The sequence below is a fragment of the Rhinoderma darwinii genome, chromosome 4 (assembly GCF_050947455.1).
Source record: "Rhinoderma darwinii isolate aRhiDar2 chromosome 4, aRhiDar2.hap1, whole genome shotgun sequence".
Taxonomy (NCBI): domain Eukaryota; kingdom Metazoa; phylum Chordata; class Amphibia; order Anura; family Rhinodermatidae; genus Rhinoderma; species Rhinoderma darwinii.
Window position 1 is genome coordinate 240,098,391 of NC_134690.1, and position 144,179 is coordinate 240,242,569.

General features: G+C 43.1%; 2 protein-coding genes and 1 long non-coding RNA gene across 3 annotated transcripts in view; 1 reads left to right on the forward strand and 2 right to left on the reverse strand.

Annotated features, from left to right (window-relative positions):
• Window positions 1–22,507: 22,507 nt before the first annotated feature.
• LOC142759773 (clavesin-2) lies at window positions 22,508–98,016 on the forward strand. Its single transcript, XM_075862313.1, has 5 exons — window positions 22,508–23,947; window positions 59,470–59,644; window positions 88,181–88,291; window positions 89,746–89,969; window positions 94,283–98,016. The coding sequence occupies exons 1-5, from the start codon at window positions 23,559–23,561 to the stop codon at window positions 94,371–94,373; spliced, it is 990 nt and encodes a 329-aa protein (XP_075718428.1). The 5' UTR covers window positions 22,508–23,558; the 3' UTR covers window positions 94,374–98,016.
• Window positions 98,017–140,709: 42,693 nt separating this feature from the next.
• Window positions 140,710–143,308, reverse strand: LOC142760508 (speedy protein 1-A-like). The gene is made up of 4 exons (XM_075863705.1): window positions 143,238–143,308; window positions 142,918–143,089; window positions 142,599–142,829; window positions 140,710–141,189 (listed from the first exon to the last, which is right to left on the reverse strand). Exons 1-4 carry the CDS (start codon window positions 143,306–143,308, stop codon window positions 141,130–141,132), a joined length of 534 nt encoding a protein of 177 aa, XP_075719820.1. The 3' UTR covers window positions 140,710–141,129.
• A 309-nt stretch (window positions 143,309–143,617) lies between these two features.
• LOC142761060 (uncharacterized) overlaps window positions 143,618–144,179 on the reverse strand; it is a 2,410-nt gene continuing 1,848 nt past the window's right edge. Inside the window, exon 3 of the long non-coding RNA XR_012883490.1 lies at window positions 143,618–143,676. This is a non-coding gene — a long non-coding RNA (uncharacterized LOC142761060). The remainder of the gene's footprint in view (window positions 143,677–144,179) is intronic.

Sequence of the window (144,179 nt, forward strand, 5' to 3'; positions counted from 1 at the left end):
TCTGTTTTAAAAGCATTATTATATACTGTTCACATATATATTTTTCTAACGATTGCCTGACGTGTCAGTATGACCCAGTAGTCGTTTCTAAGTTGACTCCTCTTCTGTGATATATAGCAGAGTCCTTCTCAATTACAAACACTTGCACATTGCCTGAGGAAGAGATCTGTTCGATCTCAAATTTTTTTGTTGTAGCCTGTACATAAATAAAGACTTGTTTTTACTCACCAATCTTCTGACTGAGTAGAACAATTATATCCAACGTAGGTTGCGCCAGAGGGAAAATCCATTTTTTTCCTTGCTTTTCTTCCTATTGTTACATCGAGACTGTTCCCTGCCCTCGAACCGGATCTTCGGACGCACCTAATTTCAAGTCCTCACAACCACCAAAGGACCATTGATTCATACGTCTGTGGATGTTCTGCTCCTAGCATAACTCCCCTAGGTGAGCATAACCTTGTCATCTTTTGCCTAATAAGCATTTTTACCGTTTCATGCACTACTGTGCGCTTTGTTTTTTCTTTTGCATCCCATACTGTACTTCTTTTGACGAGCCATATTTTGACAGCGACGCGTAAAATGACAGCTCGTCTGCACAGAACATCGTGAGACCCATTGCAAGCAATGGGCAGATGTTTGCCGACGTATTTGTAATGGCGGTTAGGGAGACAGACAGGTGAGCCCTAATCTACCCGCCACTCAGTCCCTGCCTACTTGCAATGTCCCGTCCTAAGCGACGGCGTACAACTGGGCGACGGTCCCTACGCTCATTAAGTGCATGACAGACAAACACATAAGGGTACACAGAAGCTAAGGGAAATGGGGCTGTTGCCCACGGCAACCCCGTGAGCAACAAGAATAGTGAATGAGCCGAGTCAAACCAGGAGTGGACGAGGTACAAAACGCAGAGCAGGAGAATAGTCAGTCAAGCCAGGGTCAATATGAAGCAGAAGACAAGTAGTAAGCAGCAGCAGAACCAGGAAACAGACTGAAAGAATCACAGGCAAAGGAGGAGCAGGAAGTGAAGGTATAAATAGACAGAGGGTGGGAGCTAGCTCCGTCTGGCCAGGCTGTGATAGGCTCTCCCACTCCTCAGCCTCCCCGACTGATTGGTGGAAAAAGGGGTCACTCGACCAGACTTAGGAGCAGGTGCAGAGTGAGTAACCACGGGCGTCGACACAGAAGCTGTGTCACAGATCCTTTACAGTATTGGAGCCGTCTTTTCAGGCGTAATTCGAGGCGTAAAACGCCTCCATTAAGCCTGAAAAGAGGTCGTGTGCACATACCCTTATAGCTCTTTGAATGTGACGATGTAAAAACGTAAAAAAATTGCTTGGTCATTAACCCCTAAATGACCAGCTTAATTTTTCTGTCTTTGCCTTTCTGCATTTCAGCAGCCATAACTTTTTTATTTTTTCATTGGCGTGGCTGTATGAGGCCTTGTCTTATGCGGGAGAAATAGTATTTTTTATTTTTTTTGCAGTTTGGGTGTAGATTTTTTTTTACAGCGTGAATATAGGAAAAAGTAATTCTCTGCATAGTTTTTCTTGGTTTATTTTTTATCCCGTTCACGTTTCACACTAAATAACCAATCTAATTAATTTTTCAGGTTATTACAGTCGTGTAGATACCTAATATGTGTAGGTTTTTTGTTTTTATGTTATGTAGCGGCAATAAAATATATTTTATGCAAAATAACGACACTTTTTTTTAAAATCCCATTAAGGGATAACTTTACTTACAACTTTATTTTTTACTTATAATGTATTAGCATACCCCTGTATGCTAATACATTATCAAGTGTCACTTTGACACAGGCTTCTGTTAGTGCAGCACATAGTGTGTCCTAACAGCAGGCAAACTGAACAGACAGCCCTGGGGTCCCTTCTAGGTCCCAATTGATGACTGCAGGGAGATTCCCTGGTCTTTGATCACATCAACGGGTTTCCGATGGGGAGATCAAAGAGGGCAGTTTCCTTTGATCATGCGGGGTGGTCACGGACTGTGGCGATCAAAGAGTTAAACAGCTGGGGTTGGAATGTTTTCCAATCGCAGCTGTGTTCAGGAGGCTTCTCTAAGATCAGGAGCTGTAAGTTACAGCTCCTGCTTAGAGGATGAGCGCTCACAGGAGCGCTCATCAGCCTCTTCTACAGCGACACCAAAAGACGTCGCTGTAGACCAATCACCTGCACCACCTGCCGTTAAAAGACGGTGGGCGGTCATTAGGGCATTAAGGTTTAAAACGGAGTGGCGAGCGATGTAAACAAATAAAATGATCTGTCACTGTACTAACCATTGCGTACTGGGAACACCCCACAAGATTTGCTTTTTGGAAATACTCTGATCCAGTCGTCTAGTCATCACAATTTGTTGTTTGTCAAAGTGGGGACACACTTAATTTTTCCCAGGGGGGTCGCTAGCTAGAATATAATATATAGTAAGGGGGAGGGGTGTCTCTAGGCCCAATAGTTTTTATTTTTTTTGCTAATAGCTTAAAGTCTATGTAAACCCATGAAGGGCATTTTTTGTTTAATAAAAAGGTTAGTCAGTGTAATTAGTGCAACTTTCTAAATAGTTTTTATTAAAAATGTTTTTGAGATAAAGCTGCTCTGTATTCTCTGTACAAAGCAGCTGTATCGTTCGCTATGACCTGAATCAGCCAGTGTCAGCGGGTCCGCGGGTTAGCGGACCCGCGGGTATGAACTTAGATGTGATCGATTACAGGTGGATCCTGCGTGTCACAGACACACAGGAACCGCTGTCACTGAACCCAGGGACGATTGTAGACAAAATGTGGCCCTGGGCATAGCTAAAAGTGTGGCCCCATATGCTGAATTAGGGCCTGTTCACATCTGCATCAGTGTTCTGTTGATGGCTTCCATCAGGCCTTTCCATCAGGGGAACCCATGAACGCTAACCAAAAGGAAACCATAGCATTCCGTTTGCATTACCATTAGCATTCCGTTTGCACTACCATGATTTCAATGGTAATGTTTTCATTGCAAATGGTTACGTAACGTTTTTTTTTTTTTTGCAGTATTGTTTTGCCAAACAAACGGAAACCCTGACGGGTTCCCCTGACTGAAAGATGTGACGGAAACCATCAACGGAAACCAAACGCTGATGTAAACATACCCTTAGGATATGTTCACAGAGTTTTTTGCAGGCGGAATTTCTGCCTCAAATTTCCTCTCCCTGCATTTTCGCTGTGTTTTTCTCTGCGTTTTTTGCACCATTGAGCACTGCGGGCATAAAACGTTGTGAAATACGCTTTCTCTGCCTCCCATTGAAGTCATGAAATCAGTTGGAGGCATTTTCAGGCCATTTTTGACGAGTTTTGCGGCGCGGTTTCCGCATAAAAAAACTTGTCAAAAAACTCAGTGTATGTTCACAAGTTTAACAAAAAAAGTCTGAAAATACGGAGATATTTTCAGAGAAAATTTTCAGGCGTTTTTGAAGCTGAAATTGAAGCTTCTTTCAATTTGGAACTTCTTTTCAGGCGTTTTTCATAGTGTTCAATGGAAAATCAGCTCCAAAAAACGCCTCAAGAGGTGAAATGCTACTTCTTTTTATGCTCCGTTTTTTTAAAACAGTGGCGTAAAAACACGCACCTGTATGAACTAAATGCTGTTTACCCCATTGATTTCAATGGGCAGATGTTTGTACGTGTTCAGCTTCTGTTTTTTCAGGCGGTTTTGCACACACAAAATCAAAAACGTCTGAAAATACGGAGCTGTTTTCAAGGGAAAACAGCTCCTGATTTCCAGGCATTTAAGCAACTCGCTTTTTTCGCTGCGTTTTTTATGGCCATTTTTGGAGCTGTTTTTCTATAGCGTCAATGAAAAACGGCTCCAAAAACGGCTCAAGACGACATGCACTTCTTTTTCACAGCGTTTTTTTTTACGCAGCTATTTTTCAAAACGGCCATGTAAAAAAAAATGCCTCTTCGGAACAGAATGCGTTTTTTCCCATTGAAATCAATGGGCAGATGTTTGGAGGCATATACGGCCCAAAAAAGTGGTCGAAAATAAGCCGTATGCACATACCCTTACTGTATCAATAATGCAGTCAGTTCAGAAAGAGGTGTGCAGAGACCTGCATCGCTGATTTGTAGCGCATCCAGGAGTGTTGCAAGCCCCATAGCATATGTCCCCCATCTCACACAAAAATTATTTATATACATATACAGTTATTACATCATACCAGTAGTATACCATATTAAATATTACCTGCATACTGTTACTGAACACAACTCACTGTTATAATACAAATATTATAAATAATAACACAATATAAGATCCAAATAATACCACCACACCATAACCACAGTGACTGAATAATCCCCCCATACTGTTACTGAATAATACAGCCTCACCATAAACACATAGTGACTGAATAATACCCCCATACGGTTACGGAATTATACCACCACACCATAACCTCATAATGACTGAATAATACCCACATACTGTTTCTAATACCGCCACACTACAACCAGTGACTGAATAAAACCCATATACTGTTACTGAATAATACTTCCACACCATAACATAGTGACTGAATAATGCCCCCATACTGTTAATGAATAATACCTCCACACCATAACCACATAATGACTGAATAATACCCGATACGGTTACTGAATAAAAACCACTATAGAAAGACCAATATTACCACCATGTCGTGAACATATAGTGGTAGATGGCAGTTATACACAGGAGCTCTGCAGACGATATAAGTGATTACAGCACATTTATATCCAGTGACTCACAGGTGATGTTTTCTCTGATTAGAGTCATTCACTTTCCCTTTTTTTCTCCATCTGATCCAGACCACTGTGATGACTCAATTCCAGCCACGACTCGTCTCCGCAGAATTTGACACAGAAATGTAGGTTTCTCGCTTTTCCAGCACCCTCCACACCTATAACCCATCCTCTAAACAAACTCTTAATCCACAGTACCAGAGACAATAATAATGCTTGTCACAATAAAAGTGCCCCATCATAACCGTGTCTCCTTTGTGCCCCACAGTAATATCTCCTTTGTGCCCCCTGTAGATAGCGGCACACAGCCCCATGTAGATAGCAGCACACAAAACCCCCTGTAGATAGCGCCACAGTCATCTCTCCCCCTTGTATGTAGTGCCACACATCCCCTAGTAGATAGTGCCACACAGACCTCCCTTAGTAGACAGTGACACACAGCCCCCTCCCCTTGGATATAGTGCCACACAGCTCCCCTCCCTTGAATATAGTGCCCTCTGTAGATAATGGCACACACAGACCCCTATGGATAGAGCTGCACACAGCCCTCTGATAGATAGCGCCACACAGCCCTCCCCTCTTGTAAATAGTGCCATACAGCCCCCCCTAGTAGATACATTCCACACAGCCCCCTTTGAATATAGTGCCACACAGCCCCCCCTTGTATATAGTGCCACAAAGCTCCCCCTCCCTTGTATAGTGCCACACAGCTCCCCCTCCCTTGTATATAGTGTCATACAGCCCCCCTCGTATAACGTGCCACACAGCAATCTTCCTGTATATTGCCACACAGCCCCCCTAAAAAAAATATCGTACTTACCTTGCCCCGTTCCCACGACGGACGGAGCACTGCAGAGACTCTGGGAAGGACGCTAGCGCAGACCAGCGTGATGCAGTGACGTCATAACGCCAGCCTGCACTGGGAGTCTTCCCAGCGCCTCATAGGCTGCAGGACTAACGTGGCCTGCAGCCTGCAGTACTCATTTGTATCTGCGTCCTGGGGACACAGATACAAATGAATGTGGCTGTCGCTAGCACCGGGCCCCCCTCCGATGCTAGCGACGCCACCGGCAATGAGGAGGCTTGTACCGACCAGGCCTATAAATGTTACGGGCCAGGCACCGCGAGCCACCTCATGCCTCGGACCCCGTAGCAGTCATGGGCAAGGGCCCCTAAGAGGACAGGGGCCCTAGGGGCGTCAGTCATATGAACCTGACAGGAACAGGATTTAGAGCTAGATACATCTGCTATGTATAGAGAATGCAGTGCAGCTGTATCTCAAACAGTAAAACAAATTTTTTATAAAATCTATTTAGAAAGTTGCACTATTCACACTGAATGATATATATATATATATATATATATATATATATATATATATATATATATATATATATATGTATATATATAAATGCCCTTCAAAGGCGTACCCCTTTCCGCTCTTGGACGTACTATTAGGTCATGGTAACTGTATCGTTCGCACTCAATGACCTAATAGTACGTCCTGACATCACATCCTGTCGCAACCGCCCTGAACGTCTCTGTTGGAGTTAGCAAGGTGTTTAGAGCGGTTGTGAGCAGAGAAAGAGAAGGGAGAAGAAGTGAAAAAAGTTTTTAAAAAAAATTACAAAAAGCACTTTTTTTGCTTCCCACCTCCCCATCCACTACCCACTCCTGTTTTCTTCCTCCTTGTGTTCCCCCAACGTTTTTGGTCAGTGCTCTATCACTGACCACTTCTCAGTCTTCAAGACCAAATTTCTTGGTCCCTTGGGTTATTTTTTCCTTTTTTTTTTCTATATAAAATATATTAAACAAAAAAATATAACATTTTAAAAAATAAAATAAAATAAAGCAATTAGTTAGTTTTGCCAATTTTGACAATTTAACTGGTTAGTTTAGAATTAGGGTTAGTTAGTGTCAGGGTACCGTCAAGAAACATAGTTAAGTATAGCGTCAGTGAACTTAGTGTCAGGAATCCGTCACCGTAGTTAGGTTTAGCGTTAGGGATCCATCACCGTAGTTAGATTTAGGGTCAGGGAAGTTCACATAAAATCTAGTTAGGTTTAGCGTCAGGCACCCGTCACCATAGTTAGGTTTACTGTCAGGGAAGCTCGGAATAATCTAGATAGGTTTAGTGTCAGGGAATCGTCGCCGTAGTTAGGTTTAGCGTTAGGGAAGTTCACATAAAATCTAGTTAGGTTTAGTGTTAGGAACCCTCGCCCTGGTTAGTTTTAGTGTCAGGGAAGTCCACTTGTTCTCGAAAAACAAAAAAACAAAACACACTATTGTGCTAGTTTAAGGTAGCAGCCTAATTTTTTTAACATTTTTTTTTTTTATGTATATACATTTTGTACGTGTCTAAGCACAACAAACATGTCCCAATGGACATTTACTGCCGAAGAGGCGTATTCATTTCTTGCCTCCGACACATACTCGTCAGATGGTGAGACTGTTTTAATTGCCGACCTCCTCATCCAGTGATGAAGAGGAGGGACCCCCTAGGAGACGCCCCAGGACCACTACCATAGTTGAAATCCCTGAGAGAAGTGACCACTCAACAATTGATACCCATGAGCAAAGTGATCCCATTTGGACACCCACACCAGACAATTATGAACCCCAAATCTCTGAGTTCAGGGATCAAATTTAACATGGCAGCGCTCAGTGAGATGGACTTTTTCAAGTTCTCTTTCACGGATGTGTTAATAGAGCGTATGGTGTCCCAGACAAATTTATGTGCCCAACAGTATTGTAATGATGGGGTAGGGAGACAGACAGGTGAGCCCTAATCTACCGGCCACTCAGTCCCTGCCTACTTGCAACGAACCGTCCTAGGCGACGGGGTACAACTGGATGACGGTCCCTAAGCTTAGTAAGTTCACGACAGACAAACAGACAAGGGTATACAGAAGCTAGGGAAACGGGCAGCTGCCCACGGAGACACCGTGAGCAACGAGAGTAGTGAACGAGCCGAGTCAAACCAGGAGTGCACGAGGTACAAAACGCTGAGCAGGAGAGTGGTCAGTAAGCCAAGGTCAATAACAAGCAGAGGATCAGTAGTTCAAGCAGCAGCAGAGCCAGGAAACAAGCAGAGCAGAATCACAGGCAAAGGAGGAACAGGAAAGGCAGGTATAAATAGACAGTGGGCGGGAGCTAGCTCCGTCTGGCCAGGCTGTGATAGGGTCTCCCACTCCTAAGCCTGCCATCCTGAGTGGTGGAAGATGGAGTCAGTCTCACAGACATAGGAGCAGGTGCAGACTGATTACCCACGGGCATCGACACAGAAGCTGTGTCTGGCAGATCCTTTACAGTACCCCCCCTTTTATGAGGGGTCACCGGACCCTTTCTAGGTGGACCTGGTTTATTGGGGAAATGAAGGTGGAACCTCCTGAGCAATACCCCAGCGTGAACATCCCGGGCGGGTACCCAAGTCCTCTCCTCAGGCCCGTATCCTCTCCAATGGACCAGGTACTGGAGGGAGCCTTGGACCATCCTGCTGTGCACAATCTTGGCCACCTCGAATTCTACTCCCTTAGGGGTGAGAACAGGGACCGGAGGTTTCCTCAAGGGAGCCAAGAACGGGGAGCAGCGTTTAAGGAGGGAGGCATGAAACACGTTGTGTACTCGAAAAGACGGGGGCAACTCCAGTCGGAAGAAGACAGGGTTAAGGACTTCAATGACCTTGTACGGACCTATAAACCGGGGTGCAAACTTCTTGGACGGGACTTTAAGGCACAAATTTTTTGAAGATAGCCACACCAGATCCCCGACCACAAACAAGGGGTTAGCAGAACGTCTTCTATCTGCCTGAGTCTTTTGTATGCTCTGGGACGCCTCTATGTTCTTCTGAACCTGGGCCCAGACTGTGCACAGTTCCTGATGAACGACATCTACCTCGGGATTGTTGGAACTACCAGGTGAAATGGAGGAGAATCGTGGATTAAACCCAAAATTACAGAAAAAGGGGGAGACCCCTGATGAGTTACTGACCCGGTTATTAAGGGAAAATTCGGCAAGGGGAATGAATGAGACCCAATCATGTTAACAGTCAGAGATAAAACACCTTAAATATTGTTCTAGAGACTGATTAGTCCTCTCCGTTTGGCCATTAGTTTCAGGATGGAAGGCCGAGGAGAAGGACAGATCAATCTCCAACTTTTTACAGAAGGCTCTCCAAAACCATGAAACAAATTGAACCCCTCTGTCAGAAACAATATTGCCAGGAACCCCATGGAGACGCAGGATGTGTTTGACAAACAAGGTAACTAACGTCTTAGCATTGGGTAGTTTCTTGAGGGGCACAAAGTGGCACATCTTACTGAAGCGGTCTACTACAACCCACACCACCGACTTGCCTTGAGATGGAGGCAAATTGGTGATAAAATCCATGGAGATATGGGTCCAAGGTCTCTGGGGAATGGGCAAAGAACATAGTAAGCCCACTGGTCGGGACCTGGGAGTCTTGAACCTAGCACAAACCTCACAAGCGGCGACGTAGGCCTTAACATCTTTAAGCAACCTAGGCCATCAGTAGTTTCTGGCAATGAGATGCTTGGTACCCAGGATGCCTGGATGGCCAGATAGTGCAGAGTCATGATTTTCCCTAAGTACCTTTAGCCGGAATTGCAGGGGAACAAATAGCTTGTTCTCAGGAAGGTTCCCGGGAGCTGAACCTTGATCAGCCGCAATTTCGGAGACTAAATCAGAATCAATAGAGGAAATGATTATACCTGGAGGCAAAAAACAAGCAGGATCTTCCTCTGAAGGAGGGCTGGCCATGAAGCTATGCGACAGCGCATCAGCCTTAATATTTTTAGACCCAGACCTATAGGTGACCAAAAAGTTGAATCTGGTAAAAAATAACGCCCATCGAGCTTGTCTCGGGTTTAGCCTCCGGGCAGATTCTAAGAAAACCAGATTCTTGTGGTCGGTAAGGACAGTTACCTGGTGCCTAGCCCCCTCCAGGAAGTGGCGCCACTCTTCAAATGCCCATTTAATGGCTAAGAGTTTGCGGTTGCCAATATCATAGTTACTCTCAGTGGGCGAAAACTTCCTGGAGAAGTAGGCACAGGGACGGAGATGGGTGAGGGACCTGGTACCCTGGGACAAGAGAGCACCCATTCCCACCTCGGAGGCGTCAACCTCCACAATGAATGGCTCCATTTGTTTGGGCTGAACCAGCACTGGGGCCGAGATAAAGCACTTCTTAAGGACCTCAAAAGCCTGGACAGCCTCAGGAGGCCAGTGGAGGAGATCAGCACCTTTGCGAGTGAGATCCGTAAGAGGCTTAGCGATGACCGAGAAGTTAGCAATAAATCTCCTGTAATAATTAGCGAACCCCAGGAAGCGCTGTAACGCCTTCAAGGAGGCAGGTTGGACCCATTCCGCCACAGCCTGGACCTTGGCGGGGTCCATGCGGAATTCATGAGGAGTGAGGATTTGACCCAAAAATGGTATCTCCTGCACCCCAAACACATATTTTTCGGTCTTCACAAACTGTTTGTTTTCCTGAAGGGCCTGGAGCACCTTCCTGACATGCTCAATGTGGGAGGACCAGTCCTTGGAAAACACAAGTATGTCATCAAGGTACACTACAAGAAATACCCCCAGGTAGTCTCTTAAAATCTCATTTATGAAATTCTGGAAGACCGCGGGAGCATTACACAACCCAAAGGGCATGACGAGGTATTCGAAATGACCTTCGGGCGTGTTAAACGCAGTCTTCCACTCATCCCCCTCTTTGATCGGGATAAGGTTATAAGCCCCCCGTAGATAAAACTTAGAGAACCATTGGGCCCCCTGAACCTGATTGAAGAGATCAGGAATCAAAGGAAGGGGGTACTGGTTCCTTACAGTGACCTTATTCAAGTTCCGGTAGTCAATGCACGGCCTAAGACCACCATCCTTCTTCCCTACGAAGAAGAAGCCAGCACCTACCGGAGAAGTAGAGGGGCGAATGTAATTCTTGGCCAGGAATTCCTGGATATACTCTCTCATGGCTTCACGTTCGGGACAAGAGAGATTAAATATCCTACCCTTAGGGAGCTTAGCTCCTGGTACCAAATCGATTGCGCAATCGTATTCTCTATGAGGAGGTAACACTTCGGAGGCCTCTTTAGAGAAAACATCAGCGAAGTCCTGAACAAACTCAGGTAGAGTGTTCACCTCCTCAGGGAGAGAAATAGAATTAACAGAAAAACATGACGTCATGCATTCATTACCCCATTTGGTAAGATCCCCAGTATTCCAGTTAAACCTGGGATTATGCAACTGCAACCAGGGAAGGCCTAAAACCAAATCAGACGATAATCCCTGCATCACCAGTACAGAGCACTGCTCCAAATCCATGGAGCCAACAAGGAGTTCAAAAACAGGGGTATGCTGTGTAAAATAACCATTAGCAAGAGGAGTGGAGTCGATACCCACTACCGGGACAGGTTTAGGCAAATCAATCAATGGCATAGCTAGAGACATAGGAAATTCCACAGACATAATATTAGCAGAAGACCCTGAATCCACGAAGGCACTGCCGGTAGCAGACCTACCACCAAAAGAGACCTGAAAGGGAAGCAAGATTTTATTAGGTTTCATATTTACGGGAAATACCTGTGCGCCCAAGTGACCTCCCCGATGATCACTTAGGCACAGAAGTTTTCCGGCTGCTTATTCTTACGCCTAGGACAGTTGTTCACTTGATGCTTGTCATCCCCACAGTAGAAGCAGAGACCATTCTTCCTGCGGAACTCTCTACGTTGTTGGGGGGACACGGAGGCCCCGAGTTGCATAGGTACATCCGAGTCTTCCGTGGAAGAACGAAGCAACGGAACCTCGGGAGGCATCATGGGGGAGTCAGAGGAAAAGGCACAAAAACGTTCAAGTCGTCGTTCCCTGAGACGTCGGTCAAGTCGTACCACTAAAGCCATAACCTGATCTAGGGAATCAGAAGAGGGATAGCTAACTAGCAGATCTTTCAGGATGTTCGACAGACCCAATCTAAACTGGCACCTCAAGGCAGGGTCATTCCACCGAGAAGCTACACACCACTTCCTAAAGTCAGAACAATACTCCTCAACAGGTCTCTTACCCTGTGTTAACGCAATCATGGGCCAAAATATATTAGACTGAAATTTGTAATGGGTATGTCAACCGATACCCGCCCTCCAGTGATTTAGCCAGTTTCCAAAATATAGGTAATAGATATATATATCTGAGAGAAAAGATGACACAAGAGACCATGCTTGTATGCTCAAAATCCTTCTCTGATCTTTATTGATCCAAACAAGTATATAAGTATAATGACAGGAAAGGTGTAGGCTTTGGTTTCAGCCAATCATCTACAATATGATAATGACTCTGATTCAGCCAATGAGAATATTTCAATGCATTATAATAATTCTTCACCCTCCAAGCCCCAGGAGGCCTGAACCTTGTCCCATGGGAAGAAACACATTTCAGATACACAAAAGTTAATTTGTCTCTACTTCTTATCTCACTAGAGAATGGAGACTGCAGATAAGTTTAAATGAATTAAACAGAGCGCTTCTTCCAGGGCTGAATCCCCTCCCTGTGGTAAACAATGTCATTGTCCATTCGGCCAAGGCTATTTGATCTGCTCCTTACAAGAGTAATAAAACATTAAATTCAAGAACACATAACATAGAATTGCTTCAAGACATCTGCTGACATTTACTTTTTACTTATTAATCTCAAGATGGCTCCTTCAGGCCAAAAGATGGATTCCAACGATCCAAAATGGACGCCTACCATACAAAATGGAGTCCATGCAAAATGTTATCTTTTAAACATATTCTAATCACTTTCACACCCTGACGTAAGGTCACCAGCTGACTCTCTGCAAAGGCAGTCTTGTCAGTCTTGTCATAAATGAGCCCGAGAGCAGAAAAGAAAAGATCAACGGAGGAAAGTTCAGGGGCGTCAGGAGCCAAGGAGAAGGCCCATTCTTGGGGCCCGTCCTGGAGCCGGGACATAATTATACCCACCCGCTGGCTCTCAGAACCTGAGGAGTGGGGCTTTAAGCGAAAATAGAGCCTACAACTCTCCCGAAAGGAGAAAAAAGTCTTCCGGTCCCCTGAGAACCGGTCAGGCAACTTGAGGTGGGGTTCAAGAGGTGAGGTGGGGGGCACTACCAGGGTAGCATCATGCAGGTTGTCCCTCTGAGCCAGGGTTTGGACCTGTAGGGAGAGGCCCTGCATTTGCTGAGCCAGGGTCTCAAGGGGGTCCATAGTTGTGTCAGGGACCAGGGTAGACTAGGTATATGGGCCTGTGATTATGTAATGACGGGGTAGGGAGACAGACAGGTGAGCCCTAATCTACCCGCCATTCAGTCCCTGCCTACTTGCAACGACCCGTCCTAGGTGACGTGGTACAACTGGGCGACGGTCCCTACGCTCAGTAAGTGCACGACAGACAGACAAGGGTACACAGAAGCTAGGGAAACTGGGCAGCTGCCCACGGAGACACCGTGAGCAACGAGAGTAGTGTACGAGCCGAGTCAAACCAGGAGTGCACGAGGTACAAAACGCTAAGCAGGAGAGTGGTCAGTAAGCCAAGGTCAATAACAAGGAGAGGATCAGTAGTTCAAGCAGCAGCAGCAGAGCCAGGAAACAAGCAGAGCAGAATCACAGGCAAAGGAGGAACAGGAAAGGCAGGTATAAATAGACAGTGGGCGGGAGCTAGCTCTGTCTGGCCAGGCTGTGATAGGCTCTCCCACTCCTAAGCCTGCCATCCTGAGTGGTGGAAGATGGAGTCAGTCTCACAGACATAGGAGCAGGTGCAGACTGATTACCCACGGGCGTCGACACAGAAGCTGTGTTTGGCAGATCCTTTACAAGTATAAAAGCAAAACCACACATAATTTTATTATGGACTCCTGTAGACACAGCAGTGTTGGGCAAGTTCTGGTGACTGCTCTTGAACATGGGGCTTCTGAAAAACCATCCATTAGGACCTACTGGAGCACAAACATCTTATACCACACCCCGATGTACCGCATGGCCATGTCCAGGATGCGTTATGAGGCAATACTTTGCTTCCTATATTATACAGATAATGAGCAGTGCCCACCCCGAGATGACCCCAGTTTTGACTGTTTATATAAACGGAGACCCCTATTACACCATTTCAGTGCCCAGTTTGCCCAAGCATACACCCCCGAGAAGTGTATTTCTGTTGATGAGTCCCTGGTACATTTTAAAGGGAGGCTTCAATTCCACCAGTACCTGCTGAGTAAGAGGGCAAGGTATGGCGTGAAGATGTATAAGCTGTGGGAGAGTGCATCAGGGTATACTTACAAATTTAGGATATATGAAAGGAAGGACACCAGTATTCAGCCCCCAGAATGCCCCCCCCCCCTTACTGGGAGTTAATGCAAAAATTGTGTGGGATTTGGTGCACCCACTGCTGGACCAGTGTTACCACCTCTACCTGGATAATTTTTATACCAGCGTCCCACTCTTCAAGTGCCTCACTTCCAGAAGTACTGTGGCATGCGGCACTACTAGGAAAAAATCTGAGAGGCCTCCCTAAGACACTGCTTGGGCAAACACTCGGAAGGGGTGAGAGCAGGGCTCATTCTAGCAGCAACATATTGTGTGTCAAGTACAATAGAGATGTGAACTTGTATTGACAATACATGGCCACACCAGTACCCATGTACCAGGACAAGGTACCAGTACAGACCCCCAAACCAGACTGCATCCTGGACTACAATAGGTACATGGGAGGGGTGGACTTGTGAGATCAAGTCTTGAAGCCCTACAGCACCATGCGGAAATCGAGTGTGTGGTATAAGAAGCTGGCCGTGCACATCATACGGATGGCATTGTAGAATGCGTATGTGCTACGTCGATGTGCAGGCCAGAGGGGAACTTTAAGAGGGGGATAAGGAAGGACACAACACATCAATGTGACACGTCCCCGGAAAACCAGGGCCCTGTATAAAAGATTGTTTTAAAATTTACCATACATCCCTTGATTTTTAATTTACCCTGATGCACTCCGCAGCTTATCCCCCTCATCTTTCCCTTCTGAGCCCTGCCGTGTGCCCAGGCAGTAGATAACAGCCACATGTAGGGTATTGCCGTACCCGGGAGAACCCACATTACAATTTATGGGGTGTATGTCTCCGGTGGCACATGCTGGGCACAATATAATCGGACACTGAAATGGCATATATGTATAGAAAATTGCAAATCTCACTCTGCACCATCTGCTGCGCATTACGTTTTACACAATAACTGTGGGGTCAAAATGCTCACTACACCTCTAGATGAATGACTTAAGGGGTGTAGTTCTTAAAATGGGGTGACTTCTTGGGGGTTTCAATTGTACTGGTACCTCAGGGGTTCTGCATACATGACTTCGCACCAGAAAAGCTCCAGAAGGCCAAATGGCGGTCCTTCCCTTCTGAGTCCTCTCATGGGTCCAATTTATCACCACAAATGGGGTATTGCCGTTCCCTGTGAAAATAAGAATTTTTTTTCAAAAATGACATCAAATTTTTTTTTTTTTTCATTTCACATCCCGATTCAAATATGTGCTGTGAAAAAACTGTTGGGTCAAAATTGTAACAACAACCATAAATTAATTCCTTGAGGGGTGTAGTTTCCAAAATGGGGACACTTTTGGGGGATTCCTACTGTTTTAGCACCACAACACCTCTTCAATCCTGGCATGCTGCCTAAAATATATTCTAATAAAAAAAAGTTGCCCTAAAATGCACTAGGTGCTTCTTTGCTTCTGAGGCCTGTGTTTTAGGCCTCATTTACACGAGCGTATTATACGCGCGTGCGACGCGCGTGCTTTTCACGCGTGTCGTACGCACCTATAATAGTCTATGGGGCTGTTTAGACGATGCGTGAATTTTGCGCTGCGTGAGTGCGTTGCGTAAAACTCACGACATGTTCTATATTCTTGCGTTTTTCACGCAACACGCACCCATTGACTTCAATGGGTGCGTGAAAACAACGCATGCCACACTGACGGTCCTGCGTTGCATGCGCGAAAATCACGCAAGAGCTGTCAAACTCCTGAATGTAAACAGAAAAGCACCACGTGCTTTTCTGGTTACAAACATCCAAACGGAGTGTCAAATTCGAGATGAGCGCACCGAACTTCACCGGGTTCGGCCAAACTCGTTTTGACCGAAACCGGTAAAAAATGTTCGGGTACGCGACGTCAGGAGACAGTCACTGTCCACGGTGCTGAAAGCGTTAAACTGGTTCAGCACCATGGACAGTGACTTCCGCTCCGAAAATCCATGAACCTGTAAAAAAAAAAAGACGTTCTGACTTACCGATAACTCCGGTCCGACCTCCCGGGATGACAGTTCAGTCCAAATGACAGCTGCAGCCAATCACAGGCCAAGCACAGGCTGCAGCCAATCACAGGCTGCAGCGGTCTCATGGACTGCGGCGTCATCCTGGGAGGTGGGGCCGGATGGCAAGAGAGGGACGCGTCACCAAGGCAACGGCCGGGAGCCCGGACTGGGGGAAGCAGGAAGTTCTTGGTAAGTATGAAAGTCTTTTTATTTTCACAGGTTGGTGTATATTGTGATCGGCATTCACTGTCGAGGGTGCTGAAAGAGTTACTGCCGATCAGTTAGCTCTTTCAGCACCTTGGACAGTGACGGGCCTCGACTACCTCATCTCTATGATGGCGGCTGCGTGAAAATCACGCAGCCGCGCATCATGACACACGGAGCTGTCAAATGCCTTTTGCGCGTTTAAAACGCAACAAGGCTGCGTATACGCAGTGCATACGCCATGCATACGCGCGCAAAACGCAGCGTTTTTTGCGCGCGCAAAACGCATACGCTCGTGTAAATGAGGCCTTAGTCCACAAACACGCTAGAGCCACATGTTGGACATTTCTAAAAACTGCAGAATCTGGACAATACATAATTAGTAGTGTTTCTCTGGTAAAACGTTCTGTGTTACAGAAAAAATTTGAATACCTTTGAATTTCTGCAAGAAAAATGATATTTGCAAATTTCACCTCCACTTTGCTTTAATTCCTGTGATATCCCTAAAGGGTTAATAAACTTCCTAAATTCTGTTTTGAATACTTTGAGGGTTCTAGTTTTTAAAATGTGTTTTATGGGGGTTTCTAATACATAGGCCCCTCAAAGCCACTTTAGTACTGAACAGATACCTTGAAAAGAAGGCTTTTGAGATTTTTTGAGATTTGAAAACATGATTACAGTATGGGACAATAGTTCCTCGGAGAGGCAGGGACTCCTAGCGTCGTACATAACTATGATGCTAGGAGCCAGGCTCCCTGCCGTGTGTTCGGTCCAGGACTTGCGGCCGAAATATGTTCCGTCCTTTACGGACCGAACATGCTTGTGTGAATCCAGCCTTACAAGCAGATACATTTAAATTCATGAAAATGTAAATTTTTCAAAATTTTCTGTCAATTTTGCTATTTTTCACAAATAAACACTGAATGTATCGACAACATTTTACCACTACCATAAAACCCAATGTGTCATGAGAAAACAGTCCCAGAATCGCTTGGATAGGTAAAAGCATTCCGAAGTTATTACCACATAAACTGACACATGTCAGATTTGAAAACGTGGCTGCGTCCATAAGGGGTTAATCATGTATCTGAGATTGTATATTACATGCGTGTGCAATAACATGAGATTATCTCCAGCTGTCCTTAAAATACGACAGCTGGAGGTGATGTTCTCATGTTGGGACCGCACACGCATGTAATGTACAATCCCAGATATAAATACCAGTTACGTCTGCTGTCTTTACACGCAGGCTAAATATGGGCTATGCGCTTGCACCCCAGGCTGAAATTTGCCTGCCAGCCCTTGAGCAGCAGGATGGAGAGTTTGTGTAGAACGTGTAAAAAAGATGGGGAGGGTACTAGAAAAGCAAGAAATCCAAAACGTTTGGGCAGCAAACTCTGCTGAGACTATGGAAAATGTCTACATGATGGTCAGAGCCGGATAGAAAAGAAAATGGTAAAGTGAATGACTGTAAGACGTCACCTGTAAGTCAAAGGCTTCCCTATTAAGGTGTCTAATTAAAAAACATAATTTAGAGGTTACATTTTTAAACGGTGAACAAAAGGTTTGGGGGGGGGGGGGGGGGGGGGGTTGGCAGCAGGGCCGGCCATAGGATAGATGACACCCTGTGTGAAATTTTGTTTCGACACCCCACCCCCATCATAAAAGATAATGCCCCATAAAAGAGTATAATGCCCTCACACAGTATAATATACTTTTTAGTGTCCCTAAACAGTACAATGCCCCTTTAGTGCCCCCATACGGTATCATTGAGGGGGTGAATAGTGAATTAGCTTGTCTGTATCGGTCTGCTCTCTTTCACCTGCTGGCCAACAAACTCTTTGTCTCTTTCCACTATTATTTCTAGAGACAAACTGGTTTTGTATTCCTCACTAACACACAGCATTACCTGTATCTTACCTGCATGTGACTAAGGCATCATTTACACGAGCGTAATATACGCGCGTGCGACGCGCGTGCTTTTCACGCGTGTCGTACGCACCTATATTAGTCTATGGGGCAGTGCAGACAGTGCGTGAATTTTGCGCAGCGTGAGTGCGTTGCGTAAAACTCACGACATGTCCTTTCTTTGTGCGCTGTTCGCACATCACGCACATCACAGCTGTCAAACTCTGAATGTAAACAGAAAAGCACAGCGTGCTTTTCTGTTTACAAACATCCAAACGGAGTGTCATAATGATGGCGGCTGCACGAAAATCACACAGCCGCGCATCATACACTGATGACACACGCAGCTGCTATGTGCCTTTTACGCACGCAAAACGCCGCGTTTTTTGCGTGCGCAAAACGCACACGCTCGTGTAAATCAGGCCTAAAGCTGAGTGGAGGGTGTGTTGGGTTTATATAGGATGCACTTGATTAATGCTAGGTGAGGCGGAGCTGCAACCCAACAAAGTATATGTAAGTTTCTCTTCTATGATTTTGTTATGTGTATAGAGATTGTAAACTCCCTTTCATTTTAAAAGGAGACAGGCAGTATGGAATATGTATAATATATGGTTTATGTATAATATGTGTTATTGAAATTTAAACACAAATGTGTGTGTCCCTTTAAGGCCGGATTCACACGAGCGTGTGCGTTTTGCGCACGCAAAAAACACGGCGTTTTGCATGCGCAAAAGTCACTTAACAGCTCCGTGTGTCATCACCATATGATGCGCGGCTGCGTGCTTTTCGCGCAGTCGCCATCATGATGACACTTTGTTTAGATGTTTGTAAACAGAAAAGCACGTGGTGCTCTTCTGTTTTCATACATACTTTTCAGTGCTGTTGCGCGAATCACGCGCGTCCCACGGAAGTGCTTCCGTGTGCTGCGCGTGATTTTCACGCACCCATTGACTTCAATGGGTGCGTGATGCGCGAACAACGCACAAATATAGGACATGTCGTGAGTTTTACGCAGCGGACACCCACTGCGTAAAAATCACGGACTGTCTGCACGGCCCCATAGACTAATATAGGTCCGTGCGAGGCACGGACGTATATCAAGTTCGTCTGAATAAGCCCTAAGACTGTAGAATTCTTGGAAATAGAATATTGTGTATTTAAGTAATTTAACTAATAATGTACCTGCTTTTTGTTGTTATTTTACTTTTGTTTTCTATTTGCTCAAAATAAATAAGAGCATTGTTTGCCAAATCCTGAGTGAGGACTATTTATGACGGCAAGAATACCCACACCCCAACAAGTATAGTGCCCCCATAAATGCCCCATACAGTATAATGCCCCCCACAGTATATTACCCCCTTTAGCGCCCCACAGAGTATAATGCCACCCTTACTGCCCCCACATACAGTATAATGCCTGCTTTAGTACCCCCCACACAGTATATTGCCCTCTTTAGTGCCCACCACACAGTATAATCCCCTCTTTAATGCCCTCACACACTATAAAGCCCCTCATTGCCCTCCTCCACAGTATAATGCTCCTTTTACTGCCCCCATACAGTATAATGTCCCCTTTAGTGCTCCACAAAGTATAATTCCCCCTTTAGTGCTCCAGTATAGCAAGATGCCTTTTTTACCGACCCCCACACAGTATAATGCCCCCTTGTGACGCCCAGTATAAATAATGCCCACTTATACCACCCCACACACAATATAACGCCCGGCCACCTTTTAGTCACACTATCACACAGTATAATTATGCCCACTCCACACAATATACATCCCCCCTTTTGCCCCCAACAGCCCCCTTATGCCCCCCACTCTGCCACTATGTCATATTAAAATAGGGTATAAATAATGGCTGCCTCGCAGTCTGGAGACCTGGGAATTGAGCACTGGTTAATTTTACTCACCACTTGTCCGGGTCGTTCTCTGTTCTAGGCCCGCCGCTGCACTGTAAGGCTGGATTCACACGAGCATGTTCGGTCCGTAAAGAACGGAACGTATTTCGTCCGCATGTCCCGGACCGAACACACTGTAGGGAGCCGGGCACCTAGAATCATAGTTATGTACGACACTAGGAGTCCCTGCCTCGCTGCGGGACAACTGTCCCGTACTGTAATCATGTTTTCAGTACTGGACAGTAGTTCCACGGAGAGAGGCAGTGACTCCTAGCGTCGTACATAATTATAATGCTAGTAGCCCTGCTAGTAGCACTGCTCCCTGCAGTGTGTTCGGTCCGGGACTTGCGGCCGAAATACGTTCCATCCTTTACGGACCGAACATGCTCGTGTGAATCCAGCCTAACACACACGTTTAATTGTCATGTGTCACGTCATGTGTCTCAGTACATCACAGACGCAAGGGCTTCAGAAATACAAGCCAGGTAGTGGAGCCAGCACAGCACCCCCTTCCACCTGCTGGAGTGATGCGCCCTGTGCCATTGCACAGGTCGCGCACCCCAATGGCTGGCCCTGGCTTGGGGCACACATAAAACATTTTCAGTGTTCCCACTAGTGTGTTAGGGTATGTTCACACGGCTTATTTTCGTCCATTTTTCGGGCCGAAAAATAATAAGCAGGACGCCTCCAAACATCTGCCCATTGATTTCAATGGGAAAAACGGCGTTCTGTTCCGACGGAGTGTTTTTTTACAAGGCCGTTTTAAAAAACGGCCGCGCAAAAAAAACGCCCGCAAAAAAGAAGTGCATGTCACTTCTTGAGCCATTTTTGGAGCCGTTTTTCATTGCCTCTATAGAAAAACAGCTCCAAAAACGGCCGTAAAAAATGCTGTGAAAAACGCGAGTTTGAATAAAAAACGTCTGAAAATCAAGGGACAGCTCCGTATTTTCAGAAGTTTTTTTGCGAAACGTGTGAACATACCCTAAGGGCGGATTTACAGGAACGTGTAATACGTCCGTGCAACGCGCGTGCTTTTCACGCGCGTCGCACGGACCTATATTAGTCTATGGGGCCGTGCAGACAGTCCGTGATTTTCACTCAGCGTATGTCTGCTGCGTGAAACGCACGACAAGTCCTATATTTGTGCGTTGTTCGTGCTTCACGCACCCATTGAAGTCAATGGGTGCGTGAAAATCATGCATGCCACACGGAGGCACCTCCGTGGGACGCACGTTTTTCACTCAACAGCAGTCAAAACTATGATTGAAAACAGAAAAACAGAGTGTCATAATGATGGCGGCTGCGCAAAAATCTTGCAGCCGCGCATCATATGGTGATGACACACAAAGCTGTTAAGTGCCTTTTGCGCGCGCAAAACACCGCATTTTTTGCGCGCGCAAAACGCACACGCTCGTGTAAATCCGGCCTAATCATGTGAACATAGCCTTAAAATGGCCCTGCTGACACTACCAGCACTTTAACCCCTTGAGATCCAGCCAATACTCATTAGTAACTGATTGTGATTTGGAAGGTGATGGTGACTGGCAGAAAAGCCAAAATAAAAAATGTATGCAGGCAAATGCTATTTATAGTGAGCACCATATTTATGAAGGCACATTGTCACTTTTACCAACATAAATTATGTGTTATGACGTGGCTCTACTGTCACACCAAGTGCAACTGATTAGGTCTGCGTTTTCATGGGTTTTCGTTGGTGTACTTCACAGCGTTTTTTAGGTTAGAAACGCTGCGACCAGACGTTACTTTAACGTATATAGTGAAATATAGAAACACTACATACAAAAACATTTAGGTTTGTTGCGTTTTGTTGATGTTTCTGGGGTCAGTGGCCTTTTTTTATTTCTTAACCCAGCATTCTCTGGGTACGAAACTTTTTCTGATGTTTAGGACTTCAAAAACACCGGAAAAAAAGGCATGTTCAAAATGGTACAAAATAAAAAACACTATCAAAACTGCTTGTAAAAAAATGCATTGAAAACGCTTGAAAGTCATTACGTTCTCTTTACAAGCATTTAAAAACACTGTTAAATTAGTTAAATGGCGATACACTAAAAATTGGCTGTTTATGCCTTCTACGCCTCCCTCCAACAGGATTTCTTTAACTCATAAACTATTACTTTCACAGACAATGTAGCCTTAAAGAGTTAAATCTCAAAGTAAGCTCTGCAACATTTGTATATGTTGTGATATATGTATTTCCCAAGGATACAATGTGTATCTAATAGAATTAAATATTTATACATGAGAGGTGAATGTTATGAAACCAGATTCAGCCTGCAAGTCCTGTTCTTTGTACATGCTGTAACCTTACGGTGGGCTTGAAACTGGCCAGGGAGGGGCTGGGCAGTGAGTGGCACCACAAAGGAAAAGACAGCAGGTGCAGAATTAAATACGGATCGCTAACAAAGAATGTGAGTGGCATGTTGGAAGAAGATAAGAGCAGGGAGGATGCTGCATACTGCTGAGTCTCAGCTACTAGCTGCATAGTACTGGCTGGGCCAAGGCTGACGTCACCCACCCTCCAGCAGCAGCAGCAGGACCACAAGTGATTGAATGCATAAAACAGACGGGCAACCTCTCATCTCATTGCCATCCAGCCCACAGCAGCTGCAAGACAGGAGCACAAGCCATGGAGGCAGATGCCACTCTAGTGATCTGAGCTGGATTCTGAGGAGCAGGCATCATAGGATCCATGATGGTGTGACAAATAAGAAGAAAGTGGACCATCCCTTTTACAAAACCTTATTGCCAGGGAAGCGACTGTCATCACAGCTACAAGATCAGCTGCAGTGAGCCACATGTAGAGGAGACTCCTGCCTCCTCCTTGATGTTTCTTCATGCTGAATGATTCTGCTGCTGGATAAGGCTTGTGCCAGGTACTGCAGGCTGCCGCATTCTTCTTAGGATGAGATGGATCCAGTTTTCTATTTCCATAGGATTGGATTTATATAACCATTGAACAGACCCAGCTGAGAAAAATCCCCTGCTGAGTGTTTATCAGGGTTTATGGTGCACGATCACCAAAATAACACAGTACATTTGGATTTCTGCATGCTCAGAGCCAAGGAGATTGAATCAGAAAAGGAGATGCTGTTGGTTTGGGATGTATACACTTAAACATCATAGCCAAAATGCTGAGGATACTCAATGCTTCTGAATATTAGTGCCGCCTGGGGGCGCTATCCTCTTCTGTTCAATTCTTATCCTTGAGCCTGGAAGATAAAGCAACAAGGGCTTATATGTGCCATTGCTGTGAAATAGGAGAGATTCAGTGATTATACAGACCTGTAAAGGAGATCTTTATACTGGTTTATCTTGTGTTTGTATTATTTATACCTATCTGTATCCTGCATTTTTGCTGGGCACAACTTGCAGTCAGGGCCTCTCAGGAACATAAGGAGAACTGTGCTTGCCCAGTCAATATGACTCACCTACAGGCTGGCCTGTCTCCTGAGACACTGGAGAAAGCTCGTTTGGAGCTGAATGAGAACCCAGATACCCTGCACCAGGATATCCAGGAGGTAAGAGACATGGTTATTACCCGACCAGATATTGGTTTCCTCAGGACAGATGATGCCTTCATCTTGAGATTCTTAAGGGCGAGGAAATTTAACCACTTTGAGGCTTTCCGTTTGTTGGCCCAATATTTTGAGTACCGACAACAAAACCTGGATATGTTCAAGAACTTCAAGGCCACTGATCCAGGTATAAAGCAAGGGCTCAAGGATGGATTCCCAGGAGTACTCTCTAATCTTGACCACTTTGGCAGGAAGATACTGGTTTTATTTGCTGCCAACTGGGACCAGAGCAGGTAAATGTGGGGTGAAAATATTTTTATGCAACTGGGTAAAGCGCAATTATGGTATTAAATGCATTAAACAAGCCTTGGAATAAATATTATTCATGTAGCTTTCCTGGTAGTTGTAATTCTACACAATATATTCATTTCTGGCTTTGCTATTTTTATGTTTTGGTGTGAGTATAACACACTTGGGTTTTGTGCTCTCTAAACTTTTTATTTCTATGAAAATAACATTTCCAAATCAATGGGCCAGGTTTTGGTTATTGGACATGTTTCATCTCTTTAGTATCAGTGACTACCAGACAGCTTTTTTTTTTTATTTTTTTTACTGTTCTGGAGAGACGAAAAGCAAATCTACAACAAAAATTGGAAATGTAGCTCAAATATATCCATTGTATTGTTTGACTAGGTATATGTCTTTATCCTTAGAAGAATTGTTTATTGCGTCTCATTAACACGCAGATATTTGTTTTCAAAGTTACATCATAACCACCAGATAATGATTTTATTGCAGGTACATGGGGAAACAGTTGTTTTTCCTAGTAAGAATTCAGTATTAGGTATATTTAACAGAGAGTGGAGTATTAACATTCCTTTTATTGCACAGTACGTGACACCCATTCTATTTCTCCTCATGTGCTTAGAAGGATCCTGTACTGTATAACGTGAGCATGTGCGCACAATGGTTCCATGTCAAGAGTTGATTTTGCTGTCCATAATGTTCTGGTAAATTAGATGGCACTTGTATAAAAAAATTTCTTAAGGGAATTTAGCAGATATTTTTTTTTCCTGAAACACAATGCAAATTTTTTTTGCCTTGGAGGAAATGTAATAGAGACAATAGGTCAAAGTATATTGACCGGTTATGCTGACCACTTTATTAAAGGACAATGACCCCAAAGATCCAGATACATTTTAAAAAAAATGTATGTAATGAACAGCTACGAAACACACATTTTCTAATCCAATTATTATTTTTTTGTGTGGGTGGAGGAAGGGAGAAGAAGCTTAACATTTGGAGTGATGGTTTGTCATAGTTGTACCCATCTGCCTGGTCCTGCAGGCCTTCAGCAAGAAACAGTTTGGCAGTGTATACATGGGTTTGGCACAGTAATGGAGGTCATTTGGAGAAACAGTCTGCTAAATTCAACTTTTTTTTTTTGTTAAACCCCTATGCTGTGCACCAAATCTTCATCTGTCATAGATCCAAGTAGAATTAGATCTTGGACACTTTATGTGAGGACCCTTTGGACAGTTTTGGACCGCACATACGTTCCAAGATCTGACAGTATCATATTTTTTATAGTGATACTGTTACATGATTAAACACACAACCCAGTTTTTTCATTATTACATAATTTGTTTAACCCCTTAAGGACGCAGCCTAGTTTTGGCCTTTAGGCTCAGAGCCCATTTTTCAAATCTGAAATGTGTCCGTTTATGTGGTAATAACTTCGGAATGCTTGAACCTATCAAAGCGATTCTCAGATTCTTTTCTCGTGACACATTGGGCTTTCTGTTAGTGGTAAAATTTGATCGATACATTCAGTGTTTATTTGTGAAAAATAGCAAAATGTACAGAATATTCTGAAAAATTTTCATTTTCCTGAATTTAAATTTATCTGCTTGTAGGGCAGATGATTATGCCACACAATAGTTACTAATTAACATTTCCCATATATCTACTTTAGATTGGCATCGTTTTTTGAACATTCTTTTTTGTTTCTTGAAAATTCCAAAAGCCTTTTTTTTAAGGTACCTGTTCAGTTCTGAAATGGCTTTGAGGGGCCTATGTATTAGAAACCCCCATAAACACCCCATTTTAAAAACTAGACCCCTCAAAGTATTCAAAACAGCATTTAGAAAGTTTATTAACCCATTAGGAATTTCACAGGAATTAAAGCAAAGTGGAGGTGACATTTGCAAATTTAATTTTTCTTGCAGAAATTCAATTTTATTCCATTTTTTTTCTGCAACACAGAAGGTTTTACCAGAGAAACACTACTAAATATGTATTGTCCAGATTCTGCAGTTTTTAGAAATGTCCCACATGTGGCTCTAGTGTGCTCGTGGACTAAAACACAAGACCCATGAAGCAAAGAAGCACCTAGTGCATTTTGGGGCCTTTTTTTAATTAGAATATATTTTAGGCAGCATGCCAGGTTTGAAGAGGTGTTGAGGTGCCAAAACAGTAGTAATCCCCTAAAAGTGACACCATTTTGGCAACTACACCCCTCAAGGAATTCATTTATGCTTGTTGTTACAATTTTTGACCTGACAGTTATTCACAGCACCTATTTGAATTGGGCTGTGAAATAAAAAAATGACATTTTGTCCAACAAGATGTAGTTTCTGAACAAAATTTCTTATTTTCACTGGGAACAAAATGCCCCATTTTTTTGCCCAATTTCTCCTGAGTGCAGCAATTCTCCATTTGTGGAGATAAATTGCCGTTTGGGCCCCCATAAATTGTAATGTGGGTTCTCCCGGGTACGGCAATACGCTACATGTGGCTGTTATCTGCTGCCTGGGCACACAGCAGGGCTCAGAATGGAAAGATGAGGGGGATAAGCTGTGCGGAGTGCATCAGGGTCAATTCAAAATCAAGGGATGTATGGTCAATTTTAAAACAATCTTTTATACAGAGCCCTTGTTTTTCGGGACACGTGTCACATTGATGTGTTGTGTCCTTTCTTATCCCCCTCTTATAGCAGACTCTGCACCTCTTTTGACTCTTTCCCTTCCCACCAGTTTGGGGAACTTCTCCTGGAAAGTGTTGCCCTGGTACTATACGTGTGGCCTGGCTTCCAGAAGTACTGTGTGCCCCCCCTTCCTGGTCCCTAAAAATAAGGTTCTTGATAACCACCTTTTGAAATTCCAGGAAAGTTCCCCTCTGGCCTGCACATCGACGTAGCACGTAAGCATTGTTCAATGCCATCCGTATGATGTGCAGCTTCTTATACCACACCCTCGACTTCCGCATGGCGCTGTAGGGCTTCAAGACTCTATCTGACAAGTCCACCCCTCCCATGTACCTATTGCAGTCCAGGATGCAGTCTGGTTTGGGGGGACTGTGTACTGGTACCTCGTCCTGGTACATGGGTACTGGTGTGGCCTTGTATTGTTGTCAATACAAGGACATCTCTCTTGTCCTTGTACTTGACACACAATATGTTGCTGCTAGAATGTGCCCTGCTCTCACCCCTTCTGAGTGTTTGCCCAAGCAGAGTCTTAGGGTATGTTCACACGAGGGCATCCGTAACGGCTGAAATTACGCGGATGTTTCAGCCTGAAAACATCCCCGTAATTTCAGCCGTAACGGCATGTGCAGGCGCTTGAACGCCGCGTCCATTACGGACGTAATTGGCGCTGCTATTTATTGGAGTCAATGAATAACGGCTCCAATTACGGCCAAAGAAGTGACAGGTCACTTCTTTGACGCGGGCGTCTATTTACGCGCCGTCATTTGACAGCGGCGCGTAAATATACGCCTCGTGTGAACAGACAAACGTCTGCCCATTGCTTTCAATGGGCAGATGTTTGTCAGCGCTATTGAGGCGCTATTTTCGGACGTAATTCGGGGAAAATTGTTTTAGAGAACAAGTGGACTTCCCTGACACTAAAACTAACTAGGGCGAGGGTTCCTAACACTAAACCTAACTAGATTTTATGTGAACTTCCCTAACGCTAAACCTAACTACAGCAACGATTCCCTGACACTAAGCCTATCTTGATTTATTCCGAGCTTCCCTAACACTAAAACCTAACTAGATTATTCCGAACTTCCCTGACGCTAAACCTAACTACGGGGACGGGTGCCTGACTCTAAACCTAACTAGATTTTATGTGAACTTCCCTGACGCTAAACCTAACTACAGTGATGGATCCCTAACGCTAAACCTAACTACGGTGACGGATTCCTGACACTAACTAACCCTAATACTAAACTAACCTGTTAAATTGGCTAAACTATGTTTTTGTTTTTTGTTATTTTTTATTTTTATATATATATATTTTTTAGTTTTATATATTTTATATAGATAAAAAGGAAAACATAATCCTCAGGTACCAAGAAATTTGGTCCTCAAGACTGAGAAGTGGTCAGTGATAGGAGATCACTGAGCAAAAACGTGTGGGGAACACAAGAAGGAAGGGAACAGGAATGGGTAGTGGATGGTGAGGTGGGAAGCAAAAAAAAGTGCTTTTTGTAACTTTTTTTTTACTTCTCTCTTCTGTCTCTCTGCTCACAACCGCTCTGAACGCCTCGCTTCCTCCAACAGAGATGTTCGGGGCAGTTGCAGCAGGATGTGATGTCAGGGAGAGGAAGTGAAGAGACCGATCACCGCTATTGGTCAGTTAGTCACTGACTAGCCACTAGCGGCAATCGCCGAGGCGGGACCATCGCGACAGGTCCCGGCACATTGAGCTGTGATGGCCTGCTGACGAAAACCGCAGCTATCACAGCTCATGAACGCGCCCGGCATGAGCGCCGCTGTATTAAAAGCAGGACATACTATTAGGTCATGGGGCGCGAACTATACAGTTACCATGACCTAATAGTACGTCCAGGAGCGGGAAGGGGTTAACCATATTATAAAAAATCAGCAGATTTTGGGTGTTTTTTATTTCCTTTGCTGGTTTATGTAAATGTAAATTTTCTCTCTCTATGCTTGCTGAGTGGGCAGGCTCTTCCTGGTGTGATGTCAGAACTGTGCTGCAGGCTTTGAGCCAATCCGATGTCATCCCCTGCCATTCCCCCTCCCCTATTGCTATTTCTTTTTACTGTTTTACTCTAAATATAATCTAGAGACTGAGGAGGTTTCTGAACATTTCAGAGAGTACTACAGGCTACTGGAGGTAGATGCCCCTTTCCCCTAAAGTGATATATTACAAAGTTTTATATCTTTACATCTACTACACATTTATAATTAACACATTATAATGATAGCAGTGGCGTAACTACCACCGTAGCAGCCGTAGCGACTGCTACGGGGCCCGTGCCGGCGGGCGACACGGACCCCCTCATGCCGTGGGCCCCGTAGCAGTCGCTACGGCTGCTACGGCGGTAATTACGCCACTGCTATCATGGCCGCTATGGCTGCTACAGCGCGAAGCCACTGAACACTACGGCAGAGCAGGGAGGTATCTCCCCGCTCTGCCATTAAACAAAAGACATGTATCCCCTATCCGCAGGATAGGGGATACATGTGTGATCGCTGGTATTGATAGGGAGAACGGGGGACTAAAAGTCCCCTGAAGTTCTCCATCGCAAACCTCGGACTTCCGGGGTCTGTGTCAGCAGCTCCGCAGAAATGAATGGAGCGCCGGTCGCGCTTGTGCGCATGCGTGACCAGCGCTCCTTTCATTTTTATTGAGCTGCGCAGACGCCGGAAGTCAGAGGTTAGTGATGGAGAACTTCGGGTGGTTCTCCCTATCGCTGCCAGTGATCACACATGTATCCCCTATCCTGTGGATAGGGGATGCATGTTATTTGCAGGACACATGGGGGGGGCTGTATGGCGTTCCCTGCAGGGGGGGGCTGTATGGCGTTCCCTGCAGGGGGGGCTGTATGGCGTTCCCTACAGGGGGGGGGGCTGTATGGCGTTCCCTACAGGGGGGGGGCTGTATGGCAGTCCCTACAGGGGGTTGGGCTGTATTGCGTTCCCTACAGGGGGGGCTGTATGGCGTTCCCTACAGGGGGGGCTGTATGGCGTTCCCTACAGGGGGGGCTGTATGGCGTTCCCTCCAGGGGGGGCTGTATGGCATTCCCTGCAGGGGGGGCTGTATGGCGTTCCCTACAGGGGGGGCTGTATGGCGTTCCCTACAGGGGGGGCTGTATGGCGTTCCCTACAGGGGGGGCTGTATGGCGTTCCCTACAGGGGGGCTGTATGGCATTCCCTACAGGGAGGACTGTATGGCGTTATCTACAGGGGGGGCTGTATGGTGTTATCTACAGGGGGGGCTGTATGGCGTTCTCTACAGTGGGGGCTGTATGGCGTTCTCTACAGTGGGGGCTGTATGGCGTTATCTACAGTGGGGGCTGTATGGCGTTCCCTACAGTGGGGGCTGTATGGCGTTAACGCCATACAGCCCCCTCTGTAGATAGCGCCTTATAGTCCCCCCTGTAGATAACGCCATACAGCCCCCCCTGTAGATAACGCCATACATATCTACAAAGGGGGCTGTATGGCGTTATCTACAGGGGGGGCTGTATGGCGTTCCCTACAGGGGGGCTGTATGGCGTTCCCTACAGGGGGGGCTGTATGGCGTTCCCTACAGGGAGGACTGTATGGCGTTATCTACAGGGGGGGCTGTATGGTGTTATCTACAGGGGGGGCTGTATGGAGTTCTCTACAGTGGGGGCTGTATGGCGTTATCTACAGGGGGGCTGTATGGCGTTATCTACAAGGGGGCTGTATGGCGCTATCTACAGAGGGGGCTGTATGGCGCTATCTACAGAGGGGGCTGTATGGCGCTATCTACAGAGGGGGCTGTATGGCGCTATCTACAGAGGGGGCTGTATGGCGCTATCTACAGAGGGGGCAGTATGGCGCTATCTACAGAGGGGGCAGTATGGCGCTATCTACAGAGGGGGCAGTATGGCGCTATCTACAGAGGGTGCAGTATGGCGCTATCTACTGAGGGGGCAGTATGGCGCTATCTACAGAGGGGGCAGTATGGCGCTATCTACAGAGGGGGCAGTATGGCGCTATCTACAGAGTGGGCTGTATGGCGCTATCTACAGAGGGGGCTGTATGGCACTATCTACAGTGGGGGCTGTATGGCGTTATCTACAGGGGGGGCTGTATGGCGTTATCTACAGGGGGGGCTGTATGGCATTATCTACAGGGGGGCTGTATGGCGCTATCTACAGGGGGGCTGTATGGCGCTATCTACAGAGGGGGCTGTATGGCGCTATCTACAGAGGGGGCAGTATGGCGCTATCTACAGAGGGGGCTGTATGGAGCTATCTACAGAGGGGGCTGTATGGCGCTATCTACAGAGGGGGCTGTATGGCGCTATCTACAGAGGGGGCTGTATGGCGCTATCTACAGAGGGGGCTGTATGGCGCTATCTACAGAGGGGGCAGTATGGCGCTATCTACAGAGGGGGCAGTATGGCGCTATCTACAGAGGGGGCAGTATGGCGCTATCTACAGAGGGTGCAGTATGGCGCTATCTACTGAGGGGGCAGTATGGCGCTATCTACAGAGGGGGCAGTATGGCGCTATCTACAGAGGGGGCAGTATGGCGCTATCTACAGAGTGGGCTGTATGGCGCTATCTACAGAGGGGGCTGTATGGCACTATCTACAGTGGGGGCTGTATGGCGTTATCTACAGGGGGGGCTGTATGGCGTTATCTACGGGGGGCTGTATGGCATTATCTACAGGGGGGCTGTATGGCGCTATCTACAGGGGGGCTGTATGGCGCTATCTACAGAGGGGGCTGTATGGCGCTATCTACAGAGGGGGCTGTATGACGCTATCTACAGGGGGGACTGTATGGCGCTATCTACAGGGGGTGGGGCTGTATGGCGTTATCTACAGGGGGGGTTGTATGGCGCTATCTACAGGGGGGCTGTATGGCGGTATCTACAGGGGGGCTGTATGGCGCTATCTACAGGGGGGCTGTATGGCGTTACCTACAGGGGGGCTGTATGGCGTTATCTATAGGGGGGCTGTATGGCGTTATCTACAGGGGGGGCTTTAAAAAAGGCACTATCTACAAGGGGGTGGGGTTGTGTGACACCCAGGGGAGGGGGGGCCCCAGTCACAAGTTTCCTATGGGGCCCAGTCTTTCCTAGTTACGCCCCTGAATGATAGGTACCCTTTAAGTCAAGACTTTGACTAGGCCAAACTGTAAGTTTTTTTTCTCAGCTATTCAGCTGTAGACTTCATTGTCTTGCTGTATAACCCATAAAGAGGAGACCACACATCCTCCTGGTATATAATATTCTTACAGTGTCAGAAAAAAAACCAAGGAAAACAGAGGTAACATTTTCCCCAACAAGAAATTATAATTTACTTCCTATCTTTGTACTTATATGGAGGCTTGAGGGAGAAATGTGTAGTAATGGAGACCCTAACTATTATTATTCTTAGAACCTTATCTCAACAATGGTTATTATCACTTCAGACAACAGTGAACAAAGCAGGCAAGTGTATTGTCTTATATTGTAAACTGCCTTTAATTATACTTATTGTTCTCTAAGTCACCAGAAGCATTATTTCCTTTGGATTGACTACTAGCATGAAATCCAGTAAATTTTTGCATTTCAATAATAAAATACCTGATCTAATATTCACAAAAACAGTCGACTGCACTATTGATTCTTTCAAAACAAACGGAAACCTTACACAACGGTGACAAATGGAAGCCATAAGCAACGGAAGCATTACCATTGAAATCAATGGTAATGCAAACGGAAACCTAGGCCTTTCCGTTGAGGGGCTCGACGGAAACCAATGCTGAAGTGAACACAGCCTAAGATGAACCTTTCAAGTGGACATAAGTAAACATCAAGGTACAATCAATGGATACATTCTCAATCGAGCAAATAATATAAGTATTAAATATATGTACAAATATGAATGTAATTGCTGATGGTGTACAATTCAATGAAGATTCAGGATCCTAAACTCCAGGGGAAAACAATGTGTGAGAATCACTATTAACAATTTTTCGTGTTGATAAAGTGGATGCTTAGACAATAGTTTTACCAGGGATCTTTTTTAGTTTTGAATCCAGATGTAGCAGTAGCTCAGGAATTCCCTAGTCATGTTTTAGAAAAGTACCAGATGATCCTGAGTTTAGATCTTTCCTCGTTTAAACCCTTACAGACCAAGCACTTTTTTTATTTTAATTTTCGCTTTACACTCCTTGCATTCTATGAGCCATAGCTTTTTTATTTTTCCGTCAACGGAGTGGTATGAGGCTTGTTTTTTGGGGGAGGAGTTGTAGTTTCTATTAGCACCATTTAGGGTCAATGCACATGGTGCGTAATACGTGCGGTTTTGCCGCAGCTTAAGGGTATGTTCACACGGCTTATTTTCAGCGTTAAAAAACGCCCCGTAAAAAAGATGTGCATGTCACTTCTTGAGCCATTTTTGGAGCCATTTTTCATTGGGTCTATAGAAAAAACAGCTCCAAAAAGGGCCGTAAAAAACGCTTGATGCATAAAAAACAACTGAAAATCAAAGGCTGTTTTCCCTTGAAAACAGCTCCGTATTTTACAGCCGTTTTTAGTTTGCCGTGTGAACATACCCTAATACAGTACCAGCATAGAAAATAAGATTCCAGGAAATCTCATGTACACGCTGCAGTGTTTTTCTGCACGTAAATTGACCTGCGGTGTGGATTTTAAAATCTGCAGCATGTCAATTTATCTTGCGTATGAACCTGGGAATTGCATATGCACCTGGGAATTGCATATGCCTAGTGCTGAGGAAAATCACACCAATATCCACAGCATAAAAACGCACCGAAAAACGCATCAAAATGTAAAAAACGCACCGAAAAATGCATAAAAAAAAGCAGGATTAGGTGTGGTTTTTACCTGCATATTTCCTGCGTATTGCTGCAGTTTTGGTGCGTATTTTCTGCAGCAAAATATGCAACGTGTGCATGTAGCCTTAGCCCCTTCTTGCATTTTCACGTAAGGCCTTATTTACACGAGCGTATATTTCACATCCGTGATACGCGCGCGAAAATCACCCACGTCGCACGGACCTATGCAAGTCAATGGGGCCATTCAGACATTCCGTGTTTTTCACGCAGCGTGTGTCCGCTGCGTGAAACTCACTGCTCGTCCTATACTTGAGCGTTTTTAGCGCATCACGCACCCATTGACTTCAAATCACGGACAGCACACGGACACACATCCATGTGCTGTGCTTGATTCGCGCAACAGTTGCTCACGAAATGATGGGAAAAAGAAAACCACCTCCTTCATTTCATTTTGTAAACCTCAAAACCGCGTGGCATAAGGATGCCATACGCGCAAAAATAACGGAGACACGCACCAAACACTGATGACACACGGAACTGCAAAGCACGCCAAATGCTGCATTTTTTACGTGCGCAAAATGCAGACGTTCGTGTAAATAAGGCCTAACTGTAGTGGGGGAATGTGGCCTGTTTGCGCATTACCACGTGCATGTACGTGATGGTGTTTGCGTGGGCACAAGAACTGTGCCCGCACGATCACCGCGGGAGCCCGACTGTAACTGATAGCCGGGCTCCCGCTGCAATGGCTGAGATTGAAAAAAACTTCAATCTCAGCCGTTTAACCTATTAAATGCAGCGGTCAATAGCTACCGTGGCATTTAAATCTTTTGACAGAGGGAGCTCCCTCTGTCACCCATCGGCAGCCAGTGAACGCGATTGCCAGCTGCCGACGGGTTCCCATGGCAGCCAAGGACCTAACAAAGGCCCCCATGCCTGCCCTGGCTATATGCCTATTAAATATGCCTATTAATAGATTGCCTGTCAGTTTTACACTGACAGGCAATAATGCTTTGGTATACTAAGTATACCAAAGCATTATATCTGTGATCAGAAGACCGCATGATGAAGTCCCCTACTGGGACTAAGAAAAATAATTAAGAACAGTTAAATAACGTTTTTGAAAAAATAAAAAAAATCTTTTTTTCCATAAAAAGTGGTTTTATTTAATAAAAGTGTAAAAAAGACATGAAAAGTACAAAAGTTGTAGCTCTTGGAATATGAAGATGAGAAAAATAGTTCAGACTTTTACGGACGGAGCAATACCAATTTTCTTTATTTTTTGCTTTATTTCAGAGGAAAAAAGGGAAAAGGTTTGTTTTTTTGAACTTTTAGTTTGTTGCATTTTTTTTTTTACTAATAAAAACGTTATTTAGCTTTTTTTTTTTTTTTTTACACAATCTATTAGTCTCCCTAGGGGACTTGAACTAGAAATCATTGGATCGCTAGTACAATGCACGGCAATACTAATTTTTACCGGCTTCTGTTAAGGGCTTAACACAGGCAGAGTGAATGCAGTCCTGGGGACCCCTGGTCTGCCATGACAACCATCGGCACCCCACAATGGCATTGTGGCGGTGCCGATGAGCTGTCAGGGGGGCCGCCCCCTCTCTATAATGCTTCAGATGCTGCGGTCACAATTGACCGCAGCATTTGAGGGGTTAAACGGCCAGGAACAGCGCAATCCCTGTTCCTGTCCATTAGTAGCGGGTGTCAGCTGTGTATTACGCAGCGTATGGAGCACACCCAGCGCGCTGCATACGTCTCTCCCTGCATCTCGATGTGCACTTACGTCAAGGTGCGTTAAGGGGTTAATTTAAATGTTTGTATTGTGTAAGAAATATATTCATATAGGAGTTGCATTCTGCATTTCAGATGAATGCAGAGATAGACATAAGTACGGGACATTTATATAGAATGAACAGAGGACTGGAAGTCAATGAAGTACAAAGCCTTGTGAAAGTATTCTGTGAAAGTGTTTTTACTGTTTTGTTGCAGTACAACCTTGAACTAAAATGAATTTTTTGGGGTTTGTGTCATTTCATTTACCATTTTCATGCCTACCACTTTGAAGGTGTAAACTATTTTTCACTATGACACAAACTATAATTAAAGGGGTTGTCTGGAGAGATAAAATTAATCAGGATAGGATAGGCCATCAATATCTGATCGGTGGGCTCTCCGCACCCCTACCAATCAGCTGTTTTGAAGAAGCCTCGGCCCTTGTGGGAGTTCCCTTTCATCGCTCACGCTGCACAATAATGTAAAACGCAGAGACACTTGAATCTGCGGTTCATAGTATTACATCATCTCCCATTCAAGAGAATGGGAGAAGGCTGTAATACGGTGAACTGCCACTAATACTGTGTCAGCATTTGAGAGTATCAAGCAGTGAAAGAAATGAAGAGGAAGCAGCATGAGCGCCGCGGCTCCTTCAAAGCAGCTGACTCGGACAGAACATTTAGATATTCTATCCTATTCTGGAGAAAGGCCTTCAATGTTATATCCCCAGACAACCCCTTTAAGACAAAAAACCGCAAACTTTAAAGTGCTCACCCTATGAAAGTCAATACTGTGTGGAACGACCTTTTGTTGCTATTACAGATTTAGCACATCTAGATACTGGGATTGTTGACCATTTTTCCAAGTAAAACTGCTCCAACGCCTTCAAGTTAGATGGTTGTGTTGATGTACAGCAGTCTTTAAGTCACGTCACACATTCTCAGTTGGATTGAGGTTGAGGTTTTGACTAGGCCATTCCAAGACGTTTACATGTTTCCCCTTAAACCCCTCCAGTGTGGCATAAGCAGTATGTTTAGGGTCATTGTCCTGCTTGAATGTTAACCTCCGTCCTAGTCTTAAATCCCTGGCAAACAAACAGGTTTTCCTCAGGAATTGCCCTGTATTTACTGACATCCATCTTTTCTTCACTCCTAACCAGTTTTCCAATCCCTGCCAATAAAAACATCCACACAGCATCATCTTCCTACCACCACTGTGCTTCTTTGTGGGAATAGTGTTCTTGGGGTAATGGGAAGTGTTGGGTTTGTGCCACACATAGCGTTTTCTGAGATAGCGAAAAAGTTGCATTTTAGTATCCCCTGACCAGAGAACCCTCTTCCTCGTTTTTGTGGAGTCTTCCACATGGTGTTTGGCAAACTCAAAATGTGTTTTTCTTATGGGGTTTTTTAAGCAATTACTTTTTTTTTCTGGCCACTGTTCCATAAAGTGTATAACCTATAACGATAACTCCAACAAGAGGATAAGGGGGCTCCCCTTCATATTCTGAAAACCTACAGTAGACCATAAGGAATACAAATGCCCGAGGAAATATGTGAAAAAATATTATATTCAAATTTATTAGCAAAAGTCAAGAGAACAATAAATGACAATAATACAGTCAGTTAACGAGTAACAAAGTAAATACCAATATGGCAAATAGGAAACGCAAAAGGATGTCCTTTGTGTGAGGCCCCATGCAGACGAATGTAAAAGCACCCGTAATCACGGGCCGTAATTACGGCCCGTAATTACGAGCCCATAGACTTCTATTGGCCACGGGTACCTCCCCGTATGCTTACTAGAAGGTGCCTGGGCCGTTGAAAAATATAGAACATGTCCTATTTTAGGCCATAATTACGGCACGGGCAGGCCCATAGGAGTCTATGGGGCTCCTGTAATTACAGGTGACTACGTTTGTGCACCCGTAGTTACGGGAGCGTTGCTAGGCGACGTCAGTGGATAGTCACTGTCCATGGTGCTGAAAGAGTTAAACAATCGGCAGTAATTCTTTCAGCACCCTGGACAGTGGCTTCTGATCACAATATAGATCAACCTGTAAAAAAAAAACTTACCCATACTTACCCAGAACTCCCTGCTTCTTCCTCCAGTCTGGCCTCCTGGGATGACATTACAGCCCATGTGACCGCTGCAGCCAGTCACAGGCTGCAGCGGTCACATGGACTGCCGCGTCATCCAGGAAGGTCGGGCTGGATGTCAAGAGAGGGACGCGTCACCAAGACAACGGCCGGGTAAGTATGAATTTCTTTTACTTTTACTACGGAAAGGACTGTCCCTTCTCTCTATCCTGCACTGACAGAGAGAAGGGGCTGCCGATTAGTGCAGTTCAATTTTGCAGCGAAAACGTGCCCATAAATACGGTTGGAATACTGGTGACACCGGACCCGTATTTACGGGCACGGGTGCGTAAATACTGGTGCAATACGGGTCGAATATGTGTGACCAAGGACCCGTATTTACGCCAGTATTTACGGAAGGAAAAAAATATGTTCGTGTGCATGAGGCCTAAGACTATAGGACGTTACTAAATGGTTATGGGTGAAAACCATATAAGGCATAAATGTACTAATGAGAGGTGTCGACCCTGGTCTGTCTTATTTGGTTTGTTAATTGCATAGGCCATTTTTATGGGTTGGCAGCATACATTAGACTGGGTATTTTTCTTAAAGAGACATATTTTGTCCTCTCTTTAGTATGGTTATACCTTATGTGGTTTTCAGCCATAACCATTTGCTAACATCCTATGCTCTTACACCAAGGACATACCTTAGGCTCTCCTATATGCCACATTGGTATTTACTTTGTTATTCCTTGTGATGCACCATATGGTTGTTATTATTATATTGTATACTATACCCTGTTTGAGCCAGAGTTTGTGTGTGTTTTTTGCTAGGAGGTGCATTCTTTGCATTTGGGGCTTATCAGCTTATGCCCTCCTTTCTTCCACTATTTTAACTGACTATTATTGTCATTTATTGTTTTCTTGACTTTTGCTAATCATTTTGGATATAATTTTTTTAAAATATTTCTTCAATTCCTGATATTCGTTATGGTCCATTATAGGTTTTCATTGTTCCATAAAGCCCCACTCTATGGACAGATAATTCCATCTCCGTTGTGGATCTCTGAAGCTTCTTTAGTGTTATTGTTGGTGTCTTTCTTTAATCCCTAATTAATACCCTTCTTGCCCAGTCTGGGAATTTTGGTGGGCAGCCTTCTCTTGTCAGGTTTGTAGTTCTGCCATATTTTTTCTATTCTATTATAAGGAATTGTATCATGCTCCGTGGAATGTTCAAAGTTTGGGAATTTTTTTTTATAACCCAACTTTGATCTTTAGTTCTCCACAACTTTGTCTCTGACCTGTTTGTAGAACTCCTTGGTCTTCATGTTACTTGCTTAGGGTATGTGCACACGTAGTGACCAAAAACTTCTGAAAATCCAGAGCTGTTTTCAAGGGAAAACAGACCCTGCTTTTCAGACGTTTTTTGACCAACTCGCATTTTTCGCAGCGTTTTTCGCTGCGTTTTTTACGTCCGTTTTTGGAGCTGTTTTCATTGGAGTCTATGAGAAAACAGCTCCAAAAACGTCCAAAGAAGTGTCCTGCACTTCTTTTGACGAGGCTGTATTTTTACGCGTCGTCGTTTGACAGCTGTCAACCGACGACGCGTAAATAACAGGTCGTCTGCACAGTACGTCGGCAAACCCATTCAAATGAATGGGCAGATGTTTGCCGACGTATTGTAGCCCTATTTTCAGACGTAAAACGAGGCATAATACGCCTCGTTTACGTCTGAAAATAGGTCGTGTGAACCCAGCCTAAGTGGTGTTGCAGACTCGGTGGCATTTAGAACAGCTGTATTATCACTGACATCATGTGACAGATCATGTGACATTTTGATTGCACAAAGGTGGACCTTATTTAACTAATTATTTGACTTTGGAAGTTAATTGGTTTGGCCAGACCTTAGAACTTTCAGTTTTTAGGTTTTGTTTTTTTTGTTAAACTATTTTTTTTTAAATTCACTGTAAGGGTATGTGCACACACACTAATTACGTCCGTAATTGACGGACGTATTTCGGCCGCAAGTCCCGGACTGAACACAGTGCAGGGAGCCGGGCTCCTAGCATCATACTTATGTACGATGCTAGGAGTCCCTGCCTCGCTGCAGGACAACTGTCCCGTACTGTAATCATGTTTTCAGTACAGGACAGTTGTCTTGCAGCGAGGCAGGGACTCCTAGCATCGTACATAAGTATGATGCTAGGAGCCCGGCTCCCTGCACTGTGTTCGGTCCGGGACTTGCGGCCGAAATACGTCCGTCAATTACGGACGTAATTAGTGTGTGTGCACATACCCTAACAATTTGGACTATTTTGTCAGGTCAATTACATAAAGTCAAATTTAAACTCCATTTTCCTTCTAACAAAACAGGAAAAACATCAAAGGGGGTAAATAATTTAGCAAATTGCATATATTGCACATCTACCATGGTTTACCGCAGAGAGAGAAAATCTGAGTTTAGTAATCTGCATGTGGAATTTTTTAGCTGTGAACCGTGAGGTAGGAGCTCAGTATGTAAAGAATTGTGGTTTTTGATATCAGGAGGCAAAGTAAAGGCCATCCATTAGAAATCTGTTTGAAAACAGTAGAAGCAACACTGCAGAATTTCGGAAGCATAGACTTATAATTAATCTGTATTGTAACCAGTACATTCATAGGTAATGCTGCAGGGGCCAGCCCATTGTAGTATATTCGTCCCAACCAGTGGCAGACCACCCATACAGCTGATACTACCTATCCTACCAGATAATCAGGCCCCATGCACGCGACCATAAAAATGCCCGTAACTACGGGCCCATAGACTTCTATTGGCCACGGGTACCTTCCCATTTGCTTACGGGAAGGTGCCAGGGCCATTGAAAAATATAGAACATGTTCTATTTCAAGCCGTAATTATGGTACGGGCAGGCTCATAGAAGTCTAATTACAGGTGGCTACGTGTGTGCACCCGTAATTACGGGAGCGTTGCTACGCATGGTATTCACTGTCCAGCGGTAGTCACTGTTCAGGGTGCCGACAGAGTTAAACAATCAGTGCTGGATAGAGAGAAAGGGCTGCACTGATCGGCAGTAACTCTTTCAGCACCCTGGACAGTGACTGCCACTGGACAGTGAGTACCATGCGCGGCGCTCACAATATAGATTTCTAATGTTTCCTTCAAAAACCCGCAACAAAAAAAAGTTCATACTTACCCAGAACTCCCTGCTTCTTCCTCCAGTCCGGCCTCCTGGGATAACGTTTTATCCCATGTGACCACTGCAGCCAATAACAGGTTGCAGCGGTCACATTGACTGCCGCGTCGTCCAGGGAGGTCGGACTGGATATCAAAAGAGGGACGTGTCACCAAGACAACGGCCAGGGTACGTATGAACTTCTTTTTCTTTCTATCGCTGCGTTCCACTGCGGAAACTCTGCCTGAAAGGGCTGCCCCTTCTCTCTATCCAGCACTGATAGAGAGAAGAGGCTGTTGATCAGAGCTGGATAGAGAGAAGAGGCTGGTGATCAGTGCTGGATAGAGAGAAGGGGCTGCCGATTAGTGCAATATCTCTCTCTACTTGTAAAGAGAAGCAGAGAAAACGGGTCCGTAAATACGGGCACGGGTCCGTAAATACAGGTTAAATACGGGTGACAAAGGACCCGTATTTACAGGAGGGAGAAAATACGGTCGTGTGCATGGGGCCTCAGTCCACATCAGTGGTGTCTATTTATACAGTATATTTCTACCACTCATTCATCGTAACCTAATGCAGTGGTAAGGTGCGGCCTAGGTGGTATTTGGCCTCTTGCAGGAATGACAGCACGAAAGGTAGTAGTAGAGAACTTGAAAACTTTTTATTCATAGGCCGGTGCCAATAGTGCACACAGTCACAAGTAAACTCAGTTCTTCACAATGTGGAAGGCACAGTAGTTAGACATTACGCAGGCTAAGATGGCTGGTGTGCTTTTGAATTTGTCACAGACATTTTGTCAAAGGCACCCCTCCCTGATTCAGGGGTTGGTTCAGCAATAAAGGTATGTAGGTTGCAAAATGGCTTTCTGCTACTTCCTGGTTGTTCAGGCCTAGAAGGCCACAAAATGACTGCTCACTACAGTGCTGTTCTGTGGGCCGTCCGACACCTGCACACCCACCACTTCTAACATGCATGGACACCAGACAATGGTGGACTCCTGCGCTCACCCACCACTCGCTCTTCAGGACCTCTGCCCCACATATCCTGCAAATAAACAAAGTAAATAACGCAAAATATATGCAATATGTATGCAAAGCAGTTCACTGAGCTTAACAGCCCCTCCTCCAATGCTGTCATCACAGTAGCTGACCACTTTTGGTTCACAACCTAGAGGGGAAAACAAATAGCAAAAAATAGTAAAAAGCAACACTTTTTAAAGGTACAATGCACATATTACTGTCACGTATGTAAAAGGCCACAGAGGGCCCAAAATACAATAAGCATGTAAAGAAAAACATTTTCCCTTTAACTTGGGAATTTATCCCCCATACGTTACACAGTAGCCTTGCATAGTTTCAGTAACTTATACAGTATATTTATCCTCCCTAGTTTCAGAAATCCCATACTGTTTATTCTTTCTACCCAGTGCACTTATATAGTATATTTCAAATTCTGCCTTATTCAGTTCATCTACTCTCCAACCAGTGTCAGTCCTCTCTTGCAATATATTCCCTGACCTGACCAGTGTCTGTCCTCTGATCTCAACTAGGCTCCTCTAACGTTGTAGCATGATTGCTTTTCTGTACGGTCTAGGACTGTTATCTGTGTCTCTGCCTGCGCAGTGATGCAGAAATCAGTACTTCCATTTTGCAGCTTGCATAATGCAGCAGGTGAATAACTAACAATCTGCTCTACCAAACATCATTTCCTTTCCACAACAGAGAAGCACTGACTGCTTTCCTGTAACTCACACTGTGCCTGGAGTAGGAGATGCTCTTATAGATCAGGATCATAGAGGGGCTACCTGCACATTATGATTACAATGGTACCCTATGTCCAGGCCTTTGGAGAAAGTTGAGTAATTTAAGACCATTCTAAATACATATACTATTTCGGCAGGACTTTATGTCAGTAGTCCTTAGAGCTGGTTTTGCAGTGCATTAAGCATACCTCCCAACTTTTGAATTCGGAAAAGAGAGACATTCTAAGCCACGCCCCCTAACTACGCCCAATATCCCGCATAAACACATCAAATCACGGCCAGATCCTTCTGCAAATAACAAGCGCACATCCTCACTGCGGATCTCTAGACTGTCTGGATATCACAGATATTATATTTCAGGTTATATCGTCTTTGTGTTACTTTTCCTATCTTGGGTATAACATTTGTTCATCACGGCAGCTGCAGGACAAACCAAAAGGCTGAGAACAATGGGAGACCCTGTGGTGGATGACTTTTCAATTGACAGGTAGCAGAGTTACATGATGGGGATTTTTTCCAGTTGTGTAACTCTGCTACCGGTGAATGGAAAAATCATCCACATGAGCTCCCTTATAGATCGCTCCACACAAAGCCCACCTGTAGATCGCTCCAAACCCAGCCCCCCTGTAGATAGCACCACACGCAGCCCCCCTTGTAGATCGCTCCACACACAGCCCCCTGTAGATAGCACCACTCACAGTCCCCCTGTAGATAGCTCCACACAGCCCCCTGTAGATTGCTCCACACACAGCCCTCCTGTAGATAGTGGCACACACAGCCCCCCTTGTAGATCGCTCCACACACAGCCCCCCTGTAGATAGCTCCACACACAGCCCCCTGTAGATAGCTCCACACACAGCCCCCCTGTAGATAGCTCCACACATAGCCCCCCTGTAGATAGCTCCACACACAGCCCCCCTGTAGATAGCTCCACACACAGCCCCCCTGTAGATAGCTCCACACACAGCCCCCCTGTAGATAGCTCCACACACAGCCCCCCTGTAGATAGCTCCACACACAGCCCCCCTGTAGATAGCTCCACACACAGCCCCCCTGTAGATAGCTCCACACACAGCCCCCCTGTAGATAGCTCCACACACAGCCCCCCTGTAGATAGCTCCACTCACAGTCCCCCTGTAGATAGCTCCACACAGCCCCCTGTAGATTGCTCCACACACAGCCCTCGTGTAGATAGAAAAATCATCCACATGAGCTCCCTTATAGATCGCTCCACACACAGCCCACCTGTAGATCGCTCCAAACCCAGCCCCCCTGTAGATAGCACCACACGCAGCCCCCCTTGTAGATCGCTCCACACACAGCCCCCTGTAGATAGCACCACTCACAGTCCCCCTGTAGATAGCTCCACACAGCCCCCTGTAGATTGCTCCACACACAGCCCTCCTGTAGATAGTGGCACACACAGCCCCCCTTGTAGATCGCTCCACACACAGCCCCCCTGTAGATAGCTCCACACACAGCCCCCTGTAGATAGCTCCACACACAGCCCCCTGTAGATAGCTCCACACATAGCCCCCCTGTAGATAGCTCCACACACAGCCCCCCTGTAGATAGCTCCACACACAGCCCCCCTGTAGATAGCTCCACACACAGCCCCCCTGTAGATAGCTCCACACACAGCCCCCCTGTAGATAGCTCCACACACAGCCCCCCTGTAGATAGCTCCACACACAGCCCCCCTGTAGATAGCTCCACACACAGCCCCCCTGTAGATAGCTCCACACACAGCCCCCCTGTAGATAGCTCCACACACAGCCCCCCTGTAGATAGCTCCACACACAGCCCCACTGTAGATAGCTCCACACACAGCCCCCCTGTAGATAGTTCCACACACAGCCCCCCTGTAGATAGCACCACTCACAGTCCCCCTGTAGATAGCTCCACACACAGCCCCCCTGTAGATAGCTCCACACACAGCCCCCCTGTAGATAGCTCCACACACAGCCCCCCTGTAGATAGCTCCACACACAGCCCCCCTGTAGATAGCTCCACACACAGCCCCCCTGTAGATAGCTCCACACACAGCCCCCCTGTAGATAGCTCCACACACAGCCCCCCTGTAGATAGCTCCACACACAGCCCCACTGTAGATAGCTCCACACACAGCCCCCCTGTAGATAGTTCCACACACAGCCCCCCTGTAGATAGCACCACTCACAGTCCCCCTGTAGATAGCTCCACACAGCCCCCCTGTAGATAGTTCCACACACAGCCCCCCTGTAGATAGCACCACTCACAGTCCCCCTGTAGATAGCTCCACACAGCCCCCTGTAGATTGCTCCACACACAGCCCCCCTGTAGATAGTGGCACATACAGCCCCCCTTGTAGATAGCTCCACACACAGCCCCCCTGTAGATAGCTCCACACACAGCCCCCCTGTAGATAGCACCACTCACAGTCCCCCTGTAGATAGCTCCACACAGCCCCCCTGTAGATAGTGGCACATACAGCCCCCCTTGTAGATAGCTCCACACACAGCCCCCCTGTAGATAGTTCCACACACAGCCCCCCTGTAGATAGCACCACTCACAGTCCCCCTGTAGATAGCTCCACACACAGCCCCCCTGTAGATAGCACCACTCACAGTCCCCCTGTAGATAGCTCCACACAGCCCCCTGTAGATTGCTCCACACACAGCCCCCCTGTAGATAGTGGCACATACAGCCCCCCTTGTAGATCGCTCCACACACAGCCCCCCTGTAGATAGCTCCACACACAGCCCCCCTGTAGATAGCTCCACACACAGCCCCCTGTAGATAGCTCCACACATAGCCCCCCTGTAGATAGCTCCACACACAGCCCCCTATAGATAGCTCCACACACAGCCCCCCTGTAGATAGCTCCACACACAGCCCCCCTGTAGATAGCACCACACACAGCCCCCCTGTAGATAGTTCCACACACAGCCCCCTGTAGATAGCGACACAAGCAGCCCCCTGTAGATAGCGACACACGCAGCCCCCCTGTAGATAGCGACACACGCAGCCCCCCTGTAGATAGCGACACACGCAGCCCCCCTGTAGATAGCGACACACGCAGCCACCTGTAGATAGATCCACACACAGTCCACCTGTAGATAGCTCCACACACAGCCCCCTGTAGATAGCGCCACACACAGCCCCCCTGTAAATAGCGCCACACACAGCCCCCCTTGTAGATAGTGCCACACACAGCCCCCCTGTGTATAGCACCACACACAGCCCCCGCTGTAGGTAGCGCCACACAGCCCCCGCTGTAGATAGCGCCACACACAGCCCCCCCTGTAGATAGCGCCACACACAGCCCCCCTGTAGATAGCGCCACACACAGCCGGTGAGGTCAGATGACAGGTCAGGTGACTGGACTGGTCCACTCCCCGGCAGGCATCGATCCCAGTCAGAACACCGCCGCAAGACTCCTGCCTTCTTCTGATCGCTGCTGCAGACGTCTGGCATGCAGGGCGCCTGTTAGCAGCGATCAGCTGTTTTGATACAGCTGCAGCGCCCAGCGGGACATTTTGAAGCCCGGGACGGCGGGACATCAGTGAGAAACCGGGACTGTCCCGCCGGATCCGGGACGGTTAGGAGGTATGCATTAAGATTCATGTATCTTTAAATCCATGCAAGAACGAATATAAACTCAGCCTAAACTAAACCAAAGCAAGAGCAGCCAAAATTGTTTAGAGGACCTTAGAAGGAAACCCCAAGCAATAGGTATGTGTGAAAAGAGAAAATAAGATTATTACTTTTTCTGCAGACTCATTGTGGGTGTAGATTTTCTCATACTGTCTAAGTTTCAGACAGTTTAAACTTAGACAAGGCAGTCAGAATGTGTGCAAAATTACAGTGGCGGATGAAGTAGACTATAGGCCCTGGGCTGTTCCACAAACTTGGGCCCCCCTTCCCCACGGCCGCTCTGCCGTGTCTATAGTGAACATTACCTTTCTGTGCGAGCATTGACAAAAGGGTGTTACAATTCCCCTTGTAAAAAAGATGTGACCCTACATACTGACAGTCTCCAACTATCGCTGACAGTATCACACTGTGTAGGGACACATCCTCTTGACAATGGGAATGGTAACATGCATTTGTCTATTAGATCTGGGTACAAAAAGACTTTATGTGGAATACAAGGATTTCCTACAACAGACATGTCAGGAAAGTGAACAGATCCTCTATAGATCCAGTGACTCGCAGCCATTTCCAGTCTCTATAGAAACACAAAAATTCAAACACCAAGGCCCAGGCCCATACATTAAAGAGGCTGTCCAGGCACGGACCGGTTTTTCATGCTGATGAGCTATCGATGTGCCTGGGCAACCCCTTTTACTCAGACTAATAAATTTGGACCCCAGACCAGATCCTAGAATACATAGAGACAGCAGACCTTCTAAACTATTGCAGTCCCCAGACCAGCCCTCCCTAAACAAACAGACCCCAAAACAAACACCCTAAATAAATACAGACCCCAGAACAAGCACCCTAAATACAGACCTCGGACCAGACCTGACCCCCTAAACTATTAATGACCCTAGACCTGACTCCCTAAACTAATACAGACCCCATAAATAAAGACCCCTAAACTAATACAGACCACAGACCAGGCCCATTAAATACAGACCCCTTAAACTAATACAGACCCCATAAATAAAGACCCCTAAACTAATACAGACCCAAGACCAGACCTCCTAAATACAGACCCCCAGACCCCTTAAACTAATACAGACCCCAGACCAGACCCCCTAAATACAGACCCCATAAACTAATACAGACCCCAGACCCCTTAAACTAACACGGACCACCTAAATATACAGACCCCAGATGAGACCCCCTAAATACAGACCCCAGAACTCTTAAACTAATACAGACTTCAGACCAGACGCCCTAAATACAGACCCCAGACCAGAACTCCTAAATACAGACCCCTTACACTAATACAGACGGCAGACCAGACCCCCTAAATACAGACGGCAGACCAGACCCCCTAAATACAGATGGCAGACCAGACCCCCTAAATACAGACCCCTTAAACTAATACGGACCCCAGACCTGACCCTCTAAATACAGACCCCCAGACCCCTTAAACTAATACAGACCCCTAAATACCGACCCCCTAAACACAGATGGCAGAGCAGACCTCCTAAGTACAGACCCCAGGCCCCTTAAACTAATACAGACCCCAGACCTGATCCCCTAAATACAGACCCCCAGACCCCTTAAACTAATACAGACCCCTTAAACTAAGACCAGACCCCTAAATACAGACCCCAGAACAGACCCCCTAAATACAGATGGCAGAGCAGACCCCCTAAGTACAGACACCTTAAACTAATACAGTCCCCCAGACCAGACTCCCTAAAATACAGACCTCTTAAACTAATACAGACACCAGACCCCCTAAATACAGACCCAAGACCCCTTTAAATTAATACTGACCCCTAAATACAAACCCCTTAAACTAATAAAGACCCCAATCAGACCCGCTAAATATACAGACCCCAGATCAGACCCCCTAAATTCAGAGCCCTTTAGCTAATACAGACCCCACACCAGACCCCCTAAATACAGACCGCAGACCCCTTAAACAAAGCCATCCCCTTATACTTACATAGCAGCTCACCTCACAGTCTTCTCTATGGAGTCTTGCTGCTATTCTAGGACCTGTGGTCATGTGACCAGCAGGTCTCTAAACAGTAAAAAGAACTGCAGACATGTGACCTTATGTCTGCAGGTCCTTTTGCAGGTCCTTTTGCAGGGCATACACAATGCAATTTAGTCACGGTTTTTGCTGCGATTTGCGGCAAAAACCTGACAAAACTGCATTGTACTTTGTTTGGGTGGCCGTGGGCCCCCCGGGAGCCTCAGGCGGCCGCCCAAAACGCACTAATAATGATCCGCCATTGAAATTTGGCACATCTTGCTAGTCATGCTATAGACTTTTTCTGTTCATTATACCACTTATTAGTTGGCTTTGTTTATGCCATTTTTTGCGGCAAAATATGGTCCTATTTTTGGAGCACAGTGTCGCATTTAATCCATGTGCCCTCTTTTCCATTAAGCCACAACCTTCTTGTTGAGTGTCAAAAAATGTATCTAAAACAGTTAATAAATGTGGCGCACAGCATGTACGCTAGAATTCTGGATCAATTTTAGACCAAATTCTGGCACATTTTTAATAGTAAATCTGCCCCAATATCCTTGTACCGCCAATGTCTAAAAATATTTGGCATTACATACTGTAGATCACTTTTAAGAAATAAAAAAAGTCACGCTATTATTCTGCTAAGGAAAGTATACATTGGCATCGGATAAGGTCCTGCCCCTGCCATTGTGTATTTACAGTGGGTAGTCAGGAAGGGGTTAAAAGTAGAATTGCATGTTAAGAATAATCATTGAAGCAGACTTGAGCTGTCAAGCGTCAGTCATAGCAGATTTATACAAATAATTCAGACCAATGAGATTACCACAAGACAGAAAAGCCTGCAATGATTCTGCCATAATTTATAATTGAAGACCATATGATTTATATCAGGTTAGATTGCAATGAAATCTATTCTGAAAATAGCGCATTTTCTTTTGCATGAAGAAAACATTGTAAAATAAAGAATTCTAACCCATACAAATGGATATTTAAAATGTCAACATGTCTCATGCTGCTCTTTTCGCAGTCCTATCCTTTTCTTAAAAATAATAGCATACATTAACATGTGCTTCCTAGATGACCAGACACATTGCTCTTAATAGTATTATAAAGAATTGAATGCAATTTGATAGCAGCGCCTTTTCTTGTGTCTTCCTCAGGGGTGGACACAGACAGCAGAGGGCCCGTATGCAAGAACAGTATATGGCCCCCTAATATTTCATCATAGAGCCCCCCTCTTATGTCTCTCTCTATCAATCCACCAGTAATTGTGAGCTATAAAATTCATTAGCTCCGTCCCTTACATGTAATCTAATAGTCAGGAGGATGTTGCTAGCTGCTTTTAGGGTGCCCCTTACTTACTGGTCCCCTGTGCATCTGCACAGGTTGTACATTTTGTATGTCCGCCTCTGTACAACTATTTTGAGTTTATTATCTCTAGTTTGCTGTGGTTTGTTTTTTACATTCTAGAAAAGTTGTTTAACTCAGATAAGGGCTCATTATAGACAGTAAAACAATTGAAGGTAGAGATGCCATCCATATAAATTTTTCAATGGGCCGGACACCAAAAGTAATGTTTCGGCTTCAACTGAATAGTTTCTGAAGCAGTGAAAAAGTGAGTAAATACATGTATAAATACCCGCATGTATTACAGTTTTGCACGGCATCCCAAAGATAAATAGTTGTTTTTTTTAACGCTCCCATCAATCAATTTTAAATATTTGTTCTTCTATTGAAGATTGTAAAATTGATTCGCCAGTTGTGAGATTTGCAGATAATTAGGCCAATTCAGTTGCTCAAGAATAAATTGAGAAGAGAATTTTAAGAGATTTGTTTATCTTGAGTTAGCTGATAATGAAGTCATACTACACAGAAACTCCTCTCTGTGACCAAAAACATGTGCTCAAGCTGGCTCTTAGAATTTTAATGGGGAATAGGATGTTGCTCATGATAAGTAAATAAAGAAGCAAAAAGCACGGCGCCACATAGTCCAGGTCAGTAGGACTAAAAAAGAGTAGAGAACGTAGTTAATATGCTCACCACGTGGAGGTTGGTAAAGGCAATAGGTAAATCCACTAGTGCTGCTGCCAGGATCCGAGCCGGTGAAACAACCGGTCATCGCTAATTAGAACACATGGGGAAAATGAAAAAAAGAGAAGGATCCTATAGGGCGCTGCTGCGTGGCTGGAGTAAATAATCAATAGTGGTAGGAAATATATAAACAGATATTTATTGAACACATGAAGGGCTACGCGTTTCAACACTGAACCAGTGAGGAAGACACTGGTTCAGTGTTGAAACGCGTAGCCCTTCATGTGTTCAATAAATATCTGTTTAAATATTTCCTACCACTATTGATTATTTACTCCAGCCACGCAGCAGCGCCCTATAGGATCCTTCTCTTTTTTCATTTTCCCCATGTGCTCATGATAAGGAAAGCCTAAGAAATGAAGGTTACTAAAAAATCACATCAAATAAGCCATTATACGGCTACATTGATGGAAAAAGTTACGGCTCTCGGAGTGCAGAAACACAATTATGACCATTTAAAAAAAAATCGTAAAAAAAATTATTTTGGGAAAAGTACTAAACCGTAAGAAAAACGATACATATTTGTCACTGCCGCATTAATACCAACCAATAGAACACAGTTAAGATCCTATTTTTAATGCACTGTTAACCTCTTAACGATGAGCGACGGATATATCCGTCACAAGCAGGTGTTAGTTCCCGCATAGTGACGAATATATCCGTAGCTCTGATCAGATGGGTACTGCCAGTGTACCCACGCGATCAGCAGCAGGAGCACGGCTGTTATACACAGCCAGGCTCCTGCTGCAACTGCCGGAATCAAAGAGCGCTCCGATTCCGGCAGTTTAACCCATTGGATGCCACTGTCAATAGCGACAGCGACATCTAATGTGTTTGACAGAGGGAGGGAGCTCCCTCTATCACTCCATCGACGCCCCCGCTAAGAAATCACGGGGCGCCATCAGGTTTCCATGACAGCCAGGGGCCTAACAAAGGCCCCCCAGGTCTGCCTTCAGCATCTGCCTATTAGGCCATGCCAGAGGCATGGCCTAATAGATTACCTGTCAGTTTTACACAGGCAATAATGCTTTGTTATACTAGGTATACCGAATCATTATATAAGCGATCAGCAGATCGCATGGTGAAGTCCCCTATTGGGACAAAAAAAAGGAAAGTAAAACAGTTAAATAAATTTTATGGAAAAAAAAAAAGATTACAGTAAAAATAAAATAAAACCCCTCTTTTCCAAAAAAAAAGTAGTTTTATTTAGTAAAAGTGTATAAAAAAATAACATACACATATATGGTATCACCACGATCATAACGACTCAAACAATAAAGTTAATGCATTAATTAAACTGCTGGGTGAACGGCGTCCAAAAAAACAGCAAAAAACAATGGCAAAATTCCTTTTTTCCTCCCATTCCCACCATAAAAAATAAAATAAAAGTTAATCAATAAGTCCCATGTCCCCACTACCAATGAAAACTACACATTGTCCCGCAAAAAACAAGCCCACATATGGCTACATCGACAGAAAAAAAATATTACGGCTCTTGGAATGCAGCGATGCAAAAACAAGTAAATATTTTTTTTAAAAGGGGTTTTGTTTTGCAAACGTAAGAAAACATAAAACCTTTAGGTCTCATTCACACGACAGGGTTTCCCGGCCGGGTGCCGGCTGTTCATAAATCGGCCGGCACCCGGCTGCATTAGGAATAATAGACCCCTAATGGGGCTATTCACACGACCGATTTTTTGACGGCCGGGAAAACCGGCCGTCAAAAAATAGGGCATGCTCTATTTTAGGCCGGGTACCCGGCCGCCCGGCTCCCATAGAAGTCTATGGGGCCGGGTAATACACGGCCATCACCGGAATGTGTCCCGAGTGATGGCCGGGTTTTCCGTGGCTTGCGCTCTATCTCTTCCTCCTCACAGCGCAGAGTGCATGTGAGGAGGAGGAGTTGCTGCCATTCAGACGAATGGCTGTACACTGTGTGGCAGGGCCGGGGTGTACAGCAGGTGGAAGGGAGTGCTGCGCTGGCTCCCTTCCCCTGCTTGTTTTAAAAGCGCCCTGGCCCGGCGACACCTTCCATGGCACCGCTAGCAGCTGCTGCTGCTGCGGCTGCTACTACTGTAGCGACCCCACTATAGCAGAGCAGGGAGGTATCTCCCCGCTCTGCTATGTGTTAGCTCCATTTTAGCTCCCTGAAGGAGCGGAATCCCCGTGTGTTCTGGGATTCTGCTCCTGGAGCGCTTGATGTCTCTGTCCATATCTGGGCAGTGACATCAGGGGAAACTCCTGAAGCGGAATCCCCGAACACATGGGTATTCCCCTTCAGGAGTTGCCGCTGATGTCACTGTCCAGATCTGCCCGGCCCAGAACGGATGCAAAAATAATGCAAACCGGCCGGGAAAAATGGCGGAATCCCGCCTTACACGTTTGGTATCCCCATAATCGTGCCGACCCATAGGATAAAGGTAACATGTTATTCATGCCGCATTGTTAACGGCATAAATGTATAACGTGAAAAACAATACTGGAATAGCCGTTTATTTTAAAGAGGCTCTGTCACCACATTATGAGTGCCCTATCTCCTACATAAGGAGATCGGCGCTATAATGTAGGTGACAGCAGTGCTTTCTATTTTTAAAAAAACTATCTATTTTTATTTTTTTATTAGCGATTTTAGATTTATGCTAATGAGTTGCTTAATTCCCAAGTGGGCGTATTTTTACTTTAGACCAAGTGGGCGTTGTACAGGGGAGTATATGACGCTGACCAATCAGCCTCATGCACTCCTCTCCATTCATTTACTCAGCGCATAGGGATCTTGCTAGATCCTTATGTGCTGTCTTATACTAACACATTAACAATACTGAAGTGTTTAGACAGTGAATAGACATTCCACGGGATGTCCATTCACAATCTCTGCACTTCGTTACCCTGCCTGTGGTAGTTACAGCGGAGGAAGCGTGATCTCGCGAGATCTCGCTGTAAATGACAGGTTACAACGAGATCACGCTTCCTCTGCTGTAACTACCATAGAAACAGTAACGAAGTGCAGAGATTGTGAATAGACATCCCGTGTAATGTCTATTCACTGTCTAAACACTTCAGTATTGTTAATGTGCTAGTATAAGGCCTCATTTACACGAGCGTATTATACGCGCGTGCGACGCGCGTGCTTTTCACGCGTGTCGTACGCACCTATAATAGTCTATGGGGCTGTTTAGACGATGCGTGAATTTTGCGCAGCGTGAGTGCGTTGCGTAAAACTCACGACATGTTCTATATTCTTGCGTTTTTCACGCAACACGCACCCATTGACTTCAATGGGTGCGTGAAAACAACGCATGCCACACTGACGGTCCTGCGTTGCATGCGCGAAAATCACGCAAGAGCTGTCAAACTCCTGAATGTAAACAGAAAAGCACCACGTGCTTTTCTGGTTACAAACATCCAAACGGAGTGTCAAATTCGAGATGAGCGCACCGAACTTCACCGGGTTCGGCCAAACTCGTTTTGACCGAAACCGGTAAAAAATGTTCGGGTACGCGACGTCAGGAGACAGTCACTGTCCACGGTGCTGAAAGCGTTAAACTGGTTCAGCACCATGGACAGTGACTTCCGCTCCGAAAATCCATGAACCTGTAAAAAAAAAAAAACGTTCTGACTTACCGATAACTCCGGTCCGACCTCCCGGGATGACAGTTCAGTCCAAATGACAGCTGCAGCCAATCACAGGCCAAGCACAGGCTGCAGCCAATCACAGGCCAAGCACAGGCTGCAGCCAATCACAGGCTGCAGCGGTCTCATGGACTGCGGCGTCATCCTGGGAGGTGGGGCCGGATGGCAAGAGAGGGACGCGTCACCAAGGCAACGGCCGGGAGCCCGGACTGGAGGAAGCAGGCAGTTCATGGTAAGTTTGAACGTCTTTTTTTATTCACAGGTTGGTGTATATTGTGATCGGCATTCACTGTCGAGGGTGCTGAAAGAGTTACTGCCGATCAGTTAGCTCTTTCAGCACCTTGGACAGTGACGGGCCTCGACTACCTCATCTCTATGATGGCGGCTGCGTGAAAATCACGCAGCCGCGCATCATGACACACGGAGCTGTCAAATGCCTTTTGCGCGTTTAAAACGCAACAAGGCTGCGTATACGCAGTGCATACGCCATGCAAACGCGCGCAAAACGCAGCGTTTTTTGCGCGCGCAAAACGCACACGCTCGTGTAAATGAGGCCTAAGACCGCACATAAGGATCTAGCAGGATCCCTATGCACTGAGTAAATGAATGGAGAGGAGTGCATGACGCTGATTGGTCAGCGTCATACACTCCTCTGTACAACGCCCACTTGGTCTAAAGTAAAAACACGCCCTCTTGGGCATAAAGCAACTCATTAGCATAAATCTAAAATCGCTAATAAAGTGGTGAAAACAGATCGTTTTTTTAAATAAAAAGCACTGCTGTCACCTACATTATAGCGCCGATCTCCTTATGTAGGAGATAGGGTACTTATAATGTGGTGACAGAGCCTCTTTAAATTCTTTCCTAAAATAAAGTTAATAAAAGTTAATCAATATATTATATGCACCCAAAAATTATGCAATTGAAAAATACAACTCGTCTTATAAAAAACAGGCCCTTAGGCTGGATTCACACGCGTGCAAAAACCACTTGACAGCTCCGTGTGTCATCAGTGTATGATGCGCGGCTGCGTGATTTTCGCGCAGCCGCCATCATAGAGATGAGGCTAGTCGACGCCAGTCACTGTCCAGGGTGCTGAAAGAGCTAACTGATCGGCAGTAACTCTTTCAGCACCCTCGACAGTGAATTCCGAAGTGCTTCCGTGCGGCATGCGTGGTTTTCACGCACCCATTGACTTCAATGGGTGCGTGATGCGCGAAAAACGCCGAAAGAACGGACATGTTGTGATTTTTTTTCAGCGGACTCACGCTGAGTAAAAATCACGCACATGTCCGCGCGGCCCCATAGACTAATATAGGTCCGTACAACGCGCGTGCAAATCACGCGCATTGCACGGACGTTTTTCCCGTTCGTCTGAATAAAGCCTTATACGGCTATGTCGACGGAATAAAAAAAAAGTTACGACTCTGAGGGTATGTTCACACGCTTAACCGAAAACGTCTGAAAATACGGAGCGGTTTTCAAGGGAAAACAGCTCCTGATATTCAGACATTTTTTAAGCCACTCGCGATTTCCACAGCGTTTTTACGGCCGTTTTTGGAGCTGTTTTCTATAGAGTCTAAGAAAAACGGCTCCAAAAACGTCCCAAAAAGTGACCTTCACTTTTTTTTCGCGGCCGTTTTTTTACGTGGCCGTTTTTCAAAACTGCCGCGTAAAAAAACGGCCCGTTGGAACTGAATGCCGTTTTTCCAATTGAAATGAATGGGCAGATGTTTGGAGGCGTTCTGCTTCTGATTTCTCTGCAGTTTTTCAGGCGTTTACGGCCTGAAAATAGGCCGTGTGAACATACCCTTAGAATGCAACAGTGAAAAAACAAAACATAATCCTTGGTCACTAACGCACAAAATGGCTCGGTCATTAAGGAGTTAATGGCAGAAATACTGTTATTATGGCATTCCCTTCCAAAGTATAAATTAATTAAAGCTAATCAATAAATTAGATGTACTTCAAAATCGTGCCAAGTTATGGCTTTTGGAATGTAAGGATTAAAAAATAGTTTGGTCAAAAAAGTCCAAACAGGCCTTGTCGTTAAGGAGCTAAGGTCAATAAACCAACAGATCCAAATGGTCAAGCCAAGTGATCCTCAAAATGGAATTGATTTTTTGAACCAGTGGCATTAATAAAAGAACAAAAAAAAAAACTATAGCAAATATATAATGTAGAAATAATTTTTCTTTTTTTTTCTTAATGTATTGGGGCAGCATATGAATAAAACAATATTTAAATTAAAGGGTAACTAAACTTTCAGAAAACTTAAGGAAAGCCGATGAAATGGTGTATGTGCTCATAGACTTTCTATTGAGCCAGCACACCGTTACATCGGCTTTCCGAGAAAAGCCGATCCGAAACCAAGCGGCTCAGCGCTCACTCGAGCGCTTCTGCCAGTTCGTTTTAGCTATCGGTTAGGGTCTCAGTGTTTAGACCCCCACAAATCAAAACCTCTGATATGTGACTATGACATGTCCGAAGTTTTCTGAACATTTAGTTACCCTTTAATTAAAGTCAAAATAGCTCAACTGTCAAAATAACTAGAGAGAGGCCCTATATATTTCTTGAACAGATTCACTGACAACCCAGCCTATCTGGGTTCCATAAGTAACCTTATTTAACTTTACTAAATATTAGATGTTAGAAGATTGAGGTTAGTTACTGTAGTTTTAATACCAACTGGCATGTTGAGCAATGTTAATAAATAAAGGATGTCAGGTGATGAAACAAACAACTTTTTGTAATCTTAATGAATTCAATGTATATGAAAGGGCTGTTTTCATCGTGATTTGATATGAAAATTATTTCTATAATTGTGAGACAAATTTATTTCTTGTGAATCGAGATGGATGACTCATACTTCTGTCAGGAACAAAATGTAAAAACATATTTAGACAAACTCTAAAACCAATGTCCAAGAATATTTTTATTTGTCAAAATACTGGTTTACCCTTGGCCTCACATTATAGTATATTTTCTTTCCTACGTGGTCTTGACATGACTTTTCTCTGTATCATTGTATATACTCTACACATTTGTTAGTTTCGTGTGCATTCTATAAGAATCCATGAAGTGTTAGAATACAATAAATAATTTTTTTAAAAGGGCACCAGGTTTGTTTTTTTTTCCTTACTTGCTTTTTCACTTTTTCTTCTAAATAAGGGGATGTAGAAATAAATGCATTAGAAATAAATTGTATTTCCTCTTTACCTAATGAGAAAGATTCTACAATCATAGCCCCTCCCCCAATAAATATAGTTATCTCCTTCCCTCCGCAGCCATTTTTTCTATTTTTGCCTTTTCCTCCCCATATTCCAAAAGCCATAACTCTTATATTTTTAAATCGATATAGCCATATGAGGGCTTATTTTTTGCGGGACTAGTTGTAGTATTTCACAGCACCATTTGTTGTACCATACAATCTACTGGGAAACTGGTAAAAATTCATTTGTGGAGTTGAATGGAATGGAAAAAAACAGTGATTCCTACATTATTTTTTAGCTTTTGTTTTTATGGCGTTTGCCGTACTTTGTTCTGCTGGTTAATACGATTATTATTTTTTATGTTTTACTACTTTTACAAGGAAAAAAACAAATTGTTAAAAATAAAATTTGTTTTGTGTTTTCTGAGAGCCATAACTTTTTTATTTTTCAGTCATTTGAGCGGTATGACGGCTTACTTTTTGCAAGGCAAACTGTAGTTTCTATCGGTACCATTTTGGGATCATTGAGACTTTTCCATATTTTTATTTCATGTTTTGTGGAAAATGAGAATACCAAAAAACAGCAATTCTGTCATTTTGATGTTTTTCTTTACAACTTTCATTATGCGAGTCAAATAATGTTATATTGTAATAGTTCGGACTTTTACAGATGCGGCGATAGCAGTTATGTTAAAAAAAAAAGACATTGCTTTTGTGGAAAAAACATTTTTTGAACTTTTTCATATTTTATTTTTTTTAGATATTAAAAAAACTTTCGTTAACTGTGTTTAACTTCTTTTATTAGTCCCCCTGGGGGACTTGAACCAATACCAATGTATTGCAGTATATCGTAATTCTGACAAGCTCTTTTTAAAGGGAATTTCCCATAATTAATAATTTATAATTGAAGACCATATGATTTATATCAGGTTACATTGCAATGAAATCTATTTTGAAAATAGCGCATTTTCTTTTGCATGAAGAAAACATTGTAAAATAAAGAACATTCTAACCCATACAAATGGATATTTAAAATATTGACATGTCTCATGCTGCTCTTTTCGCAGACCTATTCTTTTCTTAAAAATAATAGCATACATTAACATGTGCTTCCTAGATGACCAGACACATTGCTCTTAATAGTATTATAAAGAAATGAATGCAATTTGATAGCAGCGCCTTTTCTTGTGACTTCCTCAGGGGTGGACACATACAGCAGACGGCCCCTATGCAAGGACAGTATATGGCCCCCTAATATTTCATCATAGAGCCCCCCTCTTATGTTTCTCTCTATCAATCCACCCGTAATTGTGAGCTATAAAATGCATTAGTTCAGTCCCTTACATGTAATCTTACAGTGAGGAGGATGTTGCTAGCTGCTTTTAGGGGGGACCCTTGCTTACTGGTCCCCTGTGCATTTGCACAGGTTGTACATTTTGTATGTCCGCCTCTGTACAACTTCTAAATAATTGTATTTTTGTGACAGCAATTCTGTCATTTTGATGTTTTTCTTTACAACTTTCATTATGCGAGTCAAATAATGTTATATTGTAATAGTTCGGACTTTTACAGATGCGGCGATAGCAGTTATGTTAAAAAAAAAAGACATTGCTTTTGTGGAAAAAAAATTTTTTTGAACTTTTTCATATTTTATTTTTTTAGATATTAAAAAAACTTTCGTTAACTGTGTTTAACTTCTTTAATTAGTCCCCCTGGGGGACTTGAACCAATACCAATGTATTGCAGTATATCGTAATTCTGACAAGCTCCTTTTAAAGGGAATTTCCCATAATTAATAATTATCACTTATCCACAGGAGAGGTGATAAATAACTGATCGGTAGGCGTACGACCACTTGGACACCCACTGATCACGAGAACAGGCTTATCTTGCCGTTCCTGGGAGCCCTAGAGGAATGGAGCGGTAGTGCATATGTTCGGCAACTACTCCATTCATTTCTATAGGGCTACCGAGCACTAATAAAAGTACAAAGATGGCAGACCTGAGGGCCTCCATTAGGCCCCTAGGCTGCCATGACAACCATCGTCACACTTCAATCGCATTGCGGGTTGGGGTGATGGACGGTCAGAGGGGGCTGCCCCTTTCTAACGGCTTTGATTCCGCGGTCGCTATACACTGCAGCATTTAAGGGGTTAAACGAGTGGGATCCTGCTCAAGTGGGATTCTGCTCTTTATACTGAAGTGTCGGCTGTAACATACAGTCGACACACGCTCGTTCTAGGGAGCGGGCTCAGCATGTGAGCATTCTCCATACTCCCCCACTAGATCTCCGCTGTATATATATGGCGGACGTCGGGAATGGGTTAGGAGTCGGATCAAAAACTATATTGTTGATATATAACACAAGTGTCAGTGTAGTCTCAAGGGAAGAGTCTGGCAAAAACTAATACACTGTGCTGTGCTTTGCACATAGCCTGCGTGGGTGGTGTATGACACAGGCATTCTAAGAACACCAAAGAGAGAATCTGTGTCATGCACCGCCCCCTCAGCCCTACCCTCGGCATAATACAGTGTATCTGCTTGGCCCCGAGTGCTCCTATTATAAGAATCAAATGATGTTGTACCATAATGGTCAAGGAAATGACAATTTGATAAAAGTCATTTTAAATGTTGTTTAAAAATTCATCCTCTCTTCTAGATACACACTTGTAGACATTCTGCGTGCCATATTGCTATCTCTGGAAGCTATGATAGAAGATCCAGAACTCCAAGTGAATGGATTTGTATTGATTATAGACTGGAGCAACTTTACTTTTAAACAAGCCTCAAAGTTGACCCCTAGCATGCTGAGACTAGCAATAGAAGGACTTCAGGTAAGAAAATTGTTCAGTTACTTGTGTTATATCTTTGTGCACAATGCTACTGTTTACTGTATTCAGATTTCTATTAATAATTTATCAATTGTATACCTATTCAGTGTAGATTATATTATTGAGACTCACACACATTAAATACAGTAAAAATAATGTCATCTATCAGGTGTGACTGCTTTAATACAATTTGAGTATAAAACATAGTGCATGTAGTTATTACGGCTCGATACAACCTCAGAGTTGTAGAGTGCCATAATATGATACCCACAGATTTCTGGAGGCTTCAACTCTTCCTCTGTATGCTTCAGATTTTTTTATGGTATGCACCAAAGAATGCTGTATTACGAGCAATATTTGCATATTTTTTCCCCCACCTCAATACCCCCTGGATGAAGCAGAGTGGCGAAACACATGTCAAGGTCTCTGATGGTGGCTACTTACAATCTTGTTCATGATGTCCGACATTGGTGTTTTCATGTTTCATTTGTAATATACTGATTTTCAATATCCATGGTCTATTCACTAATTGAGTTTTTGTTACCATGGGATACTTGTGCACAACCCTTTTATTATCTCTTTCTGCCATTTTGTTTTTTAGTCACCATCTTTATCTTTTATTGGTATTTTTATGGATTTTAAATTATGCTTTGTAATTAAGTATGTGACATGTTACCAATTTAGGTGTGTTTAATTTTCTGTTATTAGGTCTTTGTGACACTGACTCAGGGGGAGGGATAGGTTTGGCAGATCAGGATGAAACTGCATAGATTAGGCTATCCTACGGAAAGTGAGGTGTGAAACTACAGATAAAGGGAAAACACCTACTGTACCTTGTTCAGAAAACAAATAGATGGAACTAGTCATGGCACAGTCGCAACATTACTTGTCAGATGCCTAGATGATCATGCCAGATATCAAGCATGAATATTACATAAATGACTATTAGGATGGATGTTTGTGCTAGGCACAGTAATATGTAACTTATATTAGCATCAGATTTAAAAGATATTGTTATAGATTTATAATTCAAGGGGGTTATTTTTTTTACAGACCGATTCTTTGGTCCTTCCTTTTTTTGGGAGTATGTGTCACGTACTCCCTTTCTGCGGCTCCCCCGGTCTCCATAACGTCGAGAGTTACTCGCTCGGGCGTAGCCCGGCCTTCCATCCAGAAACTAATGGCCAGACTGAGAGGACCAATCAGTCTCTGGAACAGTATCTCAGATGTTTCTTGGCCGATGCTTAGGATAAATGGTTCAGTTTTTTGGCACTTGCGGAATTTACCCTCAATAATCACATCATCACATCGTCAGGAGTTTCTCCATTCTTTGCTAATTATGGTTTTAATCCCCGGTTTTCTTAATCTTCCCCATGTGTATCAGATAACCCTGAAGTGGTGCTTTTCACTGGGTACATGAGGGTCATCTGGGACCAGGTCCAGAGTAATCTCAGGGCAGCCCAGGACTGCCAGCGGCTTCAAGCCAATAAAAGGCGTTCAGCCAATCCTGATTTCTTGGTGGGAGATCGGGTTTGGTTATCTTCCAAGAACCTCCGCCTGAGGGTACCCTCCAGAAAGTTTGCCCCCAGGTACATCGGTCCTTATGAGGTCAAGGAGAGGATCAACCCGGTCTCCTTCCACTTAAAATTGCCCCCCTCCTTCCGCATCCATGATGGGTTTCATTGCTCCCTTCTGAAGAGATTTGTCCCCCCCATCCTTCCCATAGGGAGACCTCCTGTCCCCGTATTGACTCCTGAGGGACAGGAGTTCGAGGTGGCCAGGCTGCTGGACAGTAGAAAGGTTCAAGGGTCTATCCAGTACTTGGTCCATTGGAAAGGATTTGATCCAGAGGAGAGGACTTGGGTCCCAGTCCGAGATATCCACACTCGGATCCAAATAAAAAACGAATAAACCTAGTTCGGGGGTGGAGGGTCCAGTGGCCCCTTGTAAAAGGGGGGGGTACTGTTACGTATTCCGTTCCTGCGGCTCCCTCGGTCTCCAAGACGTCGAGAGTTACACGCTCGGACATCGCCCGGGCTGGGCAGACTGAGGCAGCCTGCAGCCAATAGGAGCTCAGGAGCATCAGGCCAATCAAAGCTCTCTCCTTATTTAGTTTAGCCTGGGGTAGTAGGCCTTTGCCTATAATTAGAGTTACCTAGCCTCGTGCTTTCCCTTGTATCAGTCTTCCCTGAGCGACTTGCATTTTGACTCCTTTGTTACCCCTGACCCCGGCTGCACTCCTGACTTTTCTTTGCCTTCTGACTTTTTGTTTTTGCGCACTCTCCCGGTTTGACCCTACCTGCCTGACTCCGCCTTTTGTACCCAGACTTATCCGTGGCGCAATTGCCCTACCTCTCCCTCCATGTACTTCCCAGGTGACCCTTTGTTATTTCGTACTGTCTCTGTCTTATCTGTTTGTCTGTTTCACTTGTACTAGTATAGGTAATGCCGCCCAGTTGTGCGCCGTCGTTTAGGTCGGTTCGTACAAGTAGGTAAGGACAGAGGTTTGGGAAGAACAGGGACCTCACTGTTTACCGTGTATTTGTCTGTGACAGTATGTATGTCGTTTTCACACAGCCATATAATCCAATGTAATGCTTCTCAGCAGTGTCCATGACCACCAAGTTAGGTAAACATGCACTAAAATGGGAGTTGAAAAGTAACTGTCCGATGTGAACTTTGTAAATTTGCTTTGGAGGACGGGTTTGCAATCAAATCTATTGTTCATTGGGCATTACATTTAGCATAAGAAGATTTTTGCTTGCATGACTTATTATTGTGGTCACCACAGCACGACAAATCTATTATCATTTATGCCAGAAAACTTCTTCTAGCTGGCTTAGAGTTGACTCTGTGGGTCATAAATAGGTAAAGGCCAGTGCCCAGCACTGTACCTGGCCATCTCAATCAGATTTCAACCCCCGGTGGACAGTAAAAAAAATTATGCTCACCACACCGCTCCTCTTCACTGGGTCCCCTCAGGCTCTCACAGCAGGCCGTGGCTCATATACGTTGGGCACACAAAAATTGCATTGCAATAATATATTTATGTGAAACAAAGTAACTTCCTAATATACTTTAATTTAAAATTCTGTACTAAATGGGGCAGATCAAACCTCGTGAATTGTTCCCGGAAGTGCTGAAGCTTTTCTAATAATGATGACACTCCAACACGGCCCCACGTGACTGAGGGCTAGCTTCATGTGCTGTACGTGAACATGGCCGCAAGGGGCTGTCACATTGCCTATTGCTTGAGTCCCGAGCAGAGCATCAGCTAGCGCTTTGCTTGGGACTCCAGCCCTGCTCCCGACGTCCATATTTGTTCAATTCAGGGGATTCCTATCGCTGGGAGTTCCTGAGCAGAGCATCAGCTGATGCTGAGGACTCCAGCACTTCTGCCAACGTCTCTGTCACTGTCCATATATGGACAATGACGTCGACAGCAGTACTGCAGTCCCCCAGCAAAGCATCAGCTGATGCTCTGCCTGGGGACTCCAGCACTTCTGCCAACGTCTCTGTCACTGTCCATATATGGACAATGACATCGGCAGCAGTACTGGAGTTCCCGAGCAAAGCATCAGCTGATGCTCTGCTCGGGAACTCCAGCGATAGGAAAACCCTCAAGTCACTGACCATATATGGACAGTGACATTGGCAGAAGTGCTGTAGTCCCCAGGCAGAGCATCAGCTGATGCTCTGCTCGGGGACTCCAGTATTGCTGCCAACGTCACTGTCCATATATAAGGAAAACATACATGCACACCACTCTCACACGCTTTCAACTGCACATCACAGGCGGAAACGCGCACACTCAGATCATTGATGCATAAATACACAGATCACAGCATATGCGGGCGAACATACGAGCGGAAAAAACGCGCTGATTCCCAGCGCCCTATACGCTACACCCCTGCTTCGTCTAACCCCCACCTCACCGACTTCCGTCGCCGCCCCGATCCGAAATGAATGAGACGTGTACTGTTCTGCCCGCACATGACACGCCACCAGGCATTTCCTAAACACCGAGACACACTGAAAACGAGACAAAAAAGTACCGTCCGAATGCCTAAGTAAGGGGAAATCCGAGAGATCTGGGCCCGCTAAAAACTCCTTGAAGCAGAAAACTGGACATACCGCATTCCCCGGCAATGCGTACAACACTAAACGTCTCCCCCTACCCATTTTATCAGTCATTGAATGACGAAGAACTATCTCCACCCTATCTTCATACAAATCCACATCATCCTGCCTCAAACCCCCCCCGGTTTAGCCAAACTATTCGACACCAATTCCCCCACCCAAAAAGCCCCAAAGAAAGCCAGCGAGAAGGACAATCGAAACAGCTTGAGCTCATATGGCGATCTACACACCTGCCACACCACCTCACCCATCTCACACAGCAGTTGGAATTACACTGGACGCCTCTGATCCCTCACAAGCACACCCTTTCTCAGTCCCCGCAATGCCTGGCTCACCAAGAAATGCTTAGTGACGTCCACTAACCCCCGGAGCTTAAAACCGAAAGCAATGGCCGCCACAAAGACCTTGGTAACCGTGCAACCAGCAGAAAAAGCATCCCCCAACCAAAACAACAACGCAAGTATCCTGCCATCATCAGACACTACATCCCCCAGGGACCCAATCCACTCTTCCCATTGATGCCATCCGGCCGAATACGCCGCCCACGTCGAGCTGGCCAGCGATCGCTCGATCAAGGCACCTGCAGCCCGGACACCAGCTCCCAAAGATGACTTGGACAGTCCACCCCAGTCAATTCCGCATCCGGCACCAGCTGATGAAACCGATCCCACTGTGAGCGAGAAAGCGTATCAGCGATACAATTCTCCACCCTGGAACATGCACCGCCACCACCCACACCCGGCACGTTGTTTATTGCAATTACCACTCCCAGATTGTCGCAATGGAAGCGACCTTGTCCCGGAACCTGTCCCCCCAAATGGTGACTTATACCACGATGGGAAACAGTGCACGTAAAACCCATCTCCACCCAAGTAGCCGATCACGTACCCACGCACCATTGACCTTTACAAAACGTGCCGAAACCCACTGCACCCGATGCATCAGTGAACAACTCCAGATCAAAACTATCCATAGCCTGAGACATCCATAACGAGCGACCATTATATCTAGCCAGGAAATGAAGCCACACTCGCAAGTCCTCCCTGTGATCAGCGACTAAACAAGTAAAATGATGTGGCTCCCTAACCCCCGCCGTCGCAGCTGCCAACCGACGGCAAAACACCCTACCCATCGGCATGATGCGGCAAGCAAAATTTAACTTCCCCAGCAGCGACTGCAACTCACGTAGCGTGATTTTCTTAAGATGACAAGCTCTGTCAACTTCAGAACGCAAAGCAACCAGCTTATCATCTTGAAATCTACACCCCATCGCCACAGAGTCAATTGAAATACCCAAAAACAAATGGACGTCGCAGGGCCCTCAGTCTTTTCAGCCGCCAAAGGGACACCACACTCCCGTGACACCCATGTAACCGTCTCCAGCAAGTTCTTGCATATTCCAGAACCCGCCAGACCGACGCACAAAAAATCATCGAGATAGTGAATAACCGAATCCACCCCAGCGACAACTCTAACCGCCCACTCCAAAAATGAACTAAAAACTTTGAAATACGCACACGACAGAGAACAGCCCATAGGTAGGCAACGATCAACAAATAAAAACCCCATTCCAGTAACACCCCAACAGCCGCTGGCTGTCCGGATGCACCGACAGTAAACGAAAAGGAGCCTCGATGTCAGTCTTTGCCATCAAAGCCCCTTTTCCGTAACCGTGCAACAGTGATACTGCCGCGTCAAATGACGTATAGACGACGGAACACAATTCTGGATCTATACCATCATTAACTGACGCCCCTTTAGGAAATGACAAATGGTGTATAAGACGGAACTTGTTCGGTTCCCGTTTTGGAACCACACCCAGGGTTGAAACTACCAAACCTGGCACCGGAACTGTCGTGAAAGGGCCCGCCATTCTACCCAGCGCAACTTCCTTCTGAAGTTTTTCCGACACCACCACTGCATGCTGATAGGCAGACCGAAGCTTGCGCTGCGTAAAAGGGACCACGTGAGGCGGTGGTGGAATAATAAAACCCAAACTAATCAGCAGAGCTTCTTCCCTATCGGGGTATCTACAAAGAATGGGGGCCATCTTTGTGAGCCTCACTGGCGTCATCCCCCTGACCAGAGGAACCACCGGCTTCCCCCTGTCGCCGCCCTTTTTTAAAGCATTTGGAAGCCCCGTGCGACTGACTGTTACAGTGTGAACAGACATGTTTAAACTTGCAAGTGGCTCCAAATTGACATTGCCCCTCATTAAACTGCCAACACGTTCCAAGCTTGGAGCCAGAGGCCTGACCTGCCTGACTGGAAGTTCCCGTCCCGTTCCCGCTCCCGGGAAAGGACTGACCCTGTTTAAACAGCGCCGTCACCTTTAACCACAAAGCTATATCCTTATGGTCCCACCGTGTGTTTGGCCGCACCGCTTTACGCAGACTAAATTGTTCGTCATACCGGAGCCACGCCTGACCCCCATAAGCCTTGTGTGCCTCCTCCACTGCGTCCAAATAACAAAAGAGTGCCGAGCAATTGTCCGGCGCCTTTTCCCCAATAACACTCGCCAATATAGCAAGAGTCTGCAACCAATTAACGAATGTTTTTGGGATCAAGCGATACCTCCTTTTTTCCTCCTCGCCTTTCTTAATTTCATCACGCTTAACCTTATCCGAATTAAACTTTTCCAAAGGCAGAAGGGAAAATATTTAAACGTACTCATCCTTCCAAATACGCTCAACTTCCTGTTTCAAATGGGCCCCTAACGGGCCCTCATAACACACATAAACCTCTCCCTGCGCATGATCATCCAAATGCACCCAGTCTCTTCCGAAACCGCCATGCCCACCCCCCCCCCCATGTGTCACTACTCCGGTATTAAGAACCGGGGTGCTAATGTGAGAACCCGCCCAAACCGCAACCGGTGACGTGACCGCCTGCCCTGGGGATGGGGGCCCCACCAACCGCCCCACTAACTCTTTTAAGCAACCCACTAAATCTGCCAGATTATCCCGACCCCCGTGCGCTTGCGACGTGGGTACCCCGGACCCCCCGGCGAACACCCCCGATGCGACAGGAAAAGGTAAAGTAGGCGTTAACTCACCAGACTGCCCAGGGGCTGTGAACCCGTCAGCCGGACCCGCATGTCCACGCATAGAGGCCTGCAGCTCACCATCATCCAATGCTCCGTTCCCGCTGTGGCGAAGTCCGCATTGGCAGTGGGTGCATGGGGAATTCCAACTCCTGGATGGGACTTGGGAAAAGGACATCGCATCATCCGGGCGGCTCTCCTCGCTCCTCCACTGGTCTGAAGCACCAGCCACCTGCTGCTCGTTGCCTGGCACCCACACCACTGACCGAATTCTGTGTCTTCCACCGACCCCATCACCGCTCGACATCTCCGCCTCTAGCCCAGCCGGCCCTCTGTCTGGAACCTCTCCATGCAGGGCTGCCGACAAACTTCCGACCCGACTGGAAGAAGGAGGGTGGGTGGCCAGAAGTGACGTCCGCATCGTCGTGGTCGTAGCCACCGGGCGCCGCCGCGTTCTGGGATTCCTCCCAGGACCGGACCGTGGAGCAGCAGTCGTCCGCCCTGAAGCCCGGCCTTAAGGGTCCACAGAGGGGCTCCGCATGCAGTGCCGTGCCCGCATGATCACTTCCGGACTCAGCCGGACAGGAGGTCGCCAGCGCCTCGTGGTGCACGTCACACCGGAAGTGCAGGCCGCATCTGGCCTCCACGGGGAGACAGGGGGGAGACAGGCTCTCTCCACCTGATACCTGTCCCCCGAGAGCGCTGTGCTATTACCTCCAGCTGCTCCTGCAGAGATGGAGCCGACGCTGTGGGGGAGCGCTCCAGGCCTGCGCCCTAAACCTCCGATGACTCCTGGCAATGAGAGGAAGCCGGGCCCGCAATCAGCGTCGTTCGGGCATGACCACACGTGGCGGATTTCCTCCGCAACTGTCCGCATCAATGCCGCACAGAATCTGCGTTGCAGATTCTGCTGCGGATCTGCACAAAATGTGCAGTAAATTGATGCGGACTAGCTGCTGCGGACTGCGGGAAAAGTGCTTCCCTTCTCCCTATCAGTGCAGGATAGAGAGAAGGGACAGCACTTTCCCTAGTGAAAGTAAACGAATTTCATACTTACCGGCCGTTGTCTTGGTGACGCGTCCCTCTTTCGGCATCCAGCCCGACCTCCCTGGATGACGCGCCAGTCCATGTGACCGCTGCAGCCTGTTATTAGCCTGTGATTGGCTGCAGCCGTCACTTAGACTGAAACGTCATCCTGGGAGGCCGGACTGGAGACAGAAGCAGGGAGTTCTCGGTAAGTATGAACTTATATTTTTTTACAGGTTGCTGTATATTGGGATCGGTAGTCACTGTCCCGGGTGCAGAAACAGTTACTGCCGATCGCTTAACTCTTTCAGCACCCTGGACAGTGACTATTTACAGACGTCTCCTAGCAACGCTCCCGTCATTACGGGAGCCCCATTGACTTCCTCAGTCTGGCTGTAGACCTAGAAATACATAGGTCCAGCCAGAATGAAGAAATGTCATGGCAAAAAAGCAAGACGCATCCGCAGCACACATAACATGTGCATGACAGCTGCGGACTTCATTGCAGAACTTAGAATCTCCATTGAAGTCAATGGAGAAATTCCGCCATGAGTCCGCCACTGCTCCGCAACAGACAGAGCATGCTGCGGACACCAAATTCCGCTCCGCAGCCTATGCTCCGCAGCGGAATGTTACGCATCGTCTAAACGAACACTTCTAAATAGAAGTGGAAGTCAATGCAAAAACGGCTCCGCTGCGGATTAACGCTGCGGAGTGTCCGCAGCGGAATTTAAGTGAAATTCCGCCACGTGTGAACCCAGCCTTACCTGCGCACTGAGCCATCCAGGCTCCCTGGACACAGCAGTGGTCAGCAGCTGCTGCAGAAGATCCTCATCATACGCCATGGATGAAGAGGAGAGGAAGGACATGTTCCTGGTTCAGCGTCCTGGCGAAGAGAGGGAGAGAAAGCACGAGGAGAAGGTACATCCCCCTACACACCCCACCCCTTACCCTACTAGTCCTCCTACCGACCTTATCCTAAACTCCCATAGGCCAACCAACTCGTTACCGCTCCTATCTATTTTAGTCATGGAGTCCTCCCTTTATTCTATTTTTTGTCTGCAGTACGGCCTCTTCTATCCAACTATAAATATATACAAAATATATACACTACTGTTCAAAAGTTTAGGGTCACTTAGAAATTTCCTTATTTTTGAAAGAAAAGCACAGTTTTTTTTAATGAAGATAACATTAAATTAATCAGAAATACACTATACATTGTTAATGTGCCAAATGACTATTTTAGCTGCAAACGTCTGGTTTTTAATGCAATATCTACATAGGTGTATAGAGGCCAATTTCCAGCAACCATCACTCCAGTGTTCTAATGGTACATTGTGTTTGCTAACTGTGTTAGAAGGCTAATGGATGATTAGAAAACACTTGAAAACCCTTGTGCAATTATGTTAGCACCGCTGTAAACAGTTTTGCTGTTTAGAGGAGCTATAAAACTGACCTTCCTTTGAGCTAGTTGAGAATCTGGAGCATTACATTTGTGGGTTCGATTAAACTCTCAAAATGGCTAGAAAAAGAGAGCTTTCATGTGAAACGCGACAGTCTATTCTTGTTCTTAGAAATGAAGGCTATTCCATGCGAGAAATTGCCAAGAAACTGAAGATTTCCTACAACGGTTTGTACTACTCCCTTCAGAGGACAGCACACACAGGCTCTAACCAGAGTAGAAAGAGAAGTGGGAGGCCCCGCTGCACAACTGAGCAACAAGAAAAGTACATTAGAGTCTCTAGTTTGAGAAATAGACGCCTCACAGTTCCTCAACTGGCAGCTTCATTAAATAGTACCCGCAAAACGCCAGTGTCAACGTCTACAGTGAAGAGGCGACTCCGGGATGCTGGCCTTCAGGGCAGAGTGGCAAAGAAAAAGCCATATCTGAGACTGGCTAATAAAAGGAAAAGATTAATATGGGCAAAAGCACACAGACATTGGACAGAGGAAGATTGGAAAAAAGTGTTATGGACAGACTAATCGAAGTTTGAGGTGTGTGGATCACACAGAAGAACGTTTGTGAGACTCAGAACAACTGAAAAGATGCTGGAAGAGTGCCTGACGCCATCTGTCAAGCATGGTGGAGGTAATGTGATGGCCTGGGGTTGCTTTGGTGCTAGTAAAGTGGGAGATTTGTACAAGGTAAAAGGGATTTTGAATAAGGAAGGCTATCACTCCATTTTGCAACGCCATGCCATACCCTGTGGACAGCGCTTGATTGGACCCAATATCATCCTACAACAGGATAATGACCCAAAGCACACCTCCAAATTGTGCAAGAACTATTTAGGGAAGAAGCAGGCAGCTGGTATTCTATCTGTAATGGAGTGGCCAGCGCAGTCACCAGATCTCAACCCCATAGAGCTGTTGTGGGATCAGCTTGACCGTATGGTACACAAGAAGTGCCCATCAAGCCAATCCAACTTGTGGGAGGGGCTTCTGGAAGCATGGGGTGAAATTTCTCCCGATTACCTCAGCAAATTAACAGCTAGAATGCCAAAGGTCTGCAATGCTGTAGTTGCTGCAAATGGAGCATTCTTTGACGAAAGCAAAGTTTGAAGGAGAAAATTATTATTTTAAATAAAAATCATTATTTCTAACCTTGTCAATGTCTTGACTATATTTCTAGTCATTTTGCAACTCATTTGATAAATATAAGTGTGAGTTTTCATGGAAAACACAAATTTGTCTGGGTGACCCCAAACTTTTGAACGGTAGTGTACATGTACATGTAAATTCTGCGGTCGGTCGACAGTTTAGTGCAAATGCTGTGGTCAGACAGTATACATATGCAAACACATGCAGTGGTTGCACTAAAAAATGTACAGCTTATTTACTTTTACATTGGATTACCGCAAATTAAATACTCCTCCTTGGCTTAAAATACTCCTTAAAAATGCTGAGAGAAATATTTTTACACGTCTGAAAATATTTTGTCTGAAAATATTTAGATATAAAGCATGCAGCTTCTATGGGACCTTTGGATAGAGGGGGTCCAGTTCTGGTTAATCACATCCCTTTTGCTACTGGTGGTAAGAACCTGTGCAGGGGAGAAGTATTGGCCTAACAAACACCGAGCTCTTCTTTTTGGACTATGCAGTTTGATCTTTGCTATGGGGCAAGTCTCTTCTATTTATGCCATTAAATATATGTATTACTATATCTAGCCAAGAAAAAAATACATACTTAAATGTGTTATCTGGTCTTTAAAAACGATATGCTAATGGTGTAAATCCAGTAAGATTAGTCACTTACTAATATACTGTCTGTAGCTGAAATGTCTCTGTAATAGTCTCACATGCAGTTACATGACCATTCCCCTGGCGTCTATCTCCTGCTTGTGTAAACTTCTGTACACTGAAAAGGTGGTTTCCCCCCTCCTTGTAGTATAGGATGTTAAAGATCACATGCCTTTTATCTCCACTGCTCCCTGCTCTCCTCTCTCCCTCCTTGTATCTGGAGGGTTCATGTTTCACAGAGCTGTGTCTCAGTAGCAAGTAGTAATTACAGCACTACCTTACAACTTGTAATAGAGACGCATGCAGGCAGCTGTACATAGAGGCAATTTCTGTGGGAGGAGAGAGGATCATGGAAACTGTAGTCCTTTACATAATAATCCCGCACACAGAAAGCACTGCCAGCATCAAAACAGCAGTACTGCAAAGAGCTGGGCAAGATAATGAAAATTAAAAATAATTACTTCTGAGTTATAATGTCATCATCTGTGAGCATTCACACACATACAGGTACTTTTTTAAAAATTTTTGGGATAACCCCTTTAAAAGTACAATAGCAAATATAATTTCTTACTTGTAAATGGAATTAGATTCTTCATTCTCCACTAAATGGAGACAGACTTTAAGCAATATCACTGGGATATATTTTGTGTAGCCATTTAGTTTTTGTTTCAAAATTCCTCTGGACGTGGCAGATAACACAGGACGTGGCGGATTCCTCTGGACGTGGCACGACTAGATACTAGGGCAAAGCACGGAAACAGGAACGGGGAACAAGGTACGGGTAACAACAGGAACGGGAAACACTAAGGGACCATTTGCAAGACAGACTGGGAAAACTACAACGCTCAGGCATCGAACTAGGGGGCTGGACCCCTCTTATAGCCCAGGGTACTCACGGGTCAAAGGTCGTTCAAGATGTCCGGTGCGCGCGCTGCCCCTTTAAGAGCGGGGACGAGCGTGCGCGCGCACCCTGCGGGCTCCGGCGAAGGTGAGTGGATGCAAGCGCTGGCGTCTCCTGAGGAGGAGGCTGGGGCCAGCGCTTGCCGACTCGTGGCTGCGGCTGTCAGCGGGAGGCTGGAGCTGACAGCCCGCAGCCACGGACGTTACAGTAACTTCGAGTACTGATTTCTTTTTACTTCTTGCATCTGTAAGAAAAAGGCAATCTGACACAATAGTTTCCTGAAGCATAAACATTCATACTATTCGAACCACATGCTTATTGGATTGGATGCAGACGTTCCTTTGTTCATAACATTTCTGGTGATTTTAACTGCACTGTACCAGAACTGTAAAGTGTAAAATGTGTTTCCTCCGACACTTTAAAATTTACTATTGTCAAGGAGAATGAGATAATGTCAGCTTCCAACTCATTTAATGTAATCTATAGACCTATACAACCTACTGTAACTATCTTATTTCACAAGTCACAGCATTTTCATTTAACAACGGGGAGCATTTAGCTAAAGAAATTGATGTGGTAATTTAGGGTATTTTGTTTTTTGTGCTTAGGAGATGTAAGTGTATTTTTATTGACATCAAGTATTAGGATGTGTTTGTGCACATTATTATTATTTTACAATATTTATTTCTTCTATGTTTCCTCGACATATGCTCTGCGTGAATATATTCCTTAGAGGACATGTTCAGCTCCCTTGGAATACATTATTGAACAGCTTTCTTTACATTCTGGCAGATAAATGGCCTGTTATTGCTGACCAATAGTATGTGTGGGTCTACGTTCTCCACTTCAAATACTTGTTCGTACCTATTTTATATTTCCTAAAAATTGGACACTAAAGAAATGTTTAATTGCATACCTTGAGGGGATTTTATTCTTTTATTTGTTTTATAAAATATTAAAAAAAGTAACAGGTGATTTTAAATCCTTTCTTCCAGACGGCACTCACTGCTCCTGTTTCAGTCCAGTGTCTGGTTATAACAAATGGGACCGGTGAGCGCCATCTGGAAGATAAGTAAACTGCTCCTTCTGCAGTACTTCACTTCTAGTAAAAAAAAACATTATGGTGCCATAAATGGAGTTACATACATTACTTTCTATGAGAGAAGAAATGATAATGAGGTGTAAAAAGTTATGGCTAGGGGTGATACAAGATAGGGGCAAATAAGGGGTTAGGGTGTTTGCGAATGCTTGGGTAGTAAAAAGATGTCACTGTGGCAGTCTTCATTGAGCTGGCGCAAAGTTAAGGTTCTCTTACATGGCTCGTCTTGTGCAGTGTAAACGAACACTGATCAATGAAACAGCTCGTTGATCGGCGCTCGTTTGCTTCTTTCGTTACTCCGATCGCTCCTCCCCATACATTATTATCATGTCGGTAGCACGTCTCCCTGCTTACACAGGGAGATGTGCTGCCCACAACGATAATATTTTTTCATTTTTAAAACGATACAATCAGCAGATGTACGAGCATTTGCTCGTTCATCTGCTGATCGCTGCGTTGTTTACACAGGGCAATTGTTGGCAGGGGCTTGGCAAAAGTAAATGTTAGTCATGGGGATGAGACGCTATGGGTAGGCAATCAGTGATGTATAGAGATGCTGCGGTGGACAGTAAAGGCCCTTTTACACCGGCCAATAAGCGGCTGGTGCATCGAGTGCCGATCAACGAGACACACAGAGCTATGGATGGGGAGGAGTGGCCGTTACTCCAATCGCTCGTCCCCATACATTATTATCATGCTGGCAGCACAGGGAGATGTGCTACCGACAACGATAATCTTTTACTTTTTGAAAACGATACGACTAGCAGATGATCGATAGTGTGCTCGTTCATCTGCTGATCGTTCCCCTGTTTACACAGGACAATTATCAGCAACGAGTGTTATATTAACGCTAGTTTGCCCGATAATCGCCCTGTGTAAAGCCGCCTTAAGGCTCAAGTAGGGAAAATTTTGTTATGTTGAGGCCTTGTGCTAAAATAATATTAATATTAATAATCAAGTTTTTTTTCCCATCATTCTGCACTCAATACCCCATAAAAAAAAAGTGAAAACAGAATGGTAGTAATCTTTGCTAATTTATTGAAAAAAAACAACTAAAATATTGCATTGACATAAGTATTCAGACCCTTTACTCAGTGCTTAGTTGAAGCACATTTGGCAGCGATAACATCCTCCAGTCTTCTTGGGTATGAGGCCACAAGGTTTGCACACCTGGATTTGGGGATTTTCTGCCATTCTTCTCCTCAGATCCTCTAAAGCTCTGTCAGGTTGGATGGGGACCGTCGGTGGACAGCCATTTTCAGGTCTCTCCAGAGATGTTAGGGTTCAAGTCAGGGCTCTGGCTGGGCCACTCAAGGACATTCACAGAGTTGTCCCTAAGCCACTCCTGTATTGTCTTAGCTGGGTGCTTAAAGAGGATCTGTCCCCAGTTTATTAATTTCCTATCTCCTAACTAATCTAATAGGTGCTTTGCTGCTGATAACTACAGTGTGATTTGTTTTCAAAAATGTTTTTTATTCGTAAAGTTATGAGCATTTTTCTAGATATGGTAAATTGGCTCTAATAGCCAAATAAGAGGGGACTCTCTTTCTTTTCACTCTGGGCGGTGTAATGATTTCTGTATGATGCTGTCCAATCAGCATACAGCTTCTCCCCCTTCCCTGCCCAGCAACACAGCCTGATCTTATAGTACACAGCTTCCATTCCCGACTGTGTATTCAACTGGTGATATCTCTGGTTGTGTCACAGCTGTGATCCTGGTGCCATATGAAAGATTAGCATCTCATCTTTCATATGCTACCAGAACCGCTGTTGTAGGTGGTCCAGAGCCCGAGATATGGCTGTTTGAAGTGATCAGTCTTCCCTCTAGATAGTCTCTCACACTGTGTGAAGCAGCTTCATGCTGATAGGACAGCGTCAGAGACTGTGAGGAGGCTAGGCTAGTATAGCCTCATTTGCATATTTAGAAAAAAGCTCATAACTTTTAAATGAATACAGTTTTTGGGACACAATTTTCACTAGCATTATCAGTGTGACATCACCTATTAGATTGGGAGATAGGGCATTACTAAACTAGAGACCTCTTTAACCCCTTAACGACCGCCCACCGTCTTTTGACGTCAGGCGGTGCATGTACTCAGTCTACAGCGACGCCTTTTGGCGTCGCTGTAGTAGAGTGGGTTTATCGGCACCCTGGTGACATCTGCACTAAAAACCGGCTGTAAGTAACAGGTCCAGTTCTTAGTGCAGCCATCAGGACCTGCCGATTTCGTCGTAACAGCACGTGACCGCTGTGACAGCCAATCACAGCGGTCACATGCTGTTACTGCGTACAGAGCCGCCGGGAGTGTCTAAATGACAGCTCCTGCTCTAAGAACGAGCTGTTGCTAGCAGCTCTGTTCTTAGAGCAGTGATCAGGAGCCAATAGTATTGGTTCCTGATCTTTTGTGATCACTATGAGATCCAATCATAGTGATCACTACTGTAAAATAAAAGTAAAAACATGTATCTGTTTCTCCTCACTGTTCTAGCTGTGGAGAGAAACAGATACAAGTGTGTCAGTGTCCCCACACAAAATCACTTGTCCCTTACACAGTTTATTAAAAAAACAAAACATTTTTTTCAGTATTTTATAGTATATAGTATATACATATATATATAAATATAAATATATTTACTGTATATACTAAGAATCGTACTATAAACTACTTTCTTTTTAGGGTACGCTGTTAGATGGCGTGTACGCTGTTAGGCCTCATGCACACGACCGTAGCCGTGTGCACGGCCGTGTTTTTTGGGTCGGCCGACTGCGGACTGTCAGCCGCAGGCCGCCCGCAAATCGCGGGACATGCACATGGCTGCCACCATTGTTTTCAATGAGCCCGGACCGCAGAACAGGGCCGTAATAAGACATGCCCGTTCTTTCTGCGGTCCGGGCTCCCGGGCCGTGCAAGGACCGCAAAAACTACGGTCGTGTGCATGGCCCCATAGAAAAGAATGGGGCCGCAATTCTCCCGTGGACTTTCGGGGGAATTGCGGCCGAAAAAAAAACACGATTATGTGCATGGGGCCTTAGACGGCGTAGGGTGCTTTTCTGGGCTTGGGTTTACGGTTTGTGTTAGGCGTAGGGTTTAGGTTTAGGTTTGAAAAAAAGAAAAACTAAAAAAAAACAATTAAAAAAAACAAAAAAAAGTTTAATTCTTTTAGTGTTCTTAGTTGATTAGGCTTCATGCACACGACCGTGCTCGTAATTACGACTCGTAATTACGAGCACGGCCGGGCACGGCCGGCCGCGGGCAGACGGCTGCTTTTGCGAGCCGTGCTGTCATTATAAAGTATAGCAGCACGGCCCGTAAAATAGAAAAATAGAACATGTTCTATTTTTTTAACGGCACGGGCACCTTCCCATGAGAAAACGGGAAGGTACCGGTGGGTAACAGAAGTCTATGAGCCCGTTATTGCAGGTCGTAATTACGACCCGCAATAACGGGTGTTTTTACGGTCGTGTGCATGAGGCCTTAGTTGATAAAAAAAAATTTAAACCGCTAGTTCTATTTATTATTTGCGGTTTAGACTGTATTATCATTATGGCTGCCAGAAGATACAGCGTTGAGGAAGCCTATCAGATGCTATGCTCAGATACGGATTCTGCATCTGAAGTTGAGCTTTTAGGGTATGTGCACACGTAGTGACCAAAAACGTCTGAAAATACGGAGCTGTTTTCAAGGGAAAACAGACCCTGATTTTCAGACGTTTTTTGAATAACTCACGGTTTTCGCTGCGTTTTCGCTGCGTTTTTTACGTCCGTTTTTGGAGCTGTTTTCATTGGAGTCTATGAGAAAACGGCTCCAAAAACGTCCAAAGAAGTGTCCTGCACTTCTTTTGACGAGGCTGTATTTTTACGCGTCGTTGTTTGACAGCTGTCAAACGACGACGCGTAAATGACAGGTTGTCTGCACAGTACGTCGGCAAACCCATTCAAATGAATGGGCAGATGTTTGCCGACGTATTGTAGCCCTATTTTCAGACGTAAAACAAGGCATAATATGCCTCGTTTACGTCTGAAAATAGGTCGTGTGAACCCAGCCTTACTTGAAAGCGACAGCGAAAGTGTCGCTTCAAGGGATTCTATGGATATGAGACCCAGCACCAGTGATATGGGAGACGGCGCAGTTGCCACAACGTCCGTTCAAAGTGCAGCCCCTGAAATTGCACAACCCCACCAAACCGATTTTGTGTGGGAACCCACGAGTTTATTTTCTCCCACCATAAATGACTTTATTGCTACTCCTGGCATACAAATTTGTATGCCAGGCAGTACATTGCCAATAAGCCTTCGTCACCTAATGCCAGGTTGTGGAATCCCACAAATTTCAAAGGGCGTCTCTCATTCCGTCAATTCATACCCTCAAAAAGTGCAAAATACGGGGTAAAGATCTACAAGTTATGTGAAAGCACTACTGGCTACACATGTGCATTTAAGATCTACGAGGGTAAAGACAGTGAATTTAATCCACCAGGGTGCCCTCCAAATATTGGTACCACTGGTAAGATTGTGTGGGATTTAATTGGCCCTTTCCTACACAAGGGGTATCATGTATACACGGACAGTTTTTATACCAGTGTGCCTTTGTTTAGCGCCCTTCATTGTGCCAACACCGGAGCCTGTGGCACAATACGCAGGAATCGCAAAGGTTTCCCACGTCAACTTGTGGATAAAAAACTACGAAAGGGGGAGTCATGCGCTTTTCAAATTGAGAAGATGCTGGCTATAAAATTTCGTGACCGCAAGGACGTCTACATGATCAGCACTATCCATACAAGTGCAACAGCAACTATTAGAGAACGTGGGGCCTCTGCAGAGGAACAAAAGCCTGTGTGTGTCATCGGCTATAACAAATTCAAGTTGCGATGCAGAACGCATTTGTCCTGTACAAAAAATCAGCGAGCAGGGCGACATTCTTTGAATTTCAGGAGAAAGTGATTGAAGATCTCCTATTTCAATCTGCAGACCAGAGAGTAGTCCATGAGTCAGAGGATGTACACCGACTTGTTGAAAAACATTTTTTACACTCCATCCCTTCAACATCTAACCAAAAATACCCCAAAAAACGGTGTCGGGTCTGCAGCAAACGAGGACAGCGAAGTGAGTCACGATATTATTGTTCCGCTTGTCCTTCCAACCCTGGTCTATGCATAAGTCCCTGTTTTGTCCTTATCAATACACTATGGGCTTTATTACAGTTTTGTTCGGGTTTTGTGTGGACCTCTTACACCCGACAATACTTCTAGAAATAGCGACATTAAAGAGGCTCTGTCACCAGATTTTGCAACCCCTATCTGCTATTGCAGCAGATAGGCGCTGCAATGTAGATTACAGTAACATTTTTATTTTAAAAAAACGAGCATTTTTGGCCAAGTTATGACCATTTTTGTATTTATGCAAATGAGGCTTGCAAAAGTACAACTGGGCGTGTTGAAAAGTAAAAGTACAACTGGGCGTGTATTATGTGCGTACATCGGGGCGTGTTTACTACTTTTACTAGCTGGGCGTTGTGTATAGAAGTATCATCCACTTCTCTTCAGAACGCCCAGCTTCTGGCAGTGCAGACACAGCCGTGTTCTCGAGAGATCACGCTGTGACGTCACTCACAGGTCCTGCATCGTGTCAGACGAGCGAGGACACCGGCACCAGAGGCTACAGATGATTCTGCAGCAGCATCGGCGTTTGCAGGTAAGTCGATGTAGCTACTTACCTGCTGATGCTGCTGCAGAATCAACTGTAGCCTCTGGTGCCGACACGATGCAGGACCTGTGAGTGACGTCACAGATCTGCACTGCCAGAAGCTGGGCGTTCTGAAGAGAAGTGGATGATACTTCTCATCAGAACGCCCAGCTAGTAAAAGTAGTAAACACGCCCCGATGTACGCACATAATACACGCCCAGTTGTACTTTTACTTTTCAACACGCCCAGTTGTACTTTTGCAAGCCTCATTTGCATAAATACGAAAATGGTCATAACTTGGCCAAAAATGCTCGTTTTTTAAAAATAAAAACGTTACTGTAATCTACATTGCAGCGCCTATCTGCTGCAATAGCAGATAGGGGTTGCAAAATCTGGTGACAGAGCCTCTTTAATTTGGGGAGTAGTGGTCCTTTACTGTATCTATACATACGGTGTGGGACACTGCCCCTTTATATATTCTACAGGTGATTGGTTGTTTTGTTCACATGGCGGTTCCTACCTTGCCGGGCAGGGGCTTGTTATGGTGTACCGCGTCACTTGGCACATTCTTCCCTTATATAGGGATTGATGGAGCTAAAGAGACGTTGTATGACCAGTCACTTTGAATAATAAAGTCATTACAGCCCTACAAATTTTCTTTCCTCCTGTGAACATGCTCTAGTTTTCCACATAGCTGGATACATTCTTCCTCCTTTTTTTGGATATATTGCCTTTTTCCGCCAACAGTTTAATACATTTTCCCACTCTAACTTACTATATATCAGAGCGGGTTGATACACATAATGTCTATGGACTGACATGATTTCAGGACAGCTGCTTTCTTAGCACGACATAGTCATAGGGTGTAGAAACTGTTAGGGACATCTATTTCTGAATCTAGAAAAGTAGAATCCTCCCATTTTCAAAGCAAAATGTGTGTCCTGAAAGCCTCCGGGTGCTCCCTTCCTTTTCGGTCATGCCGTGTGTCCAGGAAACACATTAGGGCCACAATGGGGATATTTTTGAACACAGGAGAAACAGGGTGATACATTTTCTGGTGCATTTCCTTATTCTCATGTCCTCTGTACAAGAAATCTGACCTTAAAATGACACATTTGTTAAAAAAAGTGAAATAAAATTTTCTTTCTACCTGCTTTGCATTAATTCCTGCGAAAACTGTGGGGTCAAAATACTTAGTACACACCTAGATGAATACCTTAAGCGGTCTAGTTTTCAAAATGGGGTCATTTATGGGGAGTTTCTATCTTTTTGGCAGCTCAGTGCCTCTATAAATGTGTAATGGGACCTGAAACATTTTCAAGCAAAATGTGTGTCCTGAAAGTCTTCGGGCGCTACCTCCCTTTCGGGCCCTGCCGTGTGTCCAGGCAACGCATTAGGGTCACAATGGGGGCATTTTTGAAAACGGGAGAAACAGGGTGATAGATTTTGGGGGGTGTTTCTTCATTCTCATGGTCGCTTTACAAAGAAATCGGTCTTCAAAGTGATACTTTTATATAAAAAGTGTTTTGTTTTTTTATTTCACCTGCTATGCATTCAATTTAGCAAAAAACTGTGGGGTCAAAATACTCACTACAGCCCTAGATAAATACCTTAAGGGGTCTAGTTTTCTAAATGGGGTCGTTTATGGGGAGTTTCTATCGTTCTGGTAGTTCAAAACCTCTCCAAATGTACAGTGGGGCCTAAAACATTTTCAAGCAAAAATGAGACCTGAATGCCTCCGGTTGCTCCCTTCCTTTCGGGCCCTGCTGTGTGTCCAGGCAATGCATTAGGGTCACAATGGGGGCATTTTTGAAAACAGGAGAAACAGGGTGATAGATTTTGGGGTGCATTTCTTCATTCTCATGATCGCTTTACAAAGAAATCGGTCTTCAAAGTGATAATTTTATGAAAAAAGTGAAATTATATGTTTTTACGCCTGCTTTGCATGAATTCTTACAAAAAAACTGTGGGGTCAAAATACTTACAACACCCCTTAATAAATACCTTAAGGGGTGTAGTTTTCAAAATGGTGTCACTTGTGGGGGTTTCCACCATTCTGACACCTATGAGCCTCTGAAAACCTGGCTTGGTGCAGGAAAACAAAATGTACTTCAAAATGTATAAAATCATTACTAAACTTGTAAGTCTTCTAAATTGCTCAAAAAAAAAAGTTTTTTTTCAAAAGTGCTGCCAAAATAGAGTAAAGCGATGGAAATATATATTTAATAAAAAAAATTGTACAGTATGTATGTACATATGTGACATATTGCAGTTAAAAATAGGGAAAAATGATAATTTGTACAAAATTTCTTAAATTTTTCTATTTTTTCATTAATTTCCGCAAATCGTATCAGTCTACTTTTACCACTAAAATAAAGTACAACATGTGACGAAAAAACAATGTCAAAATTACTTGGATATTCAAAACTTTCGCACAGTTATTCTCTGATAAAGTCAGACATACCAGATTTAACAAATCTGGCTTGGTCATTAAGGTCTTTTCAGGCCCGGTCATTAAGGGGTGAAGGTCATTGTCTTGTTGAAGGTGAACCTTTGGCCCAGTCTGTGGTCCAGAGCACTCTGGATCAGGTTTTCATGAAGAATATCTCTGTACTTTGCTGCATTCATCTTTCCCTCAACCCTGACCAGTCTCCCTATCCCAGCTGCTGAAAAACACCCCCACAGCTTGATGCTGCCACCACCAGTATTGGTATTGTGCAGGTGATGAACACTGCCTGGTTTCCTCCAGAGATGACGCTCAGGGTATGTTCACACGCTGAGTCAAAAACATCTGAAAATACGGAGCTGTTTTCAAGGGAGAACAGCTCCTGATTTTCAGACTTTTTTAAGCCACTCGCGATTTTCGCTGCGTTTTTCACGGACGTTTTTGGAGCTGTTTTCTATAGAGTCTATGAAAAACAGCTCCAAAAACGTCCCAAGAAGTGTCCTGCAATTCTTTTTCGCGGCCGTTCTTTTACGCGGTTATTTTTCAAAACGGTCGCGTAAAAAATGGCCCATCGGAACAGAAAGCCGTTTTTTCCATTGCAATCAATAGGCAGATGTTTGGAGGCGTTCTGCTTTAGATTTTTCGGCCGTTTTTTTGGCGTTTACAGCCCGAAAAAAGGCCGAAAATGGGCCTGTGAACATACCCTTAGAATTGAGGTCGAAAAGTTCAATCTTGGTTTCATCAGACCACAGAATCTTGTTTCTCACAGTCTGAGAGTCCTTTAGGTGCTTTTTTGTTGCAAACTACACACAGGATTTCATGGGTCTTTTACTGAGGAGAGGCTTCTTTCTGGCCACTCTGCCATAAAGCCCAGTTTGGTGGAGTTAAGGTGTAGAAACATTTGAAAGATGATAAAGAGAAATGGGAGGTCCCCAGAACTACATTTCAAGTGTCATAGCAAAGGGTCTGAATAGTTATGTACATGCAAAATTTTGAGGTTTTAATTTTTAATACATTTACAAAAATTTCTAATGTTCTGTTTTCACTTTGTTATTATGGGGTATTGAATGCAGAATTATGGGAGACAAACTTGATTTTTTTTTATTTTAGCAAAAGTCCTCAACATAACAAAACGTGAAAAAAGTGAAAGGGTCTGAAGACTTTCCGAATGAACTGTATAACATTGCTTGTTTTATATTTCTGTTAACGATATATCACTCTACTGTTTACAATGTAATATTCTAATGAGGTTAAAGGGTGCTGAATCTGGCACCCTTTTCCTCTATTTATTGCACCTTTCCATATCATGTTGTTATCTTGGCCTGAGGGAGATATCATAAAGGATATCCAATAAAGGACCCCAGAGCTGTCTGACTATATTTCCTGTTGATATGGCATATTTAGGTATGTTCTAACAACTGCCTATGTACTATCAGCAAACAGTCTAATGTATGCACTGGCATATATTTACACATATTCCAGTGCACTATAGTTAAAAAATTAAGATTAAAAATTTTAATCGCTGTATGGGGAAAAAAAAGTAATGTTAAATTTAAAATATTCTTTAAAAATAACACACACAATAAATATACTTTATGTTTTGGGACTTATATTTAATAAAGTGATATACACATATTTGATATCATCACGACCTGCTAAATAAATTTATAGCATCATTTATGTTGGTGTATCTTGCAAAAAAATAAATAAATATAAACTGTAACGGTACTGCTATTTTTCTGCAATTTTGACCAAATAAAAATTTATATAAATTAAGCGTAATGCATAAAACAGCACCTATATAAATTATATGTTTATTTAGAATATTGTATTTGGGGTTATTGCATTAACGTGGATGGACAGATAATTTGGCAGATATGAGTGATAATGAAAGAATGTGTGTCTGTGATGTTGCAAAACTACATCACATAGCTGTAAGTATGCTTAAGGAGGCTTTGTCACCACATTATAAGTGCCCTATCTTATACATAATGTGATTGGCGCTGTAATGTAGATTACAGCAGTTTTTTTATTTAGAAAAACACTAAATTTTGACGGAGTTATGACCTATTTTGGATTTATGCTAATGAGCTAGTGGGCGTTGTAAAGGGAAGTATATGACGCTCACCAATCAGCGTCATACACTTCTCTCCATTCATTTACTCAGCACATAGAGATCTTGCTAGATCATGACGTGCTGTCACTTACTCACACATTAACGTTACTGAAGAGTCTTGAGAGTGAATAGACATCGCTTCTAGCCAGGACGCGATGTCTATTCATAATCCCGACACTTCGGTAACATTTGTGTGGGACTTAATGACAGCAAGCGTGATCTCGCGAGATCACGCTGTAAATGACAGCTTACAGCGTGATTTCGCGAGATCACGCTTGCTGTCATTAAGTCCCACACAAAGGTTATCGAAGTGTCGGGATTGTGAATAGACAATGCGTCCTGGCTGGAAGCGATGTCTATTCACTCTCAAGACACTTCAGTAACGTTAATGTGTGAGTAAGTGACAGCACGTCATGATCTAGCAAGATCACTATGTGCTGAGTAAATGAATGGAGAAAAGTGTATGACGCTGATTGGTCAGCGTCATATACTTCTCTTTACAACGCCGACTTGGTCGAAAGCTAAAAAATGCCTAGTTGGACATTAAGAAAGTCATTAGCATAGATCTAAAATAGGTCATAACACAAAATTGATCGTTTTTCTAAATTAAAAACACAGCTGTAATCTACATTAGAGCACCGATCACATTATGTAGAAGATAGGCCACTTATAATGTGGTGACAGAGCCTCTTTAAAAGGACATACAGATGTTGTTTTCTTATAAATCTCCAATTACATTCCAAAAATAGGTAGTGTAATTGAAATAGTGTTTGCGCATATTTTGTAAGTTGAGATTTAGTTTGTCATGATAGAAGATCGGTTTCCAAAGTAAATTCACATTTGCTTAGTGACCTTTTTTTCTTGTCCTTTTCTAATAGTCTTGTCAGCTATTAATTAAGTCTAGTGACAGTCTCATGCAAGACTATCCTGCTGAATAAATCTTTGATGTCTTTGATATGTTTGACTATTTCCCTTGGCATCTCCCACACCATTTGCAGTGTACAAGAATTTCCATATGCGTTAATCACAAAGGACACATTGTAACTGCTCAATAGAGTCAAAAGATTTTGAAATGTCTTCATTAAAGCCCTTGCCATATTAAGGCCATCTTTACTCAGAGTTATTTTTTTGTTGAAACAGGCTAAGGCGTCATGCACACTTCCATCACCGTTTTCACGGCCGCTTCTCACGGATCCGTGTGTCCGTTTTGGTATCTGTGTGGTTTCCGTGTGTACTCAGTGTCCATTCCGTGTTTCCGTTTTAAACGGACGTTGTGTGTCAAGGTGCGGGGTGTGGATAGGCAGCTGGCCAACCAGGTACAATACAATGTCTATAGTCCAGAAAGGGTACCTGTGGCAATGTAGACAGTAGCGGTGATTCAGGCTTAAGATAAGGCTCCGGCAGCAGACAGACACCTGGTGGGTCTAACACAGCAGATGCAGTGGAAGACACTTCAACTGTAGACAGCACAGAGGCATGGTAGCAAATGATACATGGTACCGGCAGCAGGAACAGGTAACACTGGGAACTGGAAAACACTAGGAGACCATTTGCAAGACAAACTTTAGGTATACAACAACGCTCAGGCAATGATCAAGAGGGCAGAGCCCTTTTTATAGTCCAGCAGCATTCTGGACTGATTGCAGATCACCTTCAATAATGCGCGCACTGGCCCTTTAAGGCAGTGCACGCGCGCCCTGCGGGAGACAGTCTCTGAAGCAGGAAGTGAGTGCCACCAACTCCCAGGTGGGAGATGCCGCCGAGAACTCACATGTCCATGGCCGCGGCTGTCAGACGGTAAGTCAGAACAACGGGCCACGGTCATAGACGTTACAGTGTGCTTCCGTTTAGCTTCCGTGTTTCCATTAAGAAAATGGAAGGTATTGAACTTTATTTGAACTTGTCACTTGTCCCAGTCTGTGAACTTTGGCACACCCTGCTGTTGCTAGGGCAATGGATCCGTCAAAAACGGACGGCACACGGAAGCCTTCCGTGTGCCGTCATTTTTTTTAACTAACCCATTGACTTCTATGAACCCCACGGTCACGGAATCACTGACTAAAGTAGGACATGCTCTACATTTGACGGGACGGAACAACGGATTCGTCAAAATAACGTAAGTGTGCATGGGCCCATTTAAATTAATGGGTTCAGGGTGCTATCTGTGACAAAAACAGATAGCACCCTGAAGGGAAAAACTGAAGTGAGCATGAGGCCTTACAAAAAGTTAGGTGTATGGATTCCTTATCTATGTGTCCTTTGTTTACCAGATATGAAGTTTTAGCGTATACCTTTTTTTTTATCAATTCAAAGTTTATTGATTTTTTTTCACATTTTTAAACATACAAAGCACAGTGTAATTAAAATGATATTGCAATAAGGTAGGTACAGAGTCACTATATAAAAGTGTCATTCAGAGATCCCAATGAGAAATGACTGAAAATTAAATACAAAAATAAAATTAACAGAACAGGCAAGAATAGGAATGGTGTACATCAAAGCTGAATTGGAAATGTAGGAAAAATTTCCCAAAAGGGGGAAAGAGTAGGTAATGCCCAAGAGGCCACATAGTCAGGAAAACCAAATATAGAAGTTGAGTGCTAATGACATGATTACACGGTTGACAGTCTGGAAAGAATGAGCTAGAGTTGGGAGTACCATACACTCTTGTTTGATAATATCTAAGTATAAAATAAAGGCAGTTAGGCCTACTCATTGCTTTTTGTATAATTGATCCAATATTTCCATTTAGTAACGATTTTTTTGCCTTGTGTGGATACCTCAACTAAAGAGTTCCTCGAAGAGGTAAATTTGTCGAACTTCCTCCTGCCACTAGTTCAATGTGGGGGGTTCAGTATCCCTCCATTTAAGTGGCAATTAGAAATGTGGCTGCTTCTATTAGCCATGTGTCAGACAATGCTTTGCTGATTGAAAGATCCGAGAGAGCGCCCAGAGAAGGATTACTTTGGGGTCCATAGTAAGATCTGTCGAGCAAATGTTTTTAATTTCCTTTCTGATATCCTCCCAAAATGGGGTTAGTCTAGGACAAGTAAGAATGGTAAGATGGTAGAATTGATTAGTCAGATTCCAGTTGTGCAGTGAATCAAAGTTATTTGCATTTTAGAGATTCATTAAGAGAATTTTAAAAAAATCTCTCATCTCTAATTATGTTTATTTGCACTGTACCCACCAAAAGTAGACATCATTCAACTTTCAAAGACCATTTTAAAAACCATAGTGACAGTGGCAGATGATACTTCCAAAGTGTGGTACCAAATTAATGAACAGAAGTATTACGTAAATCCAAGGTCAGGGCTAGCAGAGTTCAGCAACATTATAGACATATACAGGTCAGGGCTGGCATAGATTCAAAGATAGTCAGGAAAAAGTCTGGGTCACATCAAAAACAGCAAACAAACAACACTTTTACAAATTAATAAGAACAAAGGAAGCCTGATGCTCAGACAAGGTGTGCTAGTCCTAAACATGTTTAAATTATCAGCTAGGATGCGCCTATGCACCACTATGCAGAGCATAGCGAAGGTAGTGAGACAGGGGTGTTGGCCGCCCAAATAAACGCATCTGGTTAGAATATATTTTTGAAATTGTAGTCAATGACATATGTATTTAACTGTATAGGCACATGAAGTAAAACGAAAACATTTTGCTTATTGATGGTTATAGACTTTACATTAGCAATATATCTGTTCTACTTAAAGAGGACCTGTCACTAGGTCCCAAAAAGTGAACTATAGGTCTCCACTTACCACCGCTATCTTCTGAACTCCAGCGGGCTTTTGTTTTATCCCCCCCCCCCCCCCGTTTCTGAGATATGTCCCCCTGTTGTTTCGTGCCAAATATGGTAATGAATCGCTAGCTAGCCAAGAGGGCGTCAACACAAGCGATTCTTCGAAGGAAGAGATACCTCACAGCCTTTGACACGGTCCTATCAGCGTGAGGCTGCTATACACACTCTTTTAGCTCAGCGTAATCTCGCGAAACCAGGCTGAGCTAAGACAGTGTGTGTAAAGCAGCCTCACGCTTGTAGGATAGTGTCAGAGGCTGTGATGTAGCTCCACCTCAGGAGAATCGCTGCCGCTGACGCCCTCTTGGCTAGAAAATGACTTATTAGCATATTAAGCACCAAGACAACCGGGTAACATATCTCAGGAACAGTGGGGGGGGGGGCTAGAAATAAAACAAAAGCACTGCTGGAGTCCATGAGACAGTGGTAGTAAGGGAAGATTGATGGTTCACTTTTTAGGACCGAATGACAGGTCCTCTTTAATAAGGGGAAATCATATTTATTTCTGGAGTTTGGTCTCGTGCAAAGTAGGACCCATAGCAATTTAAGTCTTTACTACCCATCTTGGCTGGGTTTATGCATAAATAGCATAATGTTCACATGGATTTTATGTCATTTTACTTATTCTTACTGCCGTAGGACAATTGTTTTGTAACTCAAGCCAGTGTTTGCCTCTTAATGCTATTTGAAGCTTTAGTTGAGGAAAATGTGTTTAATTACAGTTTGTTTCACACCCATTTGCAGTTATTTTGCAACCAAGGGCAGATGAATTGAACTAGATAAGACAGAAATAGCAATTTATTTACACTTTGCATATACCATGCTAGAAGGAAACCCAGGGGCTAATGTAAATTATACATAAAAACAGGTTTTCATTTTAAACATTTTTTTGCAAACTAGTTCCTCAAAGGCATATGCTGCTTCCTGCAAAATCACAAGTTGCACGATTTCTTGTTTTTATGCCTGTTAGGTTAAAACACAAATTCATGCTTTCTTTTTTCCTGTTCTTAGGCTTACCATTTTTTTTTATTTTACAGGATAGTTTTCCAGCTCGGTTTGGAGGAATCCATTTTGTCAATCAACCTTGGTACATTCATGCCCTGTATACTGTCATAAGGCCCTTTTTGAAGGAAAAGACACGGAAAAGGGTATATTTAGATTTTAGATGTAGAATATATTTACTAGCATGATATTGCACTGATGTCCATCTAAATATACAATTTGATAATAGATTGAGTTCTATGTTTCTGGTTTTTTTATGCAGGAAAAAATATGCTGCATTCTATTATGTTATGGTAAAATGCGATATATTGTAGTTTGAATGTTAAAAATTGGACAAGGAGGTGGTTACGCTTTAAAAAACAGAGAATATATAATAAGATTTTTGTTGCGTATGTTTCCCTGAGAATTGGTGGTTAGGACAAATGTGCTTGGATGAGTCATCGTGAAGACAAACCCTTTCATGTTAACTCCCTTTTCCGTTTCAGGAAAATAAAAATAAAATAAACATCCACTCCTTGTGTATGGCCCCAGACTACGTTTTAATTTGCCAGTATTTCAGCTTCTGAGATCTCTGAAGCCAGGCAGATACATAGCGGCTGTTAACCAATGGCGAGGGAGGCAAGAGGTGGTGGGAGCGGGGGGGAAGCGCTCTCCTTATGAATACAGTGAATTCATAACTACATTTTTCTAGGTAATAGAATAGCCCTAAACTGTATTAACAAGTGCAGATGACTACACTTTTTAATACAACTGTATGCAGAAAAAAAAAAAAGAATATTGCACAGTACATGTATGCACAGTCAGGGCTTTCGGCAAGAGCGTGGAACCACTGACTCAGTAATAAATTTGGTTCAGGAGTAAATCAGGAGTGGGGTTTAAGGGAATTTTCACCTTAAAACGCCCATTACAGGGGTATCGGAACAGGGAATCTCCAGGTTGCATGCCCATTGTAGTTTCTAATAGCAGCTGCAGGCAGATGACATATCCAAAGAGTATCTATAATATGAGGCCCTTATATAGGAAAGCCTATTGTGATGACAGATCTGCTTTGATTATAGCAGGCCTATTACCCCCCCACTTACCTTAGTGGAGTGTAACTAGAACTTCATCTAGCCAGCAGTCCACTTGTCTTATTCTTCAAGAGTCATTGTCATGAACCTTTCAAATTTCCATCATCCTGACCTTAGCAACACATCTGAACACTTGACAAGGTTGCCATCTTAGAAAATGGTGGCACTGAAGGTAAAAGACCTTATGTTTAATTTTTGCAAATACTTTGAATTCCCTGAAATCTATCTTTACCAGTGAACAAATAAGTTTAGAAAAAATATTTTTAAAAAAACAAAACAATGATTATGCACTTGCTGTGGATAATGAATTTTGTGACTAGACATTGAGAGCACTCATTTTTGATATGTAGTACTTCAAAAATAAAATGTATGTTAAAATGCTTTTAGTAGCAAATAATTATTCTTTTAAGTAATTCTAAAAGGAATTTCTTTAAAACTAAATTAAAAAAATTGCTGTAATATTGACATACTTTTTTTAAATCTAGGTAGAAGTAATGAGTTGCTTTTTGTTTGCATGTTTTTCTTTATAGATATTTTTACATGGTAATAATCTCAATAGCTTGCATCAACTGATCCACCCAGAGATTCTGCCTTCTGAATTTGGAGGAATGTTGCCACCATATGACATGGGAACATGGGCAAGAACACTCTTGGACCATGAGTATGATGATGAAAATGAATACAATGTAGACTCATATTGTATGCCAACAAAAGTGGACGTGGAAAAGGATTTGTCTCCTAAAACAATAAAGAGGTAAATTGCACTTATTTTTTGTCACTACTGGTACTGATGGCAACTTAGTAGTACTGATGGCAACAATATTTTGGCATCAAGTTAAAGGAACACTAAGCCTAGAAGTAAATAATAAAAGTAAACAGGAGATAAACTTTCCCCCACTGATTGTCAGACTGCAGTATTTTCTCCAATTCGTGAAACAAACAGTCTTGTAGAAATCCTTCAGGAGTTAACTTACTGATATCTTCCATTTGTGGCTGGTGAATGGCTTAAGGGTGGGGCTTAGCAAGGAGAGGTAGAGCTTAATGGTCTGTGTATTCTACTGCAGAGAGGGGGAGGCTCCAGCTGCAGCCAGTTGTCTTACAGCCAGACATTGGACAGTAAAGAATAAGAAAAGTAAATGGCTGATCTCCTGGGACACATAGAGAAGAGTTCTTTATATATTTCTCCGTTTTAATTATAATATGAGACAAAATAAGATCAACCGAAAGAAGGAGATTAAGGGAGGAATGGCTTGGCTTCTTTTTTTTTTAATTGTGCATTTTGCATGTTTAGCACAGCTAGAGATGGTCCCAAAGCTATTATTATCAAGAAGGAAACGATAAACCAAGTATATTAATTTAGGAAAAACGCATTAGGGATTATACAAAAACTATGTATAATTACAGTGTTAAATGTCAAGAATCTTATGATACACACTCTTGTAAACATAAGAAAGGGCTTATAGTATAGGAAATAAGTTGGTATCATAAGCATACAAGGGTAATTCACACACTTTGCCAAGGGATGTAATGATGAACTCTCGCTCTGGAGGACACTGCATAAACATGCATCGCATCATCTCATGGTTGCCCATTCACAATTCACGGAGTAGTCGTTTGAAGAGGAGAGGACAGAACATTTAAAGGACAACACCCTTAAACCATTTAGAGTGTAGCTATACTTTTAGGTCCCAAATATCAGGTACTGCTCAGAAGCAAGCTCTACCTACATTTTTGTTGTAATACCTTGTTGCCATGCAACCATGCATCATGACCCTTTCAAATGCAGCTAAACTTTAATTTTCCAGGACGATATTTTCCTTGGTAGCTACTCTATTATTAACCCCTTAATGACCAGCCTATTTTAAAGCCTAATGACCATGGTATTTTTTAAGTTTTTCCATCGTCGCATTTCAAGAGCTAGAACTTTTTTATTTTTTTGTCAACGCAGCTGTATAAGGTCTTGGTATTTGCGGGACAAGTTGTATTTTTTAATAGCACCATTTTGGGGTACATATAATTTATTGATTAACTTTTATTAACGTTTTTTGGGAGGTAATGGGAAAAAAAACATAAATTTCACCATTCTTTTTTGTGTCTGCGATTTACGCTGTTTACTGTGTGGTATAAATAACATAACAACTTTATTCAGTGGGTCATTACGATTCTGGCGATACCAAATTTATATAGATTTGTATGTTTTACTACTTTTACACAGTAAAAACGTTTTCCTTTTTTTTTGTGTCGCCATGTTTTAAAAGCCATAATTAAATAATTTTTATTTTTACGCCGATGCAGCTGTATGAAGAATTGTTTTTTGTGGGACGACTTCTAGTTTTTATTGGTACCATTTTCGAGTACATGCAACTTGATCACTTTTTATAAAAAATATTTGAAGGCAGGATGAACATAAAACAACAGCAATTCTGGCATTGTTTTTTTATTTTATGTTTTACGGCGTTCCCCGTGCGGGTTAAATAACATAGCAACTTCACAGGTGGGGTCCTTTCGGACGCGGCAATACCAAATGTGTAATGTTTTATTTTTGTAATTTTTTTTTCATATTAACCCCTTCCCGTCAGGGCTTCATAGGAGACTGTCAGAATCACGATATACGGCAATACATTAGTATTGTAGTATATCGTGCAAGCGATCTAACGATCGCTGGTTAAAGTCTCCTAGGGGGACAAGTAGAAAACAGCAAAATAAAGTTTTTTTTAATAAATAAAAAAAAAAATGTAAATTAAAAGTTTAAAAAAAAAACCTTTTCAACCATTTTCCCTCAAGCACAATGTAAAAAAAAATAAAAAGCTAAAATAACTGGTATCGATGCGTCCGTTAAAGTCTGAACTATTACAATATATCATTATTTAGTCCGCACGGTGAATGCCGTAAAAAAAAAAATTCAAAACATCAGAATTGCTGTTTGGTAATTTCATCTCCCACAAAAAATTAAATAAAAATTGATCAAAAAGTCTCATGTATCCAAAAATGGTAACAATATTAACTACAGCTCGCCCCTCAAAAAATAAGCCCTCATACCGCTAAATCAATGGAAAAATAAAAAAGTTATGGCTCTCAGAATATGGCAACAAAATTCTAATTATTATTATTATTTTTAACAATCAGTTTTTTCCTTGTAAAAGTAGTAAAACATAAAGAAAACTATATAAATTTGGTATCGCTGTGATCGTGATCGTATTAACACGCAGAATAAAGTTAACATGCAGTTTTTTACCACACGGTGAACGCCGTAAAAACAAAACCACCCAATAGATTGAGGCATCGCTGTTTTTTTCCTATTCCACCCCTCATATATATATTTTTCTTGTTTCTCACTATATTATATGGTACAAATTGTGCTGTGGAAATCTACAACTCGTCCCGCAAAAAACAAGCCCTCATACGGTAATATTGATTGAATAATAAAAAAGTTATGGCTTTTGGAAGGTGGGGAGGAAAAAACAAAACTGAAAATCCGAAAAATGGCTGCGGAGGGAAGGGGTTAAAGTATTTTATAAGGGAAAAAGTGTTTTTTTTTTCATTTTTTTTATTTGGGACTTTTATTTATTTATTATTAACTTTATTACAATTTTTAATAACTTTATTTTTAGTCCCACTAGGTGACTTCACTATGCGATCTTCTGATCGCTTTTATAATACACTGCAGTACTTCTGTATTGCAATGTATTACTGTCTGTCAGTGTAAAACTGACAGGCACCTGTTAGGTCATGCCTCAGGCATGGCCTAGCAGGCATCCACTACAGGCAGACCTGGATGCCTTTGTTAGGCCCCTGGCTGCCATAGAAGCCATCGGCACCCTGCAAATTCAATTGCAGGGTGCCGGTAGGGAGAGAGGGAGCACCCTCCCTCCAAAACCACTTGGATGCGGCGCTCGCTATTGAGTGCCGCATCTAAGGTGTTAAACGGGTGAGATCGATGTTGCTATCGATCCCGCCTGTTAGAGCAGCTGCCCGGCTGCCTTTAGACTGCCCGACACCCGCTTTAGTCGGCACAGGACACCCGTGCTGAGCTTATTTCACAACACCGTGAAAAGGCGGTGCTCTGGCATAAGTACTCTTAACGGCCGCCGTGAAAAGGCGTATTGGCTGTCGTTAAGGGGTTAAATAGGTCACAATGAATGACTTGGGCCACACTAGGACATTTTCACTCTGTAGTCACTGCTACATAGTATAGATGAATGACAAATTTTTATGAAACCTGGAGAGTTGCCAATTCCTAAATGCTTTCTAATTAGAGAAACAACGGAACCAAATTCTCTCTATAGCCATCAATGAAGTCTAAAACTTTTCAACGGAAATATGAAATTTTATTACAATGCCATGTTCTCCACATAGAGTTCAATCATGTTGTATTAAGCCATTGTATTGTTAGATTCCATTTATGCCTTCGTTTTCACTTGTTTCGGGGATTAGTTATGTGCATTGGGTACAAATACATATTTTCCGTTGATGCATATTATATGATAACCGGTCTTCAGTTAAATAATGTAAAAAGAATGTAGGTTTAACACCACATAAACACCCAAATAGTAATTAATAGAATATTCCTGTATGGATTTCATTTTTTATTTACAAAGACTTTATGAAAAGAACCTAGTTAGACAATGAGTAGAAAATAAGGAGACATACCAGGTTGTGCAATAAATAAAAGAGACATCAATGTATTTGTTTGGACACTGGCTTCAACTATGTGTTCAACTGGCTATAAATAATGTAACCTAGATTAATATTATTCATAATTCATAAACTGTATTTATTAGCAGACCTAAATATAGTTGTTCTAGGAAGATGCGGTATGGAGGTATGAATTCTCAGCACACTATCTAATTTTGCCTAGTAACATGCATATGAATAAGGAACAGCTAAGAAATACAGTACTGTGTATTGTTGCACTGCTCTTTCCAGGCTATGAATACGTATCAAATCTAAAATGTTTTCCATTGCACATTATAGACATTATTGAATGTCAAGACATTATCCTCGGGGCCTTTGGGAACATTGTGCTGAGAATCTAAAAAAAAACATTCATTTTTTGTTGCTTTGCAGATCTCAATCAGTAGTGGATCCTGGAGTATTAAAACACAATGACAAAAATGAAGATGACAACACGCAGCAGCCCTTACTGTCTCTTGACTAGTGGGATATCTGCAGGAGGAGAGATCATTTCCAAAAATAACTAAACACTCTACAGGAATGTACCAACTGGAAATGTATTATATATGTTAATGTTGCATAATGTAATATTATAAAAAGTTTTCTCTACTGTACAAGTATTAAGGGGGTCACTGATTAATGCTTTTATTCTGTAAGTGCCAACTTGTGGTTTGTAAATAGAATCCAAAGTAAATCTCTGTAGATTTCTAAGTGCTCATTTGAACACCTGCGAAAAATTTCACCAATCCATATTCAGAGTTGTGTAATGTAAAAAAAAAAAATGACAAAGTATATTATTATAGTAGGTTCCATCCTTTTCTATAAAGCCATATAGCAGCCACCAAACTGCATTTTATTCTGAACATTGCATAAAGACATTTCAGTATATGATTGCTTTACTAAAATCTGGGAAAAGGTTCTTTGCTGCTTGCGGTAGATGTCCCAGGAAATACGGCAAAGCATGTTGGCTTAAGACAAAAGAACCAAGCCTATCTGTAATGTGCCAAACTGGTTTATTATTAAAATTTGCGATGATATATTTCTTTTTCTTATGTATTTATAGATTTTTTTTTTACATCATTAGTATTATTTCCTCCAACCAGAAAAATGGAGTGTGCAAAGCAGTACCATTGAGTAGAGACAATTAGAACTATTTTTGAAATCTCAGATAATTTTGTCAAGCAGTGCTTCTCAAAAAAACCTGAACTATTTCATTGTTGATAGTAGTAATGACTTCACTATTGTACATTGATTACTACGGGTTGGTGTGTTCACAGACCGTAAGCAAAAATCACCCTCTAAATTTAGCAGATGTCACACTTTTGTGTTTTTACAGTGGTATTAGTCAGTGTCCAAACTGTTCTTCACAGTTTTGTTGATGAATATTAGAATACTAGAATACACAGGGTGGAGGAGGTGCTGCCATAGCTCCCTCTTTTAAGAATTTGTATAAGATGAATTTGACAAAAACAATTTGTCATTGATAGCTATTGTATCTTGTGATTTTCTACGTTTCCAGCTTCATTTCCTCTAATTGAAGAGATTAAAGTCACCAGTTTTAAATATCAATTACGAAACATCAATCTTTTACATTTCTCAATATAATTTGTTCTAATTTAAATTTGTTCTAATTTCTAAAAGTATCCTAAACTGTGATTTTGTATATTCTACATGTGTTGTCACATTTATTTTCAAAACACCAATAGCTTACCAAGTACTGGTTTATTCCTGTAGACATTGGAGGTTTATGTACTGTAATATAGATATTTCCAATAGCTTGGATATTTTTATCTATTTCTTATCAATATTTTAAAAGGCTACTCTGATTGGTCATATAAAGGTATTACTAAAGCTTGCATAACAGTATTTGTTATTTTTTAATGGTGTTTTGTAACAAGTGGCACTACATTAGTGACCAAAGATTTACCGAATGAGCTATATAGTTAATGAATATTTGAATACATGTTGTAAGGCCTCATGCACATGACCGCATTATACAAATTTGCAATGCTGCACCCATAGACAGCTATATAGAACTGCATTGTACTTAATTCATAAGGAATCTGTAAAAAAAAAATTATGGTAAGCTCCAATGCATTCCTTACTATTGATATGTTCTCCCTACAAGCAATGCATCCAGGGGACTATAAATGGGACCATGTAGTGGCACAGAGAGAGCCTGTGTTGCTATAATATGGAAACATAGGAATTCCTCCTGCCGCTGTGCAGGCTCCATGCTCATTGTTTTTCTATGTGCATGAGGCCTCAAGCTCACTACCAACATGTCAAACTGTGTGCTTGGCCATAGAGATGAATAAGGCAATCACTGTATGCGATGTCCAACCATGGAACAAGGGAATGGTGAATAGGAAATAATTTCAGGTCTCATTTACTAAAATTACAATGTCAACAGCTATTTATTTTAAAGTTACCATTACTGTAAGAATGTTTGATTGTGAGATGCCACTTACAGCTCCATGTGAAAAGCTTTTGTTCTAAACACTATGCTTTCTATTTTAAAATCTGTCCCTTTTTAGAAAATGCTGTTTCGGCTCGGTTCACATCCGCGTCGGAGGCTCCGTTCAGAGACTCAGTTGAAAATTCCATCAAATTTGACAAGAAAATAGAACTGCATGCCATCAGAATGACAGACACCAATGCTGAAACCAGACGGACCTCATTGTCGAATTTAATGGGGTCAGTTGTGCACTGGTGTTATTCATCGTATGATGGATCTAGTGTAGCGTTAAGGCTTCTGTTATGAATGGATGCAAAACGTCTATTCAGGGTCAAAGCTTGGATTATTTTCACGATAACTGCATAGTCGCTACAGGATCGCATGGTTTTGCCACGATTTAGCAAAAAATGCTACATTTTGCCACAATTTGCGGTAATTTCTGCAATAAACTGTTTTTTGATCGCACCGTGTAAATAGACCCTTACCATCAATCAGCCTTCACATGAACACATATCTTTAGAGGATGGCTTACCAAAAATAATGCAACTTGGCTCACAGACTAGCGGAACTGTTGGAAAGATAGCGGTCACTCTTAAGCTACATGCACATGACCATTTGTGGTACATACACACAGTCTGTTAACAACGGATCCGCAAAACACGGATGGCATACGGATGGCATCCGTGTGCCGTCTGTGGTTTTCACGACGCAAAAGACTTGAAGGGTGAGACCTAGCCACACGGACCTGCTATGTATTGTGCGGCCGGGTCCCACAGCCCCACACATATCCGTGAAAAACACGGTAGTGTGCATGGGGCCATAAAAATTAATGTGCCATTGTGCCATCTGTTGAAAAATGGATAGCTCACTGACGAAAACAACAGTCGTTTTCATGTAGCCTTAATCTTATGCTATATCCCCTTTAAACACAGGTATTATATTTTTGTATGTGTTTAAGACCCGCAGTGCAGTAGAATCATACAAATGGTTAGATTAGAATTACATAGGTTTGCTGAATCTCTTTCCTCTAGTTCAGCTAATCTATAGATCTATTTTCTTTCTGTTTGGATATTCATGTCAGTAAAAGTACATCCTGAATGGTCACAAGAAGTTCTTTTGAATTCACAAGAGCATGCATGCTATAGAGCAGTCGTGGCCAAATACTGTAGTAGATGACAATCTACCAGTAGACCTCACAGTGAGGACCAGTTGATATCAGTGTTAGGCGACCAGACTGTTCTTTTTCTTGTTTCTTTAAAAAAAAGTGGGAAAACTATGTCCTCATAAGTTTGTTTCATGGTGCCTGACACTACCCTTTTTTAGCGAAATGCTTATTGACAAATCACGTAGGACACGTGAATCTTGAACACTGCTATTGGCTGATTTGTGTCTCACATACTCCTTGACAGCTGGAGTAATCTTGTGGGGGACATTATGGCATTTGAAAAAGGAAATTGACAGCAATAGCCTCTGAGTGTCATGTGTACTTGTCCCTGTTCCCCCCAGTAAATTGCCTAACTCAGGCTCCAGAAGAAATAGATCCTATACTGAATAAGATGCCCCGCAGCTGCTTTAGAGGCTTCAGTTGGTTCCCTCCCAGTTTTCAAGGCTTCATAAAACATGGCAAGTACTGTATAATGAGTGAAAATAATAAAAGACAAACATTTTGGTTGGATTTCCAATAAATTTTATTTATGGTCAGAAAAGCCATAAGAGTCAGAGGAGCAAAACATCGAAAATACTGGAAGCGCAGGTTCCGTTGCATGACAGACACCATTGGTGCCACGACGGAACCCATTGACTTTAATGTTTTCCGTCATTGTGTCAATGGTTTTACCAGAAAAAATAGCGCAGAGTGTGGACGAGACCTAATTGTTGTTTATAATGTTCGGGCTTGTCCACATATTACAAAATTGCTGCAAAAAATTTCCAGAGCATTAACGAATCAACTAGCAGACAATCTGCTGCACAAAAACGTGCACCATTTCATGCGTTTTCTACTGCGGAAAATAGTGCAGATTTTTGCTGCATTTTTTTTGCTGCATTTTTTTCAGGGGCTGTGTGATGGTGAAATTTATTCTTCATGTGATATCTTTACCACCCCTGTAAGAAATTCTGAAGCATTTCCGCAGCAGGAAATCAGTTCACTTTCCGCAGCAATTGACATGCTGCTGTACTAAAATTTACGCACTGCAGGTGAATTTCTAGACTGATATTTTTCCGAAGAGTGTGGATGACATTTATTAAATCACACCCACTTCACTGCTACTGTATTTCGCTGCATATTTTCCGTCTGCAATTCCGGACGGAAAATATGCATCAATTCCGTTACGTGTGGACAAGTCCTTACACTATAGCAATTTCTAGGCATAACAAGCATTGCACTACTAGGTTCCTATGGAGTCAGTACACCACGTAGCAGTTCATTGCATATCAATGTATTCAGCTGCATGTTTCTGAGGTGTCTGCATTCCTGTAAGACCGCATCAGGGTGTCCATGGATTACTGACGTTGGTACAAATATACTTCTAATTTCCTACTTCCCTATAACCTAACTCCATTGTAGTTGCTGCATACACAGAGTCATCAGTACTGCATTCAGCTCCTCGATTAGCTTACGTTTATTGTATTCTGCAGGCCCCACTTATTCGGGTTCCCTAGCAACCACTAAACAGTCTAAATAACAGTCATTTGTGGGCATGTTTGAATACACATACGTGATTGCAGGAAGTTCTATCTGCTATAAAATACATAGGTACATATTAGTCTATTAAGGTCCTGTCCCTTTCAGCAAGAAATCTTGCAATTAAAAATGAAAATATGCAAAGAGAAGGATAAAAAAGTGAAAAAAAGGCTTGAAGTAATATGCTACATGTGCATGGAAAGGTAGGAGGCAATGTTTTAAAAAAGTGACGCTTGCTAAAAACATGTCTGGAACATACCTCCAACTGAAATAATAGTGTATAATGATTTATAAGAGAGCTGCATTTCTTAATGTGCACCATATTAGTAAACTCAGAGGCGTAGCTAGGTTCAGTTTGGCGCCCCCCCCCCAACCTCTCCTTCCCCCTCACCATTTTTGTTTTCTCTACCAATCGATGTGTCATTTCTTTTTATGTAACGCGAGCATAAAAACATTTGTACATTTTACAAGCAATATGGTTCCATACACAACACCAGAACCAAGCTCAGTACATAAATACAGCACCAGCACAAATACAGCTCAATTTAGTGCAACCCCTACCGTATAGGTTTGTACGGCGTGAAACTACAGCTCCCAGCATGGCCCGTACAATGATAAGGATATGCTGGGAGTTGCTGTTTCACAAAAAATAAATCATATCATAATCATCTCGCTGCAGATCATACAGTGACTACAATACTGATTAGAGGCAGAATAAACATTTACATTAAGTGACTCACCGGTGACGTCTCAGATTCTAGTTCTTTTTCTCCATCCGGTCCAGACCTCTATGATGACTTCTCCCGGTCCATTTCTGCAGTTTGCCGCTTACATGTCTTCAGCTTCTCACTTTTCCAACATTTCTGCACTTATAAATAAAGATAAAGTTCTCATTATACCACACACTACACCCCTAAATATAATAGCGCCATACACTGCACCTCTAATTATAATAGCACCATACACCGTGTCCCACACACACCGTGACCCCTGTAGATAGTGCCCCCATATAGCCCACCCCTGTATATAGTGCTCCACTAGATAGTCCACCCCTGTATATAGTGCTCCACTAGATAGTCCACCCCTGTATATAGTGCTCCACAGATAGCCCACCCCTGTATATACGATATACAGGGGTGGGCTATCTGTGGAGCACTATATACAGGGGTGGACTATATGTACAGGGGGGCTATATATAGGGGTGGGCTTTCTGTGGAGCACTATAGGGGGAACTATTTGTGGGATACTATATACAGGGGTGGGCTATATCTACAGGGGGACTATATACAGGGGTGGGCTATATCTACAGGGGGGCTATATACAGGGGTGGGCGATCTATGGAACACTATATACAGGGGTGGGCTATATCTACAGGGGGACTATATCTACAGGGGTGGGCTATATCTACAAGGGTGGGCTATATCTACAGGGGTGGGCTATATCTACAGGGGTGGGCTATATCTACAGGGGTGGGCTATATCTACAGGGGTGCTATATACAGGGGTGGGCGATCTATAGAGCACTATATACAGGAGTGGGCTATATCTACAGCGGGGGCTATATACAGGGGTGGCCTATCTATGGAGCACTATATACAGGGGTGGGCTATATCTACAGGGGGGCTATATACTATATAGCCACCCCCTGTAGCTATAGCCCACCCCTGTATATGGTGCTCCATAGATAGCCCACCCCAGTATATAGCCCCCCCTGTAGAGACACCCCCCATAGATAAAGCCCCCCGCGTGTAGATAAAGTCCCCCTTGTAGATAAAGCCCCCCCGTGTAGACAAAGTCCCCCCCGTAGTTAAAGTCCCCCTCCGTAGATAAAGCACTCCCCCGTGTAGACAAAGTCCCCCCGTAGATAAATGCCCCCCCCCGTGTAGACAAAGTCCCCCCCCCCCAGTAGATACAGCCACACACTTTTATTACAATTAAAAAAATAAATAATTCAAATTCACCTTAATCCCGCTCCCACGCCGTCCGGCAGCCATGGAGACCTGCTCTCTTCTGCACAGGTCTCCTGGGGCTTGAACGCAGCGTCTATGAAAGGCGCTGATTGGCTGGGCAGCATGACTTTCCCTGTCACTCAGCGCTTTTCATCGACGGAAGCTTCACTGATGCAAAAGCGCTGAATAGCCGGGCACGGAACGTGCCCGGTCATTCATTGCTTCTAATTGTACCTGTGTCCTATAGACACAGGTACAATTATAGTGCAGGAGGAGGTGGCGCTGGCGCCCCCCTCTAAGTTGCGCCTGGGGCACGTGCCCCGTCTGCCCACCCCTAGCTACACCCCTGAGTAAATTATACCTAAAAAAGGACTGTGTGCCTATTCTCAATGAGTATACAAATCCTATTACTTATGAAATGTCCTCAGAAACATTATAAGATCACAAAATAATGTAGCATTAAAATGAGTAGTGTCTTTATTGTATGCTATGATTACATATCTCATTTTGCTATAATAAATGCACCTATATCTGCATTATATACAGAGAGAGTTGACATAGAAGATTTTAATGGAGTAATATAGTATTTGATCACTGCGTATGTAAAAGCCTCGTGAACGGACCACTATCTAACATGAAACTCATGCTGTGCATAAAATACTAATAGCAAATCCTAAGATCTACAGTATACACTTATTTTTATTTTGTTTTTTATACTTGAGATTATACTTCTGATTTATTGAGAGATGAATAGTTAAAACATAATTTGGCTTCTAAACAGTTCTTCTTTGTTATATTGTGGCATGTTCAGCTATCTTATATGACGATGAGACACTCCAGAGAGACTGTGGGCCTTAGAGTGTAACTATGGTAACTGAGTGATTCCTACTCTTGCTGACGCTCCATTTCCCCAGTGCATTATAAATATTTCATGTACGAAAATGTCTCTATGCTGCCATCCTAAAGAAACAAAAATGCTGTCCTTAATTTTTGTTTTAACAAATATGTATTTTCTTTCCTAGAGCTTGTGTAAACTGTCTCTGTTTATATATAAAATGCGGAAATAGAGAGAGGAAATAAAAGTGGCTAGAACTAGCATCTCATTGCCATTATTGGATGCCATGATATGTATGTATGTATATATATATATATATATATATATATATATATACATATATATCTTCTGTGTATTAACATATACAACATAAGTTGCCTGTACTTTTCATTCATTCCCATATAGGTTCCATACTTTTTGAAAACACATATATCTATATACGTACTTCTATATGGCCCTATTGTACCCCAGCATGCCTTTTATTTCAAATGAAGGCATACAGAGGTTTTCTGTGGTGAAATAAATAAGAATCATTCAGAAAAAGACATGGCATTCTCCATCAGATGACATATTACAGAGCAAGCCTCCTATAAAAGCATCACTTACTAAGTAAGAATGAGAGTGATTGGGTAAAGAGTGAGAACAGGTGTGGTGATATCAAATGCCCCTGGGCTCCTCTCCCTGGGCTAACTGCATAATATATAGGCACCTGTATTCTGTGAATAAAGTGGAGTTGTGATATATAATCAAACCGTGAGGGGAATTTAATTTATCCATGCCTACTAACCCCCATTATGCCCTCTTCGATTGCATTTTGACCTCCCGTCATAGGTATATGTTGGGACCCCCGACGTAAACCTACTATAGAACACTGCAACGTATCACACTGTATGGCATACAATAGGTCATACTCCTGAAGTCTCTGTCCATATATGGACAGTGACTTCAGGATCTTCCCCGGGGCAGGAGTTCCTGGGCAGAGGAAGCATAAAGAATTCGCCTACGGCCCTGGGCAAGTTCCCAGACACCAATGATATAACAGTTATGTCAGAGTAGCTTCCCTACATATATGTTTAATGTATACCTGTGAGGGATGCCTAACAGTGGCATTTGACACCCATGGGCTCCCATGTTAAAAAAAATAACTATAATAATATTAATAATAAATATGTTTTTTTGCCGGATCCCTCAGGACGAAAAAGCATAGTCTACTACACTATTCCATCCTTAAAAAAAAGATATACCGACATATTCTAGCCTGACAGGCCAAAAGGACACTCTTTTTGCCTCCGTTGAGCTAATGGAGCTCTATGGGCACGTTTACTGTGTACGTCGGGAGCTTTCGCGATGTACTCAATAATTGTAGTTCATAAACGTAATGTGAAGAGGGCCTTAACTAAGTTACTCCCACTCATAAAAGGGGTGATTAATGCAACTGGTATATATTAGACAACTTTTAAATTCGATTAGATTGCATTAAGCAAGTAAAATGTAGTACAGCTATTTTAGGTGTTTACCTTATACACTGGCATCTGGAGCCCTTGAATCTATGCATAGGTCTCCTACACTCTATGTTACACAAATCTTTTTAGTAAAAATGAAGAAGTTCTGAAGTGATGTGGACTCCAAAAATATATGCATCCAAAACAGCCCGACTCATCAAAGCTTCAATGTGCTTTAGTCTTGGTCCGTGTGGCAGCCTGCTGCACAAACCGCACAATATCCACCTTCTCTAGCAAAACCATTACAAACGGGTTGTGTCTTTTTATTAGTTTTCTTTACAATTGTAAGTATTCATGTAATAGCTGACATATGTGTAATGTTTGTGAATCATGCCAACTAAAAAGGAATATTTTTACAAACTTGCAATGATCTGTTTAAATACAACAGAAAATGTTAGGATAAATATTTTATTTATTTGTATTTATTTAACTTATTTTATCAAGAATAAATTTATGAGCATTCTGCCACTTATGTGTCTTGAAATATTTCTTAGGTGCAGTAACTGTTTCCTTTAAAAAATAATACCAGGTGTTAGAAAAATTCAGTTATGAATATAATGACTCCCTTATCTGGGCTTAGATGACTGGTCATTCAGATGTCAACTAACCTAGAAAAAATAAATCTTGCATACATCAATAGTGCAAGCAAATATAAGAAAGTTTCTAATATGTTTCTACACCTATTGCATTTCTTTCCCGCCCCCCCCCCCCGCCTTCTGCACTAATCATTCACTATCAATTCACTGGTGAAATTTAATTTGAGAGCTTACACAGATTATTAGCTCACTGAGGGATTGGGTTACATGCTGCCCATAGAAGTCCATGGAAAGGGGAGGGTGAGGAGGAAGCAGAACTAGAGTGAGAGAGAGACACACACACACATAGATGTTGCTGCAGCTTCTAGTAAGTATTTTATCTCACCCCAGTGCTGGATTCTCTGCTACTCTATTTCTCAGTGTGCTTCAAATAGATTGTGGAATATGTTCATCTCCTATCTGTGTGTGCTGTGTATATGGGAGACATAATAGTAAGTTCCACCCACTAGCTCAGAGGAAACTAATAATAGGAGATAAAGCCTGCAGGGAGAAAAACTGCTAAAAAAAAGGTTTCATTTACAAGTCATATAATGGCCATAAATAGTGTTATTCTTCATGTACGCAAATACGACAGCTTATTTTGAAAAGTCCCCTGAAAGTTTAGGTACACTATAATGTGGATCTGTCGTAAGACTATGCAGCCCTATTTGAAGACTATGTAAACCTTTGCTATCATTTTTTAATGTATATTTTTGCATGATAAACATTTTTACAATACATAATAATTCTGCTTAATTTTTGAGATGCAGCTTCTATGCATCCACTTTGCATAGAAACTGAATCTCGGTGCTTTAACCCAAACCCGTCACTCCAGCAGACTGACGATAATGTTCAGAGTGGCTCCAGTGTGGAAAAAAAAACCAGCAAAGGTTTACATAGCCTTTGAAGGACCTTTGACATCTGGATACCGGCCACGAGAAAGAAAAGAAAACCACAGCTGCACTCAGCACTGTAGCATCTGAAAAACTATTGACCTGGTTTTAGATGTCAGAAAAAGTGACATGTCATTTTTTAGGGCAGCAGAGTACGTGGACAGGTCAGCTCTGCTATTAGCCAAAATGGCACAAAAAATATTTAGCAGAATTCAAAGACATCAAAATTATTGTTATTATTTTGGTCTATTCATGAGAAGAGAGATATTTCTGCCTCTCCCTACGTCCCCATTCAGCGGTGATTAACGTCTGGTTGTTGCTACTATTAGCCAAATGGCACAATATTTACAATAGGAAAGTGGACCTGTATTGAGGGGCTTATTGCCTAGAATCCCTATGATTTAAGACTTCAAATTAAAAGATGTTGGTGAGGAGTGATTACATATGTGAACTGTAAACTGGGGCGTACCTATAGGAGAAGGAGGGGTAGTAGTCGCGCCGAGACCTGGTGCCTCATGAGGCCTAAAGGTCCCCTGCCACATAAAAAGACACCAGTATTATAAACAGTGTAAGGCACATGGTAGGTGGGGCTAATGTTACAGGTGGCAGGTTGATCAACTTTATTAGGTTTTGATGACGTGTAAGGGGCACACAGTAACAGTGTTCTGCAGCTTCTATATACAGAGGAAACATAGAAGCTGCACTTCTGATACAGAGTAAAATTTTTAGTTAAAGTACAGTATAATAACAATTGAATAGTTCCCAAAATACATACATTTAATAAAAAAGGACACCAAAGGTTTCCATAGCCTTTAAAATACCCATACTTTACTTCCATCCCCTTTGTGTACTGGAATAGATGGTATTTGCTCTGTGGAGTGTGAATGTCAGCAAATGTCTAGTCAAACCTTTACATTGAACCAATACGCATCGCAACATAAGAATCCACAGGATCCACCACATATTATACAAGTACAGCAAATTTTTTGTTCATAAATTTACAGAAAAGAACAATATAACATAAAACCAGAATAACATGGTCTATTTAAGGTAGTATACATATCATTATCTATCTGTATCATACCACAGTGCTATGACAATTTGAATCCTTCCATTTGTCCCAATAGGAAGCCTTCCTATACACACCTTGAATCGAGGCCAGCAAACATTCCATAATACAGTTATTACTCACATAATGTACAAGTTCAGAAACATTAGGGATGCTAACAGATTTCCAATATTTTTCAATCAAAATTTTGGCCGATAACAGCATATGAAACAATATTAGTCTATCATTAATAGCAAAGTCAACCAAGCCTACATGTAACAGTGCCAGGGCCGTGATAACGTAATCAAAACTCCCAAAATAGACTTTAAAAGAATTTTGATTCATGTCCAGAAAACTTTGATAGCCGGACATCCCCAAAAAATATGAAGAATCGTACCTCTAGAAGAAAGACATCTCCAACACAGAGCAGAGGAAGAAGGATATATAAGAAATAGCCGATGTGGAGTATAAAACCATCTATACAGAATTTTCCTTGAGGCCTCTAAATGTGTTGCACACTTTGAAAGGGAGCATGGCAATTGAAAGGTAGATTCAAATTCCTCTGTAGAAATAGAGATGTCCAAATCCATCTCCCACATTGATAAGCAGGCTATTGGCATTTGAGAAAATTTCCCACATAACACTGCATATAATCTAGAAATACCCTTGGCCGTTCTATTCAAGTTCCTAAATGCCACTTCCTCAACAGATCTAGGAACAGCATCATATCTAGGAAGAGAATTCAGCAGATGTCTCACTCGTAAATATTTATAGAAATCAGTCCTAGGGATCCGAAATTTATGGCATATATCAGCAAACGTTAGAAGCTGGTCATGTTCCATAATATCAGAAACAACTTCAATGCCTGCATCAATCCAATTTTGCAATACTATATCAGAAGTTTAGAAAAGGAATGAGTCGAAGAGGAAGATCAGGACACCTCATCGGAAAAATAGGGTCAGCTACACAGAACTTTTTCCAAACTCTAAATCCTGCATCTAATGTTAAAAATTTCGACTTGGTAAGTTTGTCTCCCCTAGATAACATCCACAACTGAGCATCAACTGGAATAGGTTCATGAAACTCCTTTTCCATAGATATCCAATGTTTAATTTCATAGGATACTTGATAGACCAAAACCTGCTCTGATCTAAAATCACCGCATAATAGTAGTGAGACTTTTGTGGAAGACCCAAACCCCCCTTACCAATAGGCCTATATAAGACTTCTGCTGAGATTCTGGGACGAGAATGTTTCCATACATACCTATTTACTATACTTTGAAGTTGTTTAAGAAAGGCTCCGGACAAGAAAATAGGTAAATTCCTAAACATGTACAAAATCTTTGGCAACACCATCATTGTAATAGCGGAAATACGTCCCACCCATGATGCTTCATATTTTAAATAAGTAGCCAGTTCTTGCTCAATTTGTTTTAATAACGGAAGATAATTATATTTATGAAAAAGGGAAGTGGGATAAGCCAATTTTATACCTAGATATCGTATGGAATCTACTGCCCATAGGAACGAATAGTTGGTTTGCAAAGACATCCGAAGAACATCTGGCAGATTCATACCCAATATTACTAACTTACTCACATTCAACTTATAGTATGAAACTCAACCAAACTGTTCTTAAGTCCTATTAACTGCTGACAAGGACACCTCAGGCTTAGACATTGCAATAATCACATTGTCTGCGAATAAACCAATTTTATGATCTGTTTCACCTACTTTAATACCGCTTATATCAGGATTTGAACGTATTAAAGCTTCCAAGGGTTCCATCACCAAAGTAAAGATAAGCGGGGATAAAGGACAACCCTGCCATGTCCCATTGGTAATCCCAAATTTTTTGGAAGAATATCCTGACATATGTACCAGTGCAGACGGAGAAGTATAGAGAGCCATAATGCTATGATGAACCACCCCATTAATACCAAATTTGGTCAAAATTTCCCCCAAATACCCCCAATGAACGCTGTCAAAGGCCTTCTCCACATCAAGGGAAAGAAGCAAAGAAGGCACCCAATCTCTCTCAACCAAATCCAATAAATTCACAAACTTCCGGGTCCCATCAGAAGAAAGTCGACCGCTCACAAACCCCACTTGATCCTGATGTTTTAATTCAGGCAGCACCTTAGCTAATCATTCCGCAATAATTTTAGAGTATAATTTAAGATCTATATTTAAGAGCGATATAGGTCTGAAATTACCTGGTCTGTCAGGAGACTTTCCCGGTTTTGGCAAAATCACTACAGTAGCCTCTAACATTTATTTAGGAAATTCACCTCCCCTTTGAACTGAATTAATTACCTCTAACAGATAAGGCACAAGAATAGAGCTAAATTTCTTATAATAATCAGTTGTGAAACCATCTGGTCCCGGAGCCTTATTCGGCTTCAAAGCCTTAATGGCTTGTAATACTTTAGACTCAGAAATAGAGTCAGATAAATCCACCAACTGTTGGGGAGAGACTGAGGGTAGGCGTACACTGTCTAAGAAGGAGGAGATATCAGGAAGCTGCGCAGGTTGTCTTTAAGATTATACAAATCAGCATAATATTCAGCCATGACATTTGCTATATCTTGAGGATTAAAAACTCTTTCATTGTTATTATTGTACAAAAAGGGGATTCTTGATTGGGAAGACCTTTGTTTAAGGTGCGACGCTAAAAGAACACTAGCTTTATTGTTATAACCATAGTATCTTGCTTTAACCCTCTGCAAGGCTTGTTCATACTTATAGAGGTCTAATTCATGTAATTGATGTTGCAATTGTCTAATCATGTCTGCCCGTAAAGGACAAAATACCCTTTTATTATCCACACTAAGTTGAGTTATGGTAGAAGACAAGTGAACACGTAACTCTCCCTTCTGCCTCTTATCCTGAGATGCAATCTTAATGAAGTGACCTCTCATGTACGCTTTAGGCTGGATTCACACGAGCACATTACGTCCGTAATGGACGGAACGTATTTCGGCCGCAAGTCCCGGACCGAACACACTGCAGAGAGCCGGGCTCCTAGCATCATAGTTATGTACGATGCTAGGAGTCCCTGGCTCACCATGGAACTACTGTCCCGTACTGAAAACATGATTACATAGCAGTGGCCATTGCTGGCGATTGCCTTGATGCGTGGGTCTGAACAGACTCACCTATCATAGTTCATTCTCAGCCGGGGGCGGGTAAAGGGGCGGGTAAAACCCCCTCCCCCGACAGCTAGCACGCCCCAGTCACAGGCATTGGACCCGTAAAAGCGGTCCAATTCCGGCGATCGATGTAATCGGCGGATCTGACAGATCCACCGATTACATCGCTTCTGCAAATAAAGTGTTGAAAACTATTTCTGGACTTGAAATTAGTCCGAAAACAGTTACTATGGACCATCCCCCCTGTCCCATGCCCCATGTGACCGGCAATGGACAAATAGCAGTGGTCTGTTCAGACCCACCAATCCCAGTGCGTTTTTCACCCAGGGTGGGTGAAAAATACCGGACACAGGCTCTGATCTCTTAGTGTCCATCCGTCACTGTCAGTCTCGTCACTTGTCAGTTAGTGTCAATCCGTCACTGTCAGTCTCATCACTTGTCAGTTAGTCAGCGTTCGTGTCAGTTAGTAAGTGGTACTAAGTGTTATAAAAAAAAAAACTAAAAAAAAATTATTCGTGTTTAGTGTTTTCTGTGACATTTTTTAAAAAAAACGTAGTGTTTCAGTGTTAGCGTTAGTTAGTGTTTAGTGTTTTAGTGTGAAAAAATGAAAAAAAATCTTTGTTATACAACGGTTTGTTAAAGCTACGTGTGTATAAACTACATGTATATTTACACACAAATTAATAAAATGGCTGCGAAGCGTTACACCGCTGAAGAGGCGTATGCCATGATCGAATCCGATACGGACTCAGCAAGTGGTGAGGAAGTTCTTTCTCTCGTCCTCCTCCTCTAGTGACAGTGAGGAACCTCCTCATAGTCGCAGGAGGGTTAGTGCCCATGTTCTGCCTGACCCTGAAACTGCCGTTCTGCCTGACCCTGGTACTGCCAGCAGTGATTGGTCACCCCCAACCAAATACACCCCCCAAATCCCAGAATTTACTGCTGCGGCAGGAATTCATGTGCAGACGGAAGGACTGCCTGTAATTGGATATTTCAAATTGTTCTTAACCGATAATTTGATAGAGCTTATGGTGGACCAAACCAACCTCTACTGCCACAAATTTATAGCCGAACACCCAAACTCGTTTTATGCCCAGCCCAATCGTTGGCAACCAAATAATTGTGCAGAAATGCAAAAATATTGGGGGCTAATCCTCAACATGGGTCTCACTAAAAAGCCCAAAGTGAGATACTACTGGTCCACGGACATTCTTTATCATTGTCCATTGTACCGCAATACAATGACCAGACCCCGCTTTGAGGCAATCCAAAAATTTCTGCAATTTAGTGACAACTCCCTATGCCCCCCCAGGATGACCCCAATTCCGACAGACTTTTTAAAATTAGGCCCCTCATAATCTTTTTTTCCCAAAAGTTTCCCGAAATCGACACACCCGACAAAGAGATTTCAGTTGGTGAATCCCTGGTGCACTTCAAGGGTAGGCTGAAGTTTTGCCAATATTTGCCCAATAAGCGTGCCAGGTACGGGATCAAGGTCTACAAGCTGTGTGAGTCTGAGACCGGATACACACATGCTTTCCGGATCTATGAGGGGAAGGACAGGACAATACAGCCCCCAAATTGTCCCCCTGTACTGTCCACAACAGGGAAGATAGTGTGGGACCTCCTACACCCACTGTTAGATCAGGGGTACAACTTGTACTTGGACAACTGGTACACAAGTGTACCCCTGTTCAAATGTCTAAAAACAAAAAAACTGTGGCATGTGGGACGGTCCGAAAAAACCAGCGGCACCTTCCCAAGACCCTCATCGGCAAATCCCTGCAAATTGGAGAAAGCAGGGCATTGCTGCAGGATGGGGTCCTGTGTTTGAAATACCGGGATAAAAAAGATGTATGCATGCTGACATCTATGCATGATGCCAGCTGCACCCCTGTCCCCACACGTGGATTCACAACGTCCACAATGAAGCCTGTGTGCATTCAGGCATATAATAAATTCATGGGGGAGGGTTGACCTGAATGACCAGGTGTTAAAACCATATACACCGCGTTCCAAATTATTATGCAAATGTTATTTTTCGCTGATTTTCCTAAATAATCGATGCAAATGACAGTCAGTATAATCTTCAAGACATCAACCGTTGAAGTATAATGCGAATTTTATTGAACAAATCTCCTAATGATAACAGATTTTTTTTTAGAAGTAAATGCACTATTTCAAATTATTATGCACAACAGAGATCAAAACATTTTAAAGGTTTTAAAGAGAACTAAAATGGTCATTTGTTGAATTTGCAGCATCAGGAGGTCATATTTCCAGAAATCAAAAGCTCTTTCAATAAAAAAAAACTTAACAGGCCAAGTTACATGTTAACATAGGACCCCTTCTTTGATATCACCTTCACAATTCTTGTATCCATTGAATTTGTGAGTATTTGGACAGTTTCTGCTCGAATATCTTTACAGGATGTCTGAATAACCTCCCAGAGCTTCTGTTTTGACGTGAAGTGCCTCCCACCCTCATAGATATTTTTCTTGAGGATGCTCCAAAGGTTCTCAATAGGGTTGAGGTCAGGGGAACATGGGGGCCACACCATGAGTTTCTCTCCTTTTATGCCCATAGCAGCCAATGACACAGAGGTATTCTTTGCAGCAAGAGATGGTGATTTGTCATGCATAAAGATAATTTTGCTACGGAAGGCACGGTTCTTCTTTTTGTACCACGGAGGAAAGTGGTCAGTCATAAACTCTACACACTTTGCAGAGGTCATTTTCACACCGTCAGGTACCCTAAAGGGGCCTACCAGCTCTCTCCCCATGATTCCAGCCCAAAACATGACTCTGCCATCTCCTTGATGACGTTGCAGCCTTTTTGGGACCTGGTGGCCATTCATCAACCATCCACTACTCCATCCATCTGGACCATCCAGGGTTGCACGGCACTCATTAGTAAACAACACGGTTTGAAAATTAGTCTTCATGTATTTCGGAGCCCACTGCAACCGTTTCTGCTTGTGAGCATTGTTTAGGGGTGGCCGAATAATAGCTTTATGCACACTTGCAAACCACTGGAGGATCCTACACCTTGAGGTTCGTGGGACTCCAGGGGCACCAGCGGCTTCAAATACCTGTTTGCTGCGTTGCAATGGCATTTTAGCAGCTGCTCTCCTAATACTATTAATTTGTCTGGCAGAAACCTTCCTCATTATGCCTTTATCTGAACGAACCCGTCTGTGCTCTGAATCAGCCACAAATCTTTTCACAGTACGATGAACACGCTTAAGTTTTCTTGAAATATCCAATGTTTTCATACCGTGTCCAAGGTATTGCACTATTTCACGCTTTTCGGCAGCAGAGAGATCCTTTTTCTTTCCCATATTGCTTGAAACCTGTGGCCTGCTTAATAATGTGAAACGTCCTTCTTAAGTAGTTTTCCTTTGATTGGGCACACCTGGCAAACTAATTATCACAGGTTGTACCAAAAGAAAGAGAACATGGAGTCTATAAGTCAAAAAATAAAACATACTTTATTTATAAATCTAAAAAATCAGTACATAAACTGTTTAAAAAATGAAACACCACAGATGACAGAAAAAGGATCGTCAAAGAATGAGACAATTATCGTGAGTTCACATAACCATCCTATATCCACATATACATTAGTATACAATATCATTAAGAAAGTGCATAGTGCAAAAATGAATACTTAAAGGGGTTGTCCCAAGTTGACTCAAATTTTTTTTTTTAGACATTCTAAGCAGGAAATTAATTTTAAAACATTTGCTGTTAAAAAGTGTTAAAAATTGATTTCCTAAGTGCCTTTTTTTTACACTTGATAACTCAGCAAGTGCTGGTTATCTTTTCTAAAAAGGGGCGTGAGCGGCTCGATGTCAATCAAGCCGCTCTGCTCTGCAGTGTGCGCGCTCCCGATGTTTCTATCTACTGTAGTTCTAGCAACATCGGGAGAATGTTCGTCTCAAGCGGGCATGGTAAGCCCGATTGAGACGAACTTACCGTGAATGTCATCAACCCTACACTACACTACACTACACTACATTCACCCCGTTTCGCCAACAACTTCTCTCTCCCCCCCCTGTCACTACATGTAATTTGTGTATCCGCCGCACCGGTGCTGCATCAGCACCCGGCGAACAACTAAAAATATATAAAAAAAATAAACTCACCTAAGACGTTCTAACGGCGCTCTGAACGGTCCCGTCACTTGCCATCTTCCTTCTTCTTGGCGCCGCTCGCATTCATAGTAACAGTGCGTTGTGGCGCAGATGACGTAATCATATCAGGCCCACGTCATTACGTCATCTGCGCCCACCGCTATGTTATTGTGAATGGGAGCAGCTCTTCGTGGGAACGTCTTAGGTGAGTTTATTTTTGTATGTATATTGTCATGTATGTATGTATGTATGTATGTATGTATGTGTATATGTGCATGTAGGTATGTTGTGATGTATGTATGTTGTCATGTATGTACAGTGGAGGAAATAAGTATTTGATCCCTTGCTGATTTTGTAAGTTTGCCCACTGTCAAAGACATGAACACTCTAGAATTTTTAGGCTAGGTTAATTTTACCAGTGAGAGATAGATTATATAAAAAAAAAAAAAGAAAATCACATTGTCAAAATTATATATATTTATTTGCATTGTGCACAGAGAAATAAGTATTTGATCCCTTACCAACCATTAAGAGTTCAGCCTCCTCCAGACCAGTTACACGCTCCAAATCAACTTGGTGCCTGCATTAAAGACAGCTGTCTTACATGGTCACCTGTATAAAAGACTCCTGTCCACAGACTCAATTAATCAGTCTGACTCTAACCTCTACAACATGGGCAAGACCAAAGAGCTTTCTAAGGATGTCAGGGACAAGATCATAGACCTGCACAAGGCTGGAATGGGCTACAAAACCATAAGTAAGACGCTGGGTGAGAAGGAGACAACTGTTGGTGCAATAGTAAGAAAATGGAAGACATACAAAATGACTGTCAATCAACATCGATCTGGGGCTCCATGCAAAATCTCACCTCGTGGGGTATCCTTGATCCTGAGGAAGGTGAGAGCTAAGCCGAAAACGACACGGGGGGAACTAGTTAATGATCTCAAGGCAGCTGGGACCACAGTCACCAAGAAAAACATTGGTAACACATTACGCCGTAATGGATTAAAATCCTGCAGTGCCCGCAAGGTCCCCCTGCTCAAGAAGGCACATGTACAGGCCCGTCTGAAGTTTGAAAATGAACATCTGGATGATTCTGAGAGTGATTGGGAGAAGGTGCTGTGGTCAGATGAGACTAAAATTGAGCTCTTTGGCATTAACTCAACTCGCCGTTTTTGGAGGAAGAGAAATGCTGCCTATGACCCAAAGAACACCGTCCCCACTGTCAAGCATGCAGGTGGAAACATTATGTTTTGGGGGTGTTTCTCTGCTAAGGGCACAGGACTATTTCACCGCATCAATGGGAGAATGGATGGAGCCATGTACCGTCAAATCCTGAGTGACAACCTCCTTCCCTCCACCAGGACATTAAAAATGGCTCGTGGCTGGGTCTTCCAGCACGACAATTACCCGAAACATACAGCCAAGGCAACAAAGGAGTGGCTCAAAAAGAAGCACATTAAGGTCATGGAGTGGCCTAGCCAGTCTCCAGACCTTAATCCCATCGAAAACTTATGGAGGGAGCTGAAGATTCGAGTTGCCAAGCGACAGCCTCGAAATCTTAATGATTTACAGATGATCTGCAAAGAGGAGTGGGCCAAAATTCCATCTAACATGTGTGCAAACCTCATCATTAACTACAAAAAACGTCTGACTGCTCTGCTTGCCAACAAGGGTTTTGCCACCAAGTATTAAGTCTTGTTTGCCAAAGGGATCAAATACTTATTTCTCTGTGCACAATGCAAATAAATATATATAATTTTCACAATGTGATTTTCTGTTTTTTTTAAATATAATCTATCTCTCACTGGTAAAATTAACCTAGCCTAAAAATTCTAGACTGTTCATGTCTTTGACAGTGGGCAAACTTACAAAATCAGCAAGGGATCAAATACTTATTTCCTTCACTGTATACACAAACACACCCATATATACACAAACACACCCATATATACACAAACACACTCACATATACAAAAACACACACAAACATATACACATATGCACTAACGCACCCATATATACACAAACACACCCATATATACACAAACACACCCACATATACACAAAAACACACACAAACATATACACACAAACATATACACATATGCACAAACACACCCATATATACACAAACACACACACATAAACATACACACACATATACACAAAAAAATATACACAAACACACACACATATATACACACAAACATATACACAAACACATGTACACAAACACACCCATATATACACAAACACACATAAACACACAAACATACACAAACACACCCATATATACACAAACACACACATATACAAAAACACACACACATAAACACACAAACATATACACATATGCACAAACACCCATATATACACAAACACACACACATAAACACACAAACACACGCACACATATACACAAAAAATATACACAAACACACACACACATATACACACAAACATATACACAAACACATGTACACAAACACACCCATATATACACAAACACACATAAACACACAAACATACACAAACACACCCATATATACACAAACACAAACATATACAAAAACACACACAAACATATACACACAAACATATACACATATGCACAAACACCCATATATACACAACACACACACATAAACACACAAACACACGCACACATATACACAAACACACAGATATACACTAACACACACACACAAAAATATACACACAAACATATACACATACACACAAATACACCCATATATACACACACACACACACACACACACACACACACACACACACATAAACACACACATATACACAAACACACACACACACACACACACACACACACATATACACAAACACACACACAAACATATACACAAACACACCCATATATACACAAACACACACACATATACACAAACACACACATATACACAAACACTCAGATATACACAAACACAAAGATATACACAAACACACACACACACACACATATATATACTTACCTTTACTGGAGCGCAGAATTCTCCACGCGACGGGTGTCTTCCTCGGCATCTCCTGCGCATGCGCCGAGATGCGCCGAGATGCGCCTTCACGAGTAAATTACATCCTCTTCTCAGGACGCAGGGGATGTCATTACGCATGCGCGGCCACCGCTAAAGGTAAATAGCGGTGGCCGGGAACCTAGGCAACGAGCAGGATACAAAGAGGGACCGACCGCAACTTCAATCAAGGATATCAAGAAAACGACATCGCTGGACGACGGACAGGTAATTAGAAAACGTATTAACTTTTCATGGGGAAGCTAACTAGCTACATTTATCAACTTGGGAATAACCCTTTAACCATTTGTATGTCAATTTATAAAGGTATGAGAACTGCACTGTTACCAGCCTCAACAGAAGAGCCAATAGGGACCCCCTACCGTTATTCCATTAACCGGTTAAGGACTAGGCTGTTTTACAGCTAAATGACCAGAGCAAATTTCACAATTTTGCTATGCGCTTCTTTAGATGACTATAACTCAGCAGGTGAATAAAGTTCATCTTTGAATTTTACACTCTTTTTAAAGGACAGATAGGGCTTTGTTTTAGTGGCATTTGTCAGTATATATCATTTTTATTTTTTTCTCTAAAGTGGGCAAAATTGGAAAAAAATGCAAGAATTTAGCAATTGCGCCAGTTTATGCTAGCATTTTTCACACACGGTATGGACCACGGACAAAATTCATCTCCTTTCACATTCTTCCACTTCTCCCGTGCATGGGGATACCAAATATGTGTGCCTTATTCACTGTGCGGGCATGTGCCAGGGCTTGGCATAAAAGGAGGCTTTTCGGCCTTTTCGGTCCAGGAATTTTGCATTTGATTTTATAGCCGCATACTGTATCCTGGGGGGCGTAATGCTGCTGAAACATTAGAAACACCCCATAAATGACTTAATTCACACAAGTAGACCCCACAAGGTTTCCTTCAAGGGGTTTATCATATTTTTAGCAAGTCCAGTTTTCTTCTGAAAGTTTCTTGAATAAGATGGAACAAAAAAAAATCAGCTATTTTTTAGCAAATGCATCAGTTTAGGCTAGTATTTTTCACACACGGTATAGACCACGGACAAAATTCATCTCCTTTCACATTCTTCCACTTCTGCCGTGCATGGGGATACCAAATATGTGTGCCTTATTCACTGTGCGGGCATGTGCCAGGGCTTGGCATAAAAGGAGGCTTTTCGGCCTTTTCGGTCCAGGAATTTTGAATTTGATTTTATAGCAGCGTACTGTTTTCTGGGGGGCGTAATGCTGCTGAAACATTAGAATTACCCCATAAATTACTTCATTCACACAAGTAGACCCCACAAGGTTTCCTTCAAGGGGTTTATCATATTTTTAGAAAGTCCAGTTTTCTTCTGAAAGTTTCTTGAATAAGATGGAACAAAAAAAAATCAGCTATTTTTTAGCAAATGTGTCAGTTTAGGCTAGTATTTTTCACATACGGCATAGACCACGGACAAAATTCATCTCCTTTCACATTCTTTCACTTCTCCCGTGCATGGGGATACCAAATATGTGTGCCTTATTCACTGTGCGGGCATGTGCCAGGGCTTGGCATAAAAGGAGGCTTTTCGGCCTTTTCAGTCCAGGAATTTTGCATTTGATTTTATAGCCGCATACTGTTTTCTGGGGGGCGTAATGCTGCTGAAACATTAGAATCACCCCATAAATGACTTCATTCACACAAGTAGACCCCACAAGGTTTCCTTCAAGGGGTTTATCATATTTTTAGACAGTCCAGTTTTCTTCTGAAAGTTTCTTGAATAAGATGGAACAAAATAAAATTACCTTTTTTTTTAACAAATGCGTCAGTTTATGCTAGCTTTTTCACACACAAAATGGACCACGGACAAAATTCATCGCATTTCACATTCTTCCACTTCTCATGTGCATGGGGATACCAAATATGTGTGCTTTATTCACGGGCATGTGCCAGGGCTTGGCATAAAAGGAGGCTTTTTGGCCTTTTCGGTCCAGGAATTCTGCACTTGATTTTATAGCCGCATACTGTTTTCTGGGGGGCCTAATGCTGCTGAAACATTAGAATCACCCCATAAATGACTTCATTCACGCAAGTAGACCCCACAAGGTTTTCTTCAAGGGGTTTATCATATTTTTAGACAGTCCAGTTTTCTTCTGAAAGTTTCTTGAATAAGATGGATCAAAATAAAATTAGCAATTTTTTAGCAAATGCGTCAGTTTATACCAGCATTTTTCACACACGGTATAGACCACGGCCAAAATTAATCTCCTTTCACATTCTTCCACTTCTCCTGAGCATGGGGATACCAAATATGTGGGCCTTATAATCACATAGAGATGTAGGAGGGCGGACGATAGAAGAAGCTTATTTCACAAATCGCTTTTTTTCAAAGCTCAACAGAGTTTCTATAACACTTCCAAAATATCTGCTCTTGAAGCAGAAATCCCAAAATATTCATCTAGGGGTATAATGGGAATTTATTTTTTGGGGTTTTCTAAAATAAGAAATTGCAGGTTTATGCAAATGGAGCTCTCCAGCAGATGAACTTTAGGGAATATGCAAACATGACATCCACCCCCAACCCATTCCCTCCCTCACCCTTGGAGTAAAATCAGGGGAAAAATAAAAACGTAATGTAGGGCAAATATATTTTCAACGAATTAACTAAAATCTAATAATTCAGAACAGTGTGGTATTTTTTAAAACATGGCTCAATGCACAGGCCTGGTTGTGAGGGACATGAGGGACAGAAATATCGGGAATCTTTGCGGTGCCCGTCTTTTCTGCAGACGCGGCACTTTTTCTGAGGGTTGCTTCTGGTTGGTGTTGGGGGAATCCGACTGATGAAGTGTCTTTCAGTCAGTCGCGTGACATCCTCAGACTGGGGGCATTCTCGGGTGTCCTAAACATCAAAAATGAGGCCTTCAATAATTTTTTCCTGGAAATCCAGGTATGTGTCTCTGCCTCTGTTTTTTTTGTAGAGCACAAATGAGTTGTGGATGGCCACCTGTAACAAATAAATGGCCACTTTTTTGTACCAGGTTTTAGTTTTGCGTTTTACTAAATAGGGCTGTAAAACCTGGTCGCTTAAATCCACCCCCCCCCATGTACTTGTTATATTCGGACACGCTCACTGGTTTGTGCTTGTCCGATGTTGCCCCCCTTTCCCTCACTGCCACTGTTCCTGCGGTATGAATCGTGCTTAGCACATACACGTCTTTGCGATCCCTGAACTTGACCGCCAGCAATTCCTCGGATGCATAAGCACAGGAGTCCCCCTTTACCATGCGCTTCCCCACTAATTGCTGTGGAAAACCAATTCTGTTTTTGCGCATGGTACCACATGCCCCAGTCCTTGCAGCATGCAAATGCCTAAACAGGGGCACACTGGAATAAAAATTGTCGCAGTACAGGTGGTACCCCTTGTGAAGCAGAGGCTGCATTATCTCCCACACGATCTTACTGCTGGTGGAAAGATCAGGGGGGCATCCAGGAACATTTATTGTGCGGTCCCGCCCTTCATAAATCCTGAAGGCGGTGGTATATCCTGACCCGCTTTCACACAATTTGTAAAGCTTAACGCCATATCTTGCCCTTTTGGAAGGTAGATATTGGCGAAAGCTAAGTCTGCCATGAAAGTTGAGGAGGGATTCGTCCACACTTACATTCTGCTCAGGGGTGTAGAGTTGCAGAAATAAATTATTCAGGGAATTTATCAGTGATCTAATTTAGAACAACCGATCCCGGTTTGCATCGGTACTTGGGGGGGCCTGTGCGTTGTCATTGAAGTGGAGGAACCTCATTATTGTCTCATAACGAGACCTGGGCATTACTGCAGAATATACTGGGGTGGCTTGGGCGGGTCTTGTTGACCAGTAAGACCTAATGGAGGGCTTTTTGACAATACCCATATTTAGGGTGAGCCCCAAATTTTTTTTTAATTCCAGCAAATTGGTGGGCGTCCAATCTCTGGCATGGGTGGATGAAGGTTTCTGCCTTATATATTGAGTGGCATATAAATTTGTTTCGTGGACAATCTGATTTAGGATGTCGTCCGTTATAAATAAATGGAAGTAATCCATTTGGACAAAATTTGTATTGTCCACGGTTATGCCAGGAGTGGCAGTAAATCCGTGGATTCTAGGTCCAAAAGATGGGGCAGGTGCCCATACAAGAGCCTGGACTGAAGGGACCAGGCTGTCCCGTGCTACAGCGCTACTTGGCCCTGCGCTTTCAAGTTCTGCAGTTTCAACTGCATCAGGGACAACGTCCCCTGAAGATGAACCTGAAGTGACGCTGTCATGGTCACTACCTAAAACAGGTTCCATCTCGGACGCCATCTCTGATGCGGTCTCCGACTCAGACCACAGCATGGCGTATGCCTCCTCGGCGCTAAACAACTTCCTCGCCATAACGTAACTAACACTAACTAAACAAATTGTTGTTTTTTTTTGTTTTTTTTTTATATAAAACACACAAACTAACTGCTATATATATCTACACTACCGCTAACAAAAAAATAAACCGCTATTGCTATATATATTATATATATGTGGATATATATATAATTATATACTCCCTACCTGCCTATTCTAATAGAATAAAAGAAAGAAAGGTAGATAGATAGATAGAAAAAAAGATAGATGGATAGATAGATTGTATAGATAGATAGAAATCTATCTATACAGAGAATGTTTTATGCGTGTAACTGTATTTTTTTTCACTGTATTCTTCTGGCAGCAATTCTCCCGAGTCTCTTCTTCTCCTCAAACTGAAACAATGTTTGAGGAGAAGAAAAGAGGCAGGAGATTTACTGCCAGAAAAGTCAAAATAAAACAAATGTGGTCGCTGTGATAGGTTTTCACAGCGACCACATGTTCAGGGACCATCAGATTGGTCCCTGATACTCTGCCCAGTGCCCAGAGCTGTTGGTAACAGCGTGGGCACAGGGCTGTGTGCACGCGATCGCGTGCACACTGTTTTCTATGCAGAAATGCATGTGATCGCTGTGATTGGTTGTCACAGCGATCGCATGTTCAGGGGCCAAAAGATTGACCCCTGACATTCTGCCCAGTGCCCATGGCTGTTAGCAACAGCCAGGGCACAGAGCTGTGTGCACGCGATCGCGCGTGCACAGTCTCTGAAGTGCCGCCGTAAATAGTCTATACGGTGGACTTCAGAGACCCTGACTGCTGGCCGTATAAATACGGCCAACGGTCGGGAACCTGTTAATTTCTATTTAGTAAAGTGCTAGGTGCAGACAATGAGTGACCTGGAATAAATGGTGGACTACTGACCCATGTTGTGGTGTCTCAAAGATGGCGACCTGCATTTCCGCCGCAAAAAACCACAACAGCTGCTATTTGTTGCGAGTTTTACTTCTGATTGAATTAAATGTGGAAAACCCGAAACAAATAAGCAGCATTTACGCAAATACAATAAACATGCTGCAGATTAAAAAAACGAACCGCAGGTTAACCCCTTTAGGACGCAGCCTGTTTTGGCCTTGTGGCACTGCCGATTTTTTCAAATCTGACATGTGTCACTTTATGTGGTAATAACTCCGGAACGCTTTTACCTATCCAAGCGATTCTGAGATTATTTTCTTGTGACATATTGTACTTTATGTTAGTGAAAAAATTTGGTCGATAAATTCAATATTTATTAGTGAAAAACTTCAAATTTTAGCAAAAATTTGCAAAAATTACAATTTTTCTAAATTTTAATGTGTTTGCTTGTAAAACAGATAGTAATACCACACAAAAGAGTTACTAGTTAACATCCCCCATATGTCTACTTTATGTTTGCATCATTTTTTTTCACGTACTTTTATTTTTCTAGGACGTTACAAGGCTTAGAACTTTAGCAGCAATTTCTCATATTTTCAATAGGCCATTTTTTCAGGGACCAGTTCAGTTCTGAAGTGGTTTTGAGGGCCTTATATATTAGAATCCCCCAATAAATCACTCCATTTTGAAAACTGCACCCCTCAAAGTATTCAAAACCACATTCAGAAAGTATTTTAACCCTTTAGGCGTTTCACAGGAATTAAGGCAAAGTAGAGGTGAAATGTACAAATTTTAATTTTGTTTTTACGAAATTCATTTGTAATACATTTTTTTCTGTAACACAGAAGGTTTTACCAGAGAAACGCAACTCAATATTTATTGCCCAGATTCTTCAGATTTTAGAAATACCCCACATGTGGCCCTAGTGTCCTAATGGACTGAAGCACAGGTCTCAGAAGCAAAGAAGCACCTAGTGGATTTTGGGGCCTCCTTTTTTTAGGAATATATTTTAGGCACCATGTCAGGTTTGAGGAGGTCTTGTGGTACCTAAACAGTCGAAACCCCCCAAAAGTGACCCCATTTTGGAAACTACAGCCCTCAAGGCATTTTTCTAGGGGTATAGTTAACATTTTGACCCCACAGTTTTTTTGCAGAATTTAGTCTGTGAATATGAAAATCACCTATTTTTCTGTGGAGACATAGAATTTTTTCATTTTTACAAGGAATAAAGGAGAAAAAGCACCCCAGAATTTGTAAAGCAATTTCTCCTGATTACGGCAATACCCCATATGTGGTCGTAAACTGATGTTTGGACCCACAGCAGGGCTCAGAAGGGAGGGAACGCCTTTTGGATTTTGGAGCGCAGATTTTGCTGGATTGGTTTTTAGTGCCATGTCGGGTTTGCAACGCCCCAGAGGGACCAAAACAGTGGAAACCCCCCAAAAGTGACCCAATTTAGGAAACTACACCCCTCCAGGAATTTTTCTAGGTGCATAGTGAGCATTTTGACCCCACAGGATCTTTTTTAGAGCTAAGGTGACCAAAAAACAAAGATTTTGGCACTTTCAATTCTTTATTTCTTACAGCGTTCACCGTGCGCAATAAATTACGTTTTACTTTATTCTGCGGGTCGGTACGATTACGCCGATACCATATGTGTATAGTTTTTTTTAACGTTTTGCAGCGTTTGCACAATAAAATGACGTTTCTATAAAATTATTTATTTTCTGGGACACGCTATTCTCAGCCGTAACTTTTTTATTTTTTCGTCAAAAAAGCTGTAGGAGGTCTTGTTTTTTGCAGGACGGGTTGTAGTTTTTATTGGTATGATTTTGGGGTAAATGCGACTTTTTGATCACTTTTTATTCTATATCTTGGGAGGGGTGGTGACCAAGAAATAGCGATGCTGACATAGTTTTCCGTTTATTTTGTTTGCGGCGTTCACCGTGCGGAAAATGTAACATTATAGTTTCATAGTTTGGGTCGTTACGAACACGGTGATACCAAATATGTGTACTTTTTTTTTAACGTTTTCATTTTTTCCCTATAATAAATAACTTATTACAGGAAAAAAACAACTTATTTTTACACTTTTATAAAACATTTTTATTAACTTTTTTTTACTTTTTACACTTTATATTTTTGACCTGCAGCTTTGATCGCTGCTAGAATACATTACACTACCTAGGTAGTGTAGCGTATTCCAACTGTCAGTGTGACGTCACAGTCACTCTGACAGTTGGTCTACGAGGATCAGCAGAGGCTGATCCTCATAGGCTGACATACATGGCAGACCTGGGGGCCGTTGTCTGGCCCCCGGGTGCCATCACAAGCATCAGAAGCCCCCACGATTGCATGGGGGCTGCTGATGCGCTACAAACCCGCTACATGCGGAGATCGCAATTGAGCCCCGCATGTAACGGCTTAATTGTCGAAATCAGCGGCGATGAGCCGCTGATCGGCAACACTGGAGTGTCAGCTGTCGGGGACAGCTGATCTCCAAGTTCCTGATGCACACTATCGCGACAGTGTGCCATCGGGAACGACACAGTGACTTCCTGTCACTCTGACGGGAAGCCTATCAGGACCAGCCGAAGGTTGGTCCTGATGGGCTTCCGTCCATGGCAGACCTGGAAGCCATTGTTTGGCTTCCGTTTGCCATAGTAACTATCAGCAAACCCCGCTATTTCGGACCGGGGTATGCCGATATGTTAGAAACCCCCAAAATTCGGCAATTGCACCTGATCGCCGAATTTAAGGGGTTAATTCGCCGAAACCAGCGGCAAAGGACCGCTGGTCGGCAAGAGTGGAGTGTCAGCTGTTGGTGACTGTCGGCGACAGTGTGCACCGGAAAAACTCAGTAACTGTACGTCTTTGTGCGCTAAGACACTGGCAGCAGGGACGTACAGTTGAGTCCTGGTGCGCCTAGGGGTTAATTACTGAGCCTTTTTCCCACTCATCGTGTGGGTGAGATTTGTTCAAATCTCACCCACTATGTTGGTACTGCATTTGGGCTTGTCCACACGTAACGGAGTTGCTGCGTATTTAAATACGCTTCAAAATACAGTAGCAGCAAAGTGGGTGATACTTATCAAATCCCATCCACACCCTGCCAGAAATTGACCTGTATTTTTCGTACCGCAGCATGTCAATTTCTGCTGCGGAAAGTGGACTGAATTGCTGACTTTTTTAGAGATGTCACCATCCCCCAGCATTGTGAAAAATGCATCAAAGTCCACACCATTTTATACAGCAAAAAACCACAAAAAATGGTGCTGTTTTTCCACAGCAGAATTTCTGCTAGTTGCTGCAGACATTTTCTGTAGCAATTGCAATACATGTGGAGAAGCCCTTATACTGCAGATTTAGGGTTTGTCCACACACACAACAGAATTTCTGCAGAAAATTGCTGCAGCAATTCCGTTGAAAGTCGTAGGCACACATGAACACGTACACATCACACATTATATATACACACATGAACACATCACACACTATATATACACACACATGAACACATCACACACTATATATACACATGTACACATCACACACTATATATACACATTACATACACTATATATACACATGTACACATCACATACACTATATATACAGACATGAACACATCACACACTATATATACACACACATGAACACATCACACACTATATATACACATGTACACATCACACACTATATATACACATTACATACACTATATATACACATGTACACATCACATACACTATATATACAGACATGAACACATCACACACTATATATACACACACATGAACACATCACACGCTATATAAACACATGTACACATCACACATTATATATACACATGTACACATCACATACACTATATATACAGACATCAACACATCACACACTATATATACAACTGCAGTGGCGTAGCTATAGGGGTCGCAGCGGTCGCAACTGCGACTGGGCCCCGTAGCTAGGGGGGCCCGCAGGCCCCCCTCACCACACTAGGGCTACAATGATTGCTCTACATTACTGGGTCCCTGCTGTGGTACAAAAGGCAGCTCAGCTGTCAGAGAGTCATTGCGTGGAGGGGGAACAAGAGGGTGGAAAATGAATGATAGATGAATCCACTAATTTTACGAGACCCAGGCCCGCCCACTGTACTGTCCAACCAATCAGCTCACTTCTTGCTGTTTCCCTCTTCCTCCTGACCTGTTCAGAGGGAAAGGAATGGCTACAGTAAGAAGATGGTGTGCGTGTCTGCTGCTCCCCTGCAGTACGAGCTGCTCTCTGACCCCACAGCAGATGTAAGTAGCAACTAGTAATCCAGCTCTTAACCCCTTCACTGTGTGTATGTATGTCTGTCATGCTGAGCAGTCACACCTCAGGGCTGACAGTTTAGCATAACAGACAAAGTATCTATCTATCTATCTATCTATCTATCTATCTATCTATCTATCTATCTATCTATCTATCTATCTATCTATCTCTCTCTCTCTCTCTCTCTCTCTCTCTCTCTCTCTATCCTATCGATCGATCTATCTATCTATCTATCTATCTATCTATCTATCTATCTATCTATCTATCTATCTATCTATCTCATATCTATCCTATCTATCTATCTATCTATCTATCTATCTATCTATCTATCTATCTATCTATCTATCTATCTATCTATCTATCTATCTATCTTATATCTACACTGGCGTAGCTATAGGGGTCGCAGCAGTCGCAATTGCGACCGGGCCCCGAAGCCAGGGGGGCCCACAGCCCCCCGCACCACATCAATAAAAAGTTACTATAGTAACTCGGGCCGCGGGCCCCTGTTACTATAGTAACAGACTGACCTTACCTTCCTAGTTCCGGATCGCAGCGGAGGTCCTGACGTCACAGCGCTATGCGCCGCGCACAACATCGAGAGGACAGAACTTCCGCCGCGGCTGAAGAGGAAGGTAAGATTAGTTGCCCTGACTGGCGGGGTCCGACTCCCGGGACCCGCCAATCAGCTGTTTTGAAGGGGCCGCAGCACTCGTACGAGAGCTGCTCCCCTTCATTCCGGTCACACTGTGAATCGGTGTCGGAGATTCACAGTGTGAGTGAGTAGTGAAATGAAGGGGAAGCAGCTCTCGTACGAGTGCTGCGGCCCCTTCAAAACAGCTGATTGGCGGGTCCCGGGAGTCGGACCCCGCCAGTCAGGGCAACTAATCTTACCTTCCTCTTCAGCCGCGGCGGAAGTTCTGTCCTCTCGATGTTGTGCGCGGCGCATAGCGCTGTGACGTCAGGACCTCCGCTGCGATACGGAACCAGGAAGGTCCCGGGAGTCGGACCCAGACACATCAGCTATTGATGGCCTATCCTGAGGACAGGCCATCAATGTTTAGGGACTGCACAACCCCTTTAAGCCTACGATGTAGCAGGCTTAGAGGGCCCATGAGACAGGATCACAGATTGTGTGATGCTGTCTGCTGGGTCCTGTATCTAAGACAATCACATGGTAGGCTTAGATACATGGCCCATGTGTGATCCTGTCTGCTGGGCCCTGTATCTAAGCCAATCACATGGTAGGCTTAGATACAGGACCCATGCGTGATCCTGTCTGATGGGCCCTGTATATAAGCCTACCACACTGTCGGTTTAGATACAGGGCCCCAGCACACAGTAATCTTATACTGTATAAGATTACTGTCTGCCTGACCATGTATATAAGCCTACCTTGTGGTAGGCTTAGATACAGGGTCCCACAGACAGTATCACACATGGGCCCTGTATCTAAGCCTAACACATGTGTTACTAATAGTTTTTTGTGTGTTTTCTTACAGGTTCGGTCGTTGGACTACGTCGGATTCCAGGACTACTTCGATGATGGCTTTTTATATTATCAATAAAATGGTTAATGAGGGTTGTGTGTTTTTTTTTTTTTATTTCAATAAAATATTTTTTCTATGTCTTTGTGTTTTTTTTTAAACTATATTACTACCGCCTTAGTAATGGCCGCCGGCTGATTGACAGCATCCATTGCTAAGGCGGGGCTTAGTGTTAGCCGATGCAGAGGCTAACACTAACCCCCTTTATTACCCCGGTACCCACCGCCACCAGGGGTGCTGGGAAGAGCCGGGTACCATCCAGTACTCGACCATCTGTAGTGATGGTCGGCCACTGGGGTGGCTGCAGGCTGGTATTATCAGGAGGGGAAAGGCCAGATACAGTGGCACCTACCACCCTGGTGATGCTAGGCTGCTGCTGCTTTGTTGTATCTGGCTGGTTATGAAAAATGAGGGGTCCCCACGTCATTAAAAAAAAAAAATTAAAAAATTGGAAAGAACGATGTGGGGTTCCCACCAATTTTCATAACCAGCCAGATACAACACAGCAGCAGCAGGCAGCATTACCAGGGTGGGAAGGGCCACTGTTTTTGGCCTTCCCCAGCCTAAGGGTATGTTCACACGGCCTATTTACGGACGTAATTCGGGCGTTTTTGCCCCGAATTACGTCTGAAAATAGCGCTGACAAACATCTGCCCATTGAAAGCAATGGGCAGACGTTTGTCTGTTCACACGAGGCGTATAATTACGCGCCGCTGTCAAATGACGGCGCGTAAATAGACGCCCGCATCAAAGAAGTGACCTGTCACTTCTTTGGCCGTAATTGGAGCCGTTATTCATTGACTCCAATGAATAGCAGCGCTAATTACGGCCGTAATGGACGCAGCGTTCAAGCGCCTGCACATGCCGGTACGGCTGAAATTACGGGGATGATTTCAGGCTGAAACATCCCCGTAATTTCAGCCGTAACGGACGCCCTCGTGTGAACATACCCTAATACTACCAGCCTGCGGCCACCCCGGTGCCAGTCCGTCACTACAGATGGTCGGGTACTGGTTCGTACCCGGCTCTTCCCAGTACCCCTGGTGGCGGTGGGTACCGGGGTAATAATGGGGGTTAGTGTAGCCTCTGCACCGGCTAACATTAAGCCCCGCCTTAGTAATGGAGGTTGTCAATCAGCCAGCGGCCATTACTAAGGCGGTAATAATAAAGTTTAAAAAGATACAAGTACATAGAAAAAATATTTTATTGAAATAAAAAAACACAACCCTCATTAACCATTTTATTGAGAATAAAAAAAACGCCGTCATTGAAGTCCTCGTATCCGAAGTCCAACAACCGAACCTGTAAAAAAACCACAAACACACAAAAATAATCCGTAACACATAAAGAAGCAAAATTATTATCCTTACCTATCCTGGGTCCAGCGCTGGAGACGCAATGTCAGCGAGCTGGGCCCTGTATCTAATCCAATCATGTGTGATACTGTCTGCTGAGCTGTGTATCTAATCCAATCATGTGTGATACTGTCTGCTGAGCCCTATATCTAATCCTATCATGTGTGATACTGTCTGCTCAGCCACTGTATCTAATCTTATCATGGGTGATACTGTCTGCTCAGCCACTGTATCTAATCCTATCATGGGTGATACTGTCTGCTGAGCTGTGTATCTAATCCTACCATGTGTGATACTGTCTGCTGGGCCACTGCATCTAATCCTATCATGTGTGAAACTGTCTGCTGGGCCACTGCATCTAATCCTATCATGTGTGATACTGTCTGCTGAGCCACTGTATCTAATCCTATCATGTGTGATACTGTCTGCTGAGCCAATGTATCTAATCCTATCCATAGTTTATAGGGTCGTAGTGCTATATATATGCTATGCTGTCTCATATACACACATTTTTTTTGGGGGTGGACACATATGTATTGGGGCTATTTCCCCTGACATTTTAAGCCCTGAGGGTATGTTTACACGGCAGCGTCTGTTACGGCTGAGATTACGGTGCTGTTTTCAGGAGGAAACAGCACCGTAATTTCAGCCGTAATGGCATGTGCAGGCGTCTTTCGCTGCGTCCATTACGGATGTAATTGGAGCTGTTTTTCTATGGAGTCCATGGAAAACGGCTCCATTTATGTCTGAAGAAGTGACAGGCACTTCTTTGACGCTGGCGTCTTTTTTACGCACCGCCTTTTGACAGCGGCGCGTAAAAAAAAATGACTGTCGGCACAGAACATCGTAAGACCCATTCAAATGAATGGGCAGATGTTTGCCGACGCTTTTGAGCCGCATTTTCGGACGTAATTCAATGCTAAAACGCCCGAACTACGTCCGTAAATAGGGTGTGTGAACCCAGCCTTAGTGACGCCGCGGCTGCTAGTGCTGCATTGTTGGGTCACTTAGGAGACCCAGCGATGCAGCTGAAAGCTGCGGACCGTTGGCCATGAGAAGTTTGCGGGGGGGGGGGGGCAGTAAGAATTTTTGCATCGGGGCCCATGAGCCTTTAGCTACGCCCCTGTACAACTGTACACATCACATACACTATATATACACACACATGTGCACATCACAAATATGCACATTACATGCACACATTATACACATATAAAGTACACATTGTAACCTCACATGCACTTACCTTTTATGTAGGATAATTGTGAAGGGAGTTCTGCAGCTTGATGGCCCGACACAGTGCCGCAGATAGTCTCTCCTTCTCCTCTCTCAAGTCCCGAATGATAACAGAAGCAGCCCGAGGAGAGGTGTAAAGAGTTGGGAGGGAGGCTGGAGGGGAAGATTTGTTAGCAGCACAGACTACATCTGCTGTTACAGTCGGGCGGCAGTTCTTAGTTGCTGTGCCCTGCGCCTGAGACCAGAAGCACACCTAGAAGGCAGGCCACCGACACTGATCATTGGCGCCCCCCTCTAAGTTGCGCCCGGGCACATGCCCCGCCTGTCTCCCACTAGCTACGCCCCTGGATCACAGTCCAGTCACTATAGGCCCTGTCATATCTGAATGTGTCCTGTCCCCCCCTATATAGTAACTGAACTACACTATACTTCATAGCTTACCTGGAGCTTACAGTATGTCGTCTCTTCTAAACATAATAGGACATAAGGAAAATGTTAATAAAAATCTATAATTAAAATACAATACAATATAATGTAAAAACAACAATGACTAGAGCGCTCTACTGAGATATAATGGTAATGGTGATGTTACCTATATATGTATACTGTACATAATACATACAGAATAATAATAACCATGCACTGGAAAAAGTTGTGTCTGTGCTGTCCTTACGAAGTTCCTCCATTGGTTGTTCAGTTTTAGGTGAAGCATTCTTAAAATAATTATTACAGAAATGGTTTGTCTACTTTAGTGTTTTTAAGGTGGCGCTGCACTTCTTGCTGGGTTAAGCAGGTGACATTTAGTGGAGAATTTACTTTACCCCTAATCATGTCGTCTGACATTGAATTTTCATGTGTAAATACAGTAGAGGAAAAGACATTTAATAGATTGGAGTTTTCCCTCATCCTCCTCCTCCATTACACCCAGATTATTTTTGAGAGGGCCAATACTTCCAGTTTCCAGTTTCTTATTACGTATGTATTTGAAAAATATTTTCAGGTTATTTCTACTTTCTTTGGCAACGAGTCTCTCTATCTCATTCTTTGCTGTCTTTATTTGTCTTTTACACAACTAGTTTTTTTCTTTCTAATTATTTAATGCCTCATCTCTACCATCCTGCTTAAAGAGGCTCTGTCACCAGATTTTGCAACCCCTATCTGCTATTGCAGCAGATCGGCGCTGCAATGTAGATTACAGTAACGTTTTTATTTTTAAAAAACAAGCATTTTTGGCCAAGTTATGACCATTTTTGTAGTTATGCAAATGAGGCTTGCAAAAGTCCAAGTGGGTGTGTTTAAAAGTAAAAGTCCAAGTGGGCGTGTATTATGTGCGTACATCGGGGCGTTTTTAATACTTTTACTAGCTGGGCGCTCTGATGAGAAGTATCATCCACTTCTCTTCAGAACGCCCAGCTTCTGGCAGTGCAGACACAGCCGTGTTCTCGAGAGATCACGCTGTGACGTCACTCACAGGTCCTGCATCGTGTCAGACGAGCGAGGACACCGGCACCAGAGGCTACAGTTGATTCTGCAGCAGCATCAGCGTTTGCAGGTAAGTAGCTACATCGACTTACCTGCAAACGCTGATGCTGCTGCAGAATCAACTGTAGCCTCTGGTGCCGATGTGTCCTCGCTCGTCTGACACGATGCAGGACCTGTGAGTGACGTCACAGCGTGATCTGGCAGAAGCTGGGCGTTCTGAAGAGAAGTGGATGATACTTCTCATCAGAAAGCCCAGCTAGTAAAAGTAGTAAACACGCCCCGATGTACGCACATAATACACGCCCACTTGGACTTTTACTTTTAAACACGCCCACTTGGACTTTAGCAAGCCTCATTTGCATAACTACAAAAATGGTCATAACTTGGCCAAAAATGCTCGTTTTTTAAAAATAAAAACGTTACTCTTATCTCCATTGCAGCGCCGATCTGCTGCAATAGCAGATAGGGGTTGCAAAATCTGGTGACAGAGCCTCTTTAAGTAGTTTGAACGCTTTCTTTTAATCATTAATAAATGATAAATAAATGAATAAACAAATCAGAAAACTGGCGTAAATTATAGTGAAAATCTACACCAGCTCCTGGCTCGAGTAGATTTCCCTCTATGGGCCATAGCAAGGTAGAAACCCGTATTAGGCTCTACCTTGTCCCTCCCCAATTAGACTATCCCCCCCTTTATACATTAGAAATGTATATTTTAAAAAAAAACTATACTAACCTCACAGCTCCTCTTCTCCCCTCCGTCTCCCTCATCACTCCAGCGCTGCTCATATGCGTAATGATGCTGGGCAACGTCAGAACGTTGAATGCGACACAGCTCTGATGAAGTTGAGGTGTTGCACTGCATATAAGGCCCTGATGCTCGGCGTCAGGACTTTGTACAAGCGGCGCTGGAGTGATGAGGGAGCCAGATGGGAGAAAAGGAGCGCTGAGGTGAGTATGTGATTTTTTTTTAGTTTATGTCCAATGGGGGTGAATGTATGGCCAAAACATGCAGCAGATTTATTAAGAGGCTTTTGCCTCTTAATAAATGTGTCACAGTTTGCTCTAACTGTTCTTGCTATTAAGACTGGCGTATGAAACGCTAGACTTAATATATTCCCCCCTTTATGTGTAAGGTCAGAGTGACACAGGAATTTGGTGGTGTAGTTTTAAAGATTGCCACGGTAAATACTGCATTGTGATACCAGTAAGAAGAGACAGTGGTGCTCACTATTGTACCCAAAGCTCTGTGCTGGTCAGAGTCAAAATTTTATTGGTGAAGAAACAGCTACAGCTGCGGGTCCTACCATGCTAGGACCCCACATGCAGCTTCCAGCTCAGCAAAAGCCATTTATAGTTTTATTAGTCGGAGGCTGCAATAATTACCAGCCAGACAATCTGCAGGAGAGATGTTAGGCTAGGGCTACACGGAGACTTTTTGTAGTGCTACTGATTGATTTTAACTATAGATTGACAGCTGCAGTCCACAAGATTTCATGTGACCCAATGTATTTTATTCGACTGCAGCTGTAGTTAAAATCAATCAGTAGCGCTACAAATAGTCTAGGAGTAACCCTTGCCTTATAAGGGGTGAGTTACTCCATGTGGCACCATGTGTTCAGGTTTAGATAGGCCACCTGTCCAGTCTTTCAGGATTCAGCTGGACCGGTACAGCCCAAGTGTGAGTGGGCCTTTGTGTAGACCGTGTATTGAATGCTGCTCTGCCGGGGCTGCTGCTGCTGCAGACAATACACGTCAGACAGAGGCCTAGCCAATCAGAAAGATAAGAGGCAGGAACATATAGGATACAGGCACAACTGGCAGGCACAGCCGGCGGCAGAGTTGCTGATCACAAGACCACAAATCTCCTCCATGCACAGCCACGTATAGCACCTGCCCATAAATCCTAAAGTGAATAAAAAAGTAGCATCCAAATGGCTGACCTCGAGGACAGGTCTCATAGGGCTAATCTCAAATTCTTTGGCTTCCAAGAAAGTGTGAAGGGGAATGACTGCGCAGCCTTCATGCAAAAATAGCTTTTAGAGACGTTTGACCTAAACCTGTTGTTTAAACTATGGAGAGAACCCACAAGCAGAACCCACTGGTAAGAGGCCGGTAGGTGCCCAACCTGAATCGATCCTGATCAAATTGTTCTGCTCACATGACAGAGACACTTTATTGAGAGAAAACAGAGAGAGTATACCCATCTTAATAGCTCACTGATACATATCTATCCAGACTACTCTGTGGCTTCAAACAAGCTGAGAGTAAATTTTATGGAAGCAAAAAAAAAGGATGAAAGGAAATGATCTAAAATATTCGCTCTTATTTCCTTTAAAATTAAGAGTCGTACACCAGGTATCCACCACCATCTTTAAGAAACCGGAAGAGGCTGTAATGTGGATGGAATCTAAAGGCTTAAAGGCCTAAATAATGTATACCTGTTAATAAACTGGCTTAGGTCCTCTAAGAGCAAAAGGGTCTACTATAGTTGGGTTTAGAGCTATTAAATATTTTTATTTGTGATGGTGGGATAGAGCTGGCCATATGGATGAATATTGGCTAACCTTATTTTGAGTCAGAATAGGACAATTAGCTATGTTTATGCGGTAAAAGGTAGCGATAAGATATGATAATATAACCTGAACTTACGGCCGATCGGCCTATGTATGTTGACACTTAGGGGCACGTTTGTCACTTAATACTTCGTGGAAACATGGGTTAGAGGACTATTGTGGAGGGATAAGAGGGGGGTTGGGACTGATGGATGGCATAAGTATTTCCTTTTTTTTCTACTTCTGGGGCCAAACTTTCTCTAAATTTGCTTTAGAATGCTTAAAATTCTATCAAGGAACATAAGAGGGGCAGGGAGAAATTAAAGAGATTTGCCATTTTTCATTTAATAAGGTACTACATTCAAACAATTGTATGCCTACAGGAAACATGTTTAACTAGAGAAATATCTAGTAGTTTTGATAAAATGTGGGCAATTTTTTCCTGCCACTCTAGTTTTTCAAATTTTTTCAAGAGGGGTAACTATCATAATTCATCATAAAATTAAAACACTAATTATAGATGTTCTAACGGATAGAGGGGGGGGGGGGGTTTGCTATATATTTATGTATGTATCCTTTGAGGGGTTAGTTTATATCATTGCTACAGTATATATACCTTTTCAGCGCCTGTCCTGAATGAAGTAATGAATGAGGATATTGATAGATTTAGGAAAAATTCTACCCTTTCAATAAAACCAAATTATATGATGACAAATTTAACAATGGAACTAAGATGGATAGACATCTGGAGGCAAATGAATCCAAATAAGAGTTGTTTCTCTTGACATTCTAAAAATAGTGGCACAATGTCACATATAGATTTGTCATTTATTAATGACCGAATGGTTCCTCTTATATGGAGAGTCTCTTACGAGCCGCATGGAATCTCTGACCACTCACCGTTACTGGTTGAGATTAATCACTCTAGCACTGGAGAGGGTAAACTGTATAGGATAAACCAATCGCTTATCGCTAGAGAAGATAAGGTAAAGAGTATACTCTCAGAATTGGACATATTTATGGGAACAAATTTAAAAAAGGCATCTGGGAGACCACTAAGGCATATGTAAGAGAAAAAGAACAGATAAACTTAACAATAGCAGAGAATAAACAAAGACAATATTTAAAAGAACAACTTAACCTCACAGAGAAAAGGTATATAGAGAAGCCCTCTCCTGAATCAAAAAAGGGCTGGAAGGATGCACAGCTGGGTTATGAATCCCATATAAAGCATCAAGCGAGTCAACAAATGTTTGACAGTTCCAAACAATATTTTTGGATGCAAATATATCAAGTAGACTGTTGGCGAGAATTACAAGTCAGAATCCACCTAAGGCTGGGTTCACACGAGCATGTTACGTCCGTAATGGACGGAACGTATTACGGCCGCAAGTCCTGGACCGAACACACTGCAGGGAGCCGTGCTCCTAGCATCATAGTTATGTACGATGCTAGGAGTCCTTGCCTCGCTGCAGGACAACTGTCCCGTACTGTAATCATGTTTTCAGTACGGGACAGTAGTTCCAAGGAGAGGCAGGGACTCCTAGCGTCGTACATAACTATGATGCTAGGAGCCCGGCTCCCTGCAGTGTGTTCGGTCAGTGTTTGACTTGCTGCCGAAAAAGGTTCCGTCCATTACGGACGTAACATGCTCGTGTGAACCCAGCCTCTCTGTATCTTAGAAATTAAAGTGGAGGATGGACTACTGGTTACTGACCCAGGGTCCATACCACAGGTATTCGCCATGTACTATAAGAAATTATATAACTCTAAGCTGGGAAATGATAGTAATACGATCAAACAATATTTAGATCAAATGACTTTCCCTAATCTGAACTCTGTACAGGATGGTGCACCTGATGGTCCTAATATACTACAAGAATTGGTGAAGGCTCTAAGCGATATGGCCAATTATAAATCTCCAGGCCTTGATGGTATACCCTTTGAGGTAAATAAGAAATACTATAGGATTCTCTTTCCAGAGCTGCTTAACCCCTTCCCCCTGCTTGCATTCTGGGCCCTAATGACCAAGCCATTTTTTAAGTTTTTCCATCGTCACATTCGAAAAGCTATAACTTTTTTATTTTTGCGTCGACATAGCTGTATAAGGTCTTGTTTTTTGCAGGACAAGCTGTACTTTTTGGGTACATATAATTTATTCATTAACTTTTATTAACTTTTTTGGGGGGGATAGAAGAAAACCTGAAATTTCGTCACTTTTTTTTGCGTCCTAAATCTACGTCGTTTACCGTATGGTATTGCAAAGATACCAAATTTGTATAGATTTTGTATGTTTTACTACTTACACAGTAAAAACACTTTTTTTTCAAAATTATTTGTTTTTGTGTCTCCATATTTGAAGAGCCACAACTTTTTTATTGTCCTGCCGATGCAGTTGTATGAGGGCTTTTTTTTTGTAGGACGACTTGTAGTTTTTATTGGTACCATTTTAGAGTAGATGAGACTTTTTAAACACTTTGTATCACATTTTTTTAAAGTCAGGATTAACAGAAAACAGCAATTTTTCCATTGTCTTTTATTTTATTTTTTTACGGAGTTCACCGTGCAGGGTTAAATAATGTAACAGCTTTATAATCGAGGTCGTTATGAATACGACGATACCGAATATTTTTTGCTTTATTGTGGTTTTTTTTAACAGTAAAGCATTTTGTAAGGGGAAAAAGTGCGTTTTTCATTTTTTTTTTTCTCATTTTTTTAATTACATTTATTCAACTTTTTTTTACTTATTTACTAGTCCTAATAGGGGACTTCACTATGCAATCATCCGATCGCTTTTATAATACACTGCAGTACTTTTGTATTGCAGTGTATTACTGCCTGTCCATTTAAAACGGACAGGCATCTGCTAGAACATGCCTCTGGCCTTTATTAGGCCCCCGGCTGCCATCGGAGAGACAGACACACGGCGATCCTATCGCCGGGTGTCAGTGAGATGAGAGGGAGCTCCCTCCCTCTCTCCAAAACCACTCAGATGTGGCGCACGCTATTGAGCACCGCATCTGAGGGGTTAAACGGGTAAGATCTATACTAATATCGATCTCACACGTTCGAGCAGGGATGTCCCCAGCCTTCAGCTACCTCTGGCAGCTGAGAGCAGGGAGATGTCACAGCTCCCTGCTCTGTTTACTTTATTCTGATGCAGCGCCGTGAAAAGGCTATTGCATCAGAATAAAGCCCATTAGTGGCCGCCGTGAAAAGGCTTATCTGCGGTCATTATGGGGTTAAAGCATATCACTTTGCCTATGAGAAAGGGAAGTTACCCCCCTCGATGAGCGATGCTGAGATCATTATTATTCTGGAAAAAGGGAAAGATCCCCTCCTTCTTCTTATAGTCTTATAGACCAATCTCCCTTTTAAATACAGATGCCAAGATTCTGGCAAAAGTGGTCGCAAACCGTTTATTGAAAATCATGCCGGCAATTATACATCCGGATCAATCAGGGATTATAAAAGGGAGGTACAAGTAACATCAGAAGAACTTTTGAAAACTTGCAACATGCATCTGAATATTTAAGCAGGAAAGGTTTGCTCTCCCTAGACGCCATGAGGACATTTAATACAGTAGAGTGGCCTTCTCTCTGGGAGATTTTGGTTTGGCCTTGAAGTTGGCTTCATAAAATAGTATAATATATTATATTTTGAACCCTGCACAAGAGTGGGTATCAATGGGGTGATGTCCCCTTTCTTCATGTTGGAAAGAGGCACATGTCAAGGGTGCCCCCTATCCCCCTATTATTTAAAATTAAAATTGCGGTACTAGCTATTAAAATGAGGTTGGATACCCAGGTTAAGGGTTTCTTCTTTGGACCATATGAGGATAACATATCTATGTATGCGGATGACATGCTCCAGTTCTTTAGTGACATGGACTCTGTGGATCATGCCGTCCGTATCTATGATGATTTTGGAGCCTTTGCGGTAGTCAGGATTAACTGGAGTAAATCCAGCCTGATTACATTTGATCCGACCTCCGCTCCCCCTGTGGACAGGGGGAGGGCTTAACAGGAGATGATGAAAGGCAGCCCTGGGGGCCTTCACCATGACAACCATTGGTGCCCCTTCTCTCTAACGTCTTAGATGCTGCGATCGTGCTAATTTATGTGTCTATATAATGAATCTACAACACTGAAGGAGCATACACATGGGGCTGCATTGATAGGGTAGCCTCATATTTACCCTTCGTACATTATTATTTTTCTTCTTGTATTGGAATTACAATAATTTTGGGATTCATTACTGACCATGGTGACATATTTATACTTTTTGATATTGTGTTAGTCATGATTATATTTAGACTGGATTCCCTATTCTATGTACTTTCAATTGTGTGTAAAGTGTTGTTCCTCTAGTGGTGCTCCTGCATACTCTTTATTGTAGTATTAATAAGATTACTGAATGTCTTAATACTTTATATAGTGGCATGCTGGACTTTTTTTTTATCAATTCTTTTTTTCTGGTTCTGTTTGATATTGTGCTCTGATTTCTCACAGAGATTTAGATATTGTGGAAAAGCCAACAATATATATCATATTTAATTTTATTTTTTTTCATTATTTATTACAAGTTTACAATATTTTGGGTAATTTGGAAGGGAAAAAGGCCAGCATTTCTTAGTAGAAGTGTTATCATGTAGCAGAGCCCTAGTACTTGTCAGCCCAGGTCTCTTTATCCCTGAGAATGACACTAATAACCACACACTGACAATACCACACTTGTCACAACAAGGAAGACATATTTTATTAAAATAATACGTGTTACATATTTTGCAGCCTTTTATTATAAAGCTCAAGACAGAAATAATTAAATTCCAAAAAATCAGTGTAAATAGTAAACGTTAATTAATAAATGTATAGTCCTGCCTAGAAAAACGTTAAGAGTAGTTTTAAAACTACTCTTAACTACTTTTAACGTTTTTCTAGGCAGGACTATACATCAAGACAGAAATAAACCACAATATGTAATGAAATAACATGATCTCCTTCTATATGTACCCCTCACACATTCACAATTCAGTTACATATATCTCTAGTTAAAGTACGTCTCAGACTGAGTTACTTGCCATAGAGAGTCAAGAGCGAAGATTCAAGAATCCCCTTCAGTCACACATTTTTACGGTGGTTTCTGTTTTCTTGGTCCTCAATGAGGAGAAGGGCATTGTTAAGCTGTTGTTGTATATAGTACATTCTTTCCTGGGGGCTATAGAGAAACCTATAGAAGTATTTTGGACTGCTTCCAATGCTTACACTTTGTGGCCTATTTGTTTTATGTCTCTCAGCTCTTGAATAAGCGGGGTCATAGCCTCTCCAGGTGTCCTTTTTAGAAACGACTTGGTGATCGGAGCACCGCCAACAACAGCAAGATCTCCGTCATCATTTATGCTGTGATCAGAATATTCTCGGGATTCTGTGGTGTGTGTCGGCACCATCTTGGATGGGAGAGTAGGAGATGCTATCGACTTATTTTTCCAAAGTTTGTCTATTTCTCTATGGTGTTTGTGATGTCTAGGGACACTGGGTACCTCTTGATTGTTGTTCTTATGTGTTATGCCCATTCTGGACTTGTCGTCGCTTATAAAATTTGCTATTTGCAGTGGTGATACAGAGAAGCTGGGAATTCAAGTTGCCGTCAGCCTTGCGGACAGGCTTTGCCCTTCAGTTACATATATCATCCACCAATCACATACTGACCTCACAGAGATGAGGCGAAACATAATGGAAGAACAGAGGCTGGAGAAACATGGAAGGACAGTGTAATACGGAGTGTAAATGGATGCATGGCCGCTCTATGCTTATATCACATCGTCTCATATCTGCACTTACCATCAATATTACACTGACATTATTTACCTTTATGTCATGTCCTCGTAAAGGGTCAGAACAAATCCATAATTGTATTAATAGTGTAAATAAAGTGCTAGATAAATGTGGAGAAAATGGATGAAACGTAGAATCTCTTCAGCCACAAACCTAGGCCACGGCTCTTAGGATAAAGTTCCTTATCCGACTTTGTGTGAAATATGCTCATGACTGACGTCCTTGTGATTGGAGACAAGGGCAGAATGACAGATCATGATATCTTCTACAGTCGGAGCCTCTTCTATGTCACATGCAGGTCTTGATGCGGAGTAGTGTATCATGTATTGTTAGGAAGTGTGACTGTAAGGCAAAATCTGTGGGAGAAAAACACCTTATCTTAAAACACCCTAAAAAGAAATATGTAAACCAAATAAGTAAAAATACACATTTACCCTAGTATATAAAGGAGTTCTTACCATATACTAACTACTGGCCTATCACTAGGATGTGATATCAATATATGGTCCAGCCACTGGATTTTACCATCAATTTATCAACAGCTTCATCTGTTCAAGTGAATGGGGTTACAGACACAGCACATAGACCAAGATGTTACTGTGTCTGGTAAAAGCAAAAGGGCCACGGTGGTCCCCCAAGCTCAGCAGCCCCTTCATTCTCATGATCAGTGGGGGTCCCAGCGGCCAGACCAGCACCAGTCACATATTGATAGCATATCCTTGTCATTGATGAGTATTTGCACACAACCTCTAGAAATGACGTTTTACATTCACACACAGAAATAAAAGAATGACTCAGACACAGTAAGGAATGTGTAATGATGTGGAGTTTATTATATGTATGTGTATGTGTTGTAATTGTTATTTACCTCCCATCACTCACGTAGAGGGTACAGCAACACTCAGGACAGGAAAAACCCCCAGTGGAGGAAACCTGCAGGGAAACCATGGCCGCTGTACTGCCCTTCCTCTGGGCATACTAAGGGAGGTAAATGCTATAAAATGTATGTAGTGCAGGTGTAGGTGCCTACCTAGTGATGCATGTGACTACCTACAGTGATTGTGTCTGTGGATTTGTGATCTTGTGTGTGATTGTTGAGATTGTGTGTGACTATGTACAGTGATTCATGTCTGATCATGTAAAGTGACTGTCTGTGGGGGGTGCAATTGTGTTCATTATATATGTCTATGTGACTAACTTGTGCGATCGTGTGCGTGCGTGCATGTGTGCGTGCGTGTGTGTGTGTGTGTATGTATGTGTGTATATGTATAACTATGTACATGAGTATGTGACGGTGTGTGTATGTACATGAGTGCGGCAATAAAAAGGATATGTAATCTTTGGTCTTCATCCACCAAGGCTTCTAGATCTTCTTCTCCTTGTTGGTCCTGCAGCTCTTGTCCCCATCCTGGCAGCAGAACATCTTAGTTATAAGTGGAAAGATAAAGAAAGTTGGTCTACATGTCCATTATAGGATCCATAACTTCAATGTTACCAAACAGTCAGAGAGGAGTGATACATATAATACTATATCTAGAAACGAATAATTGGTAGGTAAATATTATCTGATGTGGCCGCAGCCAGTGATAGCTGATACATCGTACAGAGAACCAGTCATTGATGTAGAATGACAGCTGATCTAGTGTCATAGTCTATAAAGAAGATCATGGAGATGATATGTTCTGAATCATATAGTAATGACATATGTCCTTACTAGATACTGATGTTATCTCTTTCTCTGTGTTTCCATTAATGGGATTGAGGATTTAATAAACTATAATGAGATTTTATTCTTACTCTCTTTGCACCTGGTACTTTTGCAGGTTCTTAATGCTCCCTATTGCCTATAACAGTCAGTGAGGAGGAGATCCTCTCTCCACATAACTCAGTCCTTGTTTAGGAATCTACTATATGAAGTTCTCATTAATAAGTAAAGGTAAATTCCTGTATTTCACATTGCAGAGCATTCTGACAGATTACTAACCAATTTTCAGATTTTAGTAGCCATATATATCTTAGTTCAATATATCCAAATTCGATTTTTAGTTAGGGATAGGTTTGGTATTTAAGATTTTACTTAACCCACAGCCATTTTATGTTTTCGTTTTTCACTCCCCGCCTTCCGAGAGACATATTTTCTTATTTTTCCGTCAATGCAGTGGTGTGAAGATTTTCTGCAGTAGGTGTTGTAGTTGTTATTAGCACTATTTAAAGTACCATATAAAGTACTGAGAAACTGAAATAAAATTCTTTGTGGGGTGGAATTGGAAAAAATTTGTTTTTTGGGGTTTTGTTTTTAAGTCTTTCACCATGCGGTAAAAACGACAACATTTTTTTTTGTATCCTACTGGAAACTTTATTTAACTATTTTTAACAATTTTATTAGTTCCCCTAGGGGATTTGAATCAGCAATCATCAGACCACTGGTACAACACACTGCAATACTAAAGTATTGCAGTGCATTGTCCTTTTTACAGGTCTGTTAAGCCCTGCCAGAGGCAGACCTGGGGGTCTTCATTAGGCTTCCAGGCTGCCATGGCAACCATTGGCACCCCACATTCACATTGCGGGGGGCCGATGAGCTATTGGAGGGGGCCATCCTCCTTCTAACAGCTTAGATGCTGTGGTCGCTAACGACCGCAGCAGATTTATATCTGCTACTGGCTAATAGTGCGAGGTGTCAGCTAGAAAACATAGCTGACTCCCGCAGCGTATGAAGCGGAGTCGGCCCGTGTGCCTGCTCCATATTTAAGCCCCCACACCAGGATATACGGGGATGTCCTGATGCATCAAGTGGTTAAAATCCTTCCAACACACCTGTCTTTTACTTACCAAGATGTTTTCTGACTCTGTGGTTCCGGGTTCCTCCTTTTTGTCTGCGTGGCTCAATTTCCCCTTGCAAGGATGGAGAAGGCTGGTCTCACAAAGCGAGCAGGATGGGGGGATGCTCCATGGGCCATTGATGGTGAATTTCTCATCTCTTCTGAAGTAGTGAACTGCCCAGCTATGATGGTACTGCCTCTGTCTTGTCCATGCCCAATGCAAGGGGTCTTGTGCCATGATCTGGAATTAAACAGTATAAGAATTAGAACAACATTATTACCGCAGGCTCTACATGAAAGACTCTAGTGTTTGTTTCATTTTTATTCACCAGATCACAGGTAGCCCGGTCTACCCAAGCTCTAAATCCAATCCGGAGGAGTAACTGGCTGCGTTTACGGAGTAGACGTTCCCTCTTCAGAATCCATTTCTGTCCTAAGGCCCAGGGGTAGATCTCTCGTCGATAATCATCTTCTTCCTCCTCAAACTGGTTGGCTAAGAACCTGGTAAAGAAAATGTAATTAAATAAATGATGGAACTTGTCAGAAGAGTGTAGAGCTGAGCAGTTGTATGAAAACAGGGACCTGTGGAAAAGGGGAGAGCTACTATACACTAGGATAAGTAAATCTCAATAAAAGAAAAGAAACTCACAAAGCTGGAAAGAAGTTCTTTCTATACTCCTTGGTACTTAGTCCGGCTCTTCTGAAGTACACAAGGACCATCGCCAGGAGATACTAGTGGGATGAGAAGGACAGTTAGAGGCTGGTAGTAAATTTACCTTCTGAATAACTACTATTTTATTATATATGCGGTCAATATATTCCTATGATTGCTAATAAGGAAACAATGTAACTAGACTGTATGTGTGGTTATATGTCCTTATGGCGTCTACTAATGACTATAATGTCACCATGTTATAGAGTGCAGCATGTCTCCAGTCCTATCACATCGGCAGAGGCCCTTTTATTTAAATATGGTAGATATTTTATAATCTGGCAGATTTTCTATTTCTTTCCCCAATGTTATAATACCTTGTCCGAAATCTTCATGCAGCTGTCCCTGGCGAGAAAAAGCCTGATGTGTTCATCCTCTAGAACAAAAAAACAGAAATATAATGATTTAAATTTGATCTATTTCTTCAGTAAGCTTCAGGATAAAATGTTAGATGAAAATACAGAAAAGCAACAAAATCTATTTGAGGTTATAAATAAATAGGATTTGGATATATGGATGTAGCCAAGTTTATCTTGACTCTGAAAACTTGCTGCAGCGTGATATCACACACAAAAAACACTGGAAAGCCATTGAAAAAGTCACGTTAAGGCTGGGTTCACACGACCATGTTACGTTCGTAATGGATGGAACGTATTTCGGCAGGAAATCCCGGACCGAACTCAGTGCAGGTAGCCGGGCTCCTAGCATCATAGTTATGTACGATGCTAGGAGTCCCTGCCTCTCCGTGGAACTACTGTCCCGTACTGAAAACATGATTACAGTACGGGACAGTTGTCCTGCAGAGAGGCAGGGACTCCTAGCATCGTACATAACTATGATGCTAGGAGCCCGGCTCCCTGCACAGAATTCGGTCCGGGA

What these genes read in the sequence shown, in the direction of transcription:
- LOC142759773 (XM_075862313.1), top strand. Translation starts at nt 23,559, where the DNA reads ATGACTCACCTACAGGCTGGCCTGTCTCCTGAGACACTGGAGAAAGCT. An exon ending in AGGAAAAGACACGGAAAAGG is followed by an intron (nt 88,292 to 89,745) that starts GTATATTTAGAT and finishes TTTTCTTTATAG; the next exon opens with ATATTTTTACATGGTAATAA. An exon ending in TCTCCTAAAACAATAAAGAG is followed by an intron (nt 89,970 to 94,282) that starts GTAAATTGCACT and finishes GTTGCTTTGCAG; the next exon opens with ATCTCAATCAGTAGTGGATC.
- LOC142760508 (XM_075863705.1), bottom strand. Translation starts at nt 143,308, where the DNA reads ATGGTCCTTGTGTACTTCAGAAGAGCCGGACTAAGTACCAAGGAGTAT. An exon ending in AAGAACTTCTTTCCAGCTTT is followed by an intron (nt 143,090 to 143,237) that starts GTGAGTTTCTTT and finishes TTTCTTTACCAG; the next exon opens with GTTCTTAGCCAACCAGTTTG. An exon ending in CAGAGTCAGAAAACATCTTG is followed by an intron (nt 141,190 to 142,598) that starts GTAAGTAAAAGA and finishes CTTATAACTAAG; the next exon opens with ATGTTCTGCTGCCAGGATGG.